The sequence below is a fragment of the Triturus cristatus genome, chromosome 3_2, assembly GCF_964204655.1.
Source record: "Triturus cristatus chromosome 3_2, aTriCri1.1, whole genome shotgun sequence".
Taxonomy (NCBI): domain Eukaryota; kingdom Metazoa; phylum Chordata; class Amphibia; order Caudata; family Salamandridae; genus Triturus; species Triturus cristatus.
Window position 1 is genome coordinate 1,115,634,248 of NC_140584.1, and position 144,179 is coordinate 1,115,778,426.

Here is a 144,179-nt window from a genome sequence, read left to right on the forward strand (position 1 = left end):
AGAGGAGGAGCCAGGATCCAAGGATCTAGGAACCAAAGTAACCAAGGGGCATATTTACAACGATGCGATAAAAAATTATCGCCGCTTTAGCGGCCGTTTTCGTCCGAAAAGCGGCGATAATTTTATCGCTATATTAGCAAGGTCACGCTAACGCGTGAAACCTTGCTTTAGCGTGGGCATTTCTAACGCCCAGCTTTGCATCTCTAATGAGATGCAGGGTGGGCGTTTCTGACCTGACATGATAGGAGAAATGTCGCTAAGCGACATTTCTCCTATCATCAAGCCCCACGCTATGAAGCATAGCGTCAGGAAAAGTAGCGATAGCACCTGTTATCGCTACTTTCCCAACACCTGCTTCAGGACTGACTTAGCCATGATATCCTATGGAAGGAGGATTTCATAGCTAAATTTGTGAGTCCCTATCAACAAGCTAACGTGAGATTATCGCTGGGTTTCAAGCGATAATCTCACGTTAGCCAGTTAGCGCTAGGATTTTTATCGCTGATGAGATAGGCGTTGCTAATAGCACGCTATCTCAGCGATAAAAATCGGCGCTAGCCGGCGATAATTATCCGAGCGCTAAGTGTGCTCAGTGATAATTATCGCCGGTTGTTGTTGATATGCCCCCAAGAAAGGCTCATAATAAAAAGCATTTTGTAGTTACGGGAATTGCATAGGACAACACTGAAAATGAATCCTTAGCGGCGCATCAGCAAAGTCATATCCATAGATTGAACTGGTTGCATTCCAAGGCATATATCCATAGTACACTCGAAGGTCCACAAGAGACAGTGGAACACAGACTGAGCACAATATAACCACACAGGTCGAAAGGAGAAAGACCAGTTGTTATTCAGTTCTCAAATCACAGGTGCACCAAAGTACTGCATCTGTAGCACGTGTGGCAGTTTCTTCACTATTTGGCTGTGAGGTGGAACGTCCACTGCAAAGCAGGAAAAATAGGACCAAAATCCCAACAATCAGAAAAAGTACCATTGGTATACCTCCAAAGACGCCTGAAACCAGGGAGTGTGTGAAAGATGAAATCACTTCAAAGACAGTCTGGAATGTCCTAACCAAGACAGACGCAATCGCTTAAAAAAATTGTACTACTTCCATGATGTTATTTGCATTAAATATGTGGTGCACAAGTTCTCCAAAACAATGAGGGCAGTTAGTGCGTGGTAGCGATTGTATTTCAGGTGAAGCCCTTGCAACTAAGAGATCAAACGTCTCTCTAGCAGATGTTAAAAAAAAACTCCTACTGAAACTATAAGGCTTTCAGTCTGCTCAACTTATCCAAGTTCTCATTAAAAATAGCTATTGAAAGCCATACTGTCTCCTCTCCGAAAAAGCACATTATTACAACACGTCACAAACCTGGAAACCATCACCATGTATGGTACTCCCATGTTTTATCTCACAACCGCCTTGGTCATTCAGCACCAAATAACTTTCATTTGAATGTAATCTGAATGCTGACCGTATCAAAGCAGCTGGGATACCCTTCAGATAACAGTCTAAGTGGGCTACAAGCACATTACACCTGCCGTGAAGCATGACTTCCTTACAAACGAGAGAATGGCCAAATTAAGTTTCACATTCATTTCCCCTCACAAAAACTTCAGTTTCTCCATTCCTTTCATCTGAAATTGAAAGTGAGGGCCCATGACTCATGTACAAATCTCTCCCCTAATGTCTCATACTTGCCTACTGGAAAATGTTTCAAACACGATCTGAAGCGAAATTTAGAAATTGGCAGACAAATAAATCCATGGAATAACCACTCAGCAAATGATGTCTCGGCTACTGTGAAAGCCAGCTTCTTTAAGTATTCAACGCTTAACATTGTTTAAATTGGTTCCTTTTTTGCCATTAATTTCTGACATCTAGTTAAATTATAAGTGATTCTAGGAACAGAGGTTCTTTAACATAGTTAAATTTTTTATGTTCTGATGGATGCAATAATCAGTTCCATGAACGGTTCCAATGACCAAACATTTGAACTTTTTTCACAACATATAAATTCAAACAAACAAAATATAAAAAGCTCCCTGGCCTGAGTAATTTAAAAAAACTATGGTGAGATGTTGAAGGGAATTAGGTAGGTTGTAACAGAATTTGTCAGAATTTAAGGAATGCTCCTGCTTTCTATTTGCATGGAATATACCAGAAACTAATCATTGAAGAGGGGCTATCAAGTTTGCAGCATCCAAAAGTTAGTTTTTCAAGCATTGTCAATCATGTCAGCTCAAAGACAGGGATGGGTGCTTCAAGATGAGAAAAACCTTAAACTGTATACTTTTGTGTATTTGCTTCTGTATAATTATGCATAATTGCTGGAATATTATGAGAAATTAAGTGAATTCCAAAATCCATCATCTAGCACTATATTTTAGCTCAAAATGCTTGCTCACATCAATTTATAATACCTGGACGCATTTCTCGATTAAAAAGATAGTGCTTAGCTGAATAGTCCCACTTAAGGGTAGCACGGAGCCTTGTTTGAATGATCCTTCTGACCTGATCCTGACTGTAGAGTATCTTTTCTACTTCTGGGTTGCCTTTTTCTTATTACCACTGTCCCTGGGCCACCCTGCTGACTACCAAGGCTAGAGCTAGATGTTCTAATAATACTCCCTATCTCTGAGTCTGTAGAGCTGATGTCAGAGCCATCTGGGAGGGAAAAAACGTATCAATCCCCTAGCTCCTGGGAGTCTTCCGGCCCTCTAAGACTCATTGCCCGCCTCAACCAGAGCACTAGTATCAATATCGCTCCAAACTGATGTTTGCAGCATCTGGGGGGCTGGATCATCTTCAAGATAACAGCCAGCGCGACCAGCCATGACTGTTGGCTCAAATTGGGAGGGGTTTGGGAAGGAATTGCATGACTCTGGTTATCAATAGTAACCAATCTCCCCCCCTGCCCCCCGGTCAGACTCAGCAACAGTACATTCCAAGGGCTTCAGGGTCTCCATTTGCCCTTCTACCTGTATTCCTATATCGCTCATAAGGCGCTCCACTCTGTGCTTTACACTCACCGAGTTACCACAGTCAACTTGTGGGTCTTTCATGCTGCAGACCCCAGACATTCCCACCAGAAGGTCTCCTGCGGTAGCCACAGTAGCTGGAAAAAATTCTGTAATACTATTCTGCTGCTGATGCTGCTGTTGGCTGCCCTTAGAGTCTTGCTTTTTGTCCGGTAGCATATTTGGAGCAGTTCTTTCATCTCCCTAATTGGTGTTTCGGAGCCCTTTCTACCTTTCAGGGCTGCCTTATTACTATCAGTAGCAATGGTACCCAATTTCCCAGTTTTGAGACGCTGCAATTGGATTAGGCTTCCATTCACAGGTACTGCTGCAGCGTCAGAGATCTTTCCTCGCACAGTGCGCGCAGCCTTGGGAAGCATCCTACCGTTGGCGCTACCTCCAGGTGCGAGCCATCTGAGACAGCGCGCCCCTCCTCCTCTGAGGGCCAAGGCAAACGCCGGGAAGAGTCGGCATATATGGCGAGCCACCAATGATCCGGTTAAGGTTGCAGCTGCAACTACTCACACCAGTGCTCGTATCACAGCCCTGGTCCAGGGCCAGTAACGCGGGTGAGTCCAACAAATCATATGGCCTTCATTTATCTGTGTCTGCACCGGGTGAATTCTCTTCATTTCAAAGACTTAGCTTGTGAGAGGCTGCCCTGGTATATGATGTCTACTAATGTAAGTGGGCACCCTGCACCAGTCCAGACAACCCTTATGGTGATATACGTGGTCTTAGACAACCTTAGAAAGCTCTCTAAGTGGAAGTTGTGGAGAGAAGCCTTCAGGCTTAGTCCAGAAGGAGTGTAAAGCAGCTTGTATTACCAGAATGCAATCTTATATATATGGATTAGATGAAAAAGAACCACACTACTTTTTTATCAACATATGTATTTATTAAATAATACTCTCTAACACGTTTACATATCTACCACCCGGAGATAAAAACAATGTGCACAATACGTTGTATAAAAATCAAGTAAATAGCACAAAAAACACAGTGGACCCCAAGGGGAGACCAAACCATCTCCTAAGAAAGTGGTATAAGAACTACGACTCTTGTGAAGACAATGTCCAGAGGATGTAGAATTGCTGGGGACCCAAGGAACCAACCAATGTGAGAGACAAGGAGCCTCATGGATATTGTGTGCAGTGTGACAACACGACCGCCTTCTCCGTACAAATCAACGTGTAAGTCGAGGTTGAAATTTTTAAGATTAAGGACCCTTCCCATTGGACCCTGAATAAACCCAGTGGAATACAGAAGGTTGGAGAGCCACCCCACCCGTGGATAACCTAGTACCCTCGTTACCTACACCAGGGAAGCCGAGTGCATAGGTGTGAAGTGATATCGAAAACCGCCGTCGAACCCAATGGAGGACTTCAGGAAAGTGCCGCTACTGGAGAAGGAGAAAGTGTCTAGTGGAATCCGAAGGTGGATTTTAGTTGAGAGGTGCCAGCAAGCAGAGAGGACAGAGTCTTTGTCACTTAGAATTGACCAGGAGACCTGGAGGACAAATGCCCACCGATGTCGGGTGTTGCAGCAGAGTTAACCTTGACTCTGAAGCTTTGAGGACCAGGTGATGCTGAGGAAGACCAGGAGCCATGCACGAGCTGTCCCATGTCAGATGTCGAGTGCTGAGGGGTCAGTGTCCGTCGTAAGCACCAACAAGCTTTGGCAGCAGCAAACAACATGGAAGTTGAAAGAAGGTGCAATATCGGGACCAGCAAGGTCCAGGACCTTCACCACAAGCAGGGGAGTCAGGACAGGACCTGAGCAATCAGGGGAGCCCAAAAGAAACAGAGGTGACCCTCAACAGGACCCACAGGCTGGAGGCACTGGAGTCGCAAGAGGACCTCGAGCAGATCACCAAAAGATGGGGACCACGGTGCAAGCAATGTGGTGTGGATAAAGATTCTGGTCACTGGAGATGCTTGAGGTTTGGGCCACTTGGAGCTCGAAAATCTTGGTGGAAGGAAGCCAACGAGCCTTTTCAAATGCAAGTCGATACTGTGCACAGGGTTTCGGTTCCTGCAACTCCCATGAGGCATACTGGCCTCAAACCTGGTGAGAAGGCAGGGCAGGCCTTGAGAGCTGCAGAGAACTACCACCTGTGTTGTTGAACCTTTCAGAGTCTGTAGGAGCTCAGGATCAGCAGACCGGTCAGCTTAGTTGCGGTGCCTGCAGATGCAGGTATGTTTCTCCTTCAGTTCAAGGGAGATTCCTTCAAGTGTCTTGGATGCCCACAGGCCTTGGAAGGTTCCTGTATGGTGCACAGGCACAGACGATGCAGCAGACTGAAAGAGGGATGAAGTTGAAGCCAAAAGAAGTCCAGCGAGTCTAGAGTGCCCAGACGGTAGAAGTCGAAGAGATGTCTAAATTGAATCATGTCCCACGGTGAAAGTCTTCGACTTCTACCGTCTGGGCACTCTAGACTCGCTGGACTTCTTTTGGCTTCAACTTCATCCCTCTTTCAGTCTGCTGCATCGTCTGTGCCTGTGCACCATACAGGAACCTTCCAAGGCCTGTGGGCATCCAAGACACTTGAAGGAATCTCCCTTGAACTGAAGGAGAAACATCCCTGCATCTGCAGGCACCGCAACTAAGCTGACCGGTCTGCTGATGCATTGAGGAACGCGCTGAGCCCTTCGCGCGCCGCTACGGCTGACACGCCCACTAGCGAGGACACGCCTATCCGTCCTCTATCAATGTGCCACTTCTAGACGCGCAGCGGCCGAGCGCAGCGGGAGCGCCGGCATCGTGCCGAAGTCGAGCCAAAGTCAAGCCCGTCTGTGCCCGTCCGGGCCCAAACGGCCTCAGGCCCAATCACTATGCCCAACTCACAGATTCGCATAGCCTACACCTCAGATACACTTAGACATTGGGACACCAAAAAACATCCGCAGTGTAAGTACACCCTTAAGGAGGATACCCCGTTCACAGGATGCACCCTCTGTAATCCCCCTGAAGCCACGGAACTCAGCCAAACGCTTCGACTCGGCCTCCTGAACTGCCGATCTCTGGTAAAACACTCCCACGAGATAAACCTCCTCACCCAAACCCTCTCGCTAGACGCCCTATTTCTGACCGAGACATGGCTATCCCCCAACAACGACTTCGACCTGGTCAATGCAACCCCCCCCGGCTACCAAATCCGCTGTCTGAATAGACCGGTCGGAAGAGGTGGTGGGATCGCCATACTCTATAAAGATCATCTCAGCTGCAGAATCGACGGCGGCACGGTCAAGGACTGTGAAAATTGCAATTTCACTCTCCAGATCTCCCCATCCACTTCAATATCGGGACTACTGATATATCGACCACCAGGCCCGCTAGGAGACTTCTCAAGTACCCTGATGGACCACATCCTCCTAAAAACATTATCAACCCCCAACTTTCTCCTCTTAGGGGACCTGAACCTACACTTCCTTGACCCAGCGGACAACACAGCCGCCAACCTACTAGCAGACCTTATGTCAGCTGACCTCCTGCTTCTGAATTCTAAAGCCACCCACGAGAAAGGACAGCTCCTTGATCCTGTCTTCACCAACATCAGGAACTTCCAAACCCAAAATCCCACTCCCCTCCCATGGACCGACCATTTACTGGTCCATATGTACTGGTCCCTCCAGTCCACCCCCGCCCCCAAACAGAAAACTAGGATACAAACTAGACGATGGCATAAGTTAATACCAGAAGAATGGGAAGCTAAGCTACGAGAATCCGCTGGCCCCCTCTCAACCGACCCTAATATCGCCGATAGAGAATTCAACAGCTGGCTCTCCGACCCTCTAGACAGCCTTGTCCCGCTAACCAGCACCCTTAAGCATGCAAAAAGGATCAACCATGCCCCTTGGTACACCCCGCCCTTGAACATGCTAAGGAAGGAGTGCAAAAAGACAGAGCGTACATGGAGAAAAAACAAATCGGCGACGGAGAAAAGCGCCTATCAATCAGCTATGAAAGCCTATAAACAAGCCCTCCTTATCGCAAAAAGCTACTTTTATGAGGAAAAAATAAAGAACTCCTCTTGCTCAGCCAAAGAGACTTTTTCTATCCTCAAAGAGCTTCTCCATGTTCCAGCCCCTCCGCAGATACCCATGGACCCCATAGCAGCCGTAGAAAAATGTACCAACCTCGCCAATTTTTTTGACGATAAGATTAAAAAAATTCTCTCCTCCCTTCCTGCTACCAAATCCGCTACCTCAGACAAAGTAAAGGAGTTATCCCCTGCGTTAAGGAACGCCCCCGATAAACCCGACACACCACATTTAGTGGCATTCGGACCAGTCACCGAGGAGGAAGTGGCAGTAACCCTAGCATCTACTAAGAGTGGTGCCCCCAGTGACTCAGTTCCCGTTCGGTTCGCCAAAAACATCACTCGGACCATCACAGCTAAACTTACTGCCCTCATTAACACCTCGCTCGCCCAAGGAGAAGTTCCACAAAATTGGAAGGAGGCGGTTGTCAAAGGTCTACTCAAGAAACCTTCGTTAGACCCCGCGGACTTATCCAACTACAGACCCATCTCGCTCCTCCCCTGGATAGGTAAGATCGCGGAGAAGCTTGTTAACAAAAAGCTATCTCACTTCTTAGAAGCAAACCACCTTCTTAAAAACTCCCAGACAGGCTTTAGACCAGGCCAGGGCACTGACACCGCCCTCCTGGCTGCCGTAGAGAGGGCAAGAGAAATTATCGACACTGGAGGATCAGTGGCAGTGGTCCTCCTAGACCTAAGCGCGGCATTCGACACTGTCAGCCACCTGGTCCTAGCCCAGCGCCTGGATAACATCGGCGTGAAAGACAGCGCACTGAAATGGCTCGTATCCTTCCTCTCCTTCCAAGTCTGGGAAGGAGAAAGCCGCTCCCCCTCTATCCCCCTCCGGTGTGGAGTGCCTCAGGGCTCCTCACTGAGCCCCATGCTTTTTAACGTGTATATGGCCCCACTGGAGGAGCTGGTCTCACCATTCGGAATCACTATCGTCAGCTATGCTGACGACACTCAGCTGGTGGTGACACTTTCCCACCCCAAGCTAGAGCCCGCCAATCTTCGAGACTGCCTCTCCAACGTCCATCAATGGATGAATGACTCAGACCTCAAACTAAACGGGTCAAAAACAGAGATCTTGCTCCTAGGTCACAAAACTAGGAGCCTTCCCTCAAATCTCTGGCCCGCTTGTATGGGTGAACCCCCCACTCCCAAGACGGAGGTTAAGAGTCTGGGAGTATGGCTGGAGACAGATCTCACCTTCAGGACTCAGGCTAGGAAAACTGCTGGCATCTGCTATGGCCTACTCAGATCTTGTAGAAAGGTGCTCCCGCTACTACCTTCTCAGTCCCGTCTTCTGCTGATTCAAGGCTTAGTCCTATCCAGACTGGACTATAGCAATGCCATTTACCTCGGAGCACCGGAAGCCACTTTCCAAATACTGCAAAAAGTTCAGAACGCCGCAGCACGCCTACTCACGAACACCCCAGCGAGAACCTCAGCCAAACCAGCTCTGAGGAAACTCCATTGGCTCCCCGTGAGGGAAAGAGTCGTTTTTAAAGCCCTGTGCCTGACCCACAAGGTTTTGCACAACGCCGGCCCCCCTATTCTGAATAACTGGATCACTCCATACAGACCAACGAGAGCGCTCCGGTCAGAACAGGGAAACCTGATCATTGTCCCCAGGGTGAAGAAAGCCCGCATAGGCGGCCGCCGCTTTTCCGTCAACACAGCTAGAAGGTGGAACGCACTCCCTCCGAATCTCAGAGCTGAACCAAACCTCCTACGGTTCAGAAAATCCCTCAAAACTCTTCTATTCCCCTGACTCGTCAGCAGCCCCTCTTTGCCCCCTCCTTAGGAGTCTGAGGTTTCAGCGCTGGGATACTCGAGGGTGACTACGCGCTCTATAAAAACCTAAATAATAATAATAATAATAATAACCCAGGTACCCACCCACAGGTAAGACCTTAAGTACCCTAAGGAAAGGGAAGGGACGATTCAGCGGAGCCTCCCAGGGGAGGGTTTGGACAGTGGAGAGGATATTCCCATGTCCTTTGTCCAGTTTTGCGCCAGACCGGGAGCCAACGGCTCCCTGAGCTGGTTTAAACTGGGCTACGCAAGGAGGCACCAAATGTGCCCCTCATACAGGGAAGTGCTCCCAACCGGCCCCAATACACTAAAACCTGTCTGGGAGGTGGTCACACCTCCCTGTGACAGCACACCTATTGTTTTGCATTCCCCTGCTCGAGCTTGGCTCAGCATCAGGATGGCAGAATCGTGTCTCAGGTCACTAGCAGCCATCTTGTGCACTCCGGGTCTAGAAAACTGGTACCTGGAGCATAGAGAGTCTAATGGAGCACTCTTACAATGCTCGGAATCATACCTCCACACTGTTTATGGTGTGGGGGTATGATTCCAACATGTGTGATAGCAAACATGATAGGGTTTGTTGCAGCTAATTTTGAGATGGTCATCGCGTAATTACGCGGTGCCTCTCTATATGGTATATATTTGCTTCACTTACAACTTGGGACAATGGACTATGTACGCTGTGGGGGTGTCCTGCTCATGCAGGGGCACCCTCACACTTAGAACCAATTTTTTTCAATTCAATTTATAGCTTTATTCGAGATAAAAAGCTCATAAAAGCATGAGGCATACATAGCATATAAACAATCTCTTATAAAAACTTTTTTGTTTAAAAAGAATAAAAACGTTAAAAAACATCCATGATACTGTAGAGCATAAAATTATTTAGCCAATATAAAAGCAGAGAGGCAAAATTGTCATAACTGGGAGAGCAAGCAATGGTCTAAATTCTTTTCTCCTATACTACCATTAGACAAGAGATTTTTTTCTAATGGCCCAAGCCCATCCCAGATATTTGGCAATTGCCACAGCAATGAATGTTGAAGGGCTGGTACAGATAATCCTTAGAGCAATATCGCTCGCTCTTGTGCCCAGCTGTTTACACATAGCCTTCAGCCATACACGTCGGGGGACTGAATAAGCCCCGCACACAAAGAGAAAGTGGACAATGGTCTCAGACCCTGCTTTACAAACTGGGCAGACTTGAGAACTTCCCTCAGCCCATCTTCCAGTTAGTGATCTGATTGAGAGAGACCCCACTCTAAGCTGGAAGAATAACTTCCTGTCCAGGGGTTTGGTTATAATATCCCAATAGGGCTCTAAATAAGGAGAAGCTTTCACTTCAAGAAATAGACCCTCCATGGAGGATGGATTGGCTTCATTCCAGTCCCGATGTTCGACCATTTCCCAGTACTTTGTTTTTATAGTTACTTTGGACAGGAACAGGGCCTCCTCTGGGTTCTCCCAAAGCTCATTCATTCCTAAAGACCGCAACATTTTACACAATTCCCCCAGCCATCCTATCTTGTGGAACTTGTCGCTATTTATTAAATCCAGGAAGCCCCTTGCATAATGAGCGAGTTCGGGGGTGACCCATATGCGCCTCCAATATAGAATGGGTCTTAATCTAGCAATATCTGAGATGGTTTTTCTGCCTAATTTGCAACGCAGAGGCCTCATGGGTGTGCTTTTAGGGAGGCCAATTAAATTTCGGAGAAACTTATTCTCGGCGAGCGTTAGTGGTGCAAGATTCCCATAGCCCCAATGCTCAGAGCCATAGAGCACCGAACTAATGGCTTTGGCTTCGTATACTTGTAGTACTGGCGCTATGGGTTTGGTCAATGACCTTTTGTGTTCAACACCTATAGTACCAGTTGTTTGGCGGAATTTAAGAGCCGCCATTTCTAAATGTTTCCCCCATTTTACACCTTTAGCTATGTGGATACCCAAGTAAACAAAATCCGAAACCATTACTTCCTTTTGGCCGTCCATGAAGAAGTTCCCTCTAAAGCTGGGGTGGGGATTGAATGTCATGAGCTTTGTTTTGGCTACATTTACTTCTAGGCCACACTCGGCACAAAAGCCCTCGAAGATGTTCAGTGCACGCTGCAGGCCGCTCAGGGATTTGGATAGAATGAGCGTGTCGTCTGCGAATAGTAGAATTGGCACTTTCGCTCCATCCAATGTTGGTGCGTCTACAGAAGCAGACAACATACGCTCCACTACTCCATTGATAAAAAGGGAGAAAAGCATCGGGGCCATAGCGCAGCCTTGGCGCACCCCCGTTCTACCAGGAACTCATCAGTTAGTTGCCCGTGTCTCCCCCACTGGATCTTTGCAGAGTTGCATTCGTGCAATCTCATTACTAGCGATAAAATTTCAGGAGGCATCCTCATCTCAGCTAGGACTTTCCATAACAAGAAGCGGGGCACTAAGTCAAAAGCTGCGCGGAGATCTATAAAGGCAGCATAAAGACTGCCCTTCGCCAGCTCAACTGTTTTCCAGTACAATAGCGTGAACCAGAAGATCTGGTCAATCGTGCTTGTCAATTTACGAAAACCTGCTTGATAGAGAGACAGAATGTTATTCTCTTCCTCCCATACTGAAATTTTAGCCAGGGTCATTTTGCCTACAACCTTCTGCACTGTGTCTATAAGGCTGATGGGGCGGTAATTCCCTGGTAGTGTTTTGTCCCCTTTTTTATAAATAGGGATTATTACCGCCCCCAGCCAGGACTTTGGCACCGGAGCCCCTAGTAATACTGCGTTAGCCAGGTTCGAGATGTACTTGCCCCAGCGTGGTTTCTCGTGAAGAAATACATCTGCAGGCACCCCATCGGGGCCCGGTGCCTTGCTCCGCGTGACTGAATCCAAGGCTAGTGCTACATCTACGTTGTTAAAGGGAGGAGCTTGAAATATGATGTGGGGCACTGATTCCCTATTTCTGTCCTCGAGACGACACCTGTATTGGGGGCCGAAATAATCCAACCAATTGCTCTGCGAGACATGGTTGGAAGGTGGTTCTGGGAGGCCCCCTTTCCCCCACTTGACAATGTTCCAAAATAGTCTGGAGTCTTTTGCGGAGCGGCAGCTTTAAGTTCTTGCCAGTGTTGATCGTCCCATTGTTTTTTAGCTATAGTTACACTGTACTTGTATTTCCACCTTGCTTCCCTGACCGAGGCTAGATCTTTGGACTTAATGGCCAACCCCAAAGAAATTCTAGCTGCCCTACATGTAGCGTTGTACCACCCTGCCACATGCGGACAATTTTTCTTACCCGGCTTCGAGCGTACTGCCCTATAAAAATGACCCTTTATTGAATGGAAGAATTCACAGTGCAAATTGGTGATCTCGGCTATGTCTGTTCTATTCCTTGAACCCGTGTTCAGAATTGCTTCCATGGCAGTGGAGGTGCGATCTAAATCTGTATTGATACTTAATAGCGCCTCATGGTTGGCCACAATTTGGGGCCACTTAACTCTCCTCATGTCATTCGTTGGGACGATCTCCGCCAGTGCTTCAAGTGTTAAGTTTTCCCCCTCCATATCCCCCCCCCACAACAAATGAATGATGCAAAGGGGGTTATGATCGCTCTCTTGTCTGCTGACCACCCTCATGTCTTCCATCAAATGCCAGATTGTTAAACTACAGATGGCATAATCAATCCGGCTTTGCCAACGGCCATTGTCGAATGTATTTGCCCCTTGACCATCACTCAATGTCCTCCCATTCAGAGCTCTAAGCCCCCTTTCGCAGCATAGGGCATTCATCTGTAGTACTTCCACCGACCATCTGCTCACAGGTTTTAAGTCCAGCTTAGGAATTCCCCATTCAGTGTCTACATCTTCTCCTACATTTACGTAAATGGGTCGCGACACTGCTCGTCATGCTGCAAATAACCCCAAAGGAATCTGGATAGTGTAGTGGCTACGGTGAGTACGCCTACGCCACGAGTATATAGAAATATAATGCCATCCCTGGACACGTGTTTCGAGGTAATTGCCTCTCGTCAGCAGGGAGCAGGTAGGTATGCGGGGTGCCGATGACTGCCATATATATAGGTAAAATACCTTCCAAGGCGCGCAGGTGCAGACACCGGGCTCGTCAGCCAAAGTCGCTCGAATGAGCTATTAGTAATTTACGTAAATAGCCACTACACTATCCAGAATCCTTTGGGGTTATTTGCAGCATGACGAGCAGTGTCGCGACCCATTTACGTAAATTACTAATAGCTCATTCGAGCGACTTTGGCTGACGAGCCCGGTGTCTGCACCTGCGCGCCTTGGAAGGTATTTTACCTATATATATGGCAGTCATCGGCACCCCGCATACCTACCTGCTCCCTGCTGACGAGAGGCAATTACCTCGAAACACGTGTCCAGGGATGGCATTATATTTCTATATACTCGTGGCGTAGGCGTACTCACCGTAGCCACTACACTATCCAGAATCCTTTGGGGTTATTTGCAGCATGACGAGCAGTGTCGCGACCCATTTACGTAAATTACTAATAGCTCATTCGAGCGACTTTGGCTGACGAGCCCGGTGTCTGCACCTGCGCGCCTTGGAAGGTATTTTACCTATATATATGGCAGTCATCGGCACCCCGCATACCTACCTGCTCCCTGCTGACGAGAGGCAATTACCTCGAAACACGTGTCCAGGGATGGCATTATATTTCTATATACTCGTGGCGTAGGCGTACTCACCGTAGCCACTACACTATCCAGAATCCTTTGGGGTTATTTGCAGCATGACGAGCAGTGTCGCGACCCATTTACGTAAATTACTAATAGCTCATTCGAGCGACTTTGGCTGACGAGCCCGGTGTCTGCACCTGCGCGCCTTGGAAGGTATTTTACCTATATATATGGCAGTCATCGGCACCCCGCATACCTACCTGCTCCCTGCTGACGAGAGGCAATTACCTCGAAACACGTGTCCAGGGATGGCATTATATTTCTATATACTCGTGGCGTAGGCGTACTCACCGTAGCCACTACACTATCCAGAATCCTTTGGGGTTATTTGCAGCATGACGAGCAGTGTCGCGACCCATTTACGTAAATTACTAATAGCTCATTCGAGCGACTTTGGCTGACGAGCCCGGTGTCTGCACCTGCGCGCCTTGGAAGGTATTTTACCTATATATATGGCAGTCATCGGCACCCCGCATACCTACCTGCTCCCTGCTGACGAGAGGCAATTACCTCGAAACACGTGTCCAGGGATGGCATTATATTTCTATATACTCGTGGCGTAGGCGTACTCACCGTAGCCACTACACTATCCAGAATCCTTTGGGGTTATTTGCAGCATGACGAGCAGTGTCGCGACCCATTTACGTAAATTACTAATAGCTCATTCGAGCGACTTTGGCTGACGAGCCCGGTGTCTGCACCTGCGCGCCTTGGAAGGTATTTTACCTATATATATGGCAGTCATCGGCACCCCGCATACCTACCTGCTCCCTGCTGACGAGAGGCAATTACCTCGAAACACGTGTCCAGGGATGGCATTATATTTCTATATACTCGTGGCGTAGGCGTACTCACCGTAGCCACTACACTATCCAGAATCCTTTGGGGTTATTTGCAGCATGACGAGCAGTGTCGCGACCCATTTACGTAAATTACTAATAGCTCATTCGAGCGACTTTGGCTGACGAGCCCGGTGTCTGCACCTGCGCGCCTTGGAAGGTATTTTACCTATATATATGGCAGTCATCGGCACCCCGCATACCTACCTGCTCCCTGCTGACGAGAGGCAATTACCTCGAAACACGTGTCCAGGGATGGCATTATATTTCTATATACTCGTGGCGTAGGCGTACTCACCGTAGCCACTACACTATCCAGAATCCTTTGGGGTTATTTGCAGCATGACGAGCAGTGTCGCGACCCATTTACGTAAATTACTAATAGCTCATTCGAGCGACTTTGGCTGACGAGCCCGGTGTCTGCACCTGCGCGCCTTGGAAGGTATTTTACCTATATATATGGCAGTCATCGGCACCCCGCATACCTACCTGCTCCCTGCTGACGAGAGGCAATTACCTCGAAACACGTGTCCAGGGATGGCATTATATTTCTATATACTCGTGGCGTAGGCGTACTCACCGTAGCCACTACACTATCCAGAATCCTTTGGGGTTATTTGCAGCATGACGAGCAGTGTCGCGACCCATTTACGTAAATTACTAATAGCTCATTCGAGCGACTTTGGCTGACGAGCCCGGTGTCTGCACCTGCGCGCCTTGGAAGGTATTTTACCTATATATATGGCAGTCATCGGCACCCCGCATACCTACCTGCTCCCTGCTGACGAGAGGCAATTACCTCGAAACACGTGTCCAGGGATGGCATTATATTTCTATATACTCGTGGCGTAGGCGTACTCACCGTAGCCACTACACTATCCAGAATCCTTTGGGGTTATTTGCAGCATGACGAGCAGTGTCGCGACCCATTTACGTAAATTACTAATAGCTCATTCGAGCGACTTTGGCTGACGAGCCCGGTGTCTGCACCTGCGCGCCTTGGAAGGTATTTTACCTATATATATGGCAGTCATCGGCACCCCGCATACCTACCTGCTCCCTGCTGACGAGAGGCAATTACCTCGAAACACGTGTCCAGGGATGGCATTATATTTCTATATACTCGTGGCGTAGGCGTACTCACCGTAGCCACTACACTATCCAGAATCCTTTGGGGTTATTTGCAGCATGACGAGCAGTGTCGCGACCCATTTACGTAAATTACTAATAGCTCATTCGAGCGACTTTGGCTGACGAGCCCGGTGTCTGCACCTGCGCGCCTTGGAAGGTATTTTACCTATATATATGGCAGTCATCGGCACCCCGCATACCTACCTGCTCCCTGCTGACGAGAGGCAATTACCTCGAAACACGTGTCCAGGGATGGCATTATATTTCTATATACTCGTGGCGTAGGCGTACTCACCGTAGCCACTACACTATCCAGAATCCTTTGGGGTTATTTGCAGCATGACGAGCAGTGTCGCGACCCATTTACGTAAATTACTAATAGCTCATTCGAGCGACTTTGGCTGACGAGCCCGGTGTCTGCACCTGCGCGCCTTGGAAGGTATTTTACCTATATATATGGCAGTCATCGGCACCCCGCATACCTACCTGCTCCCTGCTGACGAGAGGCAATTACCTCGAAACACGTGTCCAGGGATGGCATTATATTTCTATATACTCGTGGCGTAGGCGTACTCACCGTAGCCACTACACTATCCAGAATCCTTTGGGGTTATTTGCAGCATGACGAGCAGTGTCGCGACCCATTTACGTAAATTACTAATAGCTCATTCGAGCGACTTTGGCTGACGAGCCCGGTGTCTGCACCTGCGCGCCTTGGAAGGTATTTTACCTATATATATGGCAGTCATCGGCACCCCGCATACCTACCTGCTCCCTGCTGACGAGAGGCAATTACCTCGAAACACGTGTCCAGGGATGGCATTATATTTCTATATACTCGTGGCGTAGGCGTACTCACCGTAGCCACTACACTATCCAGAATCCTTTGGGGTTATTTGCAGCATGACGAGCAGTGTCGCGACCCATTTACGTAAATTACTAATAGCTCATTCGAGCGACTTTGGCTGACGAGCCCGGTGTCTGCACCTGCGCGCCTTGGAAGGTATTTTACCTATATATATGGCAGTCATCGGCACCCCGCATACCTACCTGCTCCCTGCTGACGAGAGGCAATTACCTCGAAACACGTGTCCAGGGATGGCATTATATTTCTATATACTCGTGGCGTAGGCGTACTCACCGTAGCCACTACACTATCCAGAATCCTTTGGGGTTATTTGCAGCATGACGAGCAGTGTCGCGACCCATTTACGTAAATTACTAATAGCTCATTCGAGCGACTTTGGCTGACGAGCCCGGTGTCTGCACCTGCGCGCCTTGGAAGGTATTTTACCTATATATATGGCAGTCATCGGCACCCCGCATACCTACCTGCTCCCTGCTGACGAGAGGCAATTACCTCGAAACACGTGTCCAGGGATGGCATTATATTTCTATATACTCGTGGCGTAGGCGTACTCACCGTAGCCACTACACTATCCAGAATCCTTTGGGGTTATTTGCAGCATGACGAGCAGTGTCGCGACCCATTTACGTAAATTACTAATAGCTCATTCGAGCGACTTTGGCTGACGAGCCCGGTGTCTGCACCTGCGCGCCTTGGAAGGTATTTTACCTATATATATGGCAGTCATCGGCACCCCGCATACCTACCTGCTCCCTGCTGACGAGAGGCAATTACCTCGAAACACGTGTCCAGGGATGGCATTATATTTCTATATACTCGTGGCGTAGGCGTACTCACCGTAGCCACTACACTATCCAGAATCCTTTGGGGTTATTTGCAGCATGACGAGCAGTGTCGCGACCCATTTACGTAAATTATCTTCTCCTACATGCCAGTCTTCTACTGAGAGAGGCTCATAGGTCATATTCATGTCGCCGGCGATTAGTATGTTATTCTCGCTTGGCTGTACACTGATTAAATGATCAAGTACAGCCAAGACTTGGGATTTCCCCCTAATGTGGCTTCTTCTATACAGATTATAAATATATAGATGTTCCCCCAGAGGCGTGCATAGCCTAATCAGCTGCAAATCATTATTACCTGTGGGGAGCTCTACTATCTTGTCAAAAAGTGCCTGCCGGGCCCAGATAGTTAAACCCCCTTTTGGTCTTCCCTTTGGACCTTTAACAGCCGGGACAGAAAAATTAAGAAAACCCAGGAAAAACAGAGGCTCACAGGCCCATGTCTCCTGGAAAATACAGACGTCGAAATCATTTATGAACGATGCCCATTCTGGTGAATACATTCTGGGTCCCAGACCCGCGATATTCCATGAAACCATTCTGCCCCTTGCCCTCCTGGGATCGCCCCCCTGTATAACAGTGTCAAGCGGCTGGGCCCCTAGACCACTAGTATTTAGCAAATTGCAAGCCCCGATTGGCTCTTTATTGGCTACTCCAATGTCATTTCTCCCTTGTGGACTAATCACAGCATCTGCTGCCAAGGATGCGCCTACCAGAGCTAGGGGTTCAGTCCCCTCCACCCCTCTGAGGTTCCTACCATTTGGCCCCAGATGGACTATTGGCGACTCTCTTAGCCCGATTCGGCAAGAATCTCTCACAGCGGGCCGGGGGATAGGTTTAATTGGAGACGTGGCAAATAGTCTACCATTAGCTAGAAGTTCTTTAGTTACTGGTGGGGCCTTTAGTGATCTTTCCTCGGCAATGATTATTAAACCCCTAGGATGCAGTCAGTCCACACCCTCCAGACTTGATAGAACCCCATATTGATTGTGTGCTTGAGAATGATAATCAGCCTGCTGGCTGGAAGAGTGCCTTGAGTGGCCTACTTGGTGTTGAAATAATTCCCCAGGTTGGGCTGCCTGATTAAAAGGTAGAAGCCTGATATGGCTATGCTGGAATTCTAGCAAGGGCTTGGGATTAGTTGCAGAAGCCACTAGACCTCTTGGATAAAAGTAAGTCAGGTCCTGGGTGGAAATTGCACTACTACCATTTTGGGGGAACCAGTTGGTGATGTATCTAACTGCTCTGGTATCGCGAAAATGTATAATTACAATGTCCCCATTTATACCCTTAATTCTTTGGCCTAGCCAAGGGAGACACCTGACATGCAGAATATTTGGCGGTAAAGGGCGATTTTGGCTAAGCTAGAATATGATCTTGTTTTTCAATTGGTAGAAGGCTTCATTTCTACCCTCCTCTAAGGGTGGGACACCAGTAAGGACCACCACGTACGGTACTGCTTCCGAGGGCAAATCAATTAGATACCTATTGGGTCCGATAGACCTCACCGGTTTATCAGAGCCGTTAGATCTCCGAGGATTTGGCGTTAAAGCAATTCTAGGAGAATTTGTAATTCCACCTTCTTGGGACCCCATGTTTGTCCTGTTTGTATTTGGGCCTGTGTTTATAGAGGGGATTGCTTTCGATGATTTTGTTTTGACTAGATTGATAGTTAATGGTTCCTTTTGGGCCATTTTATTGTGGTCCACGACGGTACCGGTGAGAGAGCTTGGGGTGCCTTTTTTAAATCCTTAATAGCCCCATTAGTTTCCCGAATTGCAAGGTCCAGTTTATCCAGTTGAACTGCAATTCTTTTTATCCTCTCTACCAACGGAGATATAAGAGATCTAATTAGCTGCTCCATGCTACCCATTAGGTCAGTAGTAGATGCATCTTTCGATGGTGTATAGGAAGGCGTTACTACTGCAGATGTTGATCATGCATTGGGAGAGGGGCTTTGAAGGTTCCCAGAGTTGGTATAAGTGGGCAACTTTTTCTGCGAACCATTCCCCCTCCTTCTCTTTTTTTTCGGTGGTGGACCTTGGGGGTAGAGGTTTTTTGGGGTTTTTGTGATAATTTGGGCAGTTTTTATGGGTGGCAACGGAGTGTTCGTCATAGTCTCAGCCAATGGGGTCGAATTGCTCGGGGAGGCAGAGCCCATTGTACCCGGGGCGTTGGCTTCTGCTGGGCAAGGGGGGCTACCCCGCAGGAGTAAAGGGATACTATCACTAGGGGATAACCCACAAACCTCACTTGCACAATGTATGCTCGCAACAGGTGAGAGAGCCAACTGAATCGGGCCCAGAGATGAACGCTTGTTCTTAACAATTTCTACTGAGCGTCGTCTCTCGGCTCGTTTCTCTTCAAGGGTAATGTCCCTGTCAATATCCAAGATGGGCCTAATGACAAAATTGTCAAGTGTACCTCGGTTGGCACTTCCGGCCATTGAAGACTTGTCTCTAGAGAGGGACGACATCACAACGATAAAATCTCGTCGTGAAAGAGACAAGGCTGGCCTAGATCATAAGCCTTTAAACTTCAGCAATAAAAACTTCAGAATCAATGGTTGGACAGAATAGTACACAATGCAGTATAAGATAATAATCACAAGTAGCTAACTGCACTGATATGAATTAAAAACCTTCCAGGCGAGAAGCAGTCCTTGGTAAGAGAAGGGGCTCAGTCCGGCCTCATCCGACCTCGGACGGCCACAGACGGCCCGCCCTTTGCCCGGGCTTAGCCCGGCGCGTCCCGCGACGCGGAGGAAGCTCGTCCACTTTTAGCGCCTCCGGGCGCGGAAGTAAAGTTGGTTGTGGGCGGACCCACAGCAGGGAACTCTGGGGGCTGTAGTCCGGGAAGTCCACCAGCTCCGCTCCCCGCACGCCGCGACCAAGGCTCTGTGCAGCCATGGGGGAAGCGAGCGACAGAAGAGGCCAGAAACACCCAATTTCACCGGTAAGAGTTAGCAATCTGTGTAGGACACCCGCTCCACAGAGGGAGCTCGTCTGCTTATAGCGCCTCCGGGCGCGGAAGTAAAGTTGGTTGTGGGCGGACCCACAGCAGGGAACTCTGGGGGCTGTAGTCCGGGAACTCCACCAGCTCCGCTCCCCGCGACCAAGGCTCTGTGCAGCCGCGGGGGAAGCGAGCGACAGAAGAGGCCAGAAACACCCAATTCCACCGGTAAGAGTCAGCAATCTGTGTAGGACACCCGCTCCACCGAGGGAGCTCGTCCGCTTTTAGCACCTCCGGGCGCGGAAGTAAAGTTGGTTGTGGGCGGACCCACAGCAGGGAACTCTGGGGGCTGTAGTCTGGGAACTCCACCAGCTCCGCTCCCCGCACACCGCGACCAAGGCTCTGTGCACCTGCGGGGGAAGCGAGCGACAGAAGAGGCCAGAAACACCCAATTCCACCGGTAAGAGTCAGCAATCTGTGCCGGCCGTGCCTGTGGACGGGTGCTTCCACTTATGGTGACCACCTCACTCCAAGTCTTCAGGGACACTGTGTTTCCAGTCCTGAAGCAACCCAAGACTACAACGCCCAGCATGCATTAGGGTGACAAACCAACGCCCAGTACTGGGAACTGCCTGTAATGAGACCGAAGGAAGTGCAGGAAGCTTTGCTACGCACCAAGCACCCTGCCCTCAGGATTGCTATAGGGGTGATGTATAGGTTTTAAGTGCAGTTACCATAGATATAGTAAACCTATATCTTTTGTGAGTGGTTCAAGCACCAGCTTACACAGGCTGCAATGACAGGCCTGTAGTAGCAGTTTGAATGGTCTCGCACAGATGGCATAATACATGCTTCAGCCCATGGAGGACCTCCGGGGTACCTATGCCCTGGGTTCCTTAGTACCATATACTAGGGACTGAAAAGTCAGACTATTCAAAATCAGCGTAGCACCAGAAAAAAAGTGGGGGTAACCATAAAATCAGCTCCTACTTTCCTACATAGCTCCAAACAGCGAGGGAGTGGCCAATGAGACTGCTCTCACAGATACCATCCTTAACCCCTGGCACAGGAATGTACCAGCAGCAAGGTTAAGACAGCAGGAAGAGTGGCTGTATATGGCGAGCCACCAGTGCTCAGGGTAAGGCTTTAGCCTCAACTGCCGCCACTGATCCTTGTATCACAGCCACGGTCCAGGGCCAGTAATGCTGAAGAGTCCCACAAATCATATGGGCTTCATTTTCTGTGTTGTGGAAATATGGATTTTTCTGGTCAGTTATGTCCCCTATCTTGGACCCCAACGGTTCTATGTGCATGTCACAAGTACATGTATGTTCCCTCCAGTTCCAGTTATGAAGACGCAAATACATGTGCGTCCACCGTCAACATGTCCTCTGTCAGATCCGCCATGAATAGGCCGGATATTCCATTCCTAAATATGAAAGGCCACCGGCTTTATATGGTTCACTTATGCCATTTTACAGTCCAGGCAAGTAGGCCCTGATTCTGTCATCAAACTCCTCTTGCTTTCTGCCTCTGAAACCTCGAGTCTGAGCCTGCATCTGTGACCATGAACTTTGTCTCATTCTCTGCGCGGCTCACGAAGCCTGACATCAGCCTATTCTCTGCCAAGAACTGTATTTCACCTTCGAATTATCTGCTTCCCCCTCAGCCGATGCATTCCTGCCTAGTAGTTTAAGTAAACATTCTTCCAGTTACCGAGCAAAAGGCCCGGCTTCTCTGCCCTCATGCAAGTAATTCATAGCCCTGTTACCATGGAATATTCCTACCCCCTCACATTCAGTGTAGACACTTAGACGCTTGTACACGCACGCACAGTCAGTATAGAATAGATTCTGTCCGAGAGTCCTTCTTTTGTGGATAACATAGTTCTTTAAACATAGGATGTTAGATATGATTTGGGATTAGGTTGACTTGACCCCCCAGACTTTTTGTCTCCACATGTAGAGCTAAATGTCAAGTCCCCTTCACCCCCTAGTTGCACGTCAATTTCACGTCATGCTGCTGCGCGCGCATCTATGCCAAGTATTATCTTATAGATCCACCTATATGTGACATCATAACCAATTATGTTCCTTTTTACTCCTTATTACACCCATTTTTGGTTACGCAGATAAATCGTCATTTTCCTTATCAATTGTTACGCCTACTGCATTCGCTTCATTGTAATGTATGATCTATAAAAGTCATTTCATGTCAATAATGTATGTACTTCACTTCCTGAACCCCCGTGGTGATGGAACTTGGAGCAACCGATTATAATCGATCATTGGAATAAAGCCCATTCCGAACCTCTAATACCACGGATTCTGCCTCTCATTTTACTGAGCTATTTTATTATGTTTCTGTATCAAATTAAGTCCAGGTAAAGGAATTTTATTTACCACATGAATGGCGCCCGAACAGGGACACTTTCTCATCTCACGCGCCGGCGGTGAGTTGCAGGCCCGGTCTCCTGCCACAGCTGGACGGACAATAACGCGTACCAGCAGGATTTCCTGTAGCTCCCTCCGGTCAAGCGGGGGCGACTGAGGCTGCGATCAACACCCAGACGAGGCGGTGAGAAGTGCGAAGTATCCCGACCAGAGCCTAGCTGAGAGAGCAAGATCCGAGGTATACAGAGGCCCACCAGTTCGAAGTCGAGTCCAGTTTCCGACGAGTCGAGTCGAGTCCAGTCCGGTTCAAGTTCAAGTTACCGAGGCCTTCCGTTTCCGAAGCTACCCGGTGAGTACCATTACTGGGGAGGCATTTCTGACGTGCACATAGGTTGTGCCGGTCAAGACGGGTTTGGGTACACAAATCCGGTCTGCACTGTTTTAGCAGTGTATCTGTACTGTTTAGCAGTATATCAAGTATTCCGAAGTATCTAGTTATTGTCAAGAATTAAGCTTGGTGATTAGTTATGCAGACGATCATCATTGTTGTTTCAGTTAAAGGTTAAATGTTAAATGTTAAATGTTTTAAGTACGTTCTGCATATTGTGGTATGAATGACTGTTCTTTATCGTGTTTATTGTATTAAGTCTGTTCAAAATCAAGTATAAGGTCAGTTCTCAATATGCCGTTCTTTTCGAAACTAAGACAGATCACTACTAGAAAAGGGGTACTCGAAGAAGCCGTCCCTATTCCTCCTAGGGACACTCCAGGGCACTTCATGTATCACAAACATGGCTTAGACGCTATATTATTTCTTGATTTATGGGTAGACTACACCAAGGGATTACCAGAAAGTCAGAGGTGGCCCGCAGCGGGAACCTGGGATGCAGAGTGCATCATGAAAGTCGAGGAAGAGTTATGGAAAAGGACAGTCAGACACCATAGCCTATGTAGGAAGAGGAAGATCTTGTAATAGTAATAGATGTCTTATTGACCCGATACGTCCGATATGTCCAGATAATAACAGGAATTTCCAAATGCCTATAATTAATATAAGGTCTAACGAGCATTCGTTCCAAACCGCCGACAAACTACTCCGAGAACGAAGGGGTTATCATTTTCTCGATTCTATGGATGAACAAGATTTAGCCAGGGCAGCTGTCCATTGGGTGGACAGTCCCGGAAAATATAGCGATGATACAGTAGCACGCACATTTTTGAATCTCACCCCAGATGAACAGAGGTTAGCTGGGATTTATATGATTCAACAACTTATTATACTATATCGGAGTCAGCATTCGGACCCTGGTCCCTTACCTGACATATTGACTGAATTGCTTATGAATAAATGGAGAGGTGCAGGTACTAAATTAATTAAAGAAATTCTAGAATCAAGAAAGCAGTATATTCTTTTTGTATGCGCAGAGCGTGTCTCATTGCCCATCAAGGAAAGAACCACGTATCACATGGATAGACAGAATCCCTTACGAGAAGTGCACCCAATAAAAGGCGAGGACAACGAGTTTAAGCGCGTATTTGTATATACGCCCATATCAAAAATAGAATTGTTACAAATGAAGAAAGTGGTACCCAGTCATGACAAAGATCCAGCGGGTTTCCACCGAGAAATTAAAGACATGTTACTCATGGGAGAGTATACCTATCCCGACATTATGACAATATTAAAGGTATTGATGCCTGCTGGCATTTATGAGAAACTCAAGGAAAAAGAGTGGGAGGTAGGAGACCAAAAGATAGAATGGTCAGTGTTAGAAGCGGAAGAAAAGGCCCGAACTGCAGGAGCAGGACTTGGGGATAAAACTAAAGCATTACCAGGTTTATTAGTACAGGTACAGCCACGTTTATTAACTACGAAAAAGGAAGATTGGGGTACAATTTCAGCCTGTAAACAGAAGCAAGATGAAGACACTAGTGATTACTATGCCCGATTCGAAAAATGTTTTGGTATAAATAGTGGCATAAAAGCAAGTAGCGAATCATACCCGCATCTGTTTGTAACAAAATTAGTAGAAAATGCCCTGCCCCCAGTAAAGAATAGAGTATTAAAATTCGAGAGTACCTGGCAAGGTAACACTCCATCACAAATGTTACAAATGTTACAGTACCATCACAATAGAATTAGAGAGGAACAAGAACATGAACACAGACGCATGAAAGACACGAAAATGAAAATGCTAGTTTCCCAGACAGTTCCAGCTGAAGGACATAAAAAGGGTATGACACATTCCGATTCAGCAGGACCTGTAAAAGGGACATGCAATTATTGTAAAAAGCCAGGTCATTACGTACACGACTGTCCAGTTTTAAAACATAATATCGCCATAGGTAAAACACAAGAAAGATCACGGCCATTTAGACAAGAGCAGAATGAACAAGGAGCTCCGCAGCATGCACAGGCCATGCCAGCCGCACAACAGCCAATACAGTTTGTGCCAGCTGCACCACCGTTGCCTGTTGCTGCCACACAGACAACAACACGACAAGTGTATCAGACCGCACAGTATGAATATCCTGAGTATCAGAGATACGCATGAACTAGCCTAGAGAGGGAAGTTGACTTACCCCTTATTGAAATCCCAGTAGATCAAGAAGGACCTTATGTACATAGTGAATTATTAGGTCAAGACAGAAAATTTTTACTCGATACAGGGGCAAGTCGAACAACTATAAAACGTAGTGAAGTTCCAGGGGCACCCCTCTCAGGCTCACAGAATATTTCCCTTGGTTTTTCAGGAAAACCTATTGTTAATGAAGTATCACAGCCTCTTCCACTTGCGATAGGACCTCTGACCCGAACTACAGATTTATTGCTTACTAAATCATGTCCAGAAAATCTGTTAGGAATAAAAACACTGAAAGCTCTAGGAGCCATAATATGTTGTTCTCCGGAAGGAGTAAGGTTGTTTTTACGTGATTTTAAAGGTCACTATGTGTCTAGAGACATGGATTCCCGACTGCAGACTTTACCTACACGTCTATGGGCACAAGGCCCTACTGATGTTGGTTGCATGAATATTACACCATATAGAGTCACATTAAAGGCAGGAGTGGTGCTACCACGAATGCGACAATACAAGTTACCACCAGATGCTGTAGTGGCTTTACTACAAATCATTGACGAGCTCATTGCCCAAGGAGTAGTTGTGGAAACAGACTCCAATGTATGTAATTCACCGATAATTCCGATTCTTAAACGAACAGATCCAAAGGCCCCGCCAGTATATCGATTGGTTATTGATCTGCGCGAGTTAAACAAATGCATTGTGCCACAATTTCCTGTGGTCCCAGATATCTCGTCATTACTGACAGCTATTGATTCCGAAGCAACATTCTTTACTGTAATTGATCTCAAGAATGCCTTTTTCAGCGTCCCAATAGATCCGGAAAGCCAATATTTGTTCGGATTTAGTTTAAATGGGCGTAGCTTTAAATTCTCACGCGCACCTCAAGGATTTACAGAAAGCCCCAGCATCTATAGCCAAGCACTGAAACGAGAACTCGATAGTATCCACATGCCAGTTAACACTGCCCTGCTTCAATACGTCGATGATCTGCTGATCACCGCGAGAAGCGAACCGGAATGTGAAAAAGCATCACTGACAGTTTTAAAATTTCTAGCCGAAAAGGGGCACAAGGTTTCCCCTTCTAAGCTGCAATTCTGTGTCCAGCGAGTTGTTTATCTTGGACACTCGCTGTCCAAGGAGGGAAGGCAGCTTACACCGGACCGCATTCAGTTAATAGCTAACATGCCAATACCCAAGACACAAAAGGAGGTGCGGGCTTTCATAGGCCTCACTTCATATTGTAGGCAGTGGATCCCTCAGTATGCATTTCTAGCAAAACCACTCATTCAGTTGACAACACAGGAGGCAGCCACATCGACTGTTCTCCCTTGGACTCAGGAACATACACAAGCTTTTGAAAGCCTAAAGAAAGCTTTATGTCAAGCACCTGTTTTAGCAACACCATGTTACAGAAAACAGTTTACACTCTTTGTTACAGAACGCGAAGGTACTGCCTTGTCAGTACTCACCCAGGAACAAGCAGGAGCACACAAACCATGTGCTTATTTTTCTAGTACATTAGATCCCGTAGCTCAGGCTTTGCCTGCATGCCTAAAATCAGTAGCAGCGACAGCTTTAGCAATCAGACAAAGCGATGCCATAGTGTTGGGACATCCATTGACAGTTCAAGTACCACACGCAGTAGAGGTTCTTGTAAATAGAACGCAAACAAGACTTGACAGATGTTCCATTGTCAGATCCAGACCTGACGTTGTATGTAGATGGTTCATGTATGAGAACAAGTACAGGAGAGTTAGTGGCTGCTTACGCAGTCACCACAGATACTAAAGTCATTGAAACTAATCGTATAAATACTTTGTCAGCTCAAGCCGCAGAGCTCATCGCTCTGACACAAGCCTGTATTCAAGCCACAAATAAAAAAGTCAACATATACACTGATTCACGTTATGCATTCGGAGTTGTACATGACTTCGGCGTGCTGTGGCGAGAGAGAGGTTATTTAACTTCCCACGGTGCCCACATTCAGCACGGACCCCTCATTCATGCCTTATTAGATGCAATACATCTACCCACGGCAATATCAATTATGAAATGTAAAGCTCATACGAAGGTTACTGATATCATTTCCCAAGGCAATGATCTAGCCGACAGAACAGCTAAACAGACTGCTCAAACTCAAACCCCCGACATGACAAAGACAATAGTCCCGACACCGACACATTGTATGACAGTTAAAGATCCTACTCTTGACGTAATTGACATACAGACACATGCTACACCAGACGAAATAAAGAAATGGACTGAATTAGGAGGGATCCAAACGGACCAAGGATGGATGATGAAGGAAAAGTCTGTATGGTTCCTTCCTGATTCAATGGTCCAAGTTATAATTAACAGTATACATAGTCCAGCGCATCTAGGAGAAAAAGCTATGCTAGACAGCATTCAACACATTTGGTTCAATAAACATTTACGAGCAGCAGCCAAACAAAAGGTCCGTACCTGTATGATCTGTTGTCAGTTTAACCCAGGAAAAAGCGTTCCCGTAGAACAGGGTGGATTTCATCCTCCTAATCACCCTTTTGAAGCCCTCCAGATGGACTATATCCAGATGGAACGATGTTGAGGATTCAAATATGTTCTTGTAGTTGTCTGCGCTCTGTCCCGTTGGACAGAGGCATACCCGGTTTCAGATTACACTGCCCCGACTACTGCCAAACAGTTGGTTCGAGAATTCTTCCCACGATACGGTTTACCACGTGTTGTCTACTCAGATAACGGCCAGCCGTTCTCATCCGAATTAATGAAACACGTTTCACTCCTGTTAGGATATCAGTGGAAATTCCACTGTGTCCGACACCCCGAGGCAGCAGGTCTCGTAGAAAGACATAATCAGATACTGAAAATCAGATTGTCCAAAATATGCAGAGAGAAAGGTGTCGACTGGATAGTAGCGTTACCAGTTGCACTCTTTTACATGAGAATGGTAGCACACTCTCGAACAGGGCTATCCCCGTATGAGGTGATCTTCGGCAGACCACCAAATATGTGGGGGACGCCTATACCACGCAAAATAACTGATGTTGACTGTAATATGCTGACAGATTACTTGGCTTCCTTGATGTCTGCACTACAATCTTGTCGTTCACAGGTAGCTGCAGCCTTTCCCGACAGCACGGAGGTGAAACCCCATGACGTAGTTCCGGGTGATCTCGTATTTGTGAGAAATTTCGACCGAAAGACTCAGCTGGAGCCCAGGTGGAAGACACCCAAGTTGGTTCTGCTCACTACAAGGACAGCCGTGAAGATCGAGGGCCGCAAGGGCTGGATTCATTCAAGTCATATCAAGAAATTTCATGGACTATCCTCGGATATAGACATTGTGCCCTGCACTCCCTCACAGACTGATTCAAAACTTCCTTTGGTTGAAAAGACTAAAACCGAACTCTATAAAGTAAAATTGAGGCCTAGAACGTCAGACAATTTGATTGTTTAAGTCCTCTCCAAGGTGAAGCGGTTGAATTTGTCTCTGACATGTATCCTCTAGACCTGAATCATGGACAGTCGCGGAAAATGTTGAAACGACAGGCGTATTGTAAATCACTGCGTAGCCATTGCATAGTGACATTAATAATCTTGTTTTCCTTAAGTCTTTTAATAATTACTGCAAGTATATTGTTGCACATATATTACCCTATTGCCAGAAACGTTTACAATGTTACCGCAGAACATTCTTTTAGTGACCTACCGCCGCATGAATTGTCTTATAGACTTGCGCTGCGCAATAACACTTTCATTAGTATGTTACATCATTCCCATCAGACTAGTAATGCCACTAATTGTTGGGTGTGTGGCCGGCTCCCTCCCTATCAGAATTATGAAGGAGTCCTGCCATTCTTTCCACACCCATTTACACATAATGGCTCCTGTGGAGCATGGTTTAGTTTAATCAATTCCATAGACTCAGACACAGCAGTTTACCAAGATCATTGGGTATGGGGAAACCTGAACATAGTTTTACTCAAGGTCTGCTACCCTGACAAGGAGGGTCGCCCCAAAAGAACAGGAACTGATCTAGAAAATGAAGTATATGGATTAGGTAATTTTACACCTAATCTCATGATTCTAAATGTCGAATCCGAAGTTGAACTAGTCTTACCCACCATGTCAGTATTCCCAGCGAAGGGTGAATTGTGTGTAAGAAAGGTTGGTTCCATACATATGGGCCATAGTAAATGCACTACTATAGTAGAATTCAGTGATCAAGGCAAATCTTCATTTAGAGCTTATCGCCACTCCTACTTTATATGTGGTCAGACTGCATATATGCGTCTACCTCTAGATTGGGATGGTACCTGCTACATTGCATTCCTTTTGCCACCTGTTTTCCTAGCTCCTCCTGATTATTACAGAAATATTCATTTAGTACACAACAGAGAGCGGAGAGATCTCCCAATTGTCGATTATACTGAGACGGCATGGGACAAGTATGTAGATTTTAATAAAGGCATCTTTCCCTATATAGGTACTGTTACTAATAGTAAGCTGATACGTAGATTAACTAGAACCCTTGAAGCAGTAGTGAATGAGACTATTTCCGCCTTAGGCAATTTAACAGAAGAGCAGTCTGCTATGCGGATTGTTGTGCTTCAAAATCGTCTTGTCCTTGACGTCATCCTGGCTGATAGGGGCGGAGCTTGTAGGGTCATCGGATCAAGCTGCTGCGTATTCATACCAGAAAATTCGCCATCTGTATATAAAGCCATCACTCGCCTTCATAAGATTGTAAACCAGATACACCAGAACCCAGGCACTTGGACTTGGTCCAGTTGGTTTTGGAATGTGGTATCAGCCTGGGGATGGAGAGTTTTATCCTTCCTAGGTATTGGCCTCCTCATACTATTTAGTTGCTGTCTATGTCTACAATGTGGACCAGCGATTTGTGGTCTGTGTACCACATTGTGTATTCCACCACCAAGATTTCATTCGTCACGGAAGAAGAAAGAAGAACAAATGATGCTATATGAACAGATCAATGGATTAATGAAGATTGATATCTCTTGACGGGCAAGTAGGGGACAAGGAGGGAATGTGGAAATATGGATTTTTCTGGTCAGTTATGTCCCCTATCTTGGACCCCAACGGTTCTATGTGCATGTCACAAGTACATGTATGTTCCCTCCAGTTCCAGTTATGAAGACGCAAATACATGTGCGTCCACCGTCAACATGTCCTCTGTCAGATCCGCCATGAATAGGCCGGATATTCCATTCCTAAATATGAAAGGCCACCGGCTTTATATGGTTCACTTATGCCATTTAACAGTCCAGGCAAGTAGGCCCTGATTCTGTCATCAAACTCCTCTTGCTTTCTGCCTCTGAAACCTCGAGTCTGAGCCTGCATCTGTGACCATGAACTTTGTCTCATTCTCTGCGCGGCTCACGAAGCCTGACATCAGCCTATTCTCTTCCAAGAACTGTATTTCACCTTCGAATTATCTGCTTCCCCCTCAGCCGATGCATTCCTGCCTAGTAGTTTAAGTAAACATTCTTCCAGTTACCGAGCAAAAGGCCCGGCTTCTCTGCCCTCATGCAAGTAATTCATAGCCCTGTTACCATGGAATATTCCTACCCCCTCACATTCAGTGTAGACACTTAGACGCTTGTACACGCACGCACAGTCAGTATAGAATAGATTCTGTCCGAGAGTCCTTCTTTTGTGGATAACATAGTTCTTTAAACATAGGATGTTAGATATGATTTGGGATTAGGTTGACTTGACCCCCCAGACTTTTTGTCTCCACATGTAGAGCTAAATGTCAAGTCCCCTTCACCCCCTAGTTGCACGTCAATTTCACGTCATGCTGCTGCGCGCGCATCTATGCCAAGTATTATCTTATAGATCCACCTATATGTGACATCATAACCAATTATGTTCCTTTTTACTCCTTATTACACCCATTTTTGGTTACGCAGATAAATCGTCATTTTCCTTATCAATTGTTACGCCTACTGCATTCGCTTCATTGTAATGTATGATCTATAAAAGTCATTTCATGTCAATAATGTATGTACTTCACTTCCTGAACCCCCGTGGTGATGGAACTTGGAGCAACCGATTATAATCGATCATTGGAATAAAGCCCATTCCGAACCTCTAATACCACGGATTCTGCCTCTCATTTTACTGAGCTATTTTATTATGTTTCTGTATCAAATTAAGTCCAGGTAAAGGAATTTTATTTACCACAGTGTCTGCACCTGGAAAATTCTCTTCATTTCAGAGACTCAGCTCCAAACAGCGGGGAGCGGCCGATGAGACTGCTCACACAGATGCCATGCTTAACCGATGGTGCAGGAATGTACCAGCAGTGAGGTTAAGACGGCACAAGCCGAGGAACCTGTTTTAAACCTGATATATGAGTCTACCAAACAGCACCGAGAAGAGACCCGAGTGGGCGAGAAAAAAAAAATTGGCAGGCAGCAAAGAAAATGCAACGGGAAGTCAGAAAGGTAGTGAAAGACTGCTCAGATATAAACACAAGATGACTGCTGAAGAGTGGACAGCTGCCCTAGAAAATGATGCTGTAAGGAGTCAAACCAGACAGAGATACACAAATCATCAATATCCAATGAAATTAGAAAATTTTGAAAATAGTCAGAGTAGGAACAACCTGAGAATCGTAGGCATTGAAGAAGGAGTTGAAGGGAACGACATCCGGACTTATAGTTGAACCTGATGAAGAGAGCCTTCCCTGAGCTCCAACAATAGAACTGGGAACTGGAAATACAATGTGTGCATTGCTCTTCACTTTTTCTGTTTAAATCTTTTTATTGAGATTTGTCAGAACATAGTCAGCAGTTCAAGGGCAGCATTATAACTGTTGGCACATGGTCTAAGCATGCAGTGTTGAAGTAGCGGAACAGATAAGTCGCCCGATGCAATTAGAGAAGTGCAGCACGAACCATAAATGAAACTTACGCTAACCCCCCCGTTACCCCCACCCCATCCCTTGTCCACCAAGAGAGAAAAGAGAGAGCAGAGGAAGAAAACAGAATGTGTGCATAATCCTGCACCATGTAACAACAAGAGGAGGGACAATAGGGCTTTTTTGAGGTCCAGCATACATGGCCAGGGCAATGTGTATAAAGATGGGTATGCAGGGTGAGGAGACATATAAGGTCAGCGAGTACAATGTTCGATATGTAGGTTCAATAAGTGAATCCTATTATTCAAAGTGAGAGGGGGAGACCCCTCTTCGGAACTGGAGCCCTCATACACCCAGCAAGCTAGGTATTATGCTTCATCATCTGGGCTTGCTCCTCGTCGGGCCGGCGCTGCAATGCCTGACCGGCTCCCATAAATGGGGCTCTTTGTCAGAGATCTTTTGTCCCTGCCGTTTGGTGCAGTGGGGGTGAGGGGCCCAGTAGTGTAGATGTAGTGTAAGTGAGTTAAAACAGGTCAATTATTCCTTGAATTGTATTTATTCTGGTAGGTAAATTGCCTGATTAAAAGTCAATAGAGTGGCGTAAAGCTAATGGTTAAGTGCTTAGATGCCTACGTCCTACTCTCATTCGGTCGACATGTTTCTTGCCTCTGTTGTCAGTAAGATCATGGGCAATTCATCAGGACCAGGGTATCAAATGCTATCTACACAAAATGAGAGGGGAAATCCTACCTCCCACATCGTAATATAGTGGGCAATATCCCACTGATGTCATGGAACCTAAAGGCCTAAATAGTATGGCCTCATCGATTTCCGGCGGAATAAAAGGGACACCAACAGTTAGTGTCTGGAAATCCAGAGATTGTGTGCAGGCTCACCTACCCTCGCCGCCAGAATCAGATGGACCGTCAGGAGTCAGGGATCTGATTGCCGTTGATCAGAAAGTCGCAAAAGGCATAGATACCTGGGACATGTGACTTCCCGGAATTCGGAAGAGAGGAGAGATAGGAATGGCTGCCATAGGTCATTAAATGAAGATCCCTTCCCCATCATGGTCAGAGTGAGCTTCTCCATACCCAACACGTGCCACAATCGGTACAGCCAGCCTGCTAAGGTGGGAATCTGTGGTGTGCGCCAGTGTGTCAGGATGTTTTGAACCGCTGATCCTAGCGAGATGGCAATGAGCCGGCCTCTGCGAGATTTCAGTGGGTATGTCAGTGGGTTTGGGAGGCCCAGAAGGACGTCGGCAGGAAAGCGCGTGACTTGTGTGTCGAAATGAAACCACTTCAGTGAGGACCTGGTCCCAATAACCGTGGAGAGGGTAGCAGTCCCATAACAGATGCACCAGGCTGCCCCTTTCCCCACATCCCCGCCAGCAGTCCACATCTCGGGAGGGATCTATAGAATGTAGATGGTCAGGTGTGTAGTACCAGTACGTGGCCACTTTAGTGAAGGTCTCAGTCAGGCCCGTGTGATAGGTGTGCTCTGTAGTAGACCCACGCCCATTCTTTGTGGGTAAGTGTTCTGCCGAGGTCCCTTTCCCAGCGCTCGCGTCCCTCATTGTGCATGTGTGTGTTCCTTTGAATCAGCATCTTATATAAATCTGAGATTTGTTTTTTGTCTGAGGAGCGGGTGAGTAGCCATCTCTCAAATGTGGAGAGGAGTCTGCCGGCAGAAGGCCGAACCTGATTGTGCAAGTACCAAAGCCGGAGTTGAAGGTACTGGAGCCTCTCAGACTCAGACAACCAGCAGTCCGATTTGAGTTGGTGAAATGGGATAATCCCGTCCAGCTCAAACAAATGGCCAAGGGAACGGCACCCTGTGGGTCTCCAACGTGCAAAGGCGGTTCCGTCGAGTCCCGGTTGGAAGTCTGGGCTATCAAAGAGAGCAGTAAGTGGTGAGGGGAAGGTAGTCAGATTATGCTTAATGTTAGTGCGGTCCCATGTTTCAAGGGTGGTCCGAGTGATGGAGGATGCGTATAGATTGGGGGGCGTCTATGCAGCTTCCTAAGAAAGGGGATCGCCTGTAGGGGCCGAGCAGCCACTGCCTGGTCCTGGAACAGCCAGTGCTTCTTTGATTCTAGCCGGCTCCACTCCACTAAATGACGTAGTTGTGCAGCCGGAAAATACAACTGGATATCGGGGACTCCGAGGCCTCCCTCTACAGGGGGGAGCACCGTCGGAGCCTGTTTCATCCGCGGCTTACGACCGTTCCAGATGAATTGCACCAAGTCGGATTGAGTTTGTTGAATCCACCCCTGTGGGGGCCGGAGGGGCAAGGTTTGAAATAAATATAGAATCTGAGGCAACAGGGTCATTTTGACTGCCGCAATTCTGCCCTGCACCGACAGCGGGTAATGTTTCCATTGTTGCAGTTCCCGGCGCAACTTTGTCCATAGTCATGAGTAGTTAATGGTTACTGTGGCGGGCAGTGAAGGAGCCAGTTGAATCCTGAGGTAGGGAACCGAACCAGATGCCCATTGTATGGGAAGATGCATCTGGAGTTGTGCACGAGTGGGAGACGACAGGGAGATATCTAGCGCCACCGACTTCTCAACGTTCATTTTGAATCCTGAAGTGTGAGCAAAGGCCTCCAACTCTGCGAGGCAGAGTTGGGAGAGCGGGGTCCGGGTTCGACAACGAAATTAAGACGTCATCTGCATAGAGGCTGATCACATGGGTGTCCCCGCCGAACCTGATCCCTGTGATGACAGGGTTGTGTCAAAAGTGGGAGGCCATGTAGAGCGCAAAGAGGAGGGGTGACAGCGGACACTCTTGCCTTGTGCCCCTCTCTATTGGAAACCCGAATGACGTGTGGTCGTTCACTCGCACCGTGGCCTTGGGAAACCTATAGCAGTTAAGTATGCGCTTTCGGAACTTCTCACCCATCCCCACCCGCTCCAGGACCCGGTCTAGATATGGCCAATGGACCCTATCAAAGGCCTTCTCGGCGTCGATAGCAAGAAATATGTATTCCCCCGGTGTCTTGGTGGCTTTCTCTATGAGATGGAGCACCCGTTTAGTATTGTCACAGGTTTGGTGCTGGGGAATAAAGCCCGCCCGGTCGAGATCTATTAGACCTGGCATATGGGGCGAAAGATGTGTGGCTAAGGTGACAGTATATAGCTTTAGGTCCACATTAAGTAGAGATATGGGGCGATAAGCACCGCACGTTGTCTTATCTTTGCCCGGCTTCAGGATAACCACCATTGAGGCCTCCAGCATTTCTTCTGGAATGGCTCCAGGATTTCTGAAAGAATTGAAGAGTCTAGTGAGCATCGGAGCCACCAGAGCGTAGAAAGTCTTATAAAAAATGGCAGAGAAGCCGTCAGGGCTGAGGGCTTTGGCGTGTTTGAGGCGGGAAATTGCCTCGATGACCTCCTCGATGTGGATGTCTCTGTCTAGGGAGGCTGCCTGTGTCTCAGTCAACGTGGACATGTCTGTGGCTGCCAGATAACCAAATATATCAGTAGAGGGTAAGGGCTCACTGGTGTATAAACGGGCATAAAAGTCGCAAAACGCCTCGGCTATTGCAGCGTCGTCTGAGACGGAACCACCACCCCCATCACGGATCTCCTGGACCCCCTGTCTCTGCCTGGTCTCATGCAATTTGTGGGCCAAAAGCCGACCGCATCTGTCGCTGCCGGTGTAGTAGGTATGGCGCAGCCTGAGGGCTGCGTATTCAGCCCTGTCCTGGTCGAGGGCCATCAGCTGTTGCCGCACTGCCTTCAGCTGACGCCATGCCCCGTCCTCTGGTGCATCTGTTCGAGCTCTTTCATTTTTTGTGTGAGTTCCCCCCTCTTACGTTCCCGTTCTGCGTTTTCGGCAGACGAGATAGCCAACAGTTCTCCTCGAAGGACAGCTTTAAGTGCAGTTCATTGAGTGGCTAGGGATGTGTCAGTGTTATTGTTGTGTGAGAGATAGTCTTGGATCGTGCATTTTAGTTATTCTACTACTGTGGCACGATGCAGTAACGTGTTGCGGAGGCAGCAATGTCTACCGGGGCGCTGCGTGGGGGAAAGAGCAAAGGTGGCTAGCACAGGCACATGGTCCGATAAAGAGGCTACCCCTGTGCCTGCAGTCGTCGCTAGTGCATGCAGGGGAGTCGAGGTCAGCAGGTAGTCCAACCTAGCGTAGGTCTTATGAGCGTTAGAGTAGTAAGAGTATTCCCTGGAGTTGGGGTGGAGACTATGCCACAGATCAATTAGGCCTATGTCGTGCAGGCGCATCAGCCCCCCTTGTGACAGTGCCCCGGACTGCCCCGTGCGGAGACTGGATCTATCCGTGACATTATCAAAAACCAGATTCAGGTCGCCCCCAAGAGGATCCGCCATTCCGATGTGGCCGTTGCTTCAGTGAGTGCAGTGGGCAGAAACTTTTATTTTCCTTCATTAGGGGTGTACACAGAGCCCACCGTAAGTGTGAGGCCTCCTACAATAAAGCGGTACGTGAGGAGCCTCCCCTTAATCTTGGATCCCCTCCTTGTGTAGAATCTTACCCCGAAACCTCTGAGCGACTAATATAGCAACCCCGGCTGTCTTGGTGTGACTGCAGGAGAACAGCTGAGTGGGAAATCTATGGGATTTAAGCCTGTAGCAATCTTTAGATAACAGATGCGTTTCCTGCAGTAGGCATATATCAGCCTCAGAACTTTCGAGACAGGATAAAACAGCCCTTCGTTTGACAGGGTTGTTAAGACCCCGCACGTTCAGCGTAAGGATCTTAAGTTTGGTGGGAGTCAGTCAGGTGGAGGTGAATGATGAGGGCTATGTACGCTGACGCCTACCCCTGCACTCTCTGGGGTCAAGTCAGGGCGGTGAGAGTGGCAGCAGTTGCAGGACTGAGTAGCCAATAGAGAAAGGAGGACAAGGGACCCCAAACCCCAAAAGAAACAACCCTAAAGAAATGTCACAGCAGAACTCCCCCACCTAGGACGGAGGTAAAATGTAATCGCACAACAGCCTGTCCTCCGCAGGTGAGCGAGTAGGCCAAATTGAACTAGAGAAACAACAAAAGACATATCGTAGTCAATCATCTGTCGAAGATCGGAGAGAATTGTCCATGGGGAATATGTCATGGCCAGAGTCGACTCCCCCCCCCCCCCCCCCCCCCTAGGCTCGCCTAGCAAATACCACCCCATCCAGAGACACAGGTGTCCGATGCTAAAGTCACCCAGACTGTGTCTTTGCTAACTCTGCCAGCAGTGCCTCCACCGCGGCCTTCTGGCCTTTGGAGATTTCCGTCGGGTTTGGCCACTTAAGCTGGCGTCAGCGGCCTTGTTGCTTCCATCGAGGCTTAGAGTCGTCTGCGCCGGATGCCGCTTTCCTCTGCTGGGGATCGATTCCTAAGAGGCGGCAAGCCTCCGTGAGGGAGCGGAGCTGGAACATGTTACCATCCATGCGGAAGATCAGGCAAAATGGGTGGCCCCAGCTGTATGTGAAGTTGCGTTGGTGGAGGCAGGAGGTGACTGGTGGGAAGGTCCTCCGCTTGTGGAGGGTCAGGTCGGCAAGGTCCTGGTACAGGACCGGGTTTTGGCAATGGAATGTCAGTGGATGCATCTGCCGCGCCTTCCTCAGAATTTCTTCCTTGAGCCGAAAGTCCTGCACACAGACTAGGATGTCTGACGGTGGAGCCCTGCCCAGGCGCGGCAGGCCCACTCTGTGCGCCCTGTCCAGTGCTATGTCTGTGTCAGGTAGGTTGCCCAAAATGTGATTGAAGAGGTCTCTGGCTTACTTGAATATGTTGCCCGCTTCCTCGTTGGCCTTAACCCCTCGGATGCTAATGTTATGTCGATGGGAGCGGTTTTCTAAGCCCTCCAGGTGGGACTGAAGGTCCACCTGCTGGTCATGAATGCGAATCACTTCTTGCTGTAGCACCGACATCTACGTCTCCCGTCTGTCTGCCTTTTCCTCCAGCTCCACTACCCTCTCACCAATGTTATCCATGTCACGACGCGCCTCTTTGATTTCGGCTGTGAGGTCCTGCTGAAGTGTTTGCAGGTCTTCCCGCAGGGTCATGAACAGCGATTCTAGAAGGCCTTAGTGATCACTTCCCCTCCTTCAGCCCCCATGGTGCAGCCGCCTCCGACCCTGCCAGAGTGTCGCCGATTTTCTGGCTGTCCTGGGACTTGGCAAAGAGTTCCTTGAGGGTTTTATCCCGCCGACCGTGGGAGGTGGACATGCTATGCATGTGTGAAAGGCTATAGCAAGCGTCTCGGAGCCCCACGTCTTGAGTGAAGGACCACCGTCCAGTGGTGTGTTACAATTTAAGCCCCCCGGTCTCCTCCGTGTCCCACACTACAGACAATACCTCAGGTCTCACATGTAGTCCCCTCCTTCAGCCAGGCCCTGTTGCCGCAAGCCTCCCTGGTGCCAGTATAATAGCCTTCGAGTGAACTATGACTGCAGACCCCCTAGCTGCCCAGGGTCATCACCCCCAACATGTCACCAAGCCTCCCAAACCTTGGCCCCAGGGGGGAGCCAGTGCCGGCACAGCACGCTCCACCAGATGCACTCACTGTCAAAGCGTGTAGCCTCTCGCAAATCTCGTCTAAGGCCGCAGGGTCTCACCTCCCCCGCCGCTGCCGCCACTCCGGTCTTCACTGCCACCCCAGTGCTGACGAGCACTGCGTCTTTTCCCCACCGCGTGGGCACTTGTCTGAGGTCCAGTGGTCGGGGATGGTCTGCAGCTCTGTGGTGCCTCCGTCAGGGTCCACCGCCAGGACCAGCTCCGCACCCTCCATCAAAATGGCGGACCTGCCACTCCGGCCCAGGCCTGCCCACCAGTCGGGGCTGATATCTGAGCCCTCGGAGGCGGGCCGGGCAGTCGGACCACACCAGGCGCCAGGGATCACTCTCCGTAGCAGGCACCAGGGAGCCAGCTCACCTCCGGGGCCGCCCCGTCAACCCAGCAGGTCCAGCACGGCAATCCGGGGCTCTGGATCCAGAGCGCGTCCCAGCAGGCCACGACCAGGCCAACTCTCTGCCCCTCGCAGGGGTCGACAATTTAGGCTGAAGTCAGCAACTTTTCGGCACTGCTACTCCCGGTCTCCGGTCACTCTACGCGGCTGGATGCTGTTGCTAAATCAGGGGGCCAGCAGAGAGGCGGAGCAACACGCCCTAGCAGGTCGCCATCTTGGCCACCGCTCTTCACTTTTTATGAAGAAATTTAACCAGCCACACTCTGGAGAAACCCCCAAGCCAAGAGCTATAATAATTTACTTTGGGAACTATCTGTTCCACAGAGCTGTTTTTCCAAAAGCCCTTCCAGATACCAAACGGACTTTTGAGTAACCCTGGGTGTAGTGGGAGTAGTGAGGCTACGTGGAGCATTACGGAGTGGGGGCAAATCTACGCCCACCCTGCTCACTCCGCGTAGCCCCACTATGCGCTGCCCGCCTCCCTCCCGTCCTCATTTTAAATTTACTTAGAACCTTACAAATAAAGAAAATTACTTACCTGAGCTGCCGCGTCCCGGGGCTCCATATTCCTGCTTCCTGGCTAGCTTCTTCCTCACGAGTGCGCATACGCGGGCGCCCGTGCATCTAGGAAATCTATGAAGATATAGGAAAAGAGGGAGGATTTGCCGGAGCTGCATAATATAAGATGATAAAAATCTGAATTGCAACAGTGAATACATGTGGTCTGAATGATTATGTGAAACAACGTAAAGTAAAGGAAGATTTAAAAATCTTGCATGCAGATATCTTGTGCTTAATGAAGATGCATATTAAGGGAGCGAGGATACATTTACTGGAACAGTTGGGGTATCATCTCATTGCCTATACCACACAGAGAACAAGAACCAAAAGGGTGGCCATTTTTGCCCGTAGGTTGGGGTACAACATTTAAAAGGTGTTTAACAGATAAATATGGTCACTGGGCAAACACAGAATATTATTAATCCAAATTTAGATTTACTATTTGTTCTGTATACGGATCTACAGGGGACGATCCTGATATTTTTGAATTCCTTAATACAGAACTTGCCGGGTGGCCTTCCCCGATTATACTCGGTGGTAACTTGAACAATAATGGTTTGAATGGGCTCTGGAATGGGAAAGCTGGCAAATATGTTGGTTGGAAAAATAGGGTTTAAAGAGCTCTTACACACTTGGCACATGATAATGGGCCTATAGATGTTTGACCATATTTAAAGCCTTATGACGGGGGCAGCATGTTCTTTTCCACCCTGTATAAATCAGTAGTGCGCCTGGACTATTTTCTTGTCTTACAGCAACTATTAGCTACATGTAGTATAGAAAAGCACCCCTGGATTATGTCAGACCATAACCCTTTGGTTCTGAAAGTCACTTGTACGGGGGTTGAAAGACCAGAACGTATTTGGACATTCAAAAGGGGCTTGTTGCAAGACCCAGACTATATATCGCATATATGAATAAATAGAGGGGAGACTTTTTGGAGTGTAGCAGAGGTAGTACTGGGAGCAGTATGGTATGGGATGCCTTTAAGGCTGGGGTAAGGAGGGAGACACTTAGTTATTGTTTGAACCGCAATAAAAAGCAATGCCAACTCTTAAGTTAATCATACAGTACACTGGCGGTCATCGAGGAGGAGCTATCACTAATAGGGTATGTATAGAGAAAGTCCTGCATAAACTTGCCTTGGCAAAAGCAGCTATAGGTAAAATCCCGGGTGCAGGAGCAGCTGAAAATTATATATGGCTTGGTATTAAGACTGCTTTGAGTCCAGTGAACGGGTTGGGCACATGCTGGTGATATGGACAAGACAAAAGGCTGTTAGTGGGGAGATCCTTGAGATAAAAAATGACAGGGGAAAACTAGTCTCTGGTCCTACCGATATATGAGAGGAATTCCCCTAATTCTATGAGATCCTATACGGGTAGGAGGGGTGTTCTGTGGAGAGATATTTTAAGGATTATTTAACTCTATTCAATTGGAGGAGTTTTTCCAAGAAGATGCAGAATCTATCTATTCTCCATTCTCAAGTGAAGAAATACATAGGGCGCTTAAAGACCTTCCCTCTGGAAAGGCTGCGGGTCCTGATCAGATCCCGCTAGAATTTTGTAAAGTTTTCTTTTCAACTCTGGGGCACGACTTGATTAACACACTATGTCAGGCTCAGAAGGGGGGGGGGTGACTTCCCCAGAGTCTTGGGTCCTGGCTAGTATTATTATCTTTTTGAAGAAGAGGAAACCTCCAAATGAGACTCGGTCCTACAGACCCATAACACATATGAATAGTGACGCTGAGATTTTCTCATAGGTGTTAGCTAGCCAGTGAAGTCTTATTGTAGGTAAGGTGATTTTCCCTATGCAACACGGCTTTATTCCAGGCAGAACCACGACCACATCTGTAGAATGGACACATTATTTGATGCTGCCTCAATCTACGGAGACCCTGTGGTGTTGACCCTGCTTGATGCCGAAAAGAGTTTGTTAGGGTCTCCTGGGAGTGTCTGGGGGCCTCTCTCGAACGGGTAGGGATAGGTAATGGCTTTATTAATGCTGTATGGGTAATGTACAGAGTCTCACTGCCTCAGTTTGGTTTAATGGGAGGCCAAACTGAACCTAATCATATTATAAGGGGGACAAGACAGGGCTGTCCTTACTCTTCTCTATTATTTGCATACTATGTAGATCCCCTGATTTGGAAAATCGATGCTAACCCGAGAATTCAACCCATCAAGTTTCAAGGACTCGATAACAAAATGTTGGGGTATACCGATGTTCTTGTGGTAGTTACATCTGACCCTCATGTAGCTTTGAAAGAAATTGAGAAAGAGGCAGAGGCCTTCGGGAGAGTGTCTGGTTATTCGCTTAATCAGGATCAAATGTAAATTGTAATAAACAGTAGGGTCTATTTACCTCATTCTCGGGTGACACAATCCGCAGGGGTTTATTTAACATCAGATCTGGAACAAATTGTGTAGCTAAACCTTAACCAGTTATCCAGAAAGGGAAGAAAGATTTTGATAGGATGAGCAATCTGCGTCTCTCAATTGTAGGTCCGTGTAATAGTGTTAAAATTATGTTTCTCACAAACATTCTTTACTTCTTCAGAACAATGCCCCTGGAGATTGAAAAACATTGGTTCAAGAGTATGGAAGAGATGGTTAAAAAATTATAATGGCACACGGGAAGACCAGGAGGTCCCTGATATTTATGACACTCCCTAGAGAGGGAGGGGGATGAACTGTCCCGGATCTAAGAATGTACTGGGCTGCAGCACTTCAGTTTATGTGGCGTTTTCTCTGGAGGAAGGTCAAGGATCAATGGAGCAGCGATGGTTCCCCTGACATATATGAATTATTATTAGGTAATCAGGCACATAATTGGCTCTTGAAATATAATTACCCAGCTATTACAAGAAGGTCAGATTAAAAACCCTCTCAGAAATTAGGGTTAGAAAGGATGAATTCTTATACTCCGCTTTTCAGGAACCCAGTATTTCCAGAAATACTCCATGATGGCGTTATGTCACGCTGGAAGGACCTTGGAGTGGGGAAGATCTGGGGTGTCCTTGACACAGACAGAATAATATCCTCAGAGGAAGTTCAGCTGAATTTTAGGGTTGATAGGAAAGACTTTTTAAATATTTGCAGGTGCCGAGTTTTTTAGTCAAGAAGAAAGGGGTTAAGAGGATTTAGTCAAGACCCTTTAATGGAGGCTATAAGGGATCAGAGGGATGCACTATTAGTCAAATATATGGAGGGCTAAGCCAGCTGATGCCTGATGCTCTAGAGAAACACATTTTAAGAAATGGAAACAAAAACTAGGTAGAAACAGCGTCAGTTATTTAGATTTGCTAAAAATTAGTCACTCCATTTTGTGCTCAGTTGGGTTACAGACCCTACACTATAAAACAATCTTTTCTCTTTATCATACACCGGCCGCGAGTACCCAATGGGGGGGCTTAGCAGGGTTCCTCTGCCCTCGAAGCCGCAGTACAAAAGCTAATATTATTGATATGTATTCTACCTGTCTGACCCTAGTAACCCTGAAGAAGGATATAGAAACTTTTCTAGCTTAGTCCCTGAAGATTAAAGTAATGCTTGCAGCTGAATTCATGTTGTTGGGGGTCAGTAGTGAAGGAATGTCAGGGGCACATCAAAATTATGTTTTCCTGGCTCTGGCAGTGGTAAGAATCTGTATTTCCTCTGCTTAGTTTGGCCCTGCACCCCCCACCTTTCACCAATGGCTTGCACGGCTTGTGTCTATTATTAATCTTGAAAAGGGGATATGTGAAATGAAGGGATGGAGGTCAAAAAAAGTAGGAACATGTATCTGGGCCCTGATTTACAACATTAGCTGGACTGGTTGAGAACTGGTATGAACCGTTTGCAATTTCATGTATATTGAAAGATATTAATTGCATTTCTTTTACAGTGAGATGTGACATTTTATCTTTCCCTTTATAACTTATTTATTATTGGTTAAATTTCCTCATGTATCTATGCATTTATATATTTGTATGTATTTAACTGATGGTGTAGCAAATAAAAAGATTTTTTTTAAAATAGGGGAAGAACGGGACAGGAAGGCAGAGCAGATGGAGACAAATCCAAAAGAGGAGGCGCATAGGAAAAAAACGGATAGGGCTAATTTTAGTAATTTTGTGAACTTTCTGAAATTACGTGAATTGTGTCAGCATAATTTACAATTTGGGTGGATCTGGTGCTAAGCACAAGGGAATCCGCTTCAAAAAGGGCTAACATTAAACACTAAGAAACACTGAGGGCCATATTCTCAAGGAGCTATCGCCGAGTTATCGGCACCTTAACGCATCCAAATTTGCGATAAACTTACCACCCCATTCACAAGCTACTGCACCAGTTTTCCGGCAAAAGCAGCCACAAAAAACATAGACAAAAATGACCCCGGCAACTATCGCTAATGATATGCAGAGTAGGCGTTCCCGAGCAAAAAGCCGTGACAACACCACACCACAACATTCTCAACGACCTGCCTGATCTGCGATAAGATCATAAAACATGCAATAAGGCACGGTAGCTCCAGGAAACTAACACCTGCCCCGACCTGGTGCAAAGTCAGACTACAACCTGCACCACAAAAGAGAGCCCTGCCCAGAGCCACACCTGAAGAACAACAGATGCCATGGAGCCACAGAACATGCAGCTCGGAGCCGCGACAGGGCAACAACACCCACCGCCATCACCCCCCGGACCCGATCTCCCCCCCCAGGCCCCACTCCGGACATCCCCCACCCACCCCCAGACAAAGCTATGTCACATCAACCACACGGTAACATATACCAAATAACCCGCATGATGGCGCACAATCACATCTGGTGACATGCATGTGTTGTCACAAAAATGAGCATCACACATTCACCTTCGACGTAACAAATTAAAATTTAATAAAATAAACACAGAACAGAAATGAAGACACATGTCGGCTCCCTTCAGGACAATCCATAGGTCACAGTCTGCAAGCCAAAAATCATGATGAGAAGGTGTGTCCTGCGCACATCAAAGGATAGCCAGAGAGCGAAGGAGAGAGAGAGCGAAGTAGAGATAGAGTGAAGGAGAGGGAGAGCGAAGGAGAGAGAGAGCGAAGGAGAGAAAGAGCGAAGGAGAGAGAGAGCGAAGGAGAGGGAGCGCGAAGGAGAGGGAGCGAGAGAAAGACGGACAGAGAGGGGGAGTGAGAGAAAGACGCACAGAGAGGGGGAGAGAGAGATAAATGGACAGAGAGGGTGAGCAAGAGAAAGACGGACAGAGAGGGGAGAGTGAGATAGACGCACAGAGAGGGGGAGCAAGACAAAGACAGACAGAGAGGGGAGAGAGAGATAGACGGACAGAGAGGGATATACAAACAGATAGGGAGAGAGAGAGCTAGAGAAAAGAAGAGAGGGACAGGGAGAGAGAGTGCCGACACTGTGCACCCAGGCCACATTGCCCACCTGCTGCCACCGGTGTGTCTCCAACCACGTGCCGGTATGTAGTGCAGTTCACCAGGTCCCACATCTGAGACAGACCTGACATCTGATACAGAGTCCAGATACCTTAATGGCAAAGGACATACTATTGCACAAGACATCATCGCCTGACCGCCCCTGCGCACCCAGGCAGCTGAACCCCAGCCCCTCCTGCCACCCAGCGGTGCAAGCCCACCCCTGCGCACCCAGGCAGCTGCACCCCAACCCCTCCCGCTGCCCAGCAGTGCATGCCCGCCCCTGCGCACCCAGGCAGCTGCATCCCAGCCCCTCAAGCCGCCCTGTCCACACTGCTCATCTTCCGCCATTGGTGTGTAGAAAGGAGGACCCACCACCTGCCGCTGCAAGACACAAGCCTGGGGCCCGCAGACATGGCACCCTCAACATCATGCAGCCCTGTTCCGCAGGCCACCAAGTCTCACATTTGGTGCTGGGTCTTTATTACTCCATGGCAGAGGACATACCAGTGCACCTGGCATGATCGCAGCCTGCACACCGGCTCAGCCTCATAGGTGCCACTAACTCTGTGATCCAGGAGGCGACGCCACTTGGCGGTAGGGCCGCGCTGCCTGCTAGCTCAGGCCTACCCTGCAGGGCACACATAACCTGAGCCGTCCTGACCACCGGATGGGGCATCATCGCAGGCTGCACACCTGCTCAGCACTTGAGGTGCCCCTACCTCAGTGCACCGAAAGTTACAATCCCCTGGCCATGTGCCTGTGCCGTCCGCAGTGCATCCGGTGCCACCAAGTTTGTGCACCCACAGTCATGGACCCTCTATGATTGGGTATCGTGGTGGGGACGCCATCATGTCCCCTCCGGGCCTGTGGAAGTTGATGTTGCAGGCTCCTGGGCCTCCATGCCTACATGCACACCACACGGATACACTCCAAGAGAGGTTGGAAAAGGCGTTGTTCACGTGCACCCGGCCCTTTTTATTGGCAGGGTCACATGTGCTGTGACGCGTGTGCTGGATGGGTGTGGTGTGGGTGTAAACCAGCCGTGAGGGAGTGGCTGTGGCATGCTGACCACTAGACCTGTGAGCAGCAGATCATTACAGGGAGTCCTGGCACATGTGGCGTTGTTGTCCCCCCCTGGAGCGTAAGTGTAGTGGGCTGGCCCAGCGTATGCCACTCCAGCGTAAGGGTTTGAAAAATGACCCCAGTGGTCAGTGCATGGTTCCGTACGGGGCTGGACTAGGAAGTAACAAATGTGTGTGTTGCTGTTGTTGCATCGGCGCCACCCGGACGACAATCGACAATGTGTCACCCTGTGACCCAAGTCCAACGACTCGAGCCACATGGACGTAAGAAGAGTTCTCTGACCCCACATCCATCCATGCTTCCACACTTGAAAGACCATAGAGACCCTAGAGACCATAGAGACCCATCTGTGTTATTCGAAATGTTTAATGCACATTCAGTGGAGTGTTGCATCTGGAGCAGTACAGTGCCATGCAAACCCCACTTTCAAATGTTGGCCCGTGGAAGGTCAGCCAGAGTCATTCAGGGAATGACCAGTCCAAAGGAAGTGGACAAGTTCAGTCCGCAGCCTGATAGCAGTGTCATTGGTGATCAAACAGGTTATGGCAGTCCATGTCGAGGTCAAAGTTGAGTCTCGCAGAGTGTTTCAGGTGATAGTGGAAGGTGATGATGCAGAGGGCAGAACCAAGCTGAAACCGGCCATGATTCGGAGATGATGGCTACCGCTTCCTTCTGACCACGAGGGCAGATTCATCCGCATCATCATCCTCTGCTGTTTTATGTGCCTCACATGTGGGTGGTGCTGGCCTTTCTCCAGCACTGTGTGGAAGTGACACCTCAGGGGCCGGAGGTGGAAGGTCTGCTGCACTGTGTGGCACTGATACTTCAGGGGATGTGGATGTAGTGGTAGCAGCAGCATGCATCTGCACCAGGCCTTGTGGCAGCAATGCCATGAGGATCGTTTTGAGGTCACTGTGAAACCCAGCCACCTCTCGCCGGTGTGCAGCCGTGGCAGCCGCTCCTTCCGCATTGGCCCGCTCCATGTTCTCCATGAGCCTCCGCATGAGTCCCAACTCCCAGGTGAGTTTGCTGGAGCCACTCTGACTAGACAGTCATTCTTGTCTCACAGTCAGGACTCTAGCGATGTCAGTCATGGTTCGTTGGAGAGCATGGAGCGGACTGTGGGTGTCCACTAGGGACTGTGAGTGGTCCCTGATGGGACTTAGACACCCACGTATGGCATCTAGTTTGTCTGCCATGCGGTCAAAGCCCACCTGCACCTGTTCAGCCAGCTGCTTCTGCCATGCCAACACACAGCGTTTCAAGGCCATGTGTTTTTCGTGGGGGTCCTGGGAGACAGCCGTGGTGGTGGGTGCTGCCTGCAGTGTGTCTGTACAGGGAGTAAGTTCTCCTTGTTGCAGCTGGGCTGCCTTGCTCCTGGAGGTGTGCTGTGGAGACTGTCAATGAACTCTCAGAGGGTGTCGGAGTCGAAGGTGTCATGGTCCTCTTCATCATCAGAGAAGAGAGGTTGGGACTGCCCTGCAGGAGGTTGTGATTGTACCTCTGCGATGTGAAGGGGAGATGCAGTTTAACAATGTGTTGTCGCATTGTACATGTTTACATACAGACTGCATGACTGTGTACATCGTGGCTATTTGAGAGGGGCTGCCCATTTGCTGTAGGACTGTGGACATTTCAACATCATCACGGTTGTGTGATTGTACTTGTACATAATCAACTCACATTTCCCTGCAATGCCACTTGTGAGTGGCCAGTGTCTACACCCAGTCGGCACCAGTTGTGTCCTCTGTTCTGTAGTGAACGTGTTGCGGTTTGTGCCACTTCATTTTCAATGTTGATGTGCTGTGCACGTGATGTGTGTGTACCGCATTTTGGGGGAGTCGCCCCTGGAGCTCTGATTTGGCTGCCTCTCATCCCTTACATGCGGTGTGCCTCTGACGTCTGTGCTCACATAGTGCTGAAATGTTGCATACTTGGGTACCTAGTTCTCTTGGTGGGAGTTGGGGTCTGGGGCATGATTTGTCCACAGCTGTGCTCTATTTAATTGTGCATGTGTGCCATTGTGCCCATCTCCCCATCCCCCCGTCCCTGGTCATTACTCACTCTGTTGCTGTTGTGTCTGGTCCTGTTGAGCATTGTCCGGTCCTCCAACTCCAGCCACCGTCTCCCCACGGTTGACTGTGGCCTCCATTTCCTCCATGTCGTCCAGCTCCTCCTGTGGCGCACGACTGCCACCTCCAGTCTTCATTGCTGCCTTCCGGTTGTCGGCGAGGTTCAGCTTGGTTTTGCGCATGATGTCATTCCAGCGCCTCTTGACCTCGTTGATTGTCCTCTTCAGCCCTCCGACTGCATTCACCTTGTCCACGATGGCCTGCCATAGTCCATTTTTTTTACACCAATGACACAGAGGAAGTGACGAACAGTTGTTCATGGTGTTCAGCCACCTCCGTTATCAGTTTCCTGTTCTCCTGCGGACTGAAGCGCTTCTTCCTACCCTTCTTCTCCTTGGCCTTACCTGACCCCGAGGTCCCAGGCAGGTCCTCCAGGGGACTTGTGGGGTTCCGGTTCTCCTCCGTACCTGCTCTGGCAACATTCATGGTTCTTCGCTGTAGTTTGGCATTTGTGTGTCTGTTTTTTCACCTTTCATGATGTTGTTCCCGCCTGACGCATGTGGATTGCAGGCCTGTGGCTGTTTTTTGCTGATTTTTGTATCGTGATTGGCATCATCACAGCTTTTTTTGCATTCCTGTTTCGCATTTTTGCTGCATAGCGTTGTCTGGTGACTATCGCATGGTACCGGCGTGTTATGAATACCTGGTTAACACGGCGTAGATTTCCCACGATGGACTGCGATGTTGAGGGTTGCATTAAGTAACTTTTGCGATGGTTATCACACGTTCTTGACAATATACCCCTAAGAGTACCAGCAGGAATGTGTTAAACCCCATACGCATGAGTTAAGATGAAGATAGTGTGCAGCAGACTTCAAGGTTGTGGCTATATTACATAACAGACAAACCAACATCATATATACACACAAGTTCTTTACATGTCACATCCAAGTAAAAGTTTGTATTTCTCAGAAGTGCCTAATCTGCAATTGCAATCAGGATTGTGAAACAAGGTAGTCAACATGTTTTGTTACATTGGATTTTATCAAGGCAGAGGGCGGGTGCTGTGAAAGATGTGGACTCAAAATGTAGAAAATGTGTGTTGTGTAGATGTAGGAGTGGGATGAAAAGTTCATCTCTCAGGCAATGACATGAAAAAAGACACAGTTGGTCCAATAATTGTAAATGGAAGGTGGGGGTGTATAAAGCTGTTTGACGACTGGCAGCTGTCAAAGAATGAGAAGTATCCCACGACATGCATCCCTCCATCTTCCATTCCTCCATCCACTCATGCATTCATCGTCCTATTCATCGAACCTTCCTTCCATCCATTCATTGATGTATTTTGATCCATCCATAATTCTGCCTATCTGGCCAACCTTTCATATGAGAAGAATTTCATGCTGAGACTCTGAAGTTGTACAGTTTTGCACTGTTTTTGAAATTGTATCTAATGTTTAAGCATCAAACTTCCATGGCATTGGCAAAGTCAAGTAATCACATGCAAGGTCTGATTGCTTCAAATATGAATGTCTCAGAATATATAAATTCATAAATATGTACATGCTAGAGGCTGTACGTGTGCTTTAATATGAAGAGGGACAATTGCTTCTGAAACTAAGGTAAGAAGAACACAAAGGCATATTAATTTCTAATAAAGATGAAATCAAATTATGTTTTTAAAATTGAATCTCTACAAACTGGGAGACAAATATTGTGTGTGTGTGATTCGGCAAGATGAATAAATAATTGATGAGCACACTCCCAAGATAGGATTTAATTAGGTGTGGTACTGACTCTGCAATGCATAATGAAATGCAATGAAAATAAACCTTCCTGCTAATGTTTCTTAATATTATATAAAAACATTGCCTTCCAGGCAGGAAATTATTATAGCCTGCAAATGCCTGAGGGCCTTACATAACGAGGAGACATTGCGAAATATTAACAACCTGGTGCTCAGATATTAAAGGAAAGTGAGTAACGGTAGACAGGGCGTCATTGGATTGCCACAGCCGACTGAAGTGCGGAGCATCAATAGGGATTATAAGAACATTGGAACTCCTGAAAAACACGAAGCGAATCAGTCTGAGTTGAGGGAACACATATTGGCCCAGATTTACTTTATAACACACATCTAACACAACGTTTCATGTTGATATTTTACAATTGAACGCAAACGGCGATTTGCTTTGGATTGTAGCGAAAGTTAACCCAAAGCTGCCTTGAGTTACTTTGCATCATGGGGACAGTCCATGTGTGGAGCATGGGTGTCCACATTCAACCACCCATGGGTGTTGATTCAAATTCCTATCTGCAAAGATTTGTAGACAGGGATTTTTTTCAAAAGCCTGCACCTCACTGAGGCATGAATAACGAGGATAAATAATCTCACGATCACTAATATATCGATCCAAAAAATATTGAAAGACACAAGTAATGGAAATTAAATATTGAGGACAAAACTATCGAATCCGTATGCTGCACTATAAAAAAACATCTACCGTGCACACAAAAATCGTTGTCTAAAAACACTGATTTTGACATGTATCAATAACAAAAATATCGGAACGACAAATATTGTCATCTGTAAATATACATATATCTTATCAAAACTATTGATTCCCACAATATTGACTACAATATTGTTGCCAACATAACTAGAGAATCCTTACAAAATACACCAAAACAAAATAATTTTAATGTAAAACATTTACTTTAGTGGAACCCAAATCATGCCATAAACATCTATAATCAAATAAAAGATATATTAACAAAAATTTAACTTTAACCCCCAGAATATCGTACCCTAAAAACACCAAAAGCATTAATATTAACTATAAACATTTAACACAAACATAAACATAAATTCATACATATTAACAAATAAATTCGTATGTAAATAAAACAAACTATATAATATTATTCTAAAAAAAGAAAACATAAGTTAGGTCTCATAAAACAAAGCCTAAACTGATTAAAAAAATGTTTACTAAACCAACAAATAAAATACTACTATAAATAAATGTAACCAAAAAAGTCATACAAATAATTAAACCAACAATATAAAAGGCACGCTAATTCAAGCAACTCAGTACTCAAAATTGAAAAACTCTTGCAAGAGGAGGAAACTCTGCCAAATTCTCACAACAAATGATTACAAATAAAATAATACATTTCAACAACTACATATGTAAGTAATACCTAATTAAATTAAAAATTAACTGTTATTAAATCAACAAATATAAAGTAGCAAATAAATAATAACACACACAAGTTTTTATCTTTTCAATAGATTACACTAAGAACACATAACACTTAAGTATACATACATAATAAATCATAAACTCACAGTGACCAAAAATAAACCTAACTTCCTAAACTCAACAACCTAGCAACAATATACCATTTTTAGTTAATTTAACTTTATTTTCTTTTTCAACAGAAAAGTAAGCACCTGCTCCATGTTAAATCAGGCTTAAATTAAAAGCAGCAAAACATATCTATCAATCAACTAGGGCTCTATAAAGCCCACTACTCACTCATGAGGGTTTGTAAGGCGCTGGGGGCTGGGGGGTACAGCTCCAGATTAGTGGAAGAGTCAGGTCTTGATGCTTTTCCTGAAGGTGTGCAGAGTGGGGAAGCATCTGATGTTGACTGGGAGCTCGTTCCAGGTCTTTGCAGTGACATAGGAGAAGGCTTTTGGCTACCTGGAAGGAGACTCTTTCATTGAGGTATTTGGGTCCGATGTTCTGGAGGGACTTGTAGGCATGGGTGAGTAGCTTGAAGGTTACTCTCTTCTTTATGGAGAGCCAGAGGAGGTCTCATAGGTGCTGGCTCATGTGCTCGTGCCACAGGGTTCTGAGGACGAGTCTGGCTGTGGTGTTCTAGATGGTTTGGAGCTTGTGTAACAGGATTTTGTTGATTCCGGCATAGAGGGCGTTACCGTAGTCCAGTCTGCTTGTTATGAGTGCGTGGGTGACGGTCTTTCTACATTCGGGGGGATCCACTTGAAGGTCTTGCAGAGGATGCAGAGGGAGTTGAAGCAGGTGGAGGCGACAGCGTTGATCTGGCGGGTCAAGGTGAGGGAGGAGTCAAGAATGATGCCGAGGTTCTGGGGGTGGTCCGTTGGGGTAGTTGGGTTTCCGAGGGCCTGGGGCACTGGGAGCTGTCCCACACAGTGGGGGAGGGTCCGAGGACGAGGACCTCTGTCTTCTCCAATTTTAGTTTTAGGCAGCTGTTGCTCATCCAGGCTGCGATGTCTTTCATTCCATCTTGGTAGCTGAGTCTAGTGTCTTTGGGGTTTTTTGCGAGAGAGAGGATGAGCTGGGTGTCGTCGGCGTAAGATACTATGCTGAGTTCATGCTGTCTGACGATGGCGGAGAGGGGGGCCATGTAGATGTTGAAGAGCGTGGGGCTGAGAGCGGATCCTTGGGGTACTCCACAGTTGATCTCTGTAGGCTCAGAGTCTAATCCTTTGGGTTCTGCCGGAGAGAAAGGAGCGGATTCAGTCGAGGGCGGTTCCTCGTATGCTGGCGTCATGGAGTCTGGCTGCAAGAGTGCAGTGAGAGATGGTGTTGAAGGCTGCTGAAAGGTCAAGTAGGATGAAGGCCGCAGTGTGGCCCTGGTCAAGTAGCATGCAGATGTCATCGGTGGCGGCGAGGAGGGCGGTCTTGGTGCTGTGGTTGCTGTGGAATCCGGACTGGGAGGAGTCGAGGATGGAGTTCTCTTTGATGAAAGTGGTCAGCTGGGCGTTGATGAATCTCTTGGTGACTTTGGCTGCGAAGGGAAGGAGAGAGATGGGCCGGTAGTTTTTCAGGTCCGTTGGGTCGGCCGAGGGTTTCTTGAGTAGGGGCTTGACCTCTGCCTGCTTCCAGTCATCGGGGAAGATGCCGGATTCGAGGGAGGTATTGATGGTCCGGCATAGTTCAGATGCTATGGCGGCGGTGGCTCTGTGGTAGATGTGCGGTGGGCAGGGGTCCGTGGGGGCTCCTGAGTAGGTGTTCTTCATGGTCGTGGTTTTGTCTTCAGTGGTGGCAGGGTTCCAAGTGGTGATGGTCGGCTGGTTGTTGGAGGTGGAGAGGGGGGTTAATTCCGGCGTCTGTTCGCTGAAGTTGTCGTAGAGGGCCTAGATTTTCAGGAGGAAGAAGGCGCTGAGCTTGTTGCAGAGGTCCTGAGAAGGTGTGACGTCCGCGGCTTCGCTGGGGGGTTTGGTGAACTGCTGTATGAGGTTGAAGAGTTCTTTTGTGTTATTTGTGTTGGTGTGGATTTTGTTCTTGATGAAGGTCCGCTTGGTGGCTTTTATCCGCTGGTGGTATTTATTCATGACGTTCCTGTAGTTGTTCTGGTCTTTGGTGGTTTTCCTGTTCTGCCAGAATTTCTTGAGGTGTCGGCAGGAGTGCCTGGCTTCTTGGAGGCCGGTGGTGAACCAGGAGGCCTTCAGGAGGCATTGTTTGATGGGGTGGCGGAGGGGTGTTAGCTTGTCAGCACAGCCAGAGAGCCAGCGGTGTAGTTCTTTGGCTGCTGAATTAGCGTCGGTCATGGCGGCGGGGAGTCGAGGATTGTGGTGTTGAGGTGTTCCTCTGTGATCTTGCTCCAGTTCTTTTGTGGTGGGCGCTGGACAAGTTTGGTTGCGGTGGTGGTGTTGAAGGGGAAGTGCACGCAGTGGTGGTCTGTCCAGAGGGGCTTCGTGGTGTGCCTGAAGTGGATGTTTGTCCCTCCTGCGAATATGGGGTCGATGGTGTGTCTGGCTCTGTGAGTTGGAGTGGTGATGAGCTGCTTCAGTCCGAGGTTAGCGGGGTTGTCAAGGAGGGTGGTGGAGTTGGGGTTGCTGCGGTTGTCGAGGTGGAAGTTCAGGTCTCCATGAGAATGTAGTCCATGGAGGTGATGGCGTGGGGTGCGACAAGTTTTGCATTGGTTCTGACGGAAAAGGCGCGAGGCCCAGTGGGTCTGCAGACGAGGGTCCCCCGCAGCGCGGTTCTGAGGCTGGTTTGGATCTGGAAGTGGAGGTGCTCTGTATTTGAGAGGGGGTCGCTCGTGCTGGAGGTGGAGAGTTGGAGGGAGCTCTTGTGTGCAATGGTGAGTCCTCCTCCTGGGCGGTGGGGGCTGTCTTTTCTCTGGAACTTGTATCTGTCAGGGATGGCGGTGGCGATGTCGGGGGCAGAGGTGGCATTGGTCCATATTTCGGTGAAGAAGGCGACGTCTAGCGCAAGGGTTTCTAGTAGGTCCCAGATCTCTGTGGCATGTCTGTGGAGGGAGCGCATGTTGAAAAGGATGCACGTCAGGGCTTCGGTGGGTCATGGGTTCTGCGGTCGTGGGGGGGCTGTTGATGGTGAAGGAATGTCCACAGTGTCGGCAGGATAACTGGCCGTGGCTGGTGGTTGGTGTCGATCTCTGGCAGTTGTTGTCTTTTCCAGGGTTGAGTGCAAGGAGGGAGGCAGAGGTGTAGCAGTGGGGGGTCATGGTGTTGGCCACTGTCGGGTCGCAGACGGGCGCAGACGGGCCTGCCTTTGGCTTGTCTTCTGCACGCCAATGGCGTGACCGCACAGCAGCCGTCATTAAATAGGAGGGGGGCGGGATGTGGTGCTGGGAGGAGGGTGTGGGGGCTGTCCAGAGGGGGTCCACTGGGGCAGCAGGGGCAGGAACACCGTCCAAGAATTAGAATAGATTTAAAATGTAATTAAAACTGGTTGAATTTAAATAAACTGGGTAAAATTAAATTGCAACAGGGTGAATGCTGAGCAGAGCTCTGAGGCAGGCAGGAATCTGTCAGGCAGGAATCTGGCAGCAGGCACGAACCCTCACCAGGAGGCGGTCTCATTTCTGTGGCGCGGCGAGGGCACTTCGGAGTTGCTGGGGAGCGAGGTGACCCAAACTGGAGGTCAAGGTTAACCCTGGGCGTAGTTTGCATAGTAGCGCTAAGCGTAGCTACGCGAAGTGCACTTCGCACTACGCGAGATATGCATAGCGCTACGTGAACTGCGGAGTGCACTGTTTGGGATGATTGCACAGTGCCGGATGCTTGTCCGCACTGGGAAATCATTGAAAACGGCATCTCGCACAGTGCGATCTGTCGTTTTCTGCCGCTCGAGTAGACTTTTACTCGAGCGGCAGCTTTCTCAACGTGGACTGGTAGTTTTTCATCGCTAGCGGTCGAGAGCAAACGCGACCACTCGCAATAAGAAACCTGACCTCCCCGCGTTGAGAATCTCATCGGGTAGTTTATTTTCCATGCTCGTGATCGCCAACTTGATGTTGCTGATCGTGAACGAGGAAAAAGGCTCACCAGGATGTCATTTTGCTCACTCACGGCTGCCAACTTGATGTTGAGGACCGCGAGCGAGCAAAAAATGCCAACTATGCTAAACTAGGCGTTTTTTGCACTGTGCTATGTGCAATACGCATAGCGCGAAGTAGCACAAACTACGCAAACTACGCAAGTGTAGAGTAGTTGGCCACCCAGGGTTAGTGAAGGTCTTACTCGCACTCCTCCGCATCGGCCGCCATTAAATAGGGGAGGGGGTGGGATGAGGTGCTGGGAGGCAAGAGCAGTGGCTGTCCGGGGGGGGAGGCATAGGGGCAGCAGTGGCAGGAAAACTAGACAAAAACTAGAATAGATTTAAAATTAAATTAAAACTGGGAGAATTTAATTAAACTGGGTAAAATTAAATTACAACAGGGTGAATGCTGAGCAGAACGCTGAGGGAGGCAGGAATCTGACAGGCAGGAATCTGGCAGCAGGCGCAAACCCTCACCAGGAGGAGGTCTCACTGCTGTGGTGCGGCGAGGGCACTGCGGATTTCCAGACTGCCTTGCTGGCACAGACAAATGCAGTGGGGAAAGGGAAAGCCCATCTTCTGCCCTTGATGTGTGTGTACCTCAGATGTCTCCCATAGTACCACCAACTGCAGGGGAGGCATGACACCAATTTGAGGAGGAAGCTGTGGATTTCACAAGTTTCTGTCAACAAAATGCCAGAGAAATCATGTCAGTGTCTCCTGGCCAGTTCCCTAGTGGTCCTGTGTTTAATAACATGCCACCTTCTTTGTCATTCAGTACTGTACATTTTGTTTGTGCATCTGTTGATCTTATCCATGTGTCGGCTTTTCAACAAGCCTACCTTCCCTAATGGCAGTGTGTACCTCCTCACTGAAATACTACTCACCTACACATGCCATACAACATTTCTCCAAAATAATCTCTGGCTGGTCATCATTAGCTTCAGAAAATGTTGTTGTTGCCAAAAAACTACAATTAAACGCATAATAAATGTATGACGGACCACAAATCTTGACTATAATTTACTCATAAATAGCAATTTTGGGAAATCCATAATGAGTATTGTATTTTTGGGGCAAAATGGCTGCATATACCATCGTGTAAGTGTAAAATCCCAACCCACTTGTTTGCATCTCAAGAAGAGGGGATTAAAGTCAATTTCACATGCTGTCCTTGGATAGGCACATACACCAAGTACAACCACTGCAATTGTATAATGTGCAATGTGTTGACTCCCAATGGAATGTCAGTGTGAAAAACAAGCTGCAGTCACTTGACTGACGCACAGTGAGAATCTACTTCTAATCACAAAAATACTTAATGCCTATAAATGGGGTGTGTGAGGCATGTGATGCCATAACACTGTTCCACTCATCCACATAAATATTGCTCATTGAGCATGACATCGTTATCATCCTAATATGGTAACCTTCCTGCTCACACTGAAGAGATTCTACAATACACAAATCTGCCTGTTTGTACTTATAATAGGCAGATACTCATGCACATATTTCTCAGGATCTAGCATAATACTTGTGCTACACAAGTATGATCATGACCAATCCAGAGAGACTTAACGTGTTGAGTGTGAGTGCAACCACACATTCCATCTATTGCACATTGTTCATTCATTTCTTCTGTAGGTATGAGCCCACAGAACTATTCTCCCTGTCGGTTTCACTTGCCAAGTGGAAGCCATCACCCGTTATTCACGGGATGAGCTGCTCAACCTAGAACCCCCAGGTAAGACATGTCCAGGGCCCATATTACATCCGTCAGATGTCGTGAGTGCGACTATGTGCCTGAACAGCAAGCTAGCATTGACTGATATTACAATTCAAGCTCTGAGCTCTCCTGGGCCCCTTACCCCTAAGTCTACGCATTTCCTACTAAATTCTTTTTTACGCTCATTAACATAAGATACCTTATTAAAAACGCCTTGGAATTTGCAAAATTGTTAGATGTCCACCTACTGGATATGCCCTTTGTCACCGAGACTTGGGCAGACGCAGACTCTACTTCTAATCTTATTTTTGATCCACCCCCCCACCTTCTCTCCAGATTATTGCATCTTTAAGTTAGATTGCATTGGGAAAAGGGGTGGAGGATTAGTGGTCATTTATTTTTTTAATAACACATTGTATTGTTTTTTTAACGTAGTCGAAATAGGGTATCAGAGCAGCATGGGACATATTCAACATCAACAGGATACATCAAATATGGTATTTAGTCCCCATTACTTCATGTACATTTGAGTTGTGAACATAATACTGTAACTCAATCGAAAACTAAAACCTTATGATGCGCCTTATCTTTTCCGGTATGGTCTTGGTTGTTCGTCTCCCTAGCATAGGTAAGATGATTATTGACATGCTATTCCTACTGAAATGTAATTATCTCTTTATCTAGCTGGCCCTCCGATATATTATGTGTCTCTATGTATTCTGTATGTGGCCCACCTCTTCCATATTTTGATGTGTTTCTGTGGGCATTACTGAGCCATGAACACTGGGCCTTCTAGATCCTTAATGTAGTCCATGCCTTTCTTCCAGCTCTGTATACGGGGTGGGATGTCTGCCTTCCAGTATCTGGCAATATCTCGCTTTGCTAGTGTGAGACCTAAGAATAACAGATGTGTTTTGTAGCGGTTTCCCCCAATTCCTTCTGTGCAGTGTAGAAGTATGAGTTTAGGCGATCTGGGTATGTCCCATGCTAGCACTGTAGTCAGGCTATCAAACACACCCACCCAGAATCAATTAAGGGCAGGACATGACCACATTGTGTGTATAAAGTGCCCCCTTCTGAGTGGCACCAAAGGCAAATTGGGGAGGTGATCAGTCCAGCCACCCACAATCTATGTCTGGTGTAGTGTACCCTGTGCAGATATTTAAATTGGATAAAGCAGAGACGGGTAGATATTGTACCTTCCCGTGGTGAGTGAATTGCCACCGCCCAGTCATCATCATCATCAGTCGGTCCCACATCTGTATCCCACTTGGCTCGTAGGGTATCTAGGGTTGTGGGGGTATTCGTCACTAAAGTTTGGTAAATGTTGGAGATTTTATGGTTACCGAGATCTCCTATCAGGAGCTTGCATTCTAGGAGGCTGAATTTTGGCAAAGCAGTTAGATCTTTTTAAAATAGGGATGTAGGGCGTGCCGTATTTGTAGAAATTTGTAGAATTGAGAGTGGGAAATAGAGAATTATTTTTGGATGTCCTGGAATGATTTCAGGACAGTTCCCCTCATGACATAACCGATGGTGGAGGTTCCAATGCAATCCCAGCCACCAAAGCCCTGGAGGTCTGCTACCTGCAAGAGTAGGCGATTTTGCCATAGCGGGGTCCCACGCGTAATGCAGCCCCACCAACCAATTTAGGGTTCGTCGCCAGGTAATGATCACTACGCGTGTTGCAGAGGGAATGCCTTTAGGGTCAGATCTACTATATAAGAGTAAGTGTAAGGAGGATTCTCCCATAATCCACTGTGTGACTCTATATGCGGGTTCATCTCTGGGCCCATACCACCATTCATTCAGTATCTGTAAATGATGTGCTGCATAGTAGGGCCCCCATATTTAAGAGTCTTAGAACCAGATGTACGACTATTTAGTTTAGCGAGTCGCAAAGCGACCCAGAAGATCTGGCCTGAGGAATGGTGGACACCACCGGAGGATGCTGAAGTACCACCGCAACTCAGGAAAGTTGCGGCATATCAGTTAATGGATGCATGGGAGTGTGCAGCATGGAAGTTTCAAGGTGATGGGATTCTCCACCTTCTGCATCTATCACAGTGGGTTTCATTTAGTTGCCTTCATTGTTTTGTTTTGCATTTTGTACTTCCTCATTAGAATGTAGACAGTGTAACTATAGGCCCATTTCACGCCTTTCCTTCCCAGCCTAGATTGTAGAGAAGACCATTTTCTCTGAATTTCTCTTCTTTCATCAGGAACAATGGGCTCCTGGATGCCACCCAGTTTGGCTTCTGAAGTCAACATAGTACTGAACTATCTCTGATAACAGCCTCTGAGCAAATCAGGCAAACGTTAGATGCAGGTGCAATGCTGCTTTAATCTTATTAGTTTCCTATTCCGTTCCCTTTAACGCAGTATTCTGCATTAAAGGGGCGTGCAATGTGTGTTGCTGTGGGCTTTACCCTCGGGCTATTGATACAGCATTCCTGGGCAGCAGTGCTCAGTTGAAAAGTCAGTTCTGAGTCTCTACCTGAAATCCACCAGCGTGGATGATGTCGGAAGCTTGGGGGGGGGGGTGTTCCAGGACTTGGCGGCAAGGTAGGAGAAGGAACAACCTCCTCTGTGGTTTTGGCGGTTGTGTAGGGTCTGTCCAAAGGGCAAGATAATGGAGCAAAGGTCTCTGGATGGTTGGTGGAATTTCAGGTGATGGTTGATGTATGATGGCCCTAGATTGTGGTGGACTTTGCAGGTGTGTGTTAATATCTTGAATTGGCATCTTTTCTGGATAAGGAGCGAGATGTGGGGTGATTTGCGTTCATTTGGGCTAGTTGAGGATTAGTCTGGCTACTGAGTCCTGCATCGTCTGTAGTTTCTTCATGAGTTTGGTGGTGGTTCCTGTGTACAGTGCGTTGTCGCAATCCAGCCTGCTGGTGATTAGAGCTCGAGGGACTGTTTTCCTCGTACCAGTCGGGAGCAATTTTAATATTCCTCAGAGCATGCAAATGGTGTGGAAGCAGGCAAAGGGGACTGCATTGATCTGTTGCTTCATGGTGAGCTTGCTGTCCAGGATGATGCCGAGGTTGCTGGCATGGTCTGTCTGTGATGGAGTGGGTCCGAGTTTGGCAGGCCACCAGATGTTGTTTCGAAGGGAGGCGGTGAGGAAGACACTATGGAGCTCCCATGCTTACTACTGGAACACCTGTGATAGGAAAGAGGATTCATGGATTAAATGAGGTGGAACTCCAGCATCCTCAGAATTAATGAAGGACCCCAATGTCTTTCAACATGTGGGCAGAGCCCCCAAAAAAAGATGAATAAACAAGGACCTCAGAAGGTGGAGAAAAGGACATCACAGATGGACAGAGGGGGTATGCCTGAAGGACTGCGAGGTTTGAGGCGAAAGGTATCTACAGCCGACTGTAGGGAGAGCCTCGAGAGGAAAGCCAACCAGAGGAAGACGACAACACCAACCTGGAGGAGACCCAGGAGATCTGGCCCGAGGAATGGTGGACACCACCGGAGGATGCTGAAGTACCACCGCAACAAGCAGTTAATGGATGCATGGGAGTGTGCGGGATAGAAGTTTCAAGGTGATGGGATTCTCCACCTTCTGCATTCACCACAGTGGGTTTCATTTAGTACCTTCATTGTTTTGTTTTGCATTTTGAACTTCCTCATTTGAACGGAGACAGTATAAATCAGCAGCTGCATGAGGGGAAAGTGACGCACTCTAGGTGTATGGTCAAACTTAAAAGGACGGTATTGTTCTTATTTAAAACAACCAATGGTGAATTAGGAGAGGAGAGTTTGTGCATAATATGGCAAGACAGATAACAAACAGACATGCTCTGGTCACCTAGCAATAAGAAAACCTGTAATACTTTACTGCAGTGGAGAAGAGAAAGAAGGGTCACGGGTGTTAAGAGGCACGCCTGAAAGGGCATAACCAAGAATCCCAGACAGAAACTATTTCTATAAAACACGAACCCAAACATAGGCTTGTCAAAATCAATGGTCTGCTGATGACTAAGAAATAGAACAACCCAAGTATATAACACTCCTACTTACTGCTGTTTTTTCCCATAACTCCTGGTAGTACCATCCTGATGGAGAATACCTAAAGAAAGGAGAAATAGAAACCAGACCCCAGTTACATCCTTTGGAAAGATGACCACATCACCATCCTAACCATTCAAGACCGGAAAGACCAGTATTTCCCCAATTGTACAACCAATAAATATCCAACATTAAGTACCCTTCCCAGCCTCTGCGCCCTTACAGCAACCCATCCCTCCTAAAGACGTGTTGTTTCCAAAGATCATCACTCCCTTCTTGTCAGTTTTGAGCTCATCCAGTCTGCGACGTACTTCATCCAGTTGTGAATGTTGGGCTTCGTGGTGGTGGGTCTGCTGAGAGCAAAAGGATGAGTGAGCTAGGTGGTGGCCTAGGATATGATGTTGAGGTCGGGGATTCTGATGCTGTTGGCTAGAGTTGTCATGTTTGTGTTGAAGTTGGTCGGGCTGAAAGAAAACCCTTGAGGGATGCGGAAGATGATGCTCTTGGGTTCTAAAGCGAAGGGAGGTAGGCAAATTCTCTCAGTTCATCCTGTCAGGAATGATGCTATTCATCTGAGGGCATCTTCCTGGATCCCAATGTGGTGAAGTCTCTTGTTGAGTGCATGGTGGGATACGATGTTGAATGCTGCGGAGGGTGTGGATGTCATTCGTTACAGCAATTAGGGATGGTCTTGGTGCTGTGTTTAGCAGAGAAAGAAAATTGGGAGGTGTCAAGCAGGTTCTTTTTGTCATGGTATTTGGTGAGATGCTAGCAGATAGCCTTCTAGTTGACATTGGCAGGGCAAGGGAGCAGTGGTAGTTCTGGAGTTTGCTGGGGTTGGTGGATGGTTTATTGAAGAGAGGTCTGACTTATGCGTGTTTCCATGCATGGGGAAAGGTGGCTCTGGTGATGGATGCGTTGAGTTTGGTGGTGAGTTGGTGGCTGATATCCATATCTCTGAGATTGAAGGAGTCTGTGGGCCTGCCAGAACGGATGGAGTTCATGATGTCTGTGGTGTTCTATGTGGTGAGCTGTTCCCAAGTAGTGAGTGCTGATTGGGAGCGGTACCCATAAGACTGAGGAGGATGTGGAGGTGAGGGGGTTGGGGCTCGAAGTTATTGTAGATGGGTGATATCTTGGAAGTGGTCTGCTAGGGTGTTGCAGAGTTCCTGTGAGGGAGGGATCGTGTTCTCGGTGGCCGTAGGGCAGGAGAACTCTCTGACAATGCTGAAAATATCCTTGGAGTGGTTGGTGCTTGCTTCACTGCAGTTTGCCAGGTCATCTTTTTCCATGTCTTTGAGTCGCTGGTGGTATATTTTGAGGGCTGACTTGAAAGTTGCTCAGTCTGTGGTGTCTCTGCTGGTTCACCCTCATCTCTCCAGTTGTTTGCAGTTGCATTTCATAATCCTGAGTTCTGCTATGAACCAGCCTGCTTGTTTGGTGGCTTTTTGGATCTTGGCTTGTTTATTGAGGGTGAATCGGTCGGAGGCATTAGTGATCCATGTGTTGTAGTTCTGGACTGCTTGTTTGAGGTTTGTTGCAGGGTCGGGGTAGGTGGTGTTGAGGGAGTAGCTTCATTGGGTCTGTGTCACTTTGTTCCAGCTGTGGAAGGGGGTTTGGCGGGACTTGTGGCAGTGCATGGGGATCCTGCGATGGTATAATGGATGATGGAGTGGTCAGTCCAGGTGAGTTCTGTGACTTGGCTGAATTTGACTCTGTTGCTGGCTTTTGTAGCCACTCTGAGGCACACAGATTGGTCTTGTGTTGATTTAATCATTTCTTTTAATAATTTCACATGATGCAATTTCATACTACCACATTTAAAAATATACCCCATTAATATTTATGTTCGCCTTTACTGCTATAGCAACATCACTACATGCAGATAATACATACGTACATACCTACGGGGCATCCGATCTTCAGTCCCAGAAAGTTCACCAGATCAGTCTCGTGCCACTACATCACCCCACTAATGTTTTACCTGTCAGACAGTGTGATTCAATCCAAGGATTCTGGACAAATGCCAGAACAAATTCTCCCACCTGTCCTTCCTATCCTTGGTAGAGTAGCGCTGGCTGACCCTACCCCCAGAAGCCACCATGTGTGGCCGGTAGTGCATAGTAAGCCATAGGGGCCCGACTTCTCCTTTGTCAAAATTCCTACACCTACCCTTTCCCAACATGACCCTATCCCATCCTGACCGACTACACCCCAACAAACATCCCTTAGCCTAGTTTTCTACCCCAAATATATAATACTGCTAAAAAGACCAACACACTGCAATACAATAACAAATATACAGTGTACTACGAAAAGACACAAAAGAAGCAAATTGACACAAGACAGGGACAAACCAGACACTGACTAGAGCAAACTTCTCTCAGAACCACCAGACACTCTCAATACACCTCCAGCATCCAGCACAAACTAACTGTAACAGAAAGTGAAACTAACTTTTACACTTCATAGTATGCAGTCAGCCACACTCATTGCATCATTTCCTAGGTGTGTCCTGCATGCTTCTGACATTTGCATCAATTTTTCTGATGCATTGCTACCCAAATGGACATTGCGTGATGAATGTACTGCGCAGTAACACTTCTAAAGTATACTCAGTTTCACGCAATGGTGATGCATGGGTTTCAACCCACACAACAGATGTGATGCGCAGGTTTGACCTATGCAACAGGGGCAATGTGCTGGTTCTGACCCACGCAACAGGGGTGATACAAGGGCTCTGACCCACACCACAGGGGTGATGAGTGTGTTGTGACCCGTGCAACAGGGGCAATGCACTGAATCTACAGTAGAACCATGACTTCTGCTAGATCAAACACATTTGGGACACTTCCATTGATCCAGGACTCGGGTGGCATAGTGGCAGATGACAGTATCCAGGTGCTGAAACAAGGTGGTTGGTAGTCTTTAATATCCCTAAATCTCAATGATAGGAGGCCAGGCAGATTGCCCTTGGAGTCCAAGGAATACATGTGCCATCCTTAGCACCCAGCCAGGGAATAGCAGGCAGCATGGCATCACAGCAAAGCAGGAATAAAGAGTAGTTTGCTCGCACATCAATGGTCACATGCGTTACCAGGGTATGCACCTGGATGTACCCGTCAGTCACATGTGCATGTGAAGATTGATCCTGGGGCCTATGCCCCACTATTTTGGATTCCCTAATGAGCCCAATCCCTCTCTTACTGCTTTGGCTCGAGACACCAGATGTGATGTGTCCCAGATGCAGCATACAATTAGGAAAGCACAGAGACAGGCTGGCTCCACCATACTCCAGTGCATGTGCCAACCAGCTTGCAGCTTTGTTGGACCGTCAAACTCCATCTGGTGTAATTTCACTAATGCTCATATTTTGACCAGCAGTCATGTCTTACGCTCAAAGCTAACCTAGGTCCTCAATGTAATATAGTGATAGCCACGAATACACATGAGGGTATATGTGTGACCCCTGTAGCGTGGCACTTGCACCACACAACATTGTACATGCACAATGCATCCCGAATAGGATTTTCGTGAAGCCACCCAAGGCCACCTTGCTTAGCCCTGAATAGGAGTGGGCGGAATTTGCGAAATTCACTTTCGCAAATTATCACGAAAATTTTAAAAATCTCTGCAAACACGCGAAAATATCGCGAAGATGCGGACGTTTTTTTCCCGCCCGTTCGCGGTATTTTCTGCGTGGTCGCGGCTCGCCAACTTACCCATGCGGTTGCTCGCGGGCGCGGCCATCTTGTTTTCACTTGTCTCGCGGTGCATGATCGCGAGAAGAAAGACGTGATAGCGCGATGAATGACATTACTGCGGGCGCGAACTGTCGCGAGACAGCGCAAATGGCTACCAACAATCCAACATCTCGTGGAGAACGCGACCGAATCGGGATAACTTATCGGCGAACGCGGGTATTCAGGTAAGGCGATCGCGCGCACGCGAGAATGTATTATTTTACAGCGCGAGCAAGCAAAAAATTTCCGGTAAAATGCGGATTGCGGAAATTTTGACATTTTCGTGCTCTCCGCGGAATGCGAAAATGTCAAATTATCGCAATTTCCACGAGCGGAACGGAATTTTAGCCCAGGCCTAGCCCTGAATTAGGTCATTAATCTCGAGTGATGCAACACATCACAAATCACTACATTGCCTTACTTTGCACTAGGGAGATGTTCAATGGCCATTGTATGGGTGTACCCATGCAACTCCCATGGTCTTAGGCACATTTCTAAATTTACCAGACCTGATAAACCTGGAATTTACCAGCAAGTTACACCTTCAAAGAAGAGGTTTAAAAAGGAGTAATACCTGTATTTGTCCTCATTACTTTTTCTTTCACTGTGTGATGCAATCTGAAGCACATTTAGATGGAGGAATGTGCCACTCAAGATTTGTTTTTTTGCGGTCAGGTGCCCCTTAATGCACAAGTACATTCTTGTATGCAACAAACAAGAGTGCCTGCGTTTCCTCTAGACAGCCAAAACAGCACAAGCGCAGCAGAAAAGGTAGGAATGTGTTGTGCTCCATTAGATAGAGCACATTCCAGCCCTTTTACTTTCACACATAGCAGTGCAGTGATGTGCTGCACTGCACTGTGTGACCGTGCTCAAATTATGCTCCTCAGTGTACAGTCACATGACATTCGGTGACAAATACTATCAGACTACCACCAGCCTACTGACACGTAGCACACACACTCAGTCACCGCGCACTGTTTTGTTCTACACTCCCTTTGAACTATACTAGAGTGAGTCAGGCTGAACACACACTACCAGCACCCACACATTAACCATATGCACACTGTTCCACATTTCTACCTACGTGTTGTACATTTCTTGCACAAGCACATGCATTCTGCACATGGTTTTATCATGCACATATTTTTATGTTCACCCTGATGTTAGGGCAGGGGGTAGTGTAACACACAGCAACAGACCTTTTGAACAGACCTTTTGAATAGGTGAGTGAGCCAGTGAGCCTCCCAGAAGTGAACCACAGTTGATCGGTCATGTTCATTACTTTTGTTAACTACACAACATGCCGCCACCCCACTTTAGCTCTGTCTTACTACTGGCAATGGCAGTAGCATAAATCTACTATGAGGGCATATCTTTGTGTGGCCCTCCTGGTCCAAGAAGACTGCAACCCATGACAGGAAAATGTCATGCACACATGCATATGATTATACAAGAATTCGTGAGCTGCACTTCTATGCAGTTAGGCACTCAGGACAGGAGTAGACTGATTTTACTATGCAGGGGAACATTCCTACTAAACAGCTCCATTGCACCATGTTTAATGAAATTGTATATGTACACATACATGTGGTTATGATATTTTAAATGTATACTTCAGATATTAACTATCTCTGTCTTCCTAATATAACAGTTGGCAAACGTCTCCCTTGTCTTACTTCTCTGATTTATGTCACGCATTGCTTATTCATCAGTTTGTTATGTTTACAGGCCTTTGATCTTCCTTGCATTGCTGTGCAAAGTATGGCTGATGTGTATTTTGCCAACTGTGGGCAGGTGCAATTTTCACATCAATCTGCCCAGGAAAGGTGTCACATGGGTGCTTGGTTGTGGATCTTTACACATGCATTAATCCATTCTTAACAACTGACATTTTGACATCTACACCTGAGACTAGGCCTTTGTCCATGACCACGGTCACGCATGATCTGTAATGGTATCTGCTCAGACATTTTCTCTTGCAAAGCGCTGGCATTCTGCTTGCTACTCCAAAGAATTACGGGTTTGCCTCAGGGACTACATTTTTTGAGATCTGTGAACCATCATACGCTGAGTACCATATGGAACACAAGTTGGTGCTGCAGAACACAGTGAGACAGCTTGATGTGCTACATCACACTGCTTAAGTGCATGAGGACAGGAATGGCTCATTACTATGCAACTATATGGCAATCCTTCCCTGTCCCTTTAATGCAGTTAACTGCATCACATTGGCTTGGTGCATTGACTGTATTAATTGTTGGTGTTATGGCCCAATGTTGATCAACAGCTCAGGCTACATGATTGTTACATGCCGAGGGCTACATCTAGCTGTAAAGATGTAAGTTACTCTATTTTTATGTTGAGTTTCACATATGCATAACACAATGAATGAGTTCCAAAATGTATTCATAGGTTGATAAGTTGACATATTCTATGTCAGATTTACCATCAGGTGATATTGTTCAACTAAAAAAAAGTGGCCACAATCTGGATTTAGTGGCTCATATTCCAACAGGACATTTGTTTTTACACAGATGTTGTGCAATATAGCACAAACAAGGACTATTTTGCACACCATAGAGGGGAGTACATCAATCTTCTGCCTGACATCTCCAGGCATCTGGATCTGGACTTTAGGACCCCCAAACCCCTCTCAAAAACATTCCTTTTCTTGGTGAGTGCCATGTTATATAAGTTTTTAGCCTCCATATGGGGATTCATGAATGGGGTGATGACCCATTTCTGCAACCCATATCTATGGTGACCTGAAAGTACAAAAATACAACAGTAAATGATTTTGCACATTGTTACTGAGACATAACTGTCCATGTGTGTTATTGTTGCTGGCAAAAGCATACACATTTCCTGCAATTTTGACCAATATGTGTTAGATACAGTTGACCATTAGTTTACACATGTATCTTCAAGTTCTATGTGTCATTGCACACAGTGTCCATGTCCAGAGACATAGGACACTTCTAAATGCTGACTGTCATGTTTAGGCAGTAGATTACTGTGATATGTATTTTGGAATGTCCGTAACATCGCTATGTTATTTGCACTCACTATATGTGCAAAGTTACAAACTTATGAACAGATTCTCTGGCATATATTCAGCTCTATGTAGGTTTGGACAGTGCCAACATGTTTGACACTCACACATACATTTGTCCTTTTGAAGCTCTGATGTCCTTGCTTGCCTACATGACATTAGCACAACCTTTGATTTGTTCACTTATTTAGCCTCACTATTTGCTTAGTACATGTAGTGAATTTCCAACATATGACTTGGATAGTTGTATGATTTTTGACAACCAACAGCTAATGCTACTGCTTTATGTATGCTTTTTGAATGGCAAGGTGTCATGCTGAAGTTGGATTGACCCACAGGTAAGGCAATGTAGGCCTTTTTTTGGCTGTGACAAACTGTTTTAGATAAAAGTAACTTTCTATTACAGACCTATACACAGCATATATGCATGTGAATATGCCTTGTAGGTGATTCAGTACTTATATGCCTTGTTAGTTCTATTCTAATCTATTCATAAAGATTTCTTAAGAGCTTGACTACCCGTGCGGGCTTCTCCACACTGAAAACATCCAGGTAGACTGCAGCTAAGAAACAATTAAATCAGGAAAGTTTTTAGCATTTTGATAAAGGCTGATTCGGAGTTAGTCTATCTTAGCTTCAGCAGAAGTCCATTCCAAAGTATAGGTACTAGAAAGTCAAATGATCTGCAGCCACTCCTGGTTCTCCTTATCCTAGGTACTGGAAGCATAAGTTGATTATTAGAACGCAACATTCTTGCAGGAGTGAATGGGCTAAGCATATTTTGGATCAATTTAGGACCTCTTTTGTGTATCGCCACATGAGCCATATAACATACTTTAAAATGTATCCTCTTGGATACAGGAAACCAATGAATGCTTGTCAGAGCAGTGGTAACAGAGTGGCACTGGGAATTTGCAGAAGAATTCCTGCCACTGAATTTTGAATAATTTGAAGTCTTTTTATGATGAACTTCAGTAAACCCAAATACAAAGAGTTCCTCTAGTCAAGTCTGGAGATAACTAAACCTTGTATTACCAGGTACAACAAAAGGGCTCTGATAGCTGTCTAAGCAGTTTTCTTAAAGCTCTTCATATGCCGAAGCAGGTAGATGCCAGTTTTCTGGCTTGAGTTGCCATTGTAACTTTCCCGTCAATCCATACGCCAAGGCTTTTGACTTCAGATATTGGAGTAGGGTGATTACCAAGAAATCCAGGCCAGTTCATTTCCATCCATCTCGTGAGTTTATTCCCTACCACCAGCACCTCGTTTCTTTCCTGGTTCAGCTTACAGCCACTTCCTACCATCGACTTCACAACATGTTTAAGGCAAGCATTAGGAGGGGTTGAGGTGTTACTAGTTTGGTGGGAGAGAGCAATGATAATCTGTGTCATTTGCACATGATATTCTGGTGAAACCATATTTGTTTATGATTTCTGCCAGTTCAGTGTCATACAGGTTGAACAGTGTAGGACTGAGTGAGGACTCGTGACGGACCCCACAATTAAGAACGAAGATGTTGGACAAAGTGGTCCCTACGCAGCCTTGAAAGGATCTGTTAGACAGATTACACTCCTGGTTCTGGATGTATGACATTACAACGCGTGTCATTACAACGCGTGAAGTTACATCGCATGCGTTACAACGCATGCGATGTTACAACGCTATGCCATTACAACGCAAGTCTTTACATTGACTTGCGCTAGATGGCGTGCTAACATTAGAAAAGTGTAATTTACTATTCCAACTCCAGTCCACTTAACAGTAGGGAAGGTGTTGGGATAGTAAACTACACTATTTGTAATGTTAGCACGCCATCTAGCGCAAGTCGATGTAAAGACTTGCGTTGTAATGGCATTGCGTTGTAACATCACATGCGTTGTAACGCATGCGATGTAAAAGCTGCGTGTGGTAAAAACCGCGTTGTAATGGCGTTCCCCCCTGGTTCTCCTTATCCTAGGTACTGCAAGCCTAAGTTGATTATTAGAACGCAACATTCTTGCAGGAGTAAATGGGCTAAGCATATTTTGGATCAATTTAGGACCTCTTTTGTGTATCGCCACATGAGCCATATACAATACTTTAAAATGTATCCTCTTGGATACAGGAAACCAATGAATGCTTGTCAGAGCAGTGGTAACAGAGTGGCACTGGGAATTTGCAGGAGAATTCCTGCCACTGAATTTTGAATAATTTGAAGTCTTTTTATGATGAACTTCAGTAAACCCAAATACAAAGAGTTCCTCTAGTCAAGTCTGGAGATAACTAAACCTTGTATTACCAGGTACAACGAAAGGGCTCTGATAGCTGTCTAAGCAGTTTTCTTAAAGCTCTTAATATGCCGAAGCAGGTAGATGCCAGTTTTCTGGCTTGAGTCGCCATTGTAACTTTCCCGTCAATCCATACGCCAAGGCTTTTGACTTCGGATATTGGAGTAGGGTGATTGCCAAGGAATCCAGGCCAGTTCATTTCCATCCATCTCGTGAGTTTATTCCCTACCACCAGCACCTCGTTTCTTTCCTGGTTCAGCTTAAAGCTACTTCCTACCATCCACTTCACAACATGTTTAAGGCAAGCATTAGGAGGGGTTGAGGTGTTACTAGTTTGGTGGGAGAGAGCAATGATAATCTGTGTCATTTGCACATGATATTCTGGTGAAACCATATTTGTTTATGATTTCTGCCAGTTCAGTGTCATACAGGTTGAACAGTGTAGGACTGAGTGAGGACTCGTGAGGGACCCCACAATTAAGAAAGAAGATGTTGGACAAAGTGGTCCCTACGCAGCCTTGAGAGGACCTGTTAGACAGATTACACTCCTGGTTCTGGATGTATGACATTACAACGCATGTCATTACAATGCGTGCAGTTACATCGCATGCGTTACAACGCATGCGATGTTACAACGCTATGCCATTACAACGCAAGTCTTTACATCGACTTGTGCTAGATGGCGTGCTAACATTAGAAAAGTGTAATTTACTATTCCAACTCCAGTCCACTTAACAGTAGGGAAGGTGTTGGGATAGTAAACTACACTATTTGTAATGTTAGCACGCCATCTAGCGCAAGTCGATGTAAAGACTTGCGTTGTAATGGCATTGCGTTGTAACATCGCATGCGTTGTAACGCATGTGATGTAAAAGCTGTGCGTGGTAAAAACCGCGTGGTAATAGCTGTTCCCCCCTGGTTCTCCTTATCCTAGGTACTGCAAGCATAAGTTGATTATTAGAACGCAACATTCTTGCAGGAGTAAATGGGCTAAGCATATTTTGGATCAATTTAGGACCTCTTTTGTGTATCGCCACATGAGCCATTTACAATATTTTAAAATGTATCCTCTTGGATACAGGATACCAATGAATGCTTGTCAGAGCAGTGGTAACAGAGTGGCACTGGGAATTTGCAGAAGAATTCCTGCCACTGAATTTTGAATAATTTGAAGTCTTTTTATGATGAACTTCAGTAAACCCAAATACAAAGATTTCCTCTAGTCAAGTCTGGAGATAACTAAACCTTGTATTTCCAGGTACAAAGAAAGGGCTCTGATAGCTATCTAAGCAGTTTTCTTAAAGCTCTTAATATGCTGAAGCAGGTAGATGCCAGTTTTCTGGCTTGAGTCGCCATTGTAACTTTCCCGTCAATCCATACGCCAACGCTTTTGACTTCAGATATTGGAGTAGGGTGATTGCCAAGGAATCCAGGCCAGTTCATTTCCATCCATCTCGTGAGTTTATTCCCTACCACCAGGACTTTGTTTCTTTCCTGGTTCAGTTTAAACCCACTTCCTACCATCCACTTCACAACATGTTTAAGGAAAGCATTAGGAGGGGTTGAGGTGTTACTAGTTTGGTGGGAGAGAGCAATGATAATCTGTGTCATTTGCACATGATATTCTGGTGAAACCATATCTGTTTATGATTTCTGCCAGTTCAGTGTCATACAGGTTGAACAGTGTAGGACTGAGTGAGGACTCGTGAGGGACCCCACAATTAAGAAAGAAGATGTTGGACAAAGTGGTCCCTACGCAGCCTTGAAAGGATCTGTTAGACAGATTACAGTTTCTTTTAGTTTAGAGATTAATACCTGATGTGAAACATTATCAAATGTCGCACTGAGATCCAACAGGATCCGTGTCTCAGTTCCACCCAGATCTAAGATGGCCTTCAACCCTTCTGTAGCCACAACAAGAGCAGTTTTGGTGCTACTGCTGGCCCAATATTATTGGTTTAAAAAAATTAAGACAAACTTTAATTAACATATTTTTCCAGGACTTTACTAATTCCTGGCATCAATAGATCTCGAATAATGTGTTAATGAATTTAGAAACATTTCAACTAACTCAATGAGTCACTGCCCCTAACCACAATATTGGCTACTTACTTGACCCCATATCCTCCAACATGGAGGGATTAAGTTCAGGGGATCCATATGAGATTATCTGGTCTGACCATAATATAATACCATACTAAATTCAAATAACTAAAACTCACAAAAGTTCTTTTAATCACAATAATTGAAAGCTAAACTTGTCTAAAGTGGAAAAAATCCTGGAAAAATCTCCTAACTAGTACCTTCCCTGATTCCGGTGAAATAGAAAACAGATATAAAAGCTTTCAAGAATGAATAAAAGCATCTCAGTTACATTGACGCTTTCAAACAGGGTTCTGGTCCTAGGAAAGGAATGAAAGCTTAATGTTTTTCTCCAGAACTTCAATAACTAAAGACATTTGCTAAAAAACATGAGAGAACATGAAAAAAACTATAATATAACTGAAGAGATTTATCTATAAAACAACAATAACAATTTACCGCCATGCCATTAGGAAGGCCAGTGTGGACTTATTGCCCTAAAAATAAAAAATGCACCACTTCCTCCAAGGAACTAATCAATGTGGTCAATAGCCTATTGAAACTAGCAACTAAGAAAACATTCCCCCCTCCATTAGAACTAAGATGTAATATGCTGGCTTACATTTTTTGTAGTAAATAAAATCCTCCTTTTCTTAGTCTCTAATTGGACCTCAATCACTCAGCAGGGAAAACTGAGTTTGTTTCCAGAGATTACTCATGAAGAGGATCTTAACATTCTGACATTTCTAAAATCAGGTTTTCCTTTGGGTCCAGCAACCCCTGATATGTTGCTTAACGTGGGAACGGTAGTAATATCTGCACTGTCGGATATGTTTAACGTTCACTCAGTCTAGGAATGGTTCCAGGAAAATGAAAACATGCCATTGTAAGGTCTCTACTGAAAAAACAATTGGCTGAACTGGAAAAATGTGGGAACTATGTGATTATGACATCATTGATTTGGCAAGAGAGTGTTGAGTTAGGGATCCCCAGTACAACGTGATACCTTACCCTGGTTGCATTTTTTTAAATATATTATTTACTATATGGCATGTTTGACGGCATATTGATTGACTATGTCAGTTTTGCATTGATGGACTGAGATGAAGGAAATGTAGGCATCTTGAGCCACCAAACTGGTCATCTATCACATTGATGAAGTATGTCAATGTGGGTGGATGACTTTGTATATGTTTGGACCAAGACTGTAAGAACGGCTGAAACATTTGTGTACTTTGCACTTTTGGTGTCACATGTGTACCTGGATTTGACATTTACAAGTGAATTGAGGCTACACTTCCAGTGCATGACATAAATGTAATTTACAACTATTTCTTCAAATGTTGCTCAGTCAAAATACAAGTTTACTGCCATGTGTGACACATTTCCTTAGGAACACATGATTTTTTTTCAAAACCCATTAATTTAGTGTATGTTTTACAAATGACCTAGCCTAGATACACTATTAAACACACACACACAACACATCTCACACTTAGCTAATGTGTTCCCTTCTACTCATAATGACGTCACTTGTGAACCCCATGATTATTGTGATGCTCTGAAGACCAGCACAAAAAAGTACTGTGTTAGTTGACGCAATACTTCTCGCAGTTGACTTTTCCCTTCTTCCATTGCAGGATTAGTAGGGATTTACACAATGGATCTTGTTGGAATCAGTTATTCCCAGTATGTGTATATGACACATGATCCATTCACAAACACAGAGATTGCAATTACATCATACATTACACATTTCTAGTTGGTACTGAGTATATTTGTGGTTTCCTTACCAGTGAGTAGGCTATTCTCATGTGTCATTCTGAAACGGGTCATTGATGATGCTGTGGTGGAAGATGAAGGCATCATGTGTACTCGTTGCATAATTAGCCAGCACATTGATGAACATTCCCTGATGGTCCACTATTGCCTGGATATTGATGGAGTATGTTTGTTTGTGGTTCCTGTAGAGGTGGGATGTTTCAGCAGAGGGCACTAATTGCACATCTGAGCAATCAGTTAAAACAAGGACATGAAGAAATCCAACTGAAGTGTAGAATCCTTGCTTTGCTGCCAGTTGTTGTTTTGGGGAAGAGAAGATACTGGGGTGTGAGTCTATCTATGGCATTTGAAACAGAGGCGAGGAAGGCAAAAAATGCTCCCTGAGAGATTTTATTAGAAGAATGGAGCCTACCATTATGCAATAATCTTTTATTTCTGCCCCATCATGCAGCCCCCTTAAAGAATTTACATTACATCATAATTAAAACAATCCAACAAAGAATATTAAAAACAGTATATTACTCCATGACAACTAGGTATCTTCCTGATTTATTCGCTGCTCTTCTACTTTGACTTACTTTTGCTTAACGTGTATTGGTATTAATAATGATGCATTTATATTTGTTAACTTGGACTTACTCAGGTAAGTGATGTAGTGTTGTCTTTCCTCCCTTTTCAATTTATAATTGGGTTATCGTTGTTGCTTTTTGTCATGTTTTTAATGTTTCTAGCATATCTAAACTGATTCAAACAGGTAATCAAAGCAGTCCCTCAGTTGGCTTCTTAGTTTTTTGCTTCCAGTCAGCCTAGAGCTCCTGAGGCCCGGATTGTTACCTGAGACCTGCCGGTAATTTGTTTTACTATTGCACGTCTTTCAAAACATGCATGGGCTATATCGGATCATCCCTCTGCTTCTAAGGACTGCAGGGAGGCAGTGGAGGCACTCTATTGTCCTTCATGAGGATCACTGCATCCTATTTTTTGTGCAAGATCTCGAATAATGTGTTAATGAATTTAGAAACATTTCAACTAACTCAATGGGTCACTGCCCCTAACCACAATATTGGCTACTTACTTGACCCCGTATCCTCCAACATGGAGGGATTAAGTTCAGGGGATCCTTATGAGATTATCTGGTCTGACCATAATATAATACCATTCTAAATTCAAATAACTAAAACTCACAAAAGTTCTTTTAATCACAATAATTGAAAGCTAAACTTGTCTAAAGTGGAAAAAATCCTGGAAAAATCTCCTAACTAGTACCTTCCCTGATTCCGGTGAAATAGAAAACAGATATAAAAGCTTTCAAGAATGAATAAAAGCATCTCAGCTACATTGATGCTTTCAAACAGGGTTCTGGTCCTAGGAAAGGAATGAAAGCTTAAAGTTTTTCTCCAGAACTTCAATAACTAAAGACATTTGCTAAAAAACATGAGAGAACATGAAAAAAACTATAATATAACTGAAGAGATTTATCTATAAAACAACAATAACAATTTACCGCCATGCCATTAGGAAGGCCAGTGTGGACTTATTGTCCTAAAAATAAAAAATGCACCACTTCCTCCAAGGAACTAATCAATGTGGTCAATAGCCTATTGAAACTAGCAACTAAGAAAACATGCCCCCCTCCATTAGAACTAAGATGTAATATGCTGGCTTACATTTTTTGTAGTAAATAAAATCCTCCTTTTCTTAGTCTCTAATTGGACCTCAATCACTCAGCAGGGAAAACTGAGTTTGTTTCCAGAGATTACTCATGAAGAGGATCTTAACATTCTGACATTTCTAAAATCAGGTTCTCCTTTGGGTCCAGCAACCCCTGATATGTTGCTTAACGTGTGAACGGTAGTAATATCTGCACTGTCGGATATGTTTAACTGTTCACTCAGTCTAGGAATGGTTCCAGGAAAATGAAAACATGCCATTGTAAGGTCTCTACTGAAAAAACAATTGGCTGAACTGGAAAAATGTGAGAACTATGTGATTATGACATCATTGATTTGGCAAGAGAGTGTTGAGTTAGGGATCCCCAGTACAATGTGATACCTTACCCTGGTTGCATTTTTTAAAATATATTATTTACTATATGGCATGTTTGACGGCATATTGATTGACTATGTCAGTTTTGCATTGATGGACTGAGATGAAGGAAATGTAGGCATCTTGAGCCACCAAACTGGTCATCTATCACATTGATGAAGTATGTCAATGTGGGATGATGTTTTTTTATATGTTTGGACCAAGACTGTAAGAACGGCTGAAACATTTGTGTACTTTGCACTTTTGGTGTCACATGTGTACCTGGATTTGACATTTACAAGTGAATTGAGGCTGCACTTCCAGTGCATGACATAAATGTAATTTACAACTATTTTTTCAAATGTTGCTCAGTCAAAATACAAGTTTACTGCCATGTGTGACACATTTCCTTAGGAACACATGATTTTTTTTCAAAACCCATTAATTTAGTGTATGTTTTACAAATGACCTAGCCTAGATGCACTACTAAGCACACACACACAACACATCTCACACTTAGCTAATGTGTTCCCTTCTACTCATAATGACGTCACTTGTGAACCCCATGATTATTGTGATGCTTTGAAGACCAGCACAAAAAAGTACTGTGTTAGTTGACACAATACTTCTCGCAGTTGACTTTTCCCTTCTTCCATTGCAGGATTAGTAGGGATTTACACAATGGATCTTGTTGGAATCAGTTATTCCCAGTATGTGTATATGACACATGATCCATTCACAAACACAGAGATTGCAATTACGTCATACATTACACATTTCTAGTTGGTACTGAGTATATTTGTGGTTTCCTTACCAGTGAGTAGGCTATTCTCATGTGTCATTCTGAAACGGGTCATTGATGATGCTGTGGTGGAAGATGAAGGCATGATGTGTACTCGTTGCATAATTAGCCAGCACATTGATGAACATTCCCTGATGGTCCACTATTGCCTGGACATTGATGGAGTATGTTTGTTTGTGGTTCCTGTAGAGGTGGGATGTTTCAGCAGAGGGCACTAATTGCACATCTGAGCAATCAGTTAAAACAAGGACATGAAGAAATCCAACTGAAGTGTAGAATCCTTGCTTTGCTGCCAGTTGTTGTTTTGGAGAAGAGAAGATACTGGGGTTTGAGTCTATTTATGGCATTTGAAACAGAGGCGAGGAAGGCAAAAAATGCTCCCTGAGAGATTTTATTAGAAGAATGGAGCCTACCATTATGCAATAATCTTTTATTTCTGCCCCAACATGCAGCCCCCTTAAAGAATTTACATTACATCATAATTAAAACAATTCAACAAAGAATATTAAAAACAGTATATTACTCCATGACAACTAGGTATCTTCCTGATTTATTCGCTGCTCTTCTACTTTGACTTACTTTTGCTTAACGTGTATTGGTATTAATAATGATGCATTTATATTTGTTAACTTGGACTTACTCAGGTAAGTGATGTAGTGTTGTCTTTCCTCCCTTTTCAATTTATTATTGGGTTATCGTTGTTGCTTTTTGTCATGTTTTTAATGTTTCTAGCATATCTAAACTGATTCAAACAGGTAATCAAAGCAGTCCCTCAGTTGGCTTCTTAGTTTTTTGCTTCAAGTTAGCCTAGAGCTCCTGAGGCCCAGATTGTTACCTGAGACCTGCCGGTAATTTGTTTTACTATTGCACGTCTTTCAAAACATGCATGGGCCATATCGGATCATCCCTCTGCTTCTAAGGACTGCAGGGAGGCAGTGGAGGCACTCTATTGTCCTTCATGAGGATCACTGCATCCTATTTTTTGTGCAAGATCTCGAATAATGTGTTAATGAATTCAGAAACATTTTAACTAACTCAATGGGTCACTTCCCCTAACCACAATATTGGCTACTTACTTGACCCCATATCCTCCAACATGGAGGGATTATGTTCAGGGGATCCTTATGAGATTATCTGGTCTGACCATAATATAATACCATTCTAAATTCAAATAACTAAAACTCACAAAAGTTCTTTTAATCACAATAATTGAAAGCTAAACTTGTCTAAAGTGGAAAAAATCCTGGAAAAATCTCCTAACTAGTACCTTCCCTGATTCCGGTGAAATAGAAAACAGATATAAAAGCTTTCAAGAATGAATAAAAGCATCTCAGCTACATTGACGCTTTCAAACAGGGTTCTGGTCCTAGGAAAGGAATGAAAGCTTAATGTTTTTCTCCAGAACTTCAATAACTAAAGACATTTGCTAAAAAACATGAGAGAACATGAAAAAAACTATAATATAACTGAAGAGATTTATCTATAAAACAACAATAACAATTTACCGCCATGCCATTAGGAAGGCCAGTGTGGACTTATTGCCCTAAAAATAAAAAATGCACCACTTCCTCCAAGGAACTAATCAATGTGGTCAATAGCCTATTGAAACTAGCAACTAAGAAAACATGCCCCCCTCCATTAGAACTAAGATGTAATATGCTGGCTTACATTTTTTGTAGTAAATAAAATCCTCCTTTTCTTAGTCTCTAATTGGACCTCAATCACTCAGCAGGGAAAACTGAGTTTGTTTCCAGAGATTACTCATGAAGAGGATCTTAACATTCTGACATTTCTAAAATCAGGTTCTCCTTTGGGTCCAGCAACCCCTGATATGTTGCTTAACGTGGGAACGGTAGTAATATCTGCACTGTCGGATATGTTTAACTGTTCACTCAGTCTAGGAATGGTTCCAGGAAAATGAAAACATGCCATTGTAAGGTCTCTACTGAAAAAACAATTGGCTGAACTGGAAAAATGTGAGAACTATGTGGTTATGACATCATTGATTTGGCAAGAGAGTGTTGAGTTAGGGATTCCCAGTACAATGTGATACCTTACCCTGGTTGCATTTTTTAAAATATATTATTTACTATATGGCATGTTTGACGGCATATTGATTGACTATGTCAGTTTTGCATTGATGGACTGAGATGAAGGAAATGTAGGCATCTTGAGCCACCAAACTGGTCATCTATCACATTGATGAAGTATGTCAATGTGGGTGGATGACTTTGTATATGTTTGGACCAAGACTGTAAGAACGGCTGAAACATTTGTGTACTTTGCACTTTTGGTGTCACATGTGTACCTGGATTTGACATTTACAAGTGAATTGAGGCTACACTTCCAGTGCATGACATAAATGTAATTTACAACTATTTCTTCAAATGTTGCTCAGTCAAAATACAAGTTTACTGCCATGTGCGACACATTTCCTTAGGAACACATGATTTTTTTTCAAAACCCATTAATTTAGTGTATGTTTTACAAATGACCTAGCCTAGATGCACTACTAAGCACACACACACAACACATCTCACACTTAGCTAATGTGTTCCCTTCTACTCATAATGACGTCACTTGTGAACCCCATGATTATTGTGATGCTTTGAAGACCAGCACAAAAAAGTACTGTGTTAGTTGACACAACACTTCTCGCAGTTGACTTTTCCCTTCTTCCATTGCAGGATTAGTAGGGATTTACACAATGGATCTTGTTGTAATCAGTTATTCCCAGTATGTGTATATGACACATGATCCATTCACAAACACAGAGATTGCAATTACATCATACATTTCTAGTTGGTACTGAGTATATTTGTGGTTTCCTTACCAGTGAGTAGGCTATTCTCATGTGTCATTCTGAAACGGGTCATTGATGATGCTGTGGTGGAAGATGAAGGCATCATGTGTACTCGTTGCATAATTAGCCAGCACATTGATGAACATTCCCTGATGGTCCACTATTGCCTGGACATTGATGGAGTATGTTTGTTTGTGGTTCCTGTAGAGGTGGGATGTTTCAGCAGAGGGCACTAATTGCACATCTGAGCAATCAGTTAAAACAAGGACATGAAGAAATCCAACTGAAGTGTAGAATCCTTGCTTTGCTGCCAGTTGTTGTTTTGGGGAAGAGAAGATACTGGGGTGTGAGTCTATTTATGGCATTTGAAACAGAGGCGAGGAAGGCAAAAAATGCTCCCTGAGAGATTTTATTAGAAGAATGGAGCCTACCATTATGCAATAATCTTTTATTTCTGCCGCAACATGCAGCCCCCTTAAAGAATTTACATTACATCATAATTAAAACAATCCAACAAAGAATATTAAAAACAGTATATTACTCCATGACAACTAGGTATCTTCCTGATTTATTCGCTGCTCTTCTACTTTGACTTACTTTTGCTTAACGTGTATTGGTATTAATAATGATGCATTTAAATTTGTTAACTTGGACTTACTCAGGTAAGTGATGTAGTGTTGTCTTTCCTCCCTTTTCAATTTATAATTGGGTTATCGTTGTTGCTTTTTGTCATGTTTTTAATGTTTCTAGCATATCTAAACTGATTCAAACAGGTAATCAAAGCAGTCCCTCAGTTGGCTTCTTAGTTTTTTGCTTCCAGTCAGCCTAGAGCTCCTGAGGCCCGGATTGTTACCTGAGACCTGGCGGTAATTTGTTTTACTATTGCACGTCTTTCAAAACATGCATGGGCTATATCGGATCATCCCGCTGCTTCTAAGGACTGCAGGGAGGCAGTGGAGGCACTCTATTGTCCTTCATGAGGATCACTGCATCCTATTTTTTGTGCAAGTTGTGCTTTTTTGGGAGTTCTTTTCTTTTTGGTAGGCGGAATATGACACACTCTTTGGGAGCGTTTAATCACAGCAATAGAAACAGGATTAAGGAATATGGTGGCCATTTTTCCTTGGGCTTAGGCCTTTTGTCCAAGACGCTCCACGCATAGTGCATTGCCATGGAAACGCGAGTAGCATGTGCTGACAAGGGTCCTGAGCAGTTGAGCCTGTAAGAGGCAAGCTTTACCATCAGCCTATTTCTTCCGTATTGTTACCCTTTTTTTTTTTTTAAAGGAATATTTACAAGGACAGGTTCATATTATTTTTAACCCCACCCTTTGATAGAATTTGTTTAACTGGGACAGTATGCCTGAGAATGAGATGCAGGGTACTTCTGCAATGAGGATATGTTTAGGAGGTATTTTGAGAGGGAATTTAAGTCTTCACTGAAAGAGTCGGTAGAAGCCTTTTTCAGTAAGTGGAAAAAGGATTCACATACTGAGAAGGATCTTTTGACATTGTCAGATGAGGAAAACCTTTAAATAAGAAGAAGTGAGACCTGACCAGGGAAGTGGATTCCATGGACAACCTGAGCACTGCAAAAGAAGAACAATCTGTGGGTAGTCTGAGTGTTACAGATGACTATGGTGTCCATAGCAGCACAATTAGTAAGAGCAGCCACGTTGATGCAATTTTCATGGGTGCCCCCACGGCATGAAACAAAAGAGTGGCCTTCATGGCACAAGAGATCACAGTTTCGAAACTGATGAAGATTAATATCCATTTGGAATTGATCCTCTATAGACATTGGACAATGATTTCCTCGATGAGGACCTAGACCAGCCTTCTAGTGCAAAGCTATTAAAGACCCTTCTTTAGGTGTGCAAATGTTTAATCCCACCCACATTACACACCCTAGAGGGTCGGATTGGTGGCATATGGACCATGTGATGTCCTTTATTAAACATTGGATTTGCAATTCCCTTGATAAGGAGGCGTGCAAACTAATGAGAGCTGAGTGTCCCAGGCTGTTCCTTGACAACACTTCAGGAATAACACCAAACTTGGACCCAGAGTTGTCGACCTTCCTGTGTAAGACTGGGAGAGATCCTAGGAAAAGGCTTGAACGCTGCCTTAAGCAGTGTCAAGATAGAGTATTAGACTCTCTGGGTCCACTGGCTCAAATATTGGATGTTGCTGAGGAGGACTTATTTAAGTGCATGCATGTGGATGTGGAGCTTCTCTGCGGCAGGAGCCTGCGGGCTTTATGCGTGCTCGGCAATGCCAATGAAGTTATAAGAGTTTTATTACCTGTGAATTATTGTGAAACTATTATGATTCACTCTTTTAATTTTACCTGGACCCGCCGAATTCCGTGATAATCTCCTGCTGGGTGTTGCTTGCTTCCCAGCTGCTGCTGGTGGCCGCAAAGGACGCTTTACTGATCTACTACCCTGGGCGAGGACCACAGCCCCCAGGTTGCACTAGTAATCCCACAGCTACCGCGAGTGAGGGGGTGGCTTGGTGATCGCGCATAAAGTGCTGCCTCTCCCACCGTGGTGCGGAGCTTCACTCTTTTAATTTTACCTGGACCCGCCGAATTCCGTGATAATCTCCTGCTGGGTGTTGTTTGCTTACCTGCTGCTGCTGGTGGCCGCGAAGGAGGCTTTGCTGATCTACTACCCTGGGCGAGGACCACAGCCTCCAGGGTGCACTAGTAACACCACAGCTGCTGCGAGTGAGGGGGAGGCGTGGTGATCGCGCATAAAGCGCGGCCTCTTTTCCCGTGGTATGGGACGCATGCGAGACGATGCCTGGACGAAGCCCGGACCAAGGGCGGGCCTGTTTGAGCCCATTAGAGACAGTAGAGACTGGGACTGGGCTACCCCCTTAAAATCTAACCCGTGAGACTTTATACTGGTTATATCCTTGTTGTTATCGCTTCATATATAGGCTAACATGAATAAGTGGAAGATGGGTGTGAGTTCTGGAGTTGTAGGGATTCTAGGTGCGTTCCTCTCTAGAGCTGAATCTGTGTTGATTCATGAGATCCAACTCACTGAACGCAGACTATCGCTCGAACCCCCACCACCCTTGCTTAATGTCATGCTGAAACCCCCCCCAGAGGGTACTGTCATCACTGATATAGCTCCTCTGATTAGTCAGGTCTCTCCTGTATCAGCTAACTTACCCTCCCCATGTATGGGGTTTAACACCCAAACCCCGTTACTTCCAAGGTTCATACAAGGAGCTAACAAATTATTCAGGCACGCGGCGGTGAGCCACCTTCTAAGAAAAGGAAATCACGGGGTCCCATAAAACCCACCCAGCAGGCATCCAGATTAAATAAACGTAAGGCGGGTGGTAATGGGTGCACTGGGTGCACTGGTATCTCAAATGACAACATCACTTCCAGTAATGATTGCACTTCCCTCACTGCCACTGTATTTACTGATCTATCATCTAGCTTACCCCAGGACATTTTTATCACTTGGGTAGAAAAAAAACTTCACGCTCTGTTGAACCCGCTTCTTGATAAACTGATCCTAATAGAAAGCAGGTTGACCAAAATAGAACTGACCATCTCGAATGCCCTGCAAACCAACTCTAACGTACAACAGTGCGAAGGGATAGCTCCTCTGGTGGTGAGTAGATCATACTCGGGGGAACTTGCTAATACTGCACACTGTCACCCTCTACCAGTCCCGGCAGCATCTATGACTATTCAACCTTTGCATCCGAGTAGCAATGGTACATGTCCCACCCTAGTTCTGCCTGTAGAGGAACCACGCAGATGGGCTCTCCAAATTAATGGTATTGGCAATTCCAAAACTCATATGTCCCTTCATCTCCCTCCTGAGGCAACACACTACACTGTTGTTTTGGGCAATGTCCCAGTGTTACAGCCTGCAGTACAGGTCTTTGCTGAGAAATAGGGCATTACACTTGCTGACTGCTAGGACAGGTATCAAAAATGACCTTTTTTCCAACTTTAAAATGGCCCGTCGAATTACATGGATTGGCAGCTCACACAAGTCCCTCGCAGGGGACTGTGTGGTGCTAGGCTTTGGGTCCCCAGGGTTGGTTAAACATATTTTGGATAGGGCCGGAAATCGCAAAATAAGGTCGGACGATATAAACATCCTCTCCTTGTTTTTTTTTTACCAACCGACCATAGCTACCAGGGGTTTAAATTCAATCTGGGAGGGCGCACCCCAAATCTGTGATGTATCTAAATATACATCCCAAAACTCAACTGCTTTGGTGCTCTTGCTTCCCTTGAAGATATTGACTGACTCGGTATTGTTGCTGATTTACCGCCAACCAGATCACATAACCTTAGGGGCACTTGCGAGTACAGTTGTGATCCATTTTTGCTGAGAATTAATGAACCAATTCCAACTAGGGACCACCTAAATGTTGGGTTGGGACATGCGGGTGGTATCCCGGATTTGGGGGAAAACGACCAAGGTGGGGTGGATTGTATTAATGTAGTAGAGGATGATCATCTTTCGACCCTCCTACCCGCAGGGCTCCCTACATTTAGTGATGGATGCAGACAGGAGTTTTTGTATAAGGATACTGTTCGGCCGTCGGTTGATATATCCAGTATTTTTTATCCAAGGGCCTAATAGATAAAATTTAACATTGGTTTATTGGACTATAGCAGGTCTCTCCTCAAAAACTCACTCGATTGAATGGTCTGCATTCATTGACAATTATGATATTTGGGTATTTCAAGAAATATGGGCTTTAGAACCAATCTGTCACCCAGGCTTTCTGAATTTCTATAAATCAGCCCTGGGGGGGCAGAGGGGCAGACCCAAATGGGGACTTGCCATTTGGGTCAGAAAGCAAGCTTGCTATACAGTGGAGGAAGTCAAGATCGATAATGAGGATGTTATAGCCGTCAAATTGCGGACAGGAAAGGCTCCAGATTTAATGGTTAATAGTGTCTATGCAAGAGGGTCCCCTGGGCACAAAGGGTCCAGCACTGTTGCTTTTTTAGATAAACATAGGGGACGTAGTAACCTGATAATTGCAGGAGACTTTAATTGCTCTTTCGTGCCCCTGGATTATGAAGATGGCAATCTCAGTCTTGAGGAGGATGTACAATGGGACATACCGTCCCTTGATCTTCCTCCTATTAAAAAATGGACTGAGTCGGCACTACAACTGAAAGGGCTATGCTTAGAACAGGGGATTGGGGCTGTTAATGGGAGGTCCAAGTCAGACAGGCGGGGCACCCATACTTTTAATAATGGCATAAGAAGCAGCAGGATTGATTACATATTTCTGAACATGGAATTTTGGTTGTCCTTACAGGATATGGTAGTCCTTGAACGGCTTGAAAGTGACCACAGCCCTCTGGTACTATCTCTGCAGGTTCCTGATCTTTCCATCCATGACAATGGGGAAAAAGTAAAGGCCAATTGGGAAGTGGCACTTACCAATGATTCCAGGAGAGTCAAATGGGCTAGGGTTGCAGTTAATGAAGGGTATTTAAAACAGATGAAGAGTTTGTTGGCGCTCCACTTAGCTATCCTCCAAAATTACGATACCCAGGAGGATATAAACTCAATCATTCCGCAGGTTCATAATGAGCTCTTCTGTAAACTTAAATCTGTTTTTATTAAGAACTTACAAAAACCAAGGAAAGAACCATGCTCAAAAGTGGCCTCGTGGTATAACAAACCATGCAGTGAGGCTTATAGGAGTCTATCAAGAGCTATGAGATTAAAAACATGGAATACATTAAAAAGGCGAGGGTTTGGTATAGGCAAGCACCTAAACAAGCAAAAAGGGATTGGGATGAGAACCATTGGCATAACTTATTGGATGCTAGTAAGGAAAAGAACATGACTACATTTTGGCATCTTGTCAAATGGGGAAGTGGTGTTTCAAATCCAGCGCCTGTAAATCATGTCCCACCTGAGACGTGGATTACTCATTTCGAAACCCAGTTTGCTGCTAGTAAAGATAGTACAGTCCAATTTATAATGCCTAATACTACTACTAACCTGTATTTCTCTAAACAAGTGGACTCAAAAGTCAGGAAATTAATCCCGAAAGGCAGGGCACCAAGTCTGGATTGTATACCAGCGGACCTGTTTATGTATGATGGGGATAACTGGACGACCTATATTCAACAACTTGCCAATGCAATAGTCAATGGTGCCCCCATTCCGGAGTCATGGTCTGGAGCAGAGATCATCCCGGTCTATAAAATGGGAGATCGATCCAATCCTGGTAACTATAGACCCATAAACCTCATCGACTGTATTCAAAACATTTTTGCTAGACTGGTTCTAAGTAGAATCCAGGCGTGGATGGAGGAAACGGAGATTTTGTCACCGATGCAGGCAGGGTTCCGGCCACACACCAGTACAATAGATCAGGTTCTTAGGTTTGTAATGTTTTACTGGAAGATGGTAATTATAGGTAGGGACACATTATTTGCAGCCTTCATTGACCTTAAATCGGCCTTCGATCTGGTGCCCCGTGCTAAAATGTGGAGATCCTTTTTAGACATGGGGATGCCATTAGAAATATTGGCTGTTTTAGTTACCCTGCATGAATCTAACTTTGCTCAGGGACGTTGGGGCATTAACGGGGAAGTTACAGATAAGTTTTCAATCGCCAAGAGGGTTCGACAGGGGTGTGTTCTTGCTCCGACCCGGTTTTCTCTTTTTATCAATAGGGTCGTAGAATACTATACAGACTACTCCACAGATGCCCCCACCCTGGCAGGTTTTAATATACCCCTATTAATGTTCGCAGACGATACTCTGATATTATCCAAGACCCAGAGAGGGCTGCGGACTGTCCTAACCAGGTTTGAAGAGTTCGGCAGAGATCATGACCTTGAGGTAAACGTAGGGAAGACAAAGTTTATGGTCCTCCATAATCTCAAGGCCATCAAAGGGAACCTTTTTATGAATAAAGTTCAGTTAGAGCAGACCGATGTTTTTAGGTATCTGGAATTTACCCTGGGAAGGAAACGTAACTGGATATCCCAGATCGATAGGTTGGCTCTCAAACATGCCCAACTGACGGGAGTCTTCATGAAGGAGCAGAGACTTTCATACTCCAAACCGGTGGCCCCCGTTATAAAAATATGCAAAACTAAAATTAGTACCTCAGTACTTTATGGGGCTGAGTTGTGGGGGTTTGAAGATTTATCGTCCCTGACTGTAGCTCAAAATAAATTTGTAAGAACTTTGTTACATCTTCCATCTTCTTCTCCACTTACGCCTCTTTATCTTGATTTGGGATGCAATCAGCTTGAAGACCTAGCCCGATTTAGACCTGTGGCATACTGGAGAAGGTTATGGGTCACCCCTGAACTGTCCCTGTATGCCCAAGCTCTTCTTGAAACCAGGCGGGCTGATTGCTCAAGTAAGATCTCCTGGTTTAGGAAGTTAAAAGATACCTTGAGTGAGATGGGGATGATCAGTTTATGGGAAAACTCTGCAAGCACCACATTTCCCTCAAAGAAAGAGCTTAGGTCAGTTTATTGGAAAACGATTAAGATGAAACATTTACCATCAAGTACGAGTCCTACTCTGACACGGGCCTTCTTGGACAATTAACAAGAGTATTTGTATGAAAGCTACTGGGATTTCATCATTGTTCCAAAAGATAGGAAACTGTATCAATCAGTTCAGAGTGGGTTCTCTCCCTGTTAAGTCTTTTACATGTAAATGGCACCCTCTGAATGAGGCTTATTGTACTGTATGTCCATCTCAGAAAGAAACAATTGCTCATGTTCTGTTTGCCTGCTAGGTCTATAAAGCCCCTAGAATTAGATGGCTCAAACCAGTTTGTTTAAATCTTGGCATAAGGTCGGGGGTAGAGGCTCTAAGGATTTCAAAGACAGACACTTGTGAGCCTATCGCGATTGCTCTATCAAAATTTCTCGGGTGGATGTGGGCCATTCGTGCCAAATCATTAAGAACCTTGCAGTAGCTAATATCTATCATACAGCTCTAGCACAAAGAGCTCATAATTTGGTCTTTGCTCTATGATTATATACATGTTTTTTTTTCTTTCTCATAATGGACCTAGCAATGTTATTTGGCAAATCAGGAATATTTTAAAGTTATTTTTTAATGGTTTTAGGCATGACTATTTATTACGTTTATATTCTTAGAATTCTGTCTTTGTTTAATATATTTTTAATACTTGATGGACTTTTAGGTAAATATCATGAATTTTTAGATGACTTTTTAATGATGTATATTGTCTTTAATGATTTGATAAATCAAAATGAAGACTAATTGAATTGAATTGATTATTAATAAGCTTTCTGCTTTTTCCTTACAGAGGTAAGAAATATTTACTTTAGAATGCTTCCTGTTGGTATCACTTGATTTTTCTTTTTTTCCAGATAATTCTTTGCAGTAAGGTTTTCTCGCGGATGGAGCTAGTGCGAATCATGTGTTTCATCTCATCTTCATGAGGAAGATACCTAATTGTCTTGACTTTCCATACAGTTTTTAATATTCTTTGTTGGAATGTTTTAGCTATGATGGAATGTTTATTCTTTAAAGGGCTCCATGTTGGGGAAGCAATAAAAGGTTATTGCATAATGCTAGCCTCCGTTGTCTTTAATTAAATCAAGATTCTCTCCGCATTGTAATTGGAAAACCTCCATTCCTGCCAATATGACTGTTGTGATTTGGCAGGTACCTGATGACAGCATGTGTAGTACAGCGATAAGTTTTAAATATGGTGTGATGTTAGTAGGCCTTGCAGTTAGTGGCTGGAGACTTGGCCCAATCTTCTCCAGCAATTGCATGACAGAATCTCTTTTTAGTCATTAAAACTGTATGACCTACTCCTTCCTGAGGCAAATGAGGGATATGTACTGCTGGAAATCATGCTCCCTCCTCCTTCGCCCACTACATGGTGGTGATTGTTGTGGTAGTGGTGGTGATGTTGGTCTGTTAGATACTCCAAATTATAGTATGACAACCTCCATGGTGTAGTTGAACTTGCCAAAGTGCTTTGTGCTGTTCAGGTGTTTATACCATACCTACTGCATAATTTCCACGCCTGTTTTGATGATGCGCATCAATTTTGGCACTTTTCATGCTTTGCGTTGTGCTTCCAGATGATGCTTGACACAGTATGTGAGAAACCAGGGATTTTTGCCGGTGTCCCCCACTATGTGACCCCATTTGGACTACTACATGCTGGTTTTCTGACTGTGCCCTGGGCTCTACTAACCAGGTCCAGGATAGTTCTCTGTTTAAAAGGTACATGGTAATTGGATGTAATAACAATTGGTACTGACAATCTACTTGTAAGTCCCTAGTAAATTTTAGGGAATGTAGCTTTAGAGGCTGAGTGGATTTAATGCACTTTAAGTGTTCATTGCTGTGGTGCTTATTGTTATTTTAAAGCTAGCTCTGCTTCGCAGGCTGCTTTTCAAATAAAACTAAGGGGCATATTTACAAGAAAGTGGCGAAGTGTGTCATTAAGCCAAGAAGTCTAACAACATGCTTGGTTGCTTTAGAAATGCAGGGCTGCACCATATTTAGTAGAATATGGTGCAGCCCTGCATTTCCCCTTTGTGCTGGCACTAAATTTAGCATCCTAGCGCCAACGCAGGCAAACCTGCACCATAGAGCAAGGGTGCCTGTGTTGAGAGGAAGATTGTTTATGTTCAGAAAGGTGCCATTTCCTGCACATAAACAATCTTTGAAATGCTGTTTTGTAACTTCTATGTCATGGAAACAGCAAAAGCAAGGAGAAATGCTCTCAGGTTTTCCCTGGGCATAATTTTGGTGCTGCCTCCTATTACACTACTCTTATAAATATGGGGCAGCATCAAAATAAATGGGTGATGCGGTGGAACGCCCACCACAACACCCATTGCCTGCCACTTTCACGCTAAGTGTAGAGGGAAAGGGGGCCTTATTTACAAGGCAGCGTTAAGCCACATTAAGTGGCTTAACGCTGCCTTGTAAATAAGGCAAAGCTCCTATCACCATCACAATGTCACTAAAAGTGATGTTGTGGTGGCGAGAGGAGCTTGTAAATATGCCCCTATGTCCAAATTCAACTTGGAATTAAGAGTACTTCCAAAATCTTAATCTACATTATTTAACATATAGGTCACCCCTGAGGTCTGCCCTAAGTGCCCCCATGGTATAAGCAGGGACATTATAAAAGTTGTTTTCTATGCCCCGGTGATAGAAAAACTGTCAATTTCATTTGTTTTTTCATTGCAGATTGCTAGCACTATAGGATAACATAGGAAGGCTTTATTAATCCTTAATAAAGAATAACTTTTGAGTGGAGTGAGCTAGAAAAAGATGAGTGAAGGACTGGCCAGGACGGATCAGCTCCCGGGGCTGAAATTGGCTTTAAGAGTGTGCCTGCACTGCCCCCCTCCCATTTAAAAAAATAATAAAATAAAGGGCAGGCCCTGGGGGATGGGGTCCCCAGGGCCAAAATTGGCCCCGGGAACCCACACAGCCCCTCTTCTTTAATCAAAAAAAAAAAAGAAAGAAGGCCCAAATCGGATAAGGGAAGGGGGCTACGCAGCCCACCTCGCATAGAAAAGATATATAGAGATTTAAAACTCCTTCACCACCTCTCTGCAAATGCACCTCCTGGCACAGTGGTAGTTGGAGATTTAAATCTCCTTGAATGCTGAGGGTCTTTGGGGACCAACTAGCCCTATTATTACCTCCAGTATGTCCCAGATAGCAGGATTCCTGAGAGGACTTGATGGCCATGCCCCTTTTATACAACACTCTGCAAAAGCGCCTTCTGGCATGTTTCTGGTTGAAGAATGAATTCCACTTTACTCCGGAGAGCCTCAGGACTAAAGTGGACTATTTCCCCGAACCAGTTGTAACCCTGGAGGTACGTTTGCAGATTGGTGGAGAAAGGGGTCGTGGCCTCTGACAATCTCTCAGCAATCCAGCTGTGTGGGTCTTACTGGAGGTGGCAGGAGGGGTAGTTGGCCCCAAGGACCCTCAAGAGCCAAGCGAACGTCATCCCCGACTAGTAATGTGCCAGAGGGCGCATTTGAAGAGTGGTGGCGAAAGGGGGCATGGCCACCAGACTCCGCTCGCTAAACCCACTGTGTCGGACTTACTGGAGGTTGCATGAGGGGTAGTTGGCCCCCAAGGACCCTTATTAGCCAAGGGGACTTCACCCCCTACTAACAGTGCTCCAGGAGGTGAATTTGCAGAGTGGTGGAGAAAAGGGGCGTGGCCTCTTACCAGGTCTCAGTACTCGGGCTGTGTGGGATATACTGGAGGAAACAGGAGGGGTAGTTGGCCCCCAAGAACGTCCTTGGGGTCCAAGTACCCCTCCTCCTATCTATATTCATTAAACGCAGAGGCTATGTGACCCCCTACAGCCCCAGGGACCACCACCTCCCCGGGGCTATTTTTAAAAATGAAGTGTGGGTGGGCTCGTGCCCCACCACACAGACCACCACCTCCCTGGGGGTAAAGCGAAAATGAGGCCCCCCTCCAGGAGCCCTCAATGGCCCTGGGGACCGCCACCTACTAGGGCCGGCACCAGCAATGTCCGGGGGAGCCCACCCCCAGGACATTGCAGTTTGTTATGGCATAGCGGGAGCACTGATCCCGCCATGCTGTAGCAAACACTGCTATGCTTCATGGAAGTGAGAGCAGAAAAGATGCTCTCACTTCCATGAAGCGAAGCAGAATTACTTTTGGGCAAAGGGAGCTGCATGTTAGCAGCTCCCTTTGTCCAAAAGCAATGCCAGCTCCCACAGAAGGCTGGGAGCCGTCAGGGACCGTGGGTGCCTTGAGGTTCCATCCGCTGTCCCCAATGATGTGGCCATGCCCAGGGGATGAGATGCCTGGGGCTGAAAGTAGCCGAGAAGGGGGAACACTCAGCCCCCCTCCCATTTTATTATTATTTTCTTTTTTAACTGGTTTGCCCCGGGGATGGTCACCCCTGTGTGGGGCTTACTGGAGGTAACCGGTAGGCTAGTTGGCCCCTAAGAACCTCTAGCAGTGAAGGGGACTACATCCCCAACCAAGAGCGTGCCAGAAGGCGCATTTGCAGAGTGATAGACAAATGGGGCGTGGCCTGATATTGGAACTCAGCAATCCTGCTGTGTGGGACTTAGTGGAGGAAATAGGAGGGGTAGTTGGCCTCCAAGGACGTCCTTAGGGGCCAACTACCCCTCTTATTACCCCTAGTAAGTCCCACACAGCAGAATTGCTAAGTTCTGATAGCAGGCCACTCCCTCTTTCTCCACCACTCTGCAAATGCACCCCCTGGCATTCTCTTGGTTGGGGGATAAAGTCCCCTTGGCTCCAGAGGGACTTTAAGGGCCAAGAAGCCTTCCTGGTACCTCTTGTAAGTCCTACACAGTGGAATTCCTTAGAGCTGGTCGGAGGCCCAGTCCACTTTCTCCCCCACTCTTCAAACTTGAATGCTAGTTAAAAAACCTTTAAAATTAACTGAAAAAAACACAGGTTACAGGGATGTTATAGTTAGGAATTAGCATTTTACAAACCTTAGAATTTCACTGAAAAAAACACAGTTTTCATGGAAGTTATAGATAGGAATTAACATTTTAAGAACCTTAGAAATTCACAGAAAAAATCAAAGGTTAGAGGGATTTTATAGTTAGTCTGACTTTTCACTCTTACAAAACCAGAGAAATTCAGCCGTTATAGTTAGCTGAGCTAACTCTAACTCGCGCCCCCGCAATCACTGCTTATGACCTCTGGTGTTATTCCGTTCAACCATTTCGGAGGGAGAGCTCTCATAACTGTGGTCCTGCTTAGAATGTGTTACCGTGGTTTGGCTTGCAACTCTACTGGAAGGCCTGTAGTAGGTGTTGTGTGTGGCCACTAGTGTTGCAGTCCTCTCTGGAAATCATTAAGAAAAACCAAAGCACTCTTCAAAAGAATTTACATTGTCCAGCCAACATGTGTTTTGTCAATCTTTGACTTTTTCGAGGCTAATAGGTGGTGTCACATTTATGGCAAAGTTTGCTCTGTTTTGTCATCATTGTGGGACCCCCACATACCCATTTCTGGTACCCACTAGCAGGGACGGCTCCTCCTCAGGAGCAGAGGAGCATCGCCCCGCCTGCTGCATCGCTTCAGGCATACACAAATAATTAAAATGGAATGGCAATGGCATTTTATTGCCATGCCATTTTATTTTCTACTGGCTTTTGTGAGGGAATCCTGCATTGTAAGATTACAGCTGCCCCTGCGGTGCGCATGTCGGGTTGGCCGGCTCTCTTGCTACAGGCAGCCTGCCTGACATGCGCACTGTAGACCCAGAAATCCTCTGGCTGTAAAAACAGCCAAGGGATTGCTGGCACAGGCCTCTAGCTTCAAAATAAGCACTGGGTTAGCCTGCTCCCACCAATCTTGGAGCTGCTCCAGAATTGGTTGGAGTTGCGTTCCAAGAGCTGGAACGAAATCCTTCCCTTTCCTGCTCGGGGACAGGAGGACTGCACCAGTGGAAGCACTACTGCTGACAGTTTGGGCCATTTCGCCCACCGCATTTTTTTATTGGTAGCCTCCACTGCCCACTAGCTTTCATCATGCATGGTGTGAGCAAAAGTACATCACCACACTACGCCAAATTAAAAGGACAGGAATGCACTGTATGTCCTGTCAGCCAGCTGGTGCACAATTTAGTGGCTAGGGCCAAAGCAGGCACCCGTGCAAGGGTGTCTGCGTTGTTGACAGGATAGTTTTTGAACAAGAAGGAGCACCTTCCTGCACATAAGCAATCCATGGAGGTGTTTTCGTCATTCTTTGTGTGCTGCAGAATGCAGCACACATGGTAAGAGGAAAAAACAAGGAGAAATGTACACCTGCTCGGGGGTGGGGGGCATAAGGTTTTGGTGCTGCCCCAGGATTACGTGAGTTTGGGAAATCTGGGGCAGCATCAAAATCCATGTGTGTTGCGGGGAAACACCCACCGCAACACCAATGGAATACCACCTTGACGCAGAGTAGGGAAACAGTGCTGTTCACTGCCTTGCCTCACTTCTTTATCTATGAGGCCATGCAATGCCACGCAGGGTGGCTTTACGTCAACTCCCCTTATAGATATGATAGAGAGGCCTGCGCCACCAGAGCATCAACAAAGTGATGCTCTGGTGGTACAGGTCTTGTAAAAAAGCCCTTCAGTGCCTTGGAGTTGGAAATATCATCATCTTACCACAATTCGAGTCCTGTGCCTTGCTGAGCAGAGGACCAGCAGTTGCTCAATTAGCAGACTGTTTCATCAATTGAGACTAACTGACCGCAAACAATGAGAATTGGCTTCACCCTATTTTACAGCGGTTCACAAATCACCATAATCACCATGGGCGTGCTGTGTAAGCACGCCCATGAAGTCTCTAGTTGACAATGGTTTGCACCTTCATCCAAGTAGTGACCCATGCTTCTAGTCCGGGTAAGGGAGTTACACCCTTAGACAACCCCTGAAGGAAGGGGCTCTCTGGGGCCACGCGGTTTATTTACAACCACCTGCTATGCCTTCCCAAATAAAGAGTCGGTCAGACAGTAGAGAATATCAATTGGCATTTTATTAGCTATACTCTTCAGAGGAGTCCATTCAGACCTGCACCCTAAGTTGTCTGTCAAAGGACTGGCTTTCCCAGGCATTTAAGTAACAATTATACATGTCAGCAGGAGAACAAGACACACCCACCCAGTAACTTTCCACAGAAGGCAGCAAGAGACAAAGAGGGGCACACAAAGATTAGCTTAGAGTCTGAGGCCGGGTACACACTATCTCTCTCTGGCAATGTCATACTGTTTGTGACTGCAGCTGAGCCAGTGGAAGCAGGCTCCATCTAATGGGTAAGGTATGCAGAAGTATAAACAATATATCCTCTAGTACAGCGCGGCCCAACCTTAGGGCAAAATGCACCCCAGCAGCTTTCTACTGCAGCAAGCAGTACATACACATTCAGTCACAGTCTAATATGGATTGCGAAATACAAACATGCGCTAACTTAAGCCTGCATTCTATTAGGACAGCTCAGTGGGTTACCTACAAGTGTAGCAGTGGCTACTAACTTAGCCTTATAATGCTAACCTAATATAGCACAGTGCAAGAATAACACAGCTAGGGATTTTCAGACTAACACCCCTGCTCACCCACTTGGTAGCTTGGGACGAGCTGACAGGCTTATCTCAGGAGCAGTGTGTAAAGCATTTGTGCACGCATGCAGCAATACAGTGAAAACACTACAAATGGACACCACAGCAGTTTAGGAAAATGAAAATCTTTATCTAAACCAAGCAAGACAAAAATGACAAAAATCCAGCATACAGTTAACAAGATATGACTTTTAAAAGGTAAAATCAGTTCTGTCCATAGCAAACTATAGATGCGACACTTTCAACACAAAGTACCTTGGATGCGTCAAAATCATAAGCAAAAACAGCCACAGGGAAGGTGATGCGCCGGTTCCTTACACACAGGGAAGGTGATGCATTGGTTCCTTGCTCCAGGGGAGGTGATGCGTCAGTTCCTTACTTAAGAGGAGGTGATGCGTCGGTTTCTTACTGTGCTAGGAGGTGATGCATCAGTTTCTTTCTGCGGACCTGGCGTTGCTGTAGACTTGGCGCCCTGGTGCGATGATTGGAAATTCGGGAGGCATCAGCTCTCGATGTGGCAGTAGTAACGGTGCTGGGTTGATCTCTCCAGCTGCAGTCCCCCGATGTGTTGGTTCTTGCAGCCGTACAGCAGGGCCTGAGTCGGAGTGGGTGCAATAATCGCAGACTTCGGAGATCGGTGCACGAGACTTAACCTGCGGCGGTTTCCCCCAGCCACGGGCAGGCGCTGCGGCGGTTTCTACAGTGGCATACCGGCGATGCATAGGAATTCTTCCCACACAGCGGTGTTGCATCAGCAACAGGTGAGGATGTGTCACGCTTCTTTAGTTGCTTTAAGTTTTCTCAGATCCCTGCAGCTAGAACAACCTCCAGAGGCCAAACACAGGAACAGGCACCTCTTGGCAGGTCAGAACTCCCAGCAATGGAGTTCAGGGTAGCTGGTGGTGAAGTCTTTGTGTCCCTGAGACTTCAGAACAGGAGGCAAACTACATCAAGCCCTTGGAGATCTTCTTCAAGCAGGATACACAGCACACAGCAACGTTTTTGTCCTCTCCTTGGCAGAAACAGCCACTGCAGGCCCATCCCAGATAGCACACAGCAAATAGGCAGTACTTCTCCTTCAGCTTTCCCAGCTCTTCCCCTTGGCAGAGGGTCCTCTTGAGTCCAGAAGTATTCTAAAGTTCTGGGGTCTGGGCCCCAATATTTATACCCAATTTCTCTTTGTACTCTTGTGGCACAAAGGGCTCTGTGCTCAGTCAAAACAAGCTCTGTCCTCTCTGGTCCAGCTCCCTTTTTTAGGTCGAGCCTACAGCGCATGCTCTGTCTTCAAGACCTTTTGATATCACTTACACCATGTTTATGCCTGCCTGCTGCTTGCCATAGGTCCCCTCCAGTGCCCCGCTTAATTGCAGCATTCTGACTTCCTCTGGCAGCCCATAGCTTACTTCCATTCAAGCCAGAAGAGCACTGGCCGATTACAGTCTCCTTCCCGTTTCATTCCTTATGTGTTTTTGTCGAGAACTCTTTGTTTTTTAATGGCTACTTGTTATTATTAGCCTGCCGACATCAGACGCCAGAAGGCGCCTGTTCATTATCGCCTGACACTGCTCGAGTGCAATTGCAGACGGGCTGAAATAAAAGTTTGTAAGTGGCTCCTCAACTCAAGTTTCGAGTCTTCTTGTTGAAGCCTTTCAAATTAAGAAAAATGTTGTCAAATGTTTATTTGACAAAGCTTTTCTCATTTTGAAAGGCTTCAACAAGGCTTGTAATTTGTCCAAAAGGCATTTTAACCTGCTGGAGCATTTCCTTTCTGGCATTTAGTTACAGGTGGTGCACGTCAACACACGATTCCAGGTTCCTGATTTTCCACCCCCTCCCTAGCCTCTCTCTCATACTGCGTATAGCTTTGCTTTACCACCCTTTTGTTTTTTTATTTTTACTTTACAAGCTCATTTTACTTGCGCTGTATTAACTTGAACCTTTTCTGCTCATGCCAGCTCCCATTTAGCTATCCGGGAGAAAAGGAAAGAAAGTGGCATCATGTTAGTTTAATGCTACTGCTCATGCTTTGTTACAAACAAGCTTTTTGATCTTGGACACATTTGGTGGTGTGATGCAGCCATGTCCACTGCTGCCTGTAGTTCTGTTAGTGTGTTTTGCAATCAGGCATAATGGGTGCATAATAAAACTGCACAATTTGAGAGTGAAACAGTGGCAGAAGGAGTCACATGCATATAACAAATGAGAAACAGGCCAGCCTTGAACAACAGATATTTTGCAGCATGCACATACAAGCTCTTGCAACTCAAAGACATATAACTTAAAATGCATGCACTCACAACAGCGGTAAAAGATTACCAGCTGCAATAAAAAAAGCATTTGCAAAGCAATAGATCTCGCATTACTGAAACTTACAGCTATTAGCGTTGCAATTAATAATGGAACGGCAATAGCTCAAACTTTTAGCAATGCGTGACCTATTGCATTGCAAATGCTTGTTTTCTTTAGTCCTCATGCGCTGTGGATAGAAAACAAAAGATAAACAACGTACTCTGGGGTCTCCCTAGACATAGCACCAGCCAGAGATCTTTGTATGGAGCCGAGGATGGATCATTTTACCCCCCGCTTGACTTCTCCAACCGTAAATAGCTCAGTCTAACACAGCCGCCTGTGAAGCTACCACTGGAAAAATGAAGTACTATAGTGTAAAGGTCTAATCATTGGACTATATACGAGCAGAAGCGTTCACACAATTTTCATAAGGAAGCCAAAACTCATTCCTCTTACTTTCTGATGCCCTATCTAACCAGATAGTGTATTTTGAAGAGGTCATCCAATCTGTTCCAGTCAGGGTGGATTTTTTCCAATTCTTGCATATCTCTCAGCTTTCTTGTGTTGGTTGACAGAGATTCATAATATTCCAGGACCCCAAAGAGGACAAGAGTTTTGCTTACATGGAGCGTCTCACCGAGTATCACAGACACAGAAATACTCACGTCTAGCCAGAACCCTTGGATCTCAGGACACTCCAAGATCATGTGGATGTCATCCCCCGTTTCCTGGGCACATTTTGGACATCTCGGCGTGGGGCCTTTCCCCAGTTTGGATAGTCCAGTCGACTGTATTAGCTGAGTTTTAATTCTTTCCTAATTTTATGCCACGTGGCTGCAAAGCACTGCAGTGTTTTGAGACACACTTTTTTAAAGAATCTGGGGTCCCCAAATGAATGTATCAAACCTAGTTCGCCCCCTTTTGCATCAGATAGCGGTGCACTGAACATCTTCCCGGTATCAGATTCAATTGGTGTATCAAATAACATCTTCTCTCCTTTTAACAGAAAGACCCAAGCACAATAGGATAGATCAGGCAATCGGACGCCCCCCTTGTCATACTTCCGTCTAAGCTATTTATGGCGTTGGAGACAGGATTGTGTAAGACAGACCAGGCCCATTCGGGTGCAAGGAAATCTTCTCCCCCTACTCTAAATGCAGCCCAGGTCTATTCAGTCCAGCCTGGACTCATCCAGGAAAGGTAGCATACACCTTAATCCCCCCCAGTGGCTCTCTACAGTGAATGCACATCCCCAACCACTGTCACTCCAAAGCAAGACAGTCAATTCACAAACTAGCAGTGGCAAACTGGATGGCTAAGTAAGAAATTATCCACTTTCTAAAAGTGATATTTTCAAACACACAATATAAAAATCATCTATACTAAAAGATGCACTTTTATATTCTGAGTTCAGACATACTAAACTCCATCTTTCTATTATATCCCTATGGGAAGATATACTTCTAAGATGTTACAAAGCATTCCCCATTCTATTCTATGGGACTGATAACCTTTCTTTAGTGAAAAACGAAAAACACTGTATTTCACTATCAGGACAAGTCACACACATCAGTACATGTCCTACCTTTCAAACACACTTCACCCTGCCCACAGGAGTACCCTTGGCCTACCTTAGGGGTGCCTCACATGTCATAAAAGGGAAGGTTAGGGCCTGGCATGTGGGTGCACTTGCCAGGTCAACACGGCAGTCGAAATTGAGTGCAGACACTGTAGTGTCAGGTCTGAGACACCTGTGAAAGGCTGCTTGTGTGGGTTGCACAATCAATGCTGCAGGCCCAATAGCAGCATTTGACTTATCGGCCCTGGGCACACACAGTGCTCTATACTAGGGACTTAGTAGTAAGTCAAACAAGCCAATCATGGAAACACCATTCCATATTCACAATTTACTGAGGGAGCATATGCACTTTAGCACTGGTTAGCAGTGGTAAAGTACCCAGAGTCCTAAAGCCAACAAAAAAGATCAAAAACTGGAGGCAATAAAGGGGCAAATCCACTGAAAAAAGCCAGGTCTAACACAGACTATTCTCGCTTTTACTATTACAAATGTATTTATTTATTTATGATCTTTATTGAGTATGAGCTAGGCAATATAGTGTGTTGGGACATGGTACAGCAGATTTGTGAAGGAATATCATATTTACTAGCCATTATACGACAAAAACAGAACAGGGACTATAAGCATTTCTTTAAAGAGACAATACTTCATGCAATATGAACGAGACATGCGACAGGAGTGCCCCTTGTTCCTATTTTTCTCCCTGGCCATTGAGTTCCTCAGGTCTTACTTACGCTAGGCAGGTTGAAGGCTTGGACTGGAGAAACGAAATAAATGATAGGGTCTTCTTATGCATGGGTTGTCTGATCAGTTCTTTGCCACATGTGCATGGTGGACAAGTCAGAGACTCATTGATATTTTGGTGATTGACTGGAAAGCCTCTGAACTGCTAGTAAATTAGGAGAAAATGATGATCTATTCTTTTTTGCCAGTCCTACTTGAAAATAATTGCTTCAGCAATCTAGTAATTCACATCTCAGCAAATCCCCTTAAATGCTATGATTTACACCTTGCAATATTATTGTGCAGGCTATGCAAAGCCCTCACCAACTGGCACTTGCTTCTAATCATGAAGTTTGGCAGAGTTGCACTCTTCGAAATTATTGCTTTACCTCTCATGCTGTATGTATTGCAAAACTACCCATACCTGTTCCCTATATCCTTTTTCAAGAGAGTCCAGGAGTGCTCCTGCCCCTTCCCATGAGCAGGGAAATCCCAAGGGTGGCCCTGGACAACTGTGTACAATCCAGATATAATGGAGGTATGACCAGGGGATATATTGAAGCGTACTCTTGGGCGTAACAGCTTATCGTGAGAAATGATTTATGCTCACCGAGATGACCTGGCATTCCAGCTGGAACTTCAGATGTGAATCTAATATCCATGCTGTGGGCTAAAACCCACATGCATTCCTGCTGGATGAAAGTCGTCCTGGAATATGGATGGAGCGCTCTCTGGTAGACGTGCTGGCACTGCAAGCTCATACAGGAGAAACCACTGTGGACGGGAAAATGGTTGGTATCAGCTTATCCAGCTTTAGTCAGTGGGACTATATTCGTATACCCAAACTAGATGATGTACTGGATGGGAATAATCTTAAAATATTTGAACACCTGATTGAAGAATTGTAAGTACACAAATGTCAAAAATGTTTTAATGTCGCCAACTGCGTCTTGCCCAAGAGGCCCAAAAGAACTGATTATTTCCTCACCCAGAATTAAATCTAATGGAAGCCAAACTGATCATTTGTAATCTGGGGAATAAAAAGTCATGCAAATATATCATACAGTGATTATCAATGCTCCAGCGTAGTTCCAAACACTCACATCTAAATGGAAAGCTGACTTGGGCCATTTAGATGATGACGACTGGAGAGTCCACAATGATTGCACAAGAATAAGCCAATACCGAGAAATTGCATCTAATTCAATACAATGCCTCAACAAAATATGCCTTTTTCAGCCATCTCAGGCAAATGGGTAGGAGTGTATCTCCCCAGTGTCTGAGATGTGGAAGGGAGCATGGAGACTTTTTACATATTACATGGGGATGCCAGATATTGGCCTGAGAGCTCTGGGGTTCTGACAAAGGTATTGATTAAGTTGACCGATCATCCTCCCATCCATCACTGCAGGGTGTCATGGAAGAAGAAGGATACAAGAAAGGGTGGTGCTTACTGATCGGGCTGAGATTATTACTGAACAAACGATAAATTGCCAAGTACTAGAGGTTCATTAAGGCATCTCTGGTTCAGGAATGGGCAATGGGGATGGATGGGTGCTCTGCAGCCACATTTAGGCCCAGATTTATGAAAATGTGTGGTATGTTATTTCTTCATTTACTAAGTATTCTTTGGAACTTTGGACCTGATTTATGTCTTGATGATAAGACAACGGTAATATCCGCCAACATGATGATCCGCCCACCTGACTAAATGCAGGAGGATCAGCACAGTGAGGCAGCAGTCCTTCTGGGCAGCAGTCCAGCAGAGTGACAGTCCTTTCAGCAGTACAGCCGTCCTTCTTCCCGGAAGGGTCCACAGGTCCAAGAGTACTGAAGAGTTGGGTCTAAGGGTCCAATATTTATACATGGTCCCCACTTTGAAGTCAAAGAAGCATCTTAAGGTTTCCACCGCCCCTGAATTGTCAGGCTATCCTGGCCGCAGCTTATCTGGGGTCACAAAGACCAGTGGTAAACCCTTTGTGAGAATGCTAAGGCAGAGCCTTTGTGATATGCAAGTGTGGTAGATGACAGCTCGTCCCACTCGTTAATTAAGAGCGGAACACCCTTCCACCACCCCGCTTTCCTTTGTCCCACTTTAAGGTAGCAATACGCAAAGATCAACTGCCCACTACATTTACACAGTGATGCAACTTAGGATCAGGCTACAGGCACCAAATGGTTGGCACAAAAAAAATGCAACTTTCTAAAAGTGGCATTTAGTATTTTGTGTCAAAAAAATCTGTCTTTGCCATTAAGGGGGGCTTTAAATTAAAATTCTTTGGACACCAAACTCAACTTGTCTACCAGCTCCCAATTGAAGGTTACAGTTTATTAAATTTAATAAGGTAACTCCAATGTCATCCTATGGGAAAGACAGGCCTTTCAGCAGTGAAAAATAAATGTAGGAGTTTTTAACAACCAGGACATGTAAAACTACAAAGTACATGTAATTTACTGCACTCTGCCCTATGGGCTATTTAGGGCCTTCACTAGGGGTGTCTTCTGTATATTAAAAAGGAAGGTTTAGGCATGGCAGAAGGTTTATTTTGAAACACACAAAAGGTGATGGGAGGCTGCTTACAAAATGTCTGACCACTGGCAATAGCTCGGGATAGCACTCCAACCCATTGTTCTTTTTCTCACCATGCCACCTCAGTTTGTCCCCAGCCATATGCAAATCAGTCTTGACCCTGTTCCTCATGGGAACAGTCCAGCCTGAACTGCCAAGCCAGGTCCTCCCTGACCCAGAACAAAAGCAACCCAGTACTGGTTTCGTCTTACTTATGGGCTCATGAGTCAGGCACAGCTCAGTCCCAGTGACACTGTGAGCACGGGACCTATGTCTGGGCATATCCATGCCACTTAGGGCAGTACATGAAACACACAAAGTGATGGGAAGCTGTTTGCAATAACTCTGACCACTGGCAATAGCTCCCTCCGGGTAGCACTCAAACCCATCGTTCTTTTGCTTACCATGTCACCTCAGTTTGGACCCGGCCATGTGCAAATCAGTATTGACCTTGCTCTTCATGGGAACAGTCCAGCCCGAACTGCCAAGCCAGATCCTCCCTGAACTACAACACAAGCAACCCAGTACCGGTTTCGCCCTAGTTATGGGCTCTTCAGTAGGGTACAGCTTAGTTCCAGTGACACAGTGAGCACAGGACCTATGTCTGGGCATACCCATGCCACTTAGGGCAGTACATGAAACACACAAAAGGTGATGGGAGACTGCTTGCAATAAGTCTGACCCCTGGCAATGACTCAGGGTAGGACTCCAACCCATCATTCTTCTGCTCACCATGCCACCTCAGTTTGAACACAGCCATATGCAAATCGTTCTTGACCCTACTCCTCATGGGAACAGTCCAGGCCAAATTACCAAGCCAGGTCCTCCCTGAACCACAACAGAAAAAACCCAGGAACAGTTTCACTCACGTTTGCATTACAGTCAAGCTATCCTGGCTGATGAGGGGTGTTACCCTGAAACTGGTCCAGGATGCTTGTTTCCGGTCCAGGGAGAACCTTGCCTGGCAGTTCAGTCTGGACTGTTCCCATGGGGAGCAGGATCAAGACTGATCTGCATATGGCTGGGTCCAAACTGGATTGGTGAGCAAATAAACGATGGATTTAGGCCCAGATCTCTGTACTGGGGGTTAGTGTTCATCATTCTGTCCATCATTTGTTGTTTTTGCAAAAAGGATTATTTTGCCACATTGAAATAGCAGTTTAAAGCTGCACACACAGGCTGCAATGACATGCCTGAGTCGTGCTACAGGCCCACTTTTATCATTTAATTTACAGGCCCTGGGTACATATATTACCACTTTACTAGGGACTTAAAAGTAAATTACATAAACAAATTGTGTGTAAGCCAATTTTGCCATGCTTACAGGAGTGATCACAAGCCCTTAGCACTCATTAGCAGTGGTGTGCAGAGTCTTCAAGGCAAACAAAAATGGGTTCATAAAACAGAAGGGTGAAGGCAGAAAGTTTGGGGTAACCCTGCAGAAAGGGCGAAGTCCAACAGTAACTGTCTAGGATTGATATTCTTTAGCACGCTATCCTTTTTAACTGTCTCAAAATGGCTGACATGTTTATAATCAGTAAACAGGCCATCACTAGGGAGCAAATGCTGACAAGAGTAAGAGATAAATGGATGCTTTAGAAAAAAGCAACTCTTCTGTTCTTGTAGCATCCATTTTCAAAAGCAGTTGTCTGTGCTTAAGTACAGCACTTTTGCCATTTGTGTGGCATGAACCCACCCTAATTGTATGCCATACAAACATAAAACATAGCACTTTTTGCCAAGGATTGTTTTCCATGGCGGCATCGCCGCCATGGAAAGGCCTTTAAAATTGCACATCCTAATTTGGATGGCACTGCCTGCAATGTGACCGCCACCATATTGAGGGGCTTTTCCACCATGGTGCAAGTGTGCCTGCATTGGCGCTAGGCTGCCAAAGTCCCGCCAGATCTAGTGGAAAGAACAGGAATGGACCGTGTTAGATAAGCATGGTGCATTCCTGCTCTTTCACTTTGACGTTGGCCAGTGCAGCAAGGTGACTTGCTGCTCTGCCCTACGCCAAATCCCCATTAATGAGGCCCCGTGAGTTGTGTATTGCTTACTATGTTTTCCCTGTTGGGAGCGAGGCATGGAATGCCGGTTGCATTCTTTGATTGATCTTTTGAGTAATGCAGTGCGTTTGGAAGATGGTAGAGTGTGGAATCTAAAACGTATTGCTTTGTGTTCAGCGAAAAATTGGAGAGTTTCACGAGAATGTATGGTGTGAAGGATACTGAATGGATGGAAGATTTTCTTGACATGAGCCCTTCTGGGGTTGTAAAGAGCTGTGGTTTTGTGCTTGATGCTGACCCTTTCAAAATATTCCTTGGCACTCCTGGATGTAAACTGCACTCTGTTGTTTTCAATGGTTCGTTGCAACAATGGTCAGCGGAGGAGGTGAGGAACAAGTTGGTGCAGGTGCATGATAAGAGTTAATGCTATTATGATAAGACTCATGGTGTGAAGGAAGTACAGGTCAAGGTCAGTGATTTAGTTCCTGTTAAGAGACCAGGGGGCAGATTTAAGACGTCTGGCGCATCTCTGCTTATCAGCAGAGATGCGCCAGAAGAGTTGCGATGCATCTGCCCACCCGTGCGCCACCATTGATGCGCCGCATTTACAATGCGGCGCACCGTGGCACTCAGATGGGCAGATGCATGACGCATCTCCTGTCAGAAAGGTGGCGCATTGCTGGAGTTGTGTCGCAAGCGCGACACAGCTCCAGCAAGGCTCGGGGGTGCCCTATCATTACAATGCTGCGTCAATCCTTACGCCTGCTTCAAGCAGGCGCAGTGTTTTGACGCAGCATGGGCTCAAAAGTGACTGAGTGAAATCTTGTAGATTTTACTCAGCCACTTTTAGGAGGCGTTCCTGCGACGGAACGCCCCACCCTGCACAGGTACGCCTACTGCTGGTGCAGGGTTTTACAACGTGACGCATCTCCCAGATGCGTCACGTTGTACATACCCCATAGCATGGCGCAGGGTTGGCGCCGCCGCTGCGTCACAAAAGTGACGCAACGGCAGCGTAAATGAGGTGCAAGGGGCTCATAAATCTGCCCCCTGGTATGGTTCCTAAGGGTGAAAGTCAGTTTGGGCCACCACTAAAAGTTGTTGAACTTCTGTGCAATGCAGTGCGCTTGGAAGATGGTAGAGTGTGGAATCTAAAAAGTATTGCTTTGTGTTCAGGGAAAAATTGGAGTGTTTTACGAGAAGGCTTGCTGTGTGCTGATGGTGTGAAGGATACTGAATGGATGGTAGATTTTCTTGACACGAGCAACTTTTGATCCGGAGTATCCTCTGATATCATTTCGGAAAGGGAGGTGGTGGAGAGTGCTGTGGAGAAGGGTGTGGAGAACACTCTCAATAGTTTTGAAGCTCAACCTGTGGACGGGGCAGCAGAAGTGCTGGTAGGATCAGCGGATGTTTTGGAAGGGGTGCAATCTGGAATGAAGGAACTGCGCTCAAGTGCCATGGACCCGGTTGTGGTTACACAGGATGGTGGTGTGAGTGGAAGTAGGAAGAGAACACTTCCGGGTTGGCTAAAGGAATATGTAATGTGGTTATAGTTTGAGTTTGTTGCATACTGTATTGTGTATAGTTTTTGAAACTTCCTATTGCACATTTTAGTTTGTTTACTGTGTTTTGTTTTCAGTGTAAGGGGGGGATGTGTTGTGTATTGCTTACTATGTTTTCCCTGTTGGGAGCGAGGCATGGAATGCTGCTTGCATTCTTCCACGGTGTTCCAGTCCATTGGTCAGTTGCTGCCTGTACCTTGGACTGGAAGCCGTGCTGCCTGGCTCTCTCCTGTTCCGTTCTTCAAATAAAATCCTACTAGATGTAACCGTTGTCCTCCTTCATTACACTGTGGGCCATATTATCAAGGAACGGCGATAATGGGCTTGATAATATTAAGCCTGGGCAAAGCACTACGCTACGCTCGCGTAGTTTGCGAAGTTCGCGCTACTTCGCACTACGCGAACTGCACGTAGCACAGTGCGAACACGCGTAGCGTAGTGTTGCGTAGTGCTGCGGTCATTTTTTGCTTGCCCGCGGTCCTCAACGTCAAGTTGGCGACCGCGAGCAAGCAAAATGACATCCCGGCGAGACTTTTTCCTTGTTCGCGATCAGCAACATCAAGTTGGCGATCGCGAGCATGGAAAATAAACCTCCCGGCGTGATTCCCAACGCGAGGAGGTCAGGTTTCTCATTGCGAGTGGTCGCGTATGCTCGCGACCGCTTGCGACCGCTTGCGATGAGAAACTACCAGTTCGCGTTGAGAAAGCTGCCGCTCGAGTAAAAATCTACTCGAGCAGCAGAAAACTACAGCTCGCACTGTGCAAGATGCCATTTTCAATGATTGCACAGTGCCGGTTGCTTGTCCGCACTGTGCAATCATTGAAAACGACATCTGGCACAGTGCGAACAAGGTACTATGCAGTTCGCGAAGTGCTACGCTTAGCTCGCGTAGTGCGAACTGCACTTTGCGTAGCTTCGCGAAGTGCTACTTCGCGAACTACGCCCAGGGTTAGATAATATGCCCTAAGGAATTCCAATAGAAGCACAGGTTTGATGTCCTTCACACCAGAACCTGGGCTTCTATGGGAATTCACAAGGGCATATTATCAAGCCCCTTATCGCCACTTTAGCGGAAGTTTCCTGCCGCTAAAGCGGCGATAATGTTATCGCTGTTCCTTGATAATGTGGCCCTGTGTCTATACAATATCAGTACTGCCCTAGTTTGAAAATATAGAATTCTTTTTTTTAGCGTTCAAACTCACTAATGGATGCCCCTTTTATTTTTGTGCCCAGGCCTATTTTCTGTCCCAGTCCGACCCTAACTCTGTAATAGGGTCTTAAAGCGTTCTAAGGAAATGACATATAAGAGGCATCCCCAGGGAGTTTCGGCAAATACTGTAAGTGAAAGATTGATTAAATATCAATTCTTTTGCCTCCGACAGTCAGTTGTTTAATGGCCTGACACATTTCACGGCACATACTTCAAAATTGCATTCCATGAGGGTTATTATCGCCAGCTGCATCATTTGTCAAATTTACAGGGTCCAGACATCCAGGACAAATGAAAGGCGATGCGTCCGTATCCGTAGAGAGATGGTCACGTGGGCAGGAGCTCTGCCTGGGGACATCCAGCAGGTCTCCAGTGAACCTTGTCTCCATGGGCTTGGGAGGACCGGTTCTGCTCGATGTAAGCGAGATATAAATAGGCAGCTGGGCGCAGGGGGTTAAGTAAGCAATAATATACAACGAGGCACTTCCCGTACTATAATAACAGCATGCCCAGGAACTTGCAGGGGGTCAATGGCATGTCAAGCTTTTCTGCCTCCTAACAGCTCAAAGTCGCGTTGTTGGGCGGAGAACATTTTGCTACTGCGCAGTTTGCAGGCCGCGTTGTCTGACCCCCCACCATTATCTTGCTCATAACAGGTGCACTTAAGGCTCGATTTACACAGCTTTCTGAACCAAGAAGAAGTCATAGCAGTGGCGGCTGGTGTCATTTGAAAGTGGTGAGCGTAAAAGTTTGTGATGAGTCCTGTCACCGGTGGCGAGCGAGCCCGACCGTCAAAAGAGGGTTTTGGGGGGAGGGTGGGGGGGAGGGTGGTGGGGTGGGTGGGGTAGGGCGAGGTCTTAGTACGGGGAGTGCTGAGGCTGCAAACTACTGTGTCCAGGGTGAATATTTATTTTGAAGGAGCTTTGTCTGCAAGCGCATGTATATTAAGTTACACAGCTTATTTCTGCAGAGTCAAATATACTTATAGTCTTGAGTTGGGACTATTGCACACATCTGCGCCTGCGCATAGGCCTGAAACAAGGGGTTCCCGTCACCTGGAGTTTTGAAACCCTGCCAAAAGGAGCACGTGGGGTACAAGCCTGCAGCTCCTTTTCATTACAAGCCACGTGACATTACAGACTAGTGTCAGCAATTACATTGCCTCGCATCTTCAAAGTCCCACAAAACATAAACTAATGACGATAACAAAGCGACACGCCTGGCCCCATCTCCAGGCGCCATCCTCCTGCAATGTATAGCGCCCCCTGCCTTCTCCTGCTGTGCGTTAACACTTTAGACCCACTTATTGACTTTGTCAGCACTTATTTCTCCTGCATGGGGTATACCAGGCTTGCTGCAAAACAATACACTGCTGATATATTGGTGCACAGGAACCATAGTGGCATAGTTATGGAAGTCTCCCTGTTCCCAGGTGTATCTGATTAAAAGTAAGGGCGAAATGAAGAACAATTCATACAATAGTACTAGTACTATGGCTATGCACAGAGGGCGCTAGATTGCTGTGCGTATGGTTGATCCGCATCTGTAGTGACACAGAGGCAGATTTATGAGGCCCGTTGCGCAATCGGAACGTCACTTTTTGTGACGTTCCGTGGCGCAGAAGCCTGCGTGATATTTATCAGGCAGCACTGAGCCACTTTTTTTGGCTTAATGCTGCCTCATAAATATCAGTCCCTTTAACGCAGTGTTCTGCGTTAAAGGGGCGTGCAATGGGTGTTTCTGGGGGCGTTCCCAGCAACACCCATGGCCTTTTGACACTGCCCCAGATTTACGAGAAATCGTAAATCTGAGGCAGCGCCAAAAGCTTCCGCCTCCCCAGGGGAGGCGTAAGGGAGGCGCAACTGGGAGAAATATCTTTACTTCTCCTCGTTTTTCCTTTTTCTATGTGTGCTGCATTCTGCAGCACCCATACAAAGAGGAAAAACCTCTTGTGATTATTTTTGTACAGAAAGGTTTCCCTTCCTGTACAAAAATATTCATTTCCGCAACGCAGGCACCCTTGCCCCATGGTGCAGAGGTGCCTGCGTTGGCGCAGGCAGCCCATTGTGCGCCGGCGCAGGGGAAAAGGACAGGAATGCGCCGCATTTTATAGATACGGCGCATCCCTGCCCTTTTCTTTTGCCGTAGGGAAGCGCAGCAGGAAGGCCTGCAGCACTACCCTACGGCAAAACCTCATAAATCTGCCCCACAGTGTGCAAACAACTAATGAACAGAAATGCTGCTCAGAGTAATAAGCTTTTACCTAACGCTTCTCGTTCATTCTTTAGTAGCCATTTTGTACTGCTTCTTTAAAGAAAATAGGCACCTGTTTCAAATTCTTTGAGCCAGCTTTTCTTTGCAGTCCTGGACAGTAGCCAGTATCACATGCACGCGGCTTCTGAATATTGTTTAATTTTGGTGCTCTTGTCGTTCATGCACAAAGTACATGTTTGATCCATCAGAGCAATAAAATCTAAAAAAGTCTTCAGCAAATATGTATATTTTGAATGTCTGCAGTATGAAGTCACAGTGTTGCTCGGCAGAGAATGCGTCAATGCGGTATCATTCTGTGGGTTCCGGTGCAATAGTCCGACCAAATTCTTTGAAGTTGCACAAAGATCTTTAAACAAGTGTGAAGCAGCGTGATTTCAATAACATAAAGGTGTGCAGATAATATTAGAAACTGGTGGAAATCTTTACAGAAACTTGCATAATTCTTCAAAACAAAGCGCGCAGTACGTGGTGCAGAGTCTTTTTACCTGGATGTAAATGCAGCAGGTCCCAGGGGTCCTTCAGTGTTTGCTGGGAGCAGTAGGAGGAGGTCATCGGGGGGCGCTGCCCTGCTTTGGGGAGGGAGAGACATGTGTCCCGGAGGAGGTGCAGCGTCTGCCAGGTTCAGATGGTTTGGGACAGGCTTCGTAGGGGTCGGGGAGTGAACATTCAGCCTCGATGGCAGGTCTAAAAGAAAACTTAACGTCCACGCCCCCTCTGCTCGACTTCTCCACCTCCAGTCCTGGGCCGGGGTAGCGCGCTCTTCAAACAGGAACAGCAGCGACGTCACTGCCAACCCCTCTACTGACGCTGCTCCAGCAGCACCAGGATTGGCTGAGGGCAGGGATACTCCTGCCCATTAGGAGACCGGGGGTTGTGGCATGAATCAAACCTCGGTCTCTTAAGGGGAAGGCTAGTGCGCATGTTCGGGCTGATCGTAGAAATTACAAGCCCAAAAACAAACATGCGCATTATTGCTGTGACAGTTGCCTAGTGCGCTTCTGTCACTCAACTCCCTGAGTGCTGCTGCAGCCCCACCCCGACCCCCTCCCAGCCCCTTCAGCGTCCCTCGTTCTACTTCTCTGACGCTAATTCCCATCAGGAGTCCTGATTTGAATTAATAGCGTTGGAGAAGTAGAACGAAGAATTTGAATGGGGCCAATATCATTGGTGAGGCAATGGCCAGCGCCCCGAATGGATGCACAGCCACTGAGTTATACCACATACAAAAGCTTTTGCAACTCACGAAGATTCATCGGAAGCAGATGTATTTTATGTGCGTGTAAAATTGGGAAGTTTGTGTAGTGATCACATGTAAATATAATTTGAATGTTTAGAAGTGGGAGTTCCCAAGTGTCAGAGGTGTGCATGTTGCGTTTAGTGCAAAATAAGGGCCTGATTCACAAAGGGGCTTCTCAATCGTGGAAGAGGCCCCGCAGTCGTGGGGGAGTCTTCTCACTCGTGGCAAAGGCCCAGCAGTCGACGGGGAGTCTCTGCACTCGTGGCATAGGCCCAGCAGTCGTAGGGGAGTTCCCGCACTTGTGACGGAGGCCCTGCGGTCGTGGGGGAGTCTCTGCACTCGTGGCAGAGGCCCAGCAGTCGTAGGGGAGTCTCCGCACTTGTGGCGGAGGCCCTGCGGTCATAGAGGAGTCGCTGCACTTGTGGCAGAGTCCCTGCGGTCGTGGGGGAGTCTCTGCACTTGTGGCAGAGGCCCAGCTGTCGTGGGGGAGTCTCCTCACTCGTGGCAGAGGCCCAGCAGTAGTGGGGGATTCTCCTCACTCATGGCAGAAGCCCAGCAGTTGTAGGGGAGTCTCTGCACTCGTGTCAGAGGCCCTGCGGTCGTGGGGGAGTCTATGCGCTCGTGGCAGAGGCCCAGCATTCATAGGCGAGTCTCCACACGTGTGGCAGAGGCCCTGTGGGTGTGGAGAATTCTCTGCACTCGTGGTAGAGGCCCAGCAGTCATGGGGGAGTCTACGCACTTGTGGCAGTGGCTCACAGTTGTGGGAGGATTTCTGCACTCGTGGCGGAGTCCCTGCAGTTATGGAATAGTCTCTGCACTTGTGGCAGAGGCCCCTCAGTTGTGGGGGAGTCTCCGCCCTTCAGGTAGAATCTTTGCAATTAGCATTCTCATTGCAGAGATTTCCTCCCCCAGTGTGGACACTCCCCCACCACTGCGATGCCTCCGCCATGTTTGAGAAGGCCGTTTGTGAATCAGGCCCACAGTAACCACTTACAATAGGGTAATTCGAACGGTAATGAGATTCCTCAGACATGCACTTACTTCACCTCTCTTAGCAGTGCTTAATTTGAAGAAGAATAAGTGCTGGTGCTTGAAGTTTTACTCCGAAGCCCGTGGCCGGCTCGATCGAAAGTCAGGCGTGTTGAAGCCCATGGCCAGCTCTATTGCATGTCAGGGGTGTTGAACGTGATGGAGCACAAAATAAACAAAAAGTACCTATCACCCTATGTCACAGATTATTAATAACAACAACTCATTCCTCCATTCATTCACTGGTGGGACCCATAACACCAACACACATTCTTACATTCAATAAGTTTCACTCAAATCTGTCTGAAAAGCGCTGGATATGGGGGGTACCTTATTACCTATCAGGATTAATTTGCTTTACATTATATACATATTATACATTTTTTTCATAAACATCTTCAGAATCCTGACCTTAACATCAAGGCACTCCACCACATGGCCGATGAACCAATTAGTTGGATTGGTTGAATTAGAACCAGCTAAAACACAATTAAAGCCTAGGAAACATTTATTTATTTTTCGTAATTAATTAAAAGAACCACAAACTCATTTCTTATTAGTTCAATTTTTGTTTATCTAATAATACATTTCTTTACGTTGCATTTATTCACTACAGCTTATAATATAAATCTAGTTTTATTTAAAGAGAAAGCAAACATTTACTAATAAGCACAAATTTGAAACCACAGTCAATTAATTACCAGTTTGTCAAAGATGACGAATTCTGATCAAACAGAGAGTTATCCGCATTCTCAGGTACAATTCCCAGGACAAGCTCTCCGACCCACGGCAAAGGATCAAACTGTCAGACGAAATATAGAATGCACGGCAAGTTTCTTCCCATATGCAAAATAAACCAAAGGCAAACCAATAAATTGCCAACAGCTCACGCAACCTAACACCATTAACGATCAGAAGCTATTGACGACACCAATAGTGGATGAGGGCATTATATGCCCTTTCTCCCTCTTACTTCATACTAACAGGAAACATATGGGGGCAGAAGAAAATATTCTGATTGGACAGTTCGGGGTTATCTGTAGGTTAATAAAAGTTCCCCAGGGCAAAATTGGTTCTTCATGATGACTTGGCATAGGAAGGCACAAATTAATAAGTTTCATTTTTTTGAGCTCCCAGGCAAAAGCAGCGAATTTAACACTTCCAAGGTGAAAAGTTGTATTACACAGGTTCTTTATTGCCCTTTCTGCTGTTCCCACAAACTCATCTGTTGGCAGACGAACAAGTCACTATCCTTGACAGGGAACACAGTGTCAAAGCTTGGGTCATTTGGTGATCTCCAGAGCCATCCAGACATGCGCAGATAGTATCGCACTCACATGGTGGCATCTGCTTCATAGAACAACATCTTGGACACTGCGGCCTAGTAGGCCCGAATGCCAAATTAAGTAAAAACAGACATAACAGTAATTAAGATATAGAAATGAAGATTATAATGTTTAAACCCACACTAATCCCATTATATATTAGTATTTATCTAGCTGTAGCAACATTTAAAGCAATAATACTTACCACTTAATAACCTTTTATGCACAAACAATCACAAAGCAACATAAATCGTGCAATTTTACTATTTCACCACAATCAAAGGTTAGTTTGCGTACTATAGTTAATTAATTAATTGTTCTGCCATGCAATTAGCACTTTAGTCCCACATGTATCTCGTGTTTATCAAGGTGCAAAGTTGATTAAAAAGTTTTCACTGCAAACAGGTTATTGGAATTAAAGTTAGAATGAATACATAATTAATTTCATGCAAATTAGAGGAGGTATACAAAATGTTTGTTTTACCTGCTCCATCAAACGCCAAGGCTTCAAAGTCTTGATTCCACCTCATGCCTCTTTCCCCCACTACCAGACACTTCCTGCCCTGCCCTAAATCCCTCTAGGATTTAGTCTAATACCATTACCTGAAGTGAGAGAATGTGGAACCCCGTCCTGGTCTCGAGCTGAACACCCCAAGGGATGAGTTAGACCGCTTTATATTACTGTCTGGTTCTTTTTCATCCTTGCTTTCTTTTGCGGTCACTATTTATCTGTCTTTCTCTTCCCTCCTTCTTTTGCCTTTTGTGTTTCATCTCTTTTGCTCTGGGGCAAAGTCTGATTAGGAAAAATGGTGGTGGGCCCCACTTGCAACCCACGTCTCTTAGGGGCAGATTTACACAAAAGTGACTTAGTGCGTTCTGCAAGCCATTTGGCAGCGCTGACCTAAGTCACTTTCAAAGCACAGGGATGCAACATATTAACAACAATATGTCGCATCTCTATGCTTCCTCTTGCGCTGGCGCACAAACTGCTGCCATGCGCCAGAGCAGGCACCCTTGTACCATGGTACAAGGATGCCTGCGTCCTAGGGAGATTGTTTTTGGTCAGGAAGGGTTCCTTTCCTGCACAAAAACAAGCTGAAATGCTGTTTTTCAACTTCTATGTCTGCTACATTAGCACACATAGAAGTTGAAAAACGTAATTGTCTCTATGATTGTTTATGTGCAGGAAGGGACACCTTCCTGTACATAAACAATCATTAGAGGTAATTTCCTCCTTCTATGTGTGCTGCAGAATGCAGCACGCATAGAAAGAGGGAACAAAACAAGAAGAAATTATTACATGTCTCCTCGTTGCGCCTCTCTATGCCTCCCCTGGGGAGGCATAGCATTCACACGTATTTCCAGATTTACGATTCCTCGTAAATTTTGAAATGTTTCTGGTTCCATGCGTATTGCGTGGGAACACCCACAGCAACACCCATGGAACACCCCTTTCAAGCAAAGTGCTGCATGCAAAGGGGCCATATTTACAAGGACAGGAAAAGTCACGCAGGGTGGCTTTTCCTGTCCTTGTAAATATGGAGCAGTAAAATGCCCCACCAGTACGTCACAAAAAGTAACTCACCGGTGGCGCAAGGGTCTTGTAAATCTGCCCCTTAGTATTTAACTTACACCCAAGCAGAATTAACAAATGTAAAGGGGATAGTTCATTAAAGTACACCGTTATTTGCAGGTTTCACAGTAAGCATATGTTTAGGAAGGGGGGTGCGTGGTAAACTGTTAACTCAATCTTGAACGCTTGTTCGCTATTGCAAATCTCTCTGTTTTAACATTACGTAACCTCTAATTCATGTCCGATTAACCTCAACATCATACTCTGAAGGACAACAGCTATGATTTATACATGTGGTACATGATATTCTGTGTCCCGGTACACTACTAAAAATTGTGCTGCTTTTCTGTCCTGGATTACAAGAAGGCTGCAAAATTTGAACCGCTGCCCAGAGTTTATGCAAGAGCAGAATAATGAGTTGTGCTTAGACTCTCCAATTTCACTCGTCAGAATTCTGTGGAATTACATAAAAGCTCGGAGATTCAGAAGAATTCCATCAATGGGCGGAAATGTGCAAGTTGCGCTGCAATTCAGCTCTGATAGTACTTTCTGCGCTGAAAAATCTGCGAGGACGCCACCAAAGGGTGCGCAACGGTGCCCAGCCATTAGAGGTGATTATCCCGCCAGTAAAGTAGAAAATCTACTCAAGAAGCAGAGTCCACTCGTGACTGTCTTGCCAGAAGTCCTCCTAGCAGCCACAAAGCACACTAGGGGCTGCCAATTCTCACTCGCCAACTCTCATTACGTCTCCCCTAGCGCTGGAGCACACATGCGCTCCTCGCTCTGCGATGCTTATTGTAGGCGAGAGAATTTCGGAAGGGAATTTGAAGCCCTGCCCATCATTCCCATTGGCGGGCGTCATACTTTATGCTAAACGCTGGCCTCCGATTGAAATTGAGGCTTTTTGTTGCCGCCCTGTCTCCTTTTGGCTCCGCCCATCCGGACTCGATCGTGTACTGGCGGCGTTACACAGTCTCCTTTAACTAGTCTTTAAGCACAATATTTTTTTTCATTCTACATTGCACTTTCAGTGTAAGTGTGAGACATGGCGCCGCAGCGAAACATCACAGCGTGTTGGCAGAGCCTCTAGTGTTAATTGAACGTGATACAGTGGCGGCCACCGCCCACAGCCTCCTCCCGCCCGACTTTAATTGCAGTGCATTTCTTTTGTTGTGTACTTGTTAAGAATTATTTGGACTCATTTTTCAGAATGGTGTGTTCATGTCTTTCTAATGCTGGCAGCGTTGTAACATGCTATATTCGTTGCATGCTGGGATAGGCTGTGGTGAAGAAACAATGAACTGCGGTCCCAGGCCCGGAAATGTTCGTGGACACTCCCGTCAGCATATTGTGTGCTGAAATAATAGCAGCAAGAGGTCAATTCTTGCCAGCACTGCCGCTTCAATGAGGAAAGTGGCCCGAGTTAGTTCACAGCTTCGTGTTCGCAATAGGTTTACTACAGAAAATACTTGTTGGTGTCTTCATTACTCGGAAAGTTCTATTCACAACAAATAGCCGCTGAAGTCCTGAGAGAAATGGATCCCGACAGAAAGGCAGGTAAAGACGGGCTTTTCACTCATGCCCAAACTGAACAAGCAGGTTCCTGAGCTTTGTAACCCAACCCTGCAATGTCCAGAGACTGATTCATCCTGACTCTTTGGGCTGCCCACACTGTTGGAATGCAGGCTTCCCACAGCATGGAGGCAATGGGAAGACTTCCAGTGTGTGGACACACAGACACTATCAAGGTATTCTTCCCAAGGAATAAGGCACACTTAAAACAGCTTCTGTCCTCTCCTACCACACACCAGGCCCCTCCCACAGCCCCGTTGTTGAAATGCAGGGTTCCCAGAGCTTGGGTGTCACATTGAAGCTTCTGGTGTTATCTCCTCGCCTACCACACAGAACACCAAGCCCTACCCACAGCCCTCATTCTCCGGTGCTCACGGGGCCAAAGCAGGCATCCACATCCATATGCCTTACTGGTGTCTAGAGATTTCCCGAGTCAGGTCACCTGTGCATTCAATTATTGCTGGCGTTGTTGTTAACCCCATATTGTTACTGGCGCCGTTGTCGAGGATCACAGAGGAGGGCACTGGGGCACAGGAGTATACTTCCATTTTCGTATATTGTACTTTAATCTAGGCTGGTGGCTTTGCTATCTTCCTCCCCGCCCATCCCCAAAAGACACCCAGTATCCACGCCAGCTGTATTCTTTCCTGGTTCTTTCTGTGAGTAGTGTATGCCCCCCCTCTTCTCTTTGCTGTGCTGGTGTGCATCTCTTGTTTCTTTTGCCGTGGCTTGTTTATTTATTCTTCCTCTCACCGTCCCTCCCCTAAATTGTGCTTAACTTCTTTCTGCTAGTTTTATTAGCAGTTCCCGACCCGTTCTTCCAGTCTGAGCAAAAAGCCAAAGTCTGATGTGGTATCATGTGAAATTCTCTCACCTTCTAGACAGGAAGCCTGCACACTGGTGAATACTGCAAGGCATCACACTGCTTTTTAAGTACACAGTCCATAGTGTATAAATCCTACCAACAATGCACAGCAAGCGGTCGGCACTGCTCCACCCTACTGGAGTGTGCGTTGGGTGGCTCGGTCTTTTACTGCCAGCAATGCTCAGCACAACTCTTTGACAATCAATGTGATCATTAACAGTGAAGCGGGCAGCTTTAAGGGTTACTATCTGCTGCCGTCAACTTTGGTCACTTCTTTAAAAAAAACTCAGCATTGTATTGTAGTAAGAGACCACAATCCAGCTACGTTTTCTAATCCCATATTAAGGGTGTCTTTGCCTTGGTCCGTGCCCAGCTTTCTGCTGCCTTTATGTGCCTTTTGGCAAGGTTTGAGAGTGTCAACAATACATCCATAAATGCATTCATACACACTGAAGGTTTGTCCGTGTAAACAGCACGTCCACACATGCATTCATACACAGTGAAGGTTCACGCATGTAAACAGCACATCCACAAATGCATTCATACACACTGAAGGTTTGTCTGTGTAAACAGCATGTCCACACATGCATTCATACACAGTGAAGGTTCACGCATGTAAAGAGCACATCCACACATGCATTCATACACACTGAAGGTTTGTCCGTGTAAACAGCACTTCCACACATGCATTCATACAAAGTGAAGGTTCACGCATGTAAAGAGCACATCCACACATGCATTCATACACACTGAAGGTTTGTCCGTGTAAACAGCACGTCCACACATGCATTCATACACAGTGAAGGTTTGTCCATGTAAACAGCACGTCCACGCATGCATTCATACACAGTGAAGGTTCACGCATGTAAACAGCACATCCACACATGCATTCATACACACTGAAGGTTTTTCCGTGTAAACAGCACGTCCCAGCATGCATTCATACACAGTGAAGGTTCGCGCATGTAAACAGCACATCCACACATGCATTCATACATAGAAATTAGCATTATGCACATTCTATAAGAGGACATGTAACATCATGTAACACATGTCTAAATCCTAGATGTCATGCTTCACTCAGGTGTCTTAAAATCAAGCAGTCAATGGATGCTCTAGGAGTGTATATGTGGGACACACCAAACTTTAATTTGTTCACAGAAGCATCCCAGGCAACCAGTGCCACCATGGCCACCAAAAACTATGTGGTCATGGCTTCAACACCCTCCGGCTACAAGATGAAACACCGCAACCGCATCAACAGACTCGGAAGTGGCATTGCCATCATACACAAAGAATTGATCAACTGCACAGTCATGGAAACCTTGCCTATCATGGAACACATGAATTTCCAGGTCTGTACAAACAACAAAACCACCATCAAAAGCACCCTCACCTACAGACCACCAGGACAAGAAACTGGCCTCAGCAACGCCATCGCTGAATTCATCAGCCTGCTCGCCAATGAATCCAAACACTATATCTTCCTGGGATGCCTCAACTACCACCTGGACAACCCCACCAATATCAACTCCACCAACCTCCTGGACAGATTGGAAAACATCGACCTCAGGCAGCTGATCACAGAAGACCCCATGCACATAGCAGAACACAAGCTGGGCCCCATCTAAATGTCCAGCAACAGAATCAGATACAGCCACTCCACGGAACTCACATGGTTGGATAACTCCAACATACACTTCACCCTTGCTGGACCACCAAGCACAACCCCCAACCACCACAGCACCACCTTCCACAGCTGGACCAAGGTCACTCAGCACCGATGGACTGATGCCCTCAGTATCCCACAGCCCACCTTCACCACCAACCTGAACCAGGCAGTAGGGAACTTCAACGACTGGATCACCAGCGCCGCTGACCAAGTTGTCCCCACTAAAAAAGCCAAAACAAACAAATCCACTAAACGAGCAAGCTGTTTCATCGCAGTCATAGTACAGATGCGAACAACTGGAAAAAAGATAGTGCACAAGCAGGAACAACACAGACGAGCCACTTTCAAGTCGGCCCTTGACATCTACCAGTCACAGCTCAAAGCCATAAAAGGAGGCCCTGACGAACCGGATCAAAACCTGCGCCAACCAATCCAAGGAACTCTTCAACATCATCAGAGTGTTCACCTGCCCGTCAGCCACTGAAAACTCAATCCCCTCATCACAGAAACTCTGCAACATCCTCACTGACCACTTCCACAACAAGATTGCAACCATTTACCAAAATCTGTTTCCCAACCCACTGACCTCATCAGCTTCCCATTGTCCACTACCACAGACCACCCACTTACCACAGTGGAACAATTCAGCACACCGAACACAATTACTGTAATTTTATTTATTTATTTATGGATTTGTAAAGCGCCTGGTGACCCGAAGGCATCCCCGCGCTGTGAGAGCTAAGTTAGTCAGGAGGGGGAGAGAGAACTTACTATGGGAAGAACAAAGTTTTAAGTTGTTTGCGGAAGCGCAGGTGGCAGGGTTCCAGCCGCAGACTGCGGGGGAGCGAGTTCCAGCGATTGGACGCCTTGACGGAGAAACGACGGCCACCAGCACGCACCCTCCTAAACCTGGGGACAGTCACCAAACCCTCATTGTCCGAGCGCAGAGATCTCAGAGCTAAGGGGATATCATGTCTCCCAGGATCAAAGGACCTTGTCCGTTGAGAAGCTTGTGTGCAATGCACATTGCCTTGAATTCGATCCTTTCTCGGACTGGTAGCCAATGCAGAGCCTTGAGCGCAGGTCTGGCGGAGGTTCTGGAGGGGAGACCCATCAGCATCCGGGCCGCCGTGTTTTGGGTTCGTTGAAGCTTGCCCAGAGTGGCTTCAGGGGCTCCTAAATAGACAGCATTGCTGAAGTCCAATCGTGCCAGGACCAGTCCTTGAACCAGGAGTTTCCTGGATTGAGGGGGAAGCAGAGGAAGGATCTTGCGGACTGACCTCATAAGTCCAAAGCAGGTTCCCGCTGTTTTAATCACCTGGGTCTTCATGGAGAGGTCCGCTTCGAGCCAGGCCCCAAGACTCTTGATTTCTTTTTTTGGGGCCGGAACCTCTCCCATGATGTCGGGCCAGACAGATGGTGGAATTGCTGACCACTTCTTCCCCATCAGCATAACTTCCGTTTTGGACCCGTTAAGTTTCAGTGAGGACTCGCACATCCAGAGATGAATTTTCTGGAGGCAGTGCAGAAGGTTATCTGGGCATTGCTCAAGATGAGAGAGCGAGACGACCAATTGCGTGTCGTCCGCATAACTCACAATCTTGATGCCGAAGGGGGTGACTACGTCCTCCAAAGGGGCCATGTATGCATTAAAGAGAGTGGGGCTAAGTGAGGAACCCTGGGGAACCCCACTTGTCAGAGGAAGGGAGACAGAGCGGGAGTTGCCATCCCAGACCTGGAACGAGCGATCCGAGAGGAAAGACTCTATCCAGGCCAGCGCGGTGCCCCCAAGTCCTGCCCTGGCCAGCCGGTGGAGCAAGACACGGTGGTTCACCGTGTCAAAGGCTGCACTAAGGTCCAGGAGGATCACTGCCACTGATCCCCCCAAATCCAAAATGCACCTTGCCTCCTCGATGACAGCGAGGAGAGCAGTATCCGTGCCTTGGCCAGGGCGAAACCCCGTTTGGGAACGTCGAAGCAGATTGTTAGATTCCAGAAACTGGGACAACTGGTCGTTAACTAGTTTTTCAGCGATTTTGCTGATGCCCGGAAGGAGCGAGATTGGCCTGTAGTTGGCCAAATCGGCGGGGTCCAATTGTGGTTTTTTGAGAAGGGCTTTGACTACCGCCCTCTTCCAACTGGGAGGAACGACGCCTTGGGACAGCGAAGCGTTAATCAGATCCAGGACTGGTGAGACAATCACTGAGGCAACTGATTTTAGGAACCTCATGGGAGCAGGGTCACCCGGAGAGCCACTTTTCATCTTGGCCAGAGTTTTTTCAACTTCGACCAGCGAGACTGCTCTGAAGGCATTCAGCTGCAGGCGATGGTCGCCTGCAGGGCAAGTGTCAGGCGTAACGTTATCCCAGCGGGATGGCTGGTTCGGCTGTGGAAGTGAAGTAAGAATATGGGAGACTTTAGAGTCAAAAAAATTTGGCTAGTTCATTACTCCTGTCCGACGGAGTCCTGGTAGGTAAGGGGGGTTGTGGTATCTTAAGGAGTTCCTTAGCAATAAGATAGGATTCTTTAGCGGAGTTTGTGGCGTTTTTAATCCTATTGTCGTAGTAGGAGGCCTTGGAGAGTTTAAGAGCGGATTTATATACTCTCACAGTCCTCCGGTAAGAGTCTTTACTAGAGTGGAGCCAGTCCTTCCTCCACAGTCGCTCCGCTTTTTTGCATTCTTTGCGGAGGGCTCTGAGTTCCAGGCTAAACCAGGGGGCTGAGCCAGTCTTTCCGCTCTTGTCTTCACGAGTTTTAATAGGTAGGATAGAGTCGAGTGAATCGCAAATCCATTTCCTAAAATTGCTATCAGCTATGACAGGATCCTCTGAGGGGGCATGGGTTGTTAATTCCAGAGCTCTGGCCCAGTCCTCAGTTATGAGTCTGGATCATGCCCTGTCCTGGGTATATTTGACGGGTTTGTGGGGCTTCCTGAATTTTCCTGGCCAGAAGAGAGGCACCAAGAAGTGGTCTGTCCAAGGGAGGGGGCAAGAGGGTTTGGCCTGGAGGGTGTGGATATTTGTGAAAACTGGGTCTAGCAGATGGCCCTTGATATGGGTGGCTCCGGTGTTGGCCAAATGAAGGCCGTAGGCGGCCAAGTCTAGTATCAGATCTGCCGCCCCTGTGTCTAGGGGATCATCAAAGTGAATATTGAGGTCCCCTAGCACGGGAAATTAGGTGTGGAGTGTGCAAGTGCTGAGATAGATTCTAGTAGGGCGCTAGTAAAGGGGCCGGGGTGGCCGGGGGGGCGGTACACTAGAAGACCTGACATAGAGGTTGTCGGGCTCAAATTGATGGTAAAGTGGCAGCTCTCTGAGTCAGTAATGTGAGCAATGAACTCCATACACTCAAGAGCACCCACCAACACATGCCTCCATTCACTTTTTCTATGTGTGATCAGCCACCAGCTCACCACCATCCTCAATGCCTCCATCACCACAGCCACCTTGCCCAATGCCTGGAAATATGCAAAGTGAGACCCCTTCCTCATGGAACCCTCAACTGACTGCTGAACCCTTCCCTATCAGATTTCAGACCCAATCACAGCACCAAGACAGCCCTGATCGCCACAACAGATGACATATGCACCCTACTCGACAGAGGAGAATCAGCTATCCTGATACTGTTCAACCTCTCTGTAGCCTTCAACACCATCTCCCACTACACACTCATCGATCGACTGCACCAGGTCTAAATCACAGACAACATGCTCCGATGGATGGCATTCTTCCTCCTGGGGCTCACCCAGAGAATCCGTCTCCCTACCTTCACCTCACAACCCCAGAACACCATCTACAGCATTCCACAAGGCTCATTACTCAGTACAACTCTCTACAACATCTACATGAAATCACTTGCAGACATTGTCAGAATCCACAACATCAATATCATCTCCAACACCAATGATACGCATTTCATCCTCTCGCTCTCAGCAGACCCCACCTCGATGAAGAACGACATCCACAACTGCATGAATAACATCTAAGCCAGGATAAAGAACAACTGCCTGAAGCTCAACATGGACAAAATGAAAGTTCCGATCTTTGCCTCTGGAATGACTCCTGGTGACCATTGGAACTCGGACCCACCCTTAAAGACTACACCTGCAACCTCACAATGATGCTGGACAGCAAGCTGTATATATGAAATTTCAGGTCAATGGTATCTCCTCAGCTTGCTTCCACACTCTCCGCATGCTCTACGAAGTTTTAAAGTGCTTCCTCATTAACACCAGGAAAACTGTATAGCAGGCCCTCATCACCAGCCGGCTGGACTACAGCAATGTACTCCATGTAGGCACCTCCACCAAATTTATGAAAAAACTCCAGATGATCTAGGACCCAGCAGCCAGACTGGTCCTCAACCTGCACAAGAGGACCCACATCACCCAGCACCTGAAAGACCTCCACTGTCTCCCCATCTAGAAAAGATACCAATTCAAGCTTCTGACCCACAACCAAGAACCCGCCTCCATGAGCCACAGCCTGAATTTCCACCCACCTCTCAGGAACCTCTGCTCTGCTCACTCCACCCTCGTACAGACACCATGCATCTGCTGCTGCCGCTCCAGAGGACGCTCCTTCCCCCACCTGACCACCAAGTCCTGGAACACCCTTCCCCTCCACCTCTGTACTTCACCCTCCCTGAACCACTTCAGGAAAGGACTCAAGACCTAGCTCTTTGACTGACTCCTACATCACAGTGCCCAAATACCCTCTTGGGTGATAAGCTGCATAATATAAGTACAGCTTGATTGACTGATGCCCATTCTGCCCCTTCAATCAGATTTCTATCCCCAACCCAAGGAAAACTGTGTCCTTAAGAACAGCAAACAACAGAGGTCATTTACAGCTATCAGTGTCAAGAGTCAGGCCCCGGGCTGTTCAGGGTTCCCTCACCTCTGAGGTTTCTCAGAGTGGAGAGCAACACCACCGGGTGTTAGTCACACTACACCCAATCTCCCTTCCATAAGCCCAGGTATGGAATTCTGAGACTTGCCACTCAGCCCCGGATCTGCACCCTGAGGCTGAACAGGTGCCTGGCAATCCAGGACTTCCAAGTTGGGACCACCACCCCCCTCATGGGTGACACACTCTGTCTATGTTATGCAAGGGTCCATCTGGTACAGGTCTGTAGCCCTGTGAAAATGCAGTGAGCTCCCCCAGGTCAGAAGTGACCTCACCATGGTCAGTCTGGGGGTGTTCTGTTCTCAGAGCTGGCATCCCCTGATAAACGTTTCCTCCCACTGTGGACTGTGTCCATTCCCTGCCCCTTCATTTGGGTCCCCGTTGTCTCCTGTTGGGAGTAGTACCTTCAGAAACCAGAGTTTCCAGGGCACCTAGGGCAGCTGCCCCTTCTGGCCCTTCTGACACTGCTGGTAATTACTTTCTCCTGAAAGCAGTCAATTGGCACCTGGGGACCTACTATGACCCTCCTGTGAGCCACTTCTCCATCCCATTCCTGGAACATAGGGCAGAAGAAGATCTGCTCATTGCCTGAGTTACCCTACACACCTGTCTGTTGTACTGCTCTGGAGAAACCAATCACTTCAGCACCATTGTCTGACTGGAACATCGCTTAGGGCAGTAACAGGTATCACATCAACTGTTATCTAATGGAAGGGATAACTCCCTACCTCAGGGATCACAAGTTTTCCCTGGAATCCACTTCACGGCTAAGAGACACCAGGGCATACTCTTCCCTCTGCTTCTGGGAACTACCAACCCCTAAGTTCACACCGGCCACTCTTGTAGAATTTCCACCAGTAGCTGGTTTCTTGGGACAGACAGTGTTCCCCTGCTTGTACACTAACTGGGAAAACTCTAAGCAACTGGTCACAATAGGGTTGCCCAAGGACACTGTTCACTAGAACCTCCTCCCTGTTTCTCGGTAGGGGCACGGTAACCCCTCACTCGGCCGCGGAGAACCTGAATCACCCTTCATAGAGTCACTCCCATGGACCTTCTTGTGGACCCTGGTGTTGAGCCAGAGTACTGATCCTTTGGAAAGCTCCCTTAGAGCTAGTGAGCTTGCTGTTTATCAGTTGTTAGCATAGCTCTAAAAAACAAGGACTGAGAATGTGCTCTCTGGAAAACAGATTGTAAAGTGTTTATTTGACCACCCATAACCCAAACTTTTAGTTTCTTATTGAAATTCTTCACAACATCTACCCAAGACTGCTATGGCAGTTTATGGCTGTTCCTGAACATCAGCCTACACTTATCAGGGGTGAGGCTATATGTGTCATTAAAGTGTGGCCTTCATGGGGGTATTTCAACCTGTCACCCTTTTGGGCCAACAAAGGAATCTCTCCCCTCTGTAGGTATGTGCCTTCACAGACTGGTACCCCAGTCTCCTTCAGGGACACTGCATTTCTATGGTTATATCATAGTCTTCAAACCACGTATCTATGTCATCCTCCAATATAAAGAAAGGCACCAGGTCTTTAGGAACTCTGACTCTCCTTTCCTCAAGAGACACTGTGCTTTTACTACCACCATTGTTGCTGGGCCCTGTGCCATGTTTGGTCTTCAGGTCTGGCTCTGTAAAACTCACTAAATGAGCCAAAAATATCTGTTTTTATTCCAAGGCTTTCTCAGCCTTTTCTGCCAGCTTCTGCTCCCGGGCTAGTTTCCTTTCCTCAAGGGCCATCTTGGCAACATACTCCTCCTTGGCTGCCTCCATTTTTCATTTAGTCAACTGCAGCTTGAGCTCGCTTTCCTGTCCACAAGCTTGAGGAAAGAGTGTGGGTTGAGATGCTGTTGACGGCCATGGATCTGTCAGAGGACCCTCTATCCTCTGAGGCCACAGAAAGTGGGTTGTCTTCCTCCTCTGCCATCTCCTCCTCCTGCACCAACTCAGCATCCTCCACCTCCTCCTCTGTAACCTATAACTGGCAGGCCTCCCACCATGCCCTGAGGTCCTTCTGGAGCTCTGGCTTCTTGGAGCTCCTCTTCTTTGATTTGAATCCTACAGAGTCCTCTGAGATCAGACACAGTGTAGCTCTCCAGGTCGTTGAGGTCAAACTTCATGCTTACAGATAGCGTCATAGATGCACAAAGTCAGGTGGAATATCAGTGAATTTAGAAAAAAAAAGGCCAACCAAGGAGAATTTGATAGGAGGTTAAATCTGATATCAAATTATTTATAATGGGATTTTGGTGTCATATCAAATCACTGAATGGCACTGTACAAACACAAGTACTAAATCCCATCATTGAGCACCAATGTAAGAAATTGGGTTGCTGTTTGAGGGTGGTTTGAGCTCTTTTCAAGCAACAGTCACAACTAAGGGGGGGCGGAATTTGCGTAGTCGCGCCACGCAAAGCTCCGCAAATCGGTAAAAGATCTCCGCGAGCACGCACAAATTCCGCGAACACGCGGAATTGCTTGTTCCTCCCGTTCGCAATGCTTTTTTCCTGTTTGCGAATGCTGTTTGCGTGCTCGGGGGAAAATACCTTGCGAGCACGCATTTTGAAAGCGTGAACAAGCAAAAAATTCTGCGAAGCCGCGGATCGCAGCATTTTTGGCAATTCTGCGTTCTCCGTGGAACGCAAAATTACCCAAATTCTGCAAATTCAGCAAGCAGAACGGAATTTACCACCCAGGCCTAGTCACAACCCTTGTCAGGGTTAACCACAAAACAGTCACTATATTATTCTGGGCTTACACCTCTGTTAGCATGGCACAAAATCAGTCAGGCTTACCTTAGAGGCAATGTGTAAAATGTATGCAGCTTACAAACAGCAACAAAGTGAAACTCAACACAAGAAAAATCTCAAAACATTTTAGAGGAATGGAGTAAATATTAGAAACCATTTGACACCAAAATGGCAAAAGTCCAATCAGTAGAACCATAGATATGCATTTTCAAAGTTTTAATGTAAGTATAGCACCTGAAAGCACAAAGCGCCTAATGTGAATATCTGGTCGTACCGGTCTGGAAGAAAGTCACAAGTTCAGGCTGGCTGTAATGGAGTGCAGACAGGATACAGGGACCCAGTTAGTCCCACTGAGAAAGGTAGCTTAAGTCCTTGATGATGAGTTTTGCATCGCACTGTTTCATTTCCAATGAAGAACTGCGAGGGCTGCAATGCGAGATCCTGTATCAGATTGGATTGGGCTGCATTGCTTCTGAGGAGGAGATGCGAGAGCAGGTATGCAAGGTCCTGTGTTGAGTTGTTTTGCACTGCGTCAGTTCCAATGAGGCCAATGATCAGGGGCTGCAAGGTGCTGTGATGTGAGGTCCTGCATTGCACTGTGTCAGTTCTGCAGAAACCTCCAGTTGGACTATCAAGAGAACCTTCTGATGCCAATGAAGGGTCTCGTACCTGTGGGGCACGTCCTTGGGATCAGGACTTATTCTTGCAGAGGCCAGAAGCAGTGCACAGGCAGGTCCAGTTGAGTATGTGTAGCGGGGCAGATTAAGGGCAAGTCTTTGGATCTTGCTATGTCCCTGTAGCTCAGAACAGGAGTCCAGTCAGCTAGCCATGGAGTCACTTTGGAGGTTCTCGGTTCAAGAAGAAGGTCCAGTCTTCCCTCCCGAAACAGCAGGGCAGTCCTTCTTTAAGCAGGGCAGTTATTCCAGCAGCAAAACAGTCCTTCTTCTGAGTCTTTGCAGGCCTGAACAGTAGCCAGTATCACATGCACGCGGCTTCGGAATATTGTTTAATTTTGGTGCTCTTGTCGTTCATGCACAAAGTACATGTTTGAACCATCAGAGCAATAAAGTCTAAAAAAGTCTTCAGCAAATATATATATTTTGAATGTCTGCAGTATGAAGTCACAGTGTTGCTCGGCAGAGAATGCGTCAATGCGGTATCATTCTGTGGGTTCCGGTGCAATAGTTCGACCAAATTATTTGAAGTTGCACAAAGATCATTAAACAAGTGTGAAGCAGCGTGATTTCAATAACATAAAGATGTACAGATAATATTAGAAACTGGTTTAAATCTTTACAGAAACGTGCATAATTCTTCAAAACAAAGCGCGCAGTACGTGGTGCGGAGTCTTTTTACCTGGGTGTAAATGCAGCAGGTCCCAGGGGTCCTTCGGTGTTTGCCGGGAGCAGTAGGAGGAGGTCATTGGGGGGGGTGCTGCCCTGCTTTAAGGAGGGAGATACATGTGTCCCGGAGGAGGTGCAGCGTCTGCCAGGTTCAGCATGGTTGGGGACAGGCTTCGTAGGGGTCGGGGAGTGAACATTCAGCCTCGATGGCAGGTCTAAAAGAAAACTTAACGTCCACGCCGCGTCTGCTCGACTTCTCCGCCTCCAGTCCTGGGCCGGGGTAGTGCGCTCTTCAAACAGGAACAGCAGCGACGTCACTGCCAACCCCTCTACTGACGCTGCTCCAGCAGCGCCAGGATTAGCTGAGGGCAGGGATACTCCTGCCCATTAGGAGACCGGGGGTTGTGGCATGAAGCAAACCTCAGTCTCTTAAGGGGAAGGCTAGTGCGCATGTTCGGGCTGATCGTAGAAATTACATGCCCAAAAACAAACATGCGCACTATTGCTGTGACAGTTGCCTAGTGAGATGCTGTCACTCAACTCCCTAAGTGCTGCTGCAGCTCACCCCGACCCCCTCCCAGCCCCTTTAACATCCCTCGTTCTACTTCTCCGACGCTAATTCCCATCAGGAGTCCTGATTTGAATTAATAGCATTGGAGAAGTAGAACGAAGAATTTGAATGGGGACAATATCATTGGTGGGGCAATGGCCAGCGCCCCGAATGGATGCATCGCCACTGAGTTATACCACATACAAAAGCTTTTGCAACTCACGAAGATTCATCGGGAGCAGATGTATTTTATGTGCGTGTAAAATAGGGAAGTTTGTGTACAGTGATCACATGTAAATATAATTTGAATGTTTAGAAGTGGGAGTTCCCAGTGTCAGAGGTGTGCATGTTGCGTTTAGTGCAAAATAAGGGCCTGATTCACAAAGGGGCTTCTCAATCGTGGAAGAGGCCCCGCAGTCGTGGGGCAGTCTCCTCACTCGTGGCAGAGGCCCAGCAGTCGAGGGGGAGTCTCTGCACTCGTGGCAGAGGCCCAGCAGTCGTAGGGGAGTTCCCGCACTTGTGACAGAGGCTCTGCGGTCGTGGGGGAGTCTCTGCACTCATGGCAGAGGCCCAGCAGTCGTAGGGGAGTCTCCGCACTTGTGGCGGAGGCGCTGCGGTCATGGGGGAGTCGCTGCACTCGTGGCAGAGTCCCTGCGGTCGTGGAGGAGTCTCTGCACTTGTGGCAGAGGCCCAGCTGTCGTGGGGGAGTCTCCTCACTCGAGGCAGAGGCCCAGCAGTCGTTGGGGAGTCTCCTCACTCATGGCAGAAGCCCAGCAGTTGTAGGGGAGTCTCCGCACTCGTGTCAGAGGCCCTTCGGTCATGGGGGAGTCTATGCGCTCGTGGCAGAGGCCCAGCAGTCATAGGGGAGTCTCCACACTTGTGGCGGAGGCCCTACGGTTGTGGGGAAGTCTCTGCACTCGTGGTAGAGGCCCAGCAGTCATGGGGGAGTCTACGCACTCGTGGCAGTGGCTCACAGTTGTGGGAGGATTTCTGCACTCGTGGCGGAGGCTCTGCAGTCATGGAATAGTCTCTGCACTTGTGGCAGAGGCCCCTCAGTTGTGGGGGAGTCTCCGCCCTTCAGGTGGAATCTTTGCAATTAGCATTCTCATTGCAGAGATTCCCTCCCTGAGTGTGGACACTCCCCCACCCCTGCGATGCCTCCGCCATGTTTGAGAAGGCAGTTTGTGAATCAGGCCCACAGTAACCCCTTACAATAGGGTAATTCGAACGGTAATGAGATTCCTCAGACATGCACTTACTTCACCTCTCTTAGCAGTGCTTAATTTGAAGAAGAATAAGTGATGGTGCTTGAAGTTTTACTCCGAAGCCCGTGGCCGGCTCGATCGAAAGTCAGGGGTGTTGAAGCCCATGGCCAGCTCTATTGCATGTCAGGGGTGTTGAACGTGATGGAGCACAAAATAAACAAAAAGTACCTATCACCCTATGTCACAGATTATTAATAACAACAACTCATTCCTACATTCATTCACTGGTGGGACCCATAACACCAACACACATTCTTACATTCAATAAGTTTCACTCAAATCTGTACACAGGTGAAAAGCGCTGGATATGGGGGGTACCTTATTACCTATCAGGATTAATTTGCTTTACTTTATATACATATTATACATATTTTTCATAAACATCTTCAGAATCCTGACCTTAACTTCAAGGCACTCCACTACATGGTCGATGGACCAATTAGTTGGACTGGTTGATGGTGAATTAGAACCAGCTAAAACACAATTAAAGCTTAGCAAACATTTATTTATTTTTCGTAATTAATTAAAAGAACCACAAACTCATTTCTTATTAGTTCAATTTTTGTTTATCTAATAATACATTTCTGCGAAACTTGCATTTATTCACTACAGCTTATAATATAAATCTAGTTTTATTTAAAGAGAAAGCAAACATTTACTAATAAGCACGAATTCGAAACCACAGTCAATTAATTACCAGTTTGTCAAAGATGACGAATTCTGATCAAACAGAGAGTTATCCGCATTCTCAGGTACAATTCCCAGGACAGGCTGTCTGACCCACGGCAAAGGATCAAACTGTCAGACGAAATATAGACTGCACGGCAAGTTTCTTCCCATATGCAAAATAAACCCAAGGCAAACCAATAAATTGCCAACAGCTCACGCAACCTAACACCATTAACCATCAGAAGCTATTGACGACCCCAATAGTGGATGAGGGCATTATATGCCCTTTCTCCCTCTTACTTCATACTAACAGGTAACACTTGGGGGCAGAACAAAATGTTCTGATTGGACAGTTCGGGGTTATCTGTAGGTTAATAAAAGTTCCCCAGGGCAAAACTGGTTCTTCATGATGACTTGGCATAGGAAGGCACAAATTAATAAGTTTCATTTTTTTTAGCTCCCAGGCAAAAGCAGCGAATTTAACACTTCCAAGGTGAAAAGTTGTATTACACAGGTTCTTTATTGCCCTTTCCGCTGTTCCCACAAACTCATCTGTTGGCAGACGAACAAGTCACTATCCTTGACAGGGAACACAGTGTCAAAGCTTGGGTCATTTGGTGATCTCCAGAGCCATCCAGACATGCGCAGATAGTATCGCACTCACATGGTGGCATCTGCTTCATAGAACAACATCTTGGACACTGCGGCCTAGTAGGCCCGAATGCCAAATTAAGTAAAAACAGACATAACAGTAATTAAGATATAGAAATGAAGATTATAATGTTTAAACCCACACTAATCCCATTATATATTAGTATTTATCTAGCTGTAGCAACATTTAAAGCAATAATACTTACCACTTAATAACCTTTTATGCACAAACGATCACAAAGCAACATAAATCATGCAATTTTACTATTTCACCACAATCAAAGGTTAGTTTGCGTACTATAGTTAATTAATTAATTGTTCTGCCATGCAATTAGCATTTTAGTCCCACGTGTATCTCGTGTTTATCAAGGTGCAAAGTTGATTAAAATGTTTTCACTGGAAACAGGTTATTGTTAGAATAAATACGTAATTAATTTCATGATAATTAGAGGAGCTATACAAAATGTTTGTTTTACCTGCTCCATCAAACGCCAAGGCTTCAAAGTCTTGATTCCACCTCATGCCTCTTTCCCCCACTACCAGACACTTCCTGCCCTGCCCTAAATCCCTCTAGGATTTAGTCTAATACCATTACCTGAAGTGAGAGAATGTGGATCCCCGTCCTGGTCTCGAGCTGAACACCCCAAGGGATGAGTTAGACCGCTTTATATTACTGTCTCGTTCTTTTTCATCCTTTCTTTCTTTTGCGGTCACTATTTATCTGTCTTTCTCTTCCCTCCTTCTTTTGCCTTTTGTGTTTCATCTCTTTTGCTCTGGGGCAAAGTCTGATTAGGAAAAATGGTGTTGGGCCCCACTTGCAACCCACGTCTCTTAGGGGCAGATATACACAAAAGTGACTTAGTGCGTTCTGCAAGCCATTTGGCTGCGTTGCACTAAGTCACTTTCAAAGCACAGGGATGCAACATATTAACAACAATATGTCGCATCTTTGTGCTTCCCCTTGCGCTGGCGCACAAACTGCTGCCATGCGCCAGAGCAGGCACCTTTGTACCATGGTACAAGGAATCGGATGCCTGCGTCCTAGGGAGATAGTTTTTGGTCAGGAAGGGTTCCTTTCCTGCACAAAAACAAGCTGAAATGCTGTTTTTCAACTTCTATGTGTGCTGCATTAGCACACATAGAAGTTGAAAAATGTAATTGTCTCTATGATTGTTTATGTGCAGGAAGGGACAACTTCCTGTACATAAACAATCATTAGAGATGATTTCCTCCTTCTATGTGTGCTGCAGAATGCAGCACGCATAGAAAGAGGGAACAAAACAAGAAGAAATTAATAAATTTCTCCTCGTTGCGCCTCTCCATGCCTCCCCTGGGGAGGCATAGCATGCACACGTATTTCCAGATTCCTCGTAAATTTTGAAATGTTTCTGGTTCCATGGGTGTTGCGTGGGACCACCCACAGCAACACCCATGGAACACCCCTTTCAAGCAAAGTGATGCATGCAAAGGGGCCATATTTACAAGGACAGGAAAAGTCACGCAGGGTGGCTTTTCCTGTCCTTGTAAATATGGAGAAGTAAAATGCCCCACCAGTACGTCACAAAAAGTAACTCACCGGTGGCGCAAGGGTCTTGTAAATCTGCCCCTTAGTATTTAACTTACACCCAAGCAGAATTAACAAATGTAGAGGGGATAGCTCATTAAAGTACACCGTTATTTGCAGGTTTCGCAGTAAGCGCATGTTTAGGAAGAGGGGTGCGTGGTAAACTGTTAACTCAATCTTGAACGCTTGTTCGCTATTGCAAATCTCTCTGTTTTAACATTACGTAACCTCTAATTCATGTCCGATTAACCTCAACATCATACTCTGAAGGACAACAGCTATGATTTATATATGTGGTAGATGATATTCTGTGTCCCGGTACACTACTAAAATTGTGCTGCTTTTCTGTCCTGGATTACAAGCGGGCTGCAAAATTTGAACCGCTGCCCAGAGTTTATGTAAGAGCAGAATAACGAGTTGTGCTTAGACTCTCCAATTTCACTCGTCAGAATTCTGTGGAATTACATAAAAGCTCTGAGATTCAGTGGAATTCCATCAATGGGTGGAAATGTGCAAGTTGCGCTGCAATTCAGCTCTGATAGTACTTTCTGTGCTGAAAAATCTGCGAGGACGCCACCAAAGGGTGCGCAAGGGTGCACAGCCATTAGAGTTGATTATCCCACCAGTAAAGTAGAAAATCTACTCGAGAAGCAGTGTCCGCTTGTGACTGTCTTGCCAGAAGTCCTCCTAGCAGCCGCAAAGCACACTAGGGGATGCCAATTCTCACTCGCCAACTCTCATTAGGTCTCGCCTAGCGCTGGAGCACGCATGCGCTCCTCACTCTGCGATGCTTAATGTAGGGGAGACAATTTCGGAAGGGAATTTGAAGCCCTGCCCATCATTCCCATTGGCCGGCGCCATACTTTATGCTAAACGCTGGCCTCTGATTGAAAGTGAGGCTTTTTGTTGCCGCCCTGTCTCCTTTTGGCTCCGCCCATCCGGACTCGATCGTGTACTGGTGGCGTTACACAGTCTCCTTTAACTAGTCTTTAAGCACAATATTTTTTTTCATTCTGCATTGCACTTTCAGTTTAAGTGTGAGACATGGCGCCGCAGCGAAACATCACAGCGTGTTGGCAGAGCCTCTAGTGTTAATTGAACGTGATACAGTGGCGGCCACCGCCCACAGCCTCCTCCCGCCCGACTTTAATTGCAGTGCATTTCTTTTGTTGTGTACTTGTTAAGAATTATTTGGACTCATTTTTCAGAATGGTGTGTTCATGTCTTTCTAATGCTGGCAGCGTTGTAACATGCTATATTCGTTGCATGCTGGGATAGGCTGTGGTGAAGAAACAATGAACTGCGGTCCCAGGCCCGGAAATGTTCGTGGACACTCCCGTCAGCATATTGTGTGCTGAAATAATAGCAGCAAGAGGTCAATTCTTGCCAGCACTGCCGCTTCAATGAGGAAAGTGGACCGAGTTAGTTCACAGCTTCGTGTCCGCAATAGGTTTACTACAGAAAATACTTGTTGGTGTCTTCATTACTCGGAAAGTTCTATTCACAACAAACAACCGCTGAAGTCCTGAGAGAAATGGATCCCGACAGAAAGGCAGGTGAAGACGGGCTTTTCACTCATGCCCAAACTGAACAAGCAGGTTCCTGAGCTTTGTAACCCAACCCTGCAATGTACAGAGACTGATTCATCCCGACTCTTTGGGCTGCCCACACTGTTGGAATGCAGGCTTCCCACGGCATGGAGGCAATGGGAAGACTTACAGTGTGTACACACATACACTATCAAGGTATTCTTCACAGGGAATAAGGCACACTTAAAACAGCTTCTGTCCTCTCCTACCACACACCAGGCCCCTCCCACAACCCCCGTTGTTGAAATGCAGGGTTCCCAGAGCTTGGGTGTCACGTTGAAGCTTCTGGTGTTATCTCCTCGCCTACCACACAGAACACCAAGCCCTACCCACAGCCCTCATTCTCCGGTGCTCACGGGGCCAAAGCAGGCATCCACATCCGTATGCCTTACTGGTGTCTAGAGATTTCCCGAGTCAGGTCACCTGTGCATTCAATTATTGCTGGCGTTGTTGTTAACCCCATGTTGTTACTGGCGCCGTCGTCGAGGATCACAGAGGAGGTCACTGGGGCACAGGAGTATACTTCCATTTTCATTTTGTACTTTAATCTAGGCTGGTGGCTTTGCTATCTTCCTCCCCGCCCATCCCCAAAAGACACCCAGTATCCACGCCAGCTGTATTCTTTCCTGGTTCTTTCTGTGAGTAGTGTATGCCCCCCCTCTTCTCTTTGCTGTGCTGGTGTGCATCTCTTGTTTCTTTTGCCGTGGCTTGTTTATTTATTCTTCCTCTCACCGTCCCTCCCCTAAATTGTGCTTAACTTCTTTCTGCTAGTTTTATTAGCAGTTCCCGACCCGTTCTTCCAGTCTGAGCAAAAAGCCAAAGTCTGATGTGGTATCATGTGAAATTCTCTCACCTTCTAGACAGGAAGCCTGCACACTGGTGAATACTGCAAGGCATCACACTGCTTTTTAAGTACACAGTCCATAGTGTATAAATCCTACCAACAATGCACAGCAAGCGGTCGGCACTGCTCCACCCTACTGGAGTGTGCGTTGGGTGGCTCGGTCTTTTACTGCCAGCAATGCTCAGCACAACTCTTTGACAATCAATGTGATCATTAACAGTGAAGCGGGCAGCTTTAAGGGTTACTATCTGCTGCCGTCAACTTTGGTCACTTCTTTAAAAAAAACTCAGCATTGTATTGTAGTAAGAGACCACAATCCAGCTACGTTTTCTAATCCCATATTAAGGGTGTCTTTGCCTTGGTCCGTGCCCAGCTTTCTGCTGCCTTTATGTGCCTTTTGGCAAGGTTTGAGAGTGTCAACAATACATCCATAAATGCATTCATACACACTAAAGGTTTGTCCGTGTAAACAGCACGTCCACACATGCATTCATACACAGTGAAGGTTCACGCATGTAAACAGCACATCCACAAATGCATTCATACACACTGAAGGTTTGTCTGTGTAAACAGCATGTCCACACATGCATTCATACACAGTGAAGGTTCACGCATGTAAAGAGCACATCCACACATGCATTCATACACACTGAAGGTTTGTCCGTGTAAACAGCACTTCCACACATGCATTCATACAAAGTGAAGGTTCGCACATGTAAACAGCACATCCACACATGTATTCATACACACTGAAGGTTTGTCCGTGTAAACAGCACGTCCACACATGCATTCATACACAGTGAAGGTTTGCGCATGTAAACAGCACATCCACACATGCATTCAGACACACTGAAGTTTTGTCCATGTAAACAGCACGTCCACGCATGCATTCATACACAGTGAAGGTTCACGCATGTAAACAGCACATCCACACATGCATTCATACACACTGAAGGTTTGTCCATGTAAACAGCATGTCCACGCATGCATTCATACACAGTGAAGGTTCACGCATGTAAACAGCACATCCACACATGTATTCATACACACTGAAGGTTTTTCCGTGGAAACAGCACGTCCACGCATGCATTCATACACATTGAAGGTTCACGCATGTAAACAGCACATCCACACATGCATTTATACACACTGAAGGTTTTTCCGTGCAAACAGCATGTCCACGCATGCATTCATACACAGTGAAGGTTCACATATGTAAACAGCACATCCACACATTCATTCATACAAACTGAAGGTTTTTCCGTGTAAACAGCACGTCCACGCATGCATTCATACACAGTGAAGGTTCACGCATGAAAACAGCACATGAACACATGCATTCATACACACTGAAGGTTTTTCTGTGTAAACAGCACGTCCCAGCATGCATTCATACACAGTGAAGGTTCGCGCATGTAAACAGCACATCCACACATGCATTCATACACAGAAATTAGCATTATGCACATTCTATAAGAGGACATGTAACATCATGTAACACATGTCTAAATCCTAGATGTCATGCTTCACTCAGATGTCTTAAAATCAAGCAGTCAATGGATGCTCTAGGAGGGTATATGTGGAAGACACCAAACTTTAATTTGTTCACAGAAGCATCCCAGGCAGACAGTGCCACCATGGCCACTAAAAACTATGTGGCCATGGCTTCAACACCCTTCGGCTACAAGATGAAACACCGCGACCGCATCAACAGACTCGGAAGTGGCATTGCCATCATACACAAAGAACTGATCAACTGCACAGTCATGGAAACCTTGCCTATCATGGAACACATGAATTTCCAGGTCTGTACAAACAACAAAACCACCATCAAAAGAACCCTCACCTACAGACCACCAGGACAAGAAACTGGCCTCAGCAACGCCATCGCTGAATTCATCAGCCCGCTCGCCAATGAATCCGAACACTATATCTTCCGGGAATGCCTCAACTACCACCTGGACAACCCCACCGATATCAACTCCACCGACCTCCTGGACAGATTGGAAAACATCGACCTCAGGCAGCTGATCACAGAAGACCCCATGCACATAGCAGGACACAAGCTGGGCCCCATCTTCACGTCCAGCAACAGAATCAGATACAGCCACTCCACGGAACTCACATGGTTGGATCACTCCAACATACACTTCACCCTTGCTGGACCACCAAGCACAACCCCCAACCACCACAGCACCACCTTCCACAGCTGGACCAAGGTCACTCAGCACCGATGGACTGATGCCCTCAGTATCCCACAGCCCACCTTCACCACCAACCTGAACCAGGCAGTAGGGAACTTCAACGCCTGGATCACCTGCGCCGCTGACCAAGTTGTCCCCACTAAAAAAGCCAAAACAAACGAATCCACTAAACGAGCCAGCTGTTTCATCGCAGACCTCATCATGTCATAATACAGATGCAAACAGCTGGATAAAAGATGGTGCACAAGCAGGAACAACACTGACGAGCCACTTTCAAGTCGGCCCCTGACATCTACCAGTCACAGCTCAAAGCCATAAAAGGAGGCCCTGACGAACCGGATCAAAACCTGCTCAACCAATCCAAGGAACTCTTCAACATCATCAGAGTGTTCACCTGCCCGTCAGCCACTGAAAACTCAATCCCCTCATCACAGAAACTCTGCAACATCCTCACTGACCACTTCAACAACAAGATTGCAACCATCTACCAAAATCTGTTCCCCAACCCACTGACCTCATCAGCTTCCCATTGACCACTACCACAGACCACCCACTTACCACAGTGAAATAATTCAGCACACCGAACACAATTACTGTAATGAACTCCATGCAGTCAAGAGCACCCACTGACACATGCCTCCATTGAATTTTTCAATGTGTGATCAGCCACCAGCTCACCACCATCCTCAATGCCTCCATCACCACAGCCACTTTTCCCAATGCATGGAAATATACAAAGTGAGACCCCCTCCTCAAGGAACCCTCAACTGACTGCTGAACCCTTCCCTATCAGATTTCAGACCCAATCACAGCACCAAGACAGCCCTGATCGCCACAACAGATGACATATGCACCCTACTCGACAGAGGAGAATCAGCTATCCTGATACTGTTCAACCTCTCTGTAGCCTTCAACACCATCTCCCACCACACACTTATCGATCGACTGCACCAGGTCTAAATCACAGACGACATGCTCCGATGGTTGGCATTCTTCCTCCTGGGGCTCACCCAGAGAATCCGTCTCCCTATCTTCACCTCACAACCCCAGAACACCATCTACAGCATTCCACGAGGCTCATTACTCAGTACAACTCTCTACAACATCTACATGAAATCACTTGCAGACATTGTCAGAATTCACAACATCAATATCATCTCCAACACCAATGATACGCATTTCATCCTCTCGCTCTCAGCAGACCCCACCTCGATGAAGAACGACTTCCACAACTGCATGAATAACATCTAAGCCAGGATAAAGAACAACTGCCTGAAGCTCAACATGGACAAAATGAAAGTTCCGATCTTTGCCTCTGGAATGACTCCTGGTGACCATTGGAACTCAGACCCACCCTTAAAGACCACACCTGCAACCTCACAATGATGCTGGACAGCAAGCTGTATATATGAAATATCAGGTCAATGGTATCTCCTCAGTTTGCTTCTACACTCTCCGCATGCTCTACGAAGTTTTAAAGTGCCTCCTCATTAACACCAGGAAAACTGTATAGCAGGCCCTCATCACCAGCCGGCTGGACTACAGCAATGCACTCCATGTAGGCACCTCCACCAAGTTAATGAAAAAACTCCAGATGATCTAGAACGCAGCAGCCAGACTGGTCCTCAACCTGCACAAGAGGACCCACATCACCCAGCACCTGAAAGACCTCCACTGTCTCCCCATCCAGAAAAGATACCAATTCAAGCTTCTGACCCACGACCAAGGACACGCCTCCATGAGCCACAGCCTGAATTTCCACCCACCTCTCAGGAACCTCTGCTCTGCTCACTCCACCTTTGTACAGACACCACGCATCTGCTGCTGCTGCTCCAGAGGACGCTTCTTCCCCCACCTGACCACCAAGTCCTGGAACACCCTTCCCCTCCACCTCTGTACTTCTCCCTCCCTGAACCACTTCAGGAAAGGACTGAAGACCTAGCTCTTTGACTGACTCCTACATCACAGTGCCCAAATACCCTCTTGGGTGATAAGCTGCATAATATAAGTACAGCTTGATTGACTGATGCCCATTCTGCCCCTTCAATCAGATTTCTATCCCCAACCCAAGGAAAACTGTGTCCTTAAGAACAGCAAACAACAGAGGTCATTTACAGCTGTCAGTGTCAAGAGTCAGGCCCCGGGCTGTTCAGGGTTCCCTCACCTCTGAGGTTTCTCAGAGTGGAGAGCAACACCACCGGGTGTTTGTTAGTCACACTACACCCAATCTCCCTTCCACAAGCCCAGGTATGGAATTCTGAGACTTGCCACTCAGCCCCGGATCTGCAACCTGAGGCTGAAGAGGTGCCTGGCAATCCAGGACTTACAAGTTGGGACCACCACCCCCTCATGGGTGACACACTCTGTCTATGTTATGCAAGGGTCCATCTGGTACAGGTTTGTAGCCCTGTGAAAATGCAGTGAGCTCCCCCAGGTCAGAAGTGACCTCACCATGGTCAGTCTGGGGGTGTTCTGTTCTCAGAACTGGCAACCCCTGATAAATGTGTCCTCCCACTGTGGACTGTGTCCATTCCCTGCCCCTTCATTTGGGCCTCCGTTGTCTCCCGTTGGGAGTAGTACCCTCAGAAACCAGAGCTTCCAGGGCACCCTGGGCAGCTGCCCCTTCTAGCCCTTCTGACACTGCTGGTAATTACTTTCTCTGGAAGGCAGTCAATTGGCACCTGGGTACCTACTATGACCCTCCTCTGAGCCACTTCTCCATCCCATTCCTGGAACATAGGGCAGAAGAAGATCTGCTCATTGCCTGAGTTACCCTACACACCTGTCTGTTGTACTGCTCTGGAGAAACCAATCACTTCAGCACCATTGTCTGACTGGAACATCGCTTAGGGCAGTAACAGGTATCACATCAACTGTTATCTAATGGAAGTGATGACTCCCTACATCAGGGATCACAAGTTTTCTCTGGAATCCACTTCACGGCTAAGAGACACCAGGGCATACTCTTCCCTCTGCTTCTGGGAACTACCAACCCCTAAGTTCACACCGGCCACTCTTGTAGAATTTCCACCAGTAGCTGGTTTCTTGGGACAGACAGTGTTCCCCTGCTTGTACACTAACTGGGAAAACTCTAAGCAACTGGTCACAATTGGGTTGCCCAAGGACACTGTTCACTAGAACCTCCTCCCTGTTTCTCAGTAGGGGCATGGTAACCCCTCACTCGGCCGTGGAGAACCTGAATCACCCTTCATAGAGTCACTCCCATGTATCTTCTTGTGGACCCTGGTGTTGAGCTAGAGTTCTGATCCTTTGGAAAGCTCCCTTAGAGCTAGTGAGCTTGCTGTCTATCAGTTGTTAGCATAGCTCTAAAAAACAATGACTGAGAATGTGCTCTCTGGAAAACAGATTGTAAAGTGTTTATTTGACCACCCATAACCCAAACTTTCAGTTCCTTATTAAAATTCTTTACAACATCTACCCAAGACTGCTGGGGCAGTTTAGGGCTGTTCCTGAACATCAGCCTACACTTATCAGGGGTAAGGCCATATGTTTCATTAAAGTGTGGCCTTCATGGGGGTATTTCAACCTGTCACCCTTTTGGGCCAACAAAGGAATCTCTCCCCTCCGTAGGTATGTGCCTTCACAGACTGGTACCCCAGTCTCCTTCAGGGACACTGCATTTCTATGGTTATATCATAGTCTTCAAACCACGTATCTATGTCATCCTCCAATATAAAGCAAGGCACCAGGTCTTTAGGAACTCTGACTCTCCTTTCCTCAAGAGACGCTGTGCTTTTACTGCCACCATTGTTGCTGGGCCCTGTGCCATGTTTGGTCTTCAGGTCTGGCTCTGTAAAACTCACTAAATGAGCCAAAAATATCTGTTTTTATTCCAAGGCTTTCTCAGCCTTTTCTGCCAGCTTCTTCTCCCGGGCTAATTTCCTTTCCTCAAGGGCCATCTTGGCAACATACTCCTCCTTGGCTGCCTCCATTTTTTATTTAGTCAACTGCAGCTTGAGCTCGCTTTCCTGTCCACAAGCTTGAGGAAAGAGTGTGGGTTGAGATGCTGTTGACGGCCATGGATCTGTCAGAGGACCCTCTATCCTCTGAGGCCACAGACAGTGGGTTGTCTTCCTCCTCTTCCATCTCCTCCTCCCGCACCTCCTCAGCATCCTCCACCTCCTTCTCTGTAACCTATAACTGGCAGGACGCCCACCATGCACTGAGGACCTTCTGGAGCTCTGGCTTCTTGGAGTTCCTCTTCTTTGATTTGAATCCTACAGAGTCCTCTGAGATCAGACACAGTGTAGCTCTCCAGGTCGTTGAGGTCAAACTCCATGCTTACAGATAGCGTCATAGATGCACAAAGTAATGTGGAATATCAGTGAATTTAGAAAAAAAGAGGCCAACCAAGGAGAATTTAATAGGAGGTTAAATCTGATATCAAATTATTTATAATGGGATTTTGGTGTCATATCAAATCACTGAATGGCACTGTACAAACACAAGTACTAAATCCCATCATTGAGCACCAATGTAAGAAATTGGGTTGCTGTTTGAGGGTGGTTTGAGCTCTTTTCAAGCAACAGTCACAACTAAGGGGGGGGCGGAATTTGCGTAGTCGCGCCACGCAAAGCTCCGCAAAACGGAAAAGATCTCCGCGAGCATGCACAAATTCCGCGAACACGCGGAATTGCTTGTTCCTCCCGTTCGCAATGCTTTTTTCCTGTTCGCAAATACTGTTTGCGTGCTCGGGGGAAATATCTTGCGAGCACGCATTTTGAAAGAGCGAACAAGCAAAAAATTCTGCGAAGCCGCGGATCGCAGCACATTTGGCAATTCCGCGTTCTCCGTGGAACGCAAAATTACTCAAATTCCGCAAATTCAGCAAGCAGCACGGAATTTGTCAGGGTTAGCCACAAAACAGTCACTATATTATTCTGTGCTTACACCTCTGTTAGCAAGGCACAAAATCAGTCAGGCTTACCTTAGAGGCAATGTGTAAAATGTATGCAGCTTACAAACAGCAACAAAGTGAAACTCAACACAAGAAAAATCTCACAACATTTTAGAGGAATGGAGTAAATATTAGAAACCATTTGACACCAAAATGACAAAAGTCCAATCAGTAGAACCATAGATATGCAATTTCAAAGTTTTAATGTAAGTATAGCACCTGAAAGCACAAAGCGCCTAATGAGGTTATCTGGTCGTACCGGTCTGGAAGAAGGTCACAGGTTCAGGCTGGCTGTAATGGAGTGCAGACAGGATACAGGGACCCAGTTAGTCCCATTGAGAAATGTAGCTTAAGTCCTTGATGCTGAGTTTTGCATCGCACTGTTTCATTTCCAATGAAGAACTGCGAGGGCTGCAATGCGAGGTCCTGTATCAGATTGGATTGGGCTGCATTGGTTCTGAGGAGGAGATGCGAGAGCAGGTATGCAAGGTCCTGTGTTGAGTTGTTTTGCACTGCGTCAGTTCCAATGAGGCCTATGATCAGGTGCTGCAAGGTGCTGTGATGTGAGGTCCTGCATTGCACTGTGTCAGTTCTGCAGAAACCTCCAGTTGGACTATCAAGAGAACCTTCTGATGCCAATGAAGGGTCTCGTACCTGTGGGGCACGTCCTTGGGATCAGGACTTATTCTTGCAGAGGCCAGAAGCAGTGCACAGGCAGGTCCAGTTGAGTATGTGTAGCGGGGCAGATTAAGGGCAAGTCTTTGGCTCTTGCTATGTCCCTGTAGCTCAGAACAGGAGTCCAGTCAGCTAGCCATGGAGTCACTTTGGAGGTTCTCGGTTCAAGAAGAAGGTCCAGTCTTTCCTCCCGAAACAGCAGGGCAGTCCTACTTTAAGCAGGGCAGTTATTCCAGCAGCAAAACAGTCCTTCTTCTGAGTCTTCCACAGGTACAGAAGTGATCTGAAGAGTGGGCCAGATTTTCTTCCGCATCAGGTTTTATTAGTGGCCCCTCTGACCCTCTCTTCAGTACACTACAGTACCTGCAGAAGACTACAAAAATACTACCTTGTACTCCAAAGTTTGCCCTGCTGCTGGAAATCTACCTTGTTTCTCAGAGGACTGCCCTGCTGCTTGAGGCCTGCCTTGTTTCTCTGAGGACCGCCCTGCTGAATGATGCCTGCCATATTTCTCAGTGGACTGCCCTGCTGCTACCCGAAGACTGCCCTCCTGCTTGTGGCCTCCCTTGTTCTTCAGAGGACAACCCTGCTGCTGAGGACTGCCTTGTTCTTCAGAGGACTACCCTGCTACTTGAGGCCTGCCTTGCAGCTTGAAGGAGAAAGGAACATCTCCATGAACCCAGGAATCCAAGGGTGAATCCAGGGGTTAGCAGACCATGTTGTGAGCTTCTGGGATACAACAAGCTCCAAAGGCCTCCCTGTAACTGTCCAGCTAACCTGCTGCAGCTGGGCCTACCTGGACCTGCCTTTATGATCCCTATTGCTTTCTATTTTTACTTAACCGTTCAAAATTTCATATCTCCAGTTCTTCTGATTGGATTGGCATGTTGGTATCATTTCTTTATTGAATGTGACTCAATTGTTTCAGTCTGAATTGCAGAGAGTAGGAAAGGACATATTGGAACAATAGCACATCAATGACACCAAGCCTTCTTCATTAATGGTCAGCCTTCAAAGTCCTTTATCTCAAAGGTTTTCCTGACACACTCAATTTCCTCAAAGCAACTTCTTATGAGGATGATGTCTTAACATTGTCATTCATCAAAGCTGTCTTACCCCTACTTACCAATGCCAATGCCTCCCTCAAACCAGGTATCTTTCCAGTAGCTCTCAAGATATGGTACATCACTCCTAAAGAAACCCATATTAGACCGCAATGTCCTCGCAAACTATTGGCATAGATTTTGGAAGCTCTATGGAGTTCAGTGTTGCTTGTCTACATATAGCCGGACCAGGAGGACTTATGGATGACACTGATGTTGACAGTATTGGTTGTTCCCTTCCCTTTCATGGCAGGTAAATGGCATGGTGAGGATGTGCCTTCTCTAATAATGGGATTTAGCCCTAATTCTCACAGTTCCCAAGCTCATAAGGGACAAAATGAATGTGTGAGAATAATATACTCCTAGAACACAATAGTGAGACAGAGGAAAGTCTTGAATTCAGGCTACATTATACTGTATGTATGTAGTTGTGTATTGCATTTCAATAGAGCAAACCTCACCAAAATGCAGCGAGTGCTGTACAGGGTCAAAGACCCGTACAAACTCAATGAGTAATAGGAGAGATAGCTGTATTGTGGACGCTTAATGCATTGTTATGCTGTATACTTTGAGAGTCATGTCTCTGCTCTGAATATGTTCATGATGGTGTCTATGAAAAATTGGGTTGTTGGTTAAGGGGATTGGAACCATACTGAAGCAACAGCTACCATCCTTGTCACACAAAGATCACTAAATTAGCATACCTTTAATCCTCTGGTTGCATGGCATAAAACAGTCAGGCTTAACTAAGAGGCAATGTGTAAAGTACTTGTGCAGTAA